This window comes from Triticum aestivum, chromosome 2A (genome assembly GCF_018294505.1).
Source record: "Triticum aestivum cultivar Chinese Spring chromosome 2A, IWGSC CS RefSeq v2.1, whole genome shotgun sequence".
Classification (NCBI taxonomy): Eukaryota; Viridiplantae; Streptophyta; class Magnoliopsida; order Poales; family Poaceae; genus Triticum; species Triticum aestivum.
The window spans coordinates 712,742,773-712,886,951 of NC_057797.1; the positions used below are offsets into that span (position 1 = coordinate 712,742,773).

Genomic DNA, 144,179 nt, shown 5'->3' on the forward strand with positions numbered 1-144,179 from the left:
GACCTCTATTCCTTGACATTTTCCTCGTGGCAGCTTGGAGCTTATGGAAGGAAAGAAACAACAAGCATTTTAGAAGGGTGGATCCTTCCATCAACTCCTACATTCGAAGGTTCAAGGAAGACTTTGGATTACTACAGCACAGAACCAAGAGGGCTCACTCTGCCCTTGTAACTTCCTTCCTAGCTCATCTTTGACACATTAGTAGTTCTCCATTTGTACTTACTTGGCATGCGTCTTCATTTTAGCCTCTGTCCATACCTAACATCTTGGTTTGGTAGGGTTGAAATGTTTGTACATATGATGTAACTGTGTAAAACAACTCCATTATATATGAAAACACAGTAGGAGCCTCTCCTACTGTCCTTCCCATCAAAAAAAGCATGGCAAAAGAAACTATGATCTCTAATTGTCATTGCAAACATGTTTATTCATAATAGGCTGAATCAGGAACGATGAACTAGTCATATTTACAAAAACAAAAGAGGTCGAGTTCATACCAGCTTTTCTCATCTCAGTCAGTCCATCATATATCGTCATAATTGCCTTTCACTTGCATGACCGAACGATGTGAATAATAATAATAGTACACGTGCATTGGACTAAGCTGGAATCTGCAGGCATTCAATAAACAGGAGAAGACAAGGCAATATGGGCTCTTTTGTCAGATCAACAATAATGCATATAAGAGCCACTTCAACAATTTAATTACGGTCTTCTCCTATAGACCCCCAAAGAAAAGAAAAGAAATAAAACTATTTACATGGGAAAGCTCCCAACAAGCAAAAGAAGAACAGGAAATCTTTTTGGGTTTTCTTTTTAATTACTACTACAAGCATGGAAAGTAAATTAATTAAAAGCTACAGCTATTTTTTTGTTTTTCTTAAGGTTTATTAAACACACAAGAAGAAAGCATAAAAAGGAAAATAAACTAGCATGGATGATACAATGAAAAAGTATGAGCACCGACATCTAGCAATGAGTGTGTGAACATAAATGTAATGTCGGTGGGAAATACGTACTCCCCCAAGCTTAGGCTTTTGGCCTAAGTTGGTCTATGGCCACGGCTGGCCTGGCGGATATCCATAATAGTAGTTCGGGTCATACGGCGATGCAGCGGCTATCGCCTGCTGAGCTGCAGCGTGGCGACGAGCGGCCTCCTCTCTCCTCTCGTACTCATCTTCCTCCTCTCTGGTAATAGTATATCCTCCTCTTGCCTGATAATCAAAGAAAGCAGGAGCAGGGAGAGTAATACGGACAGCACGGTGTCTGTCAAAGATTGGTCGATACTGGAGAGCTGATTCGTTCCTCTCGACAAACTGGTGGTGAACCATAGCATTAAAATCTAGATAAGCAGGCGGTAATTCAATATCATCTTCGCGTATGGCTATGCCAAGAAAATTAGCTATCCGGGTTGCATAAATTCCACCAAAGAAATCTCCATTAAGTCTATTGAGATGCAACCTACGTGCAACAATGGCTCCCAAATTATATGATTTGTCTCCTAACACAGCACTCCTAAGAATACTAAGATCAGGGACACACATGTGACATGCCTCATCTTTACCATTAATGCATCTACCTATGAAGAGAGCAAAATAATGTATAGCAGGAAAGTGAATGCTCCATGTGGTAGCTTGTGTAATATCTCTAGATTCTCCCACGGTTATTCTAGCAAGAAAATCTCTAAATTCATATTTGCGAGGATCCCTTATACTAACCCATTGTGGAAGTTTGCAAGCGGTGGTGAAATCCTCTAAGTCCATAGTGTAAGATTTATCATAAAGATCAAACAGGACAGTTGGAGAATTACGTGAAGTTGAAAATTCAAACCTCCTCACAAAGGTACTGGTGAGATAGTGATACTGGATGCACTTCTCTTCCTCGAAGCTCACAAGATCAGCGTTATGCAAATATGCGTTAAATTCTTCCTTAATTCCCGCTCGATCCATAAAGTTCTCAGAAGGCCATTCACAAGGACGCACTGGAGCGTCTCTTGGTGGCTCTTCATCAGCATCACGCATTGCAAGCATGGGTCCTTGCTTCCTTCAGGAACCACCTTGGAACATTTTACTAAGCATATTTCTTCCTCTGAAAATTTCTGAAATTTTTTAGTAACTTCAAAATAAAAGTAAACCAAACTCAATAATATTGATAGCAACTACTCCTACAAGTGCCTAGGGCCTATATCATGCATCAAAACTACTTTTGACCATATAAATTTGACATGCAATCTCAAGAACAGGGTCACCTAAGCAACACAAATTTGCAATGAATAAAGCACTAGAACAAAAACTAATTGGACCAATGGAGGAGTCACATACCAAGGAACAATCTCCCCAAGCAGTTTTGTGAGAGGTGCTTTGAGCAAGGAGATCGAAAATGGCAGCAAGATGAGCTAGAACTCGTGCTTGAGCTGGTTATTCGTGTTTGCGGGAGGAAGATGAAGTGTGTGGGTGCAGGAATAAGTGGAGGAGGGCCACCGTGGGCCCACGAGGCAGGGGGCACGCCCTCCACCCTCGTGGCACGGTGGTTGACCCCCCTGGTGTGTTCTCAGTTCCATAAATCCTCAAATATTCTAGAAAAAATCATATTTAAATTTCAGGGCATTTGGAGAACTTTTATTTACTAGGTATTTTTATATTGCATGGATAATCAGATAACAGACAAAAATATTTATTTTTATTTTATTTAATATAAATAACAGAAAGTAAAAGGTGGGGTACAGAAGGTTGTGCCTTCTAGTTTCATCCATCTCATGATCATCAAAAGGAATCCACTAACAAGGTTGATCGAGTCTTGTTAACGAACTCATTCCGAATAACATGGAACCGGAGAAATTTCGAATAACACTATGTTACCTCAACGGGGATATGCACATCCCCAATAATAAGAATATCATATTTCTTCTTGACAGTAGGAAGAGGAAATTCAAAACCTCCAAATATAATCGATGGAATTTTTCCAATAGAGTTGATACTATGAACTTGAGGTTGTTTCCTCGGAAAGTGTACCGTATGCTCATTACCATTAACATGAAAAGTGGCATTGCCTTTAGTGCAATCAATAACAGCCCCTGCAGTATTCAAAAAGGGTCTTCCAAGAATAATAGACATACTATCGTCCTCGGTAATATCAAGAATAACAAAGTCCGTTAAAATAGTAACGTTTGCAACTACAACAGGCACATCCTCACAAATACCAACAGGTATAGCAGTTGATTTATAAGCCATTTGTAAAGATATTTCAGTAGGTGTCAACTTATTCAAATCAAGTCTACGATATAAAGAGAGAGGCATAACACTAACACCGGCTCCAAGATCACATAGAGCAGTTTTAACATAGTTTCTTTTAATAGAGCATGGTATAGTGGGTACTCCTAGATCTCCAAGTTTCTTTGGTATTCCACCTTTAAAAGTATAATTAGCAAGCATGGTGGAAATTTCACCTTCCGGTATCTTTCTTTTATTTGTAATAATATCTTTCATGTACTTAGCATAAGCATTGGTTTTAAGCATATCAGTTAATCGCATACGCAAAAAGATAGGTCTAATCATTTCAGCAAAGCGCTCAAAATCCTCATCATCCTTTTTCTTGGATGGTTTGGGAGGAAAAGGCATGGGTTTCTGAACCCAAGGCTCTCATTCTTTACCATGTTTCCTAGCAACAAAATCTTTCTTATCATAACGTTGATTCTTTGATTGTGGGTTATCAAGAACAACAGCGGGTTCAATTTCTATGTAATTATCATTACTAGGTTGAGCATCATTATGAATATTATCATTAACAGTATCACTAGTTTCAGGTTCATTACCATATTGAGTTTCAGCATCAGAAATAGAAATATCATTTGGATTCTCAGGTGTTTCAGTAGTAGGTTCACTAGAAGCATGCACAGTCCTATCATTTTTCTTTTTCTTCTTTTTAGAAGAACTAGGTGCATTTATATTATTTCTCTGAGAATCTTGCTCAATTCTCTTAGGGTGGCCTTCAGGATACAAAGGTTCCTGAGTCATTCTACCAGTTCTAGTAGCCACTCTAACATCATAATCATTATCCTTACTATTCAATTCATTGAGAAAATCATTTTGAGCTTTAAGTACTTGTTCTACTTGAGTGGTAACCATAGAAGCATGTTTACTAATAAGTTTAAGTTCACCTTTAACATTAGCCATATAATCACCCAAGTGTTCAAGCATATTTGAATTGTATTTAAATTGTCTACCAAAATAAGCATTAAAGTCTTCTTGCTTAGCCATAAATTTATCAAACTTATCTAAGCATGGGCTAGCAAATTTAGTAAATGGGATTACAGCGTTATCATATCTATAGAGAGAATTGACCTTTACTACCTGTGTCGGGTTATCAAGACCATGAGTTTCTTCAATAGGTAAAGGATTAAGACCATGTATTTCTTCAATAGGAGGTAAATTCTTAACATCTTCAGCTTTAATACCTTTTTCTTTCATAGATTTCTTTGCCTCTTGCATATCTTCGGGACTGAGAAATAGAATACCCCTCTTCTTCGGAGTTGGTTTAGGAATAGGCTCAGGAATTGGCTCTGGAGGTGTCCAATTATTTTCATTTGTCAACATATTATTCAATAGAATTTCAGCTTCATCCGGTGTTCTTTCCCTAAAAACAGAACCAGCACAACTATCCAGGTAATCTCTGGAGGCATCGGTTAGTCCATTATAAAAGATATCAAGTATTTCATTTTTCTTAAGAGGATGATCAGGCAAAGCATTAAGTAATTGGAGAAGCCTCCCCCAAGCTTGTGGGAGACTCTCTTCTTCAATTTGCACAAAATTATATATATCCCTTAAAGCAGCTTGTTTCTTATGAGCAGGGAAATATTTAGCAGAGAAGTAATAAATCATATCCTGGGGACTACGCACACAACCAGGATCAAGAGAATTAAACCATATCTTAGCATCACCCTTTAATGAGAACGGAAATATTTTAAGGATATAAAAGTAACGAGTTCTCTCATCTTTAGTGAACAGGGTGGCTATATCATTCAGTTTAGTAAGATGTGCCACAACAGTTTCAGATTCATAACCATGAAAAGGATCAGATTCAACCAAAGTAATTATATCAGGATCAACATAGAATTCATAATACTTATCAGTAACAAAGATAGGTGAAGTAGCAAAATCAGGGTCAGGTTTCATTCTAGCATTTAGAGATTGCTACCTCCATTTAGCTAATAATCTTTTGAGTTCAGTTCTATTTTGGCACGCTAAAGTAGCTAAAGAAGCTTCTTGATCAAAGACATAACCCTTAGGAATAACAAGTGATTCTTCATCATCACTTCCATCAGTATCATCAGATTCAATATTTTCAATCTCTCTAGCCCTAGCAAGTTGTTTAGCAAGAAAATCACTAAGTGGCATAGTAGTATCAGGCATAGAGGTAGTTTCATCATAAGAATCATGCATAGCAGAAGTGGCATCATCAATAACATGCGACATATCAAAATGAATAGTAGAAGCAGGTGTAGGTGTCACAAACTTACTCATAACAGAAGGTGAATCAAGTGCGGAGCTAGATGGCAGTTCCTTACCTCCCCTCGTAGTTGAGGGATAGATCTTGGTTTTTGGATCTCTCAAGTTCTTCATAATGATAAGCAGATATATATCCCAAGTGACTCAAAGAATAGAGCTATGCTCCCCGGCAACGGTGCCAGAAAATAGTCTTGATAACCCACAAGTATAGGGGATCGCAATAGTTTTCGAGGGTAGAGTATTCAACCCAAATTTATTGATTCGACACAAGGGGAGCCAAAGAATATTCTCAAGTATTAGCAGCTGAGTTGTCAATTCAACCACACCTGGAAACTTAATATCTGCAGCAAAGTATTTAGTAGCAAAGTAATATGATAGTGGTGATAAAGGTAGCAAAAGGTAATAGTAGTAAAAGTAATGTTTTTGGTATTTTGTAATGATGGTAGCAATAGCAACGGGAAAGTAAATAAGCGAAGAACAATATATGGAAAGCTCGTAGGTAATGGATCAGTGATAGAGAAAATTATGCCGGATGTGGTTCATCATGTAACAGTCATAACCTAGGGTGACACAGAACTAGCTCCAGTTCATTGATATAATGTAGGCATGTATTCCCAATATAGTCATACGTGCTTATGGAAAAGAACTTGCATGCCATCTTTTGTCCTACCCTCCCATGGCAGCGGGGTCCTTACGGAAACTAAGGGATATTAAGGCCTCCTTTTAATAGAGAACCGGAACAAAGCATTAACACATAGTGAATACATGAACTCCTCAAACTACGGTCATCACCGGTAAGTATCCCAATTATTGTCATGTCGGGGTTAATGGATCATAACACATAATAGGTGACTATAGACTTGCAAGATAGGATCAAGAACACTCATATATTGATGAAACATAATAGGTTTAGATCTGAAATCATGGCACTCGGGCCCTAGCGACAAGCATTAAGCATAGCAAAGTCATAGCAACATCAATCTCAAACCATAGCGGGCACTAGGGTTCAAACCCTAACAAAACTAACTCGATTACATGATAGATCCCATCCAACCCATCACCGTCCAGCAAGCCTACGATGGAATTACTCACGCACGGTAGTGAGCATCATGAAATTGGTGATGGAGGATGGTTGATGATGACGATGCCGACAGATTCCCCTCTCCGGAGCCCCGAACGGACTCCAAATAAGCCCTCCCAAGAGGTTTTAGGGCTTGGTGGCGGCTCTGTATCGTAAAACGCGATGATTTCTTCTCTCTGATTTTTTTTCTCATCAAAACTCAATATATGGAGGTGGAGTTGGAGTCGGAGAGGCGACAGGGGGCCCACGAGGTAGGGGGCGCGCCCCCCACCCTCATGGCAAGGTGGTGGGCCCCCTGGCCTTCATCTTTTGCAGGTATTTTTCTTATTTTCTGAAAAGTGGCTCCGTGAAGTTTCAGGTCATTCCGAGAACATTTGCTCCTGCACATAAATAACACCATGGTAATTCTGCTGAAAACAACGTCAGTCCGGGTTAGTTACATTCAAATCATGCAAGTTAGAGTCCAAAACAAGGGCAAAAGTGTTTGGAAAAGTAGATACGTTGGAGATGTATCAAACACTTATACCTTGAAATTTAGTGAGAGATCATCTTATAATGCTACCGTCGAACTAAGCAAAATAAGATGCATAAAGGATAGACATCACATGCAATCAGTATAAGTGATATGATATGGCCATCATCATCGTGTGCCTTTGATCACCATCTCCAAAGCACTGTCATGATCACCATCGTCACCGGCTTGACACCTTGATCTCCATCGAAGCATCGTTTTCGTCTCACCAACTATTGCTTCTATGACTATCGCTACCGCTTAGTGATAAAGTAAAGCAATTACATGGCGATTGCATTTCATATGATAAAGCGACAACCATATGGATCCTGTCAGTTGCCGATAACTGTGTGACAAAACATGATCATTCTCATACAATAAAATTTAGCATCATGTCTTGACCATATCACATCACAACATGCCCTGCAAAAACAAGTTAGACGTCCTCTACTTTGTTGTTGCAAGTTTTACGTGGCTGCTACGGGTTGAGCAAGAACCGTTCTTACCTACGCATCAAAAACCACAACACGGTATAGTGATTGCTTTTTGATCTTCAGAAAGAACCATGTTCATTGAATTCGATTCAACTAAAGTTGAAGAAACTGACACCCACTAGCCACCTGTGTGCGAAGCACGTCGGTAGAACTAGTCTCGCGTAAGCGTACGCGTAATGTCGGTCTAGGCCGCTTCATCCAACAATACCGCCGAATCAAGAATCAACTAGTGACGGGAAGCAATATGTATATACCCACGCCCACAACTCCTTTGTGTTCTACTCGTGCATATAACATCTACGCATAAACCTGGCTCTGATACCACTGTTGGGGAACATAGTAATTTCACAAAAAATCCTACGCACATGCAAGATCATGGTGATGCATAGCAACGAGAGGGAAGAGTGTTGTCTACGTACCCTCATAGACCGTAAGCGGAAGCGTTATGACAACACGGTTGATGTAGTCGTACGTCTTCATGATCGACCGATCCTAGCACCGAAGGTACGGCGCCTCCGCAATCTGCACACGTTCTGCTCGGTGACGTCCCACGAACTCACGATCCAGTAGAGTGTCGAGGGAGAGCTTCATCGGCACGACGGCGTGATGACAGTGATGATGTTGCTACCGGAATAGGGCTTCGCCTAAGCACCGCTATGATATGACCAAGGTGGATTATGGTGGACGGGGGCACCGCACATGGCTAAGAGATCAATGATCAACTTGTGTGTCTATGGGGTGCCCCCCTCCCCAATATATAAAGGAGTGGAGGAGGGGGAGGGGGACGCCCTCCTAGGCGCGCCCCAAGTGGAGTCCTACTCCCACTAGGAGTAGGATCCCCCCCCCCTTCCCTAGTTGGATTAGGAGAGAAGGAAGGGGGGAGGAGGAAGGAAAGGGGGCCGGCCCCCTTCCCAATTCAGATTGGTCCTGGGGGCGCCCCCTCCTTTGATCCTTTCTCCTCCCTCCCACTATGGCCCAATAAGGCCCACATACCTCTGTGACGCCCTCGATTCAATCATACACTAATCATACACGCAAATGTGTACGATCAAGATCAAGGACTCACGGGAAGATATCACAACACAACTCTAGACACAAATTAAAATAATACAAGATTTATATTACAAGCCAGGGGCCTCGAGGGCTCGAATACATAAGCTCGAATACACAAGAGTCAGCGGAAGCAACAATATCTAAGTACAAACATAAGTTAAACAAGTTTGCCTTAAGAAGGCTAGCACAAAAACAACAACGATCGAAAAGGCAAGGCATCCTACCTGGGAGCCTCCTAACTACTCCAAGTCATCAGCGGTCTCCACGTGGTAGTAGGCACCCTCGGGGTAGCGGTAGTCATCAGTGGTGTCGTCTGGCTCCTGGGATCCGTCATCTGGTCACAACAATCGGGTATGGGGGAAAAAGAAGTAGCAAAGCAACCGTGAGTACTCATCTAAACTAAGTATGCATTTGTATCAAAGGAATGGCTTGTATATGTGGACTAAACTGCAGAATGCTAGAAGAGAAGGGGAAAGCCTAGCCTAACAAAGACTAGCATCTTCAAGCATCTTGCAGCATATAGAAGAGTACAAATCAACATAATGTAAAGTAGTAGTGTTATCAACCTCGGCCAGAGATCCTTTCTCGACTCCCAGCGAGAAAGCAATCCCAGAGCCATACTATCCATTTCTCATCACAATCAATTTCTCATCACCATCCATTTCTCATATCCATTCCTCATCTCAAGTATCCAGTTCTAGTTGTATCGATCAGGATACAACTCCAAGTGTCCGTTACCGTAGGACAAGCTATTGATAGATGTTTTCTTCCCTGCAGGGGTGCACCAACTTACCCACCACGCTCGATTAACTCCGGCTGGACACGCTTTCCTGGGTCATGCCCGGCCTCGGCCAAACAATACGCCACAACCCGATCTAGGCTTAATAGAGAGGTCAGCACACCGGACTAAGCCTATGCCCCCAGGGCTCATGGGCCATCTCCCCGGGAACTCCTGCATGTTGCGTACGCGGCCGGTGAGCAGACCTAGCAACCTCCTTCAAAAAGGCAGGTGCTTACCAGTCCAACCCGGCGCGCGCCGCTCAGTCGCTGATGTCTATTAAGCTTCGGCTGATGTATACGACACAGAACGCCCATACTATGCCCACATGACGGTTAGTGCTATCAGGCCAGAGGCCCCTCGGATCAAATATCCAAATCGTAGTGGATTAGGAACGCGCGGTAACAAGCAGAGACTCACAAAAGATGTGACCCCGTTGCACCGTCTCGAGTACTTGTGGCAAGGGCTAAGAATGCCCGGCCACGCCTCGTAAGTATCTCACGGGCACCCTCCAGGTCAACCCGTCTCCACATCACTCGCTATTAAGCTCGCGTGGGTACCCCTCAGGGCCTACCCGTCTTTAGTAAAATGGTTCAGTTGTAAAGTCATAGTAACCATAGTAACTATGTGTCTAACACCAAGGGGGAAACCCGAGGAATCACCCCCAGTGAATCCCACTCGATGTTATCATCAAGGTGAACGTAAGAGGATCCACCCTCGAGGTTCACATTTGATGGGTTGCACGACAGAGCCGTAACGGAAGTGGTTAAGGAGGAAATCACCCTCGATGACCTCGACCGTATAGCTACACTACAGAGATCTCATTAGGAGCGAGGTAAGAGGTTCCACCCTCGGCACTTGATGGTAACTCTGCAGAGTCGTACAACTAGGGCGGTGAAGTGTGGTGTCGGGGCCTGGACGTCGATCACATGATCGAGTCATTGAACATAAAGCGAGGCAACTGGGACAAGGTGGGGGTCATTGGTGGATCACTAACCAACATATAACAAGCAGTTTAGGATAAGCAGGTAAGGTATGAAAGCAGGTAACAACAACAGGCTATGCATCAGAGTAGGATCATACAGAAAGCAGTAGCAGTTCTAATGCAAGCATGAGAGGGAAAGAAATAGGCGATATCGGAATGCTCAAGGGGGGGGTTTGCTTGCCTGGTTGCTCTGGCAAGGAGGGGTCGTCGTCGATGTAGTCGATCATAGGGGTAACATCGGTCTCGCGGTCTACCGAAGAGAAGAGGGGGAAGAAACAATAAATATAGAGCAAAGAATGCATCACAAGGCATAACAAGATGATAGGCAGAGCTAGGGTTGTCCTAACATAGTACTACACATTGCAGACGGAGGGGATAAACATCCGAGGATGAATTCCCGACGTTAGGTGGATTCTGGACAAAGGAAAAGAGTGGGAAAGTTCCATGTTCGACATGATAGGGGCATGTGACAGATGAACGGACCGCGTATTCGGATTCATTGGACTTTTCTGAGCAACTTTCATATAGAAAACATTTTCATCGGAGGTACGGTTTAATTACTATGAATTTCTAAAGAGTTTCTTATTTTCTGGATTTATTTTATTTACGGAAAATGATATATGATGCCAGCATGATGTCATAGTGACATCAGCGGGTCATCAGACGGCTGACCAGGTCAAACCTGACATGGGGGACCCACCTGTCATAGACAGTGGGTTAAACAGAGTTCAAACTAATCTAAATTTAGTTAGTAAAACTACTGGCTCACCTATCAGTGTCTAATTAACTAAACTAATTAGTTTTAAATATTAAAATGTTTTAATTAGAGGATTAAGAGGTGGGACCCGCATGTTAGTCTCACTGGGCAGCCCAATCAGCAGTTGACCCGGTCAAGAGGTCAACTGGACCCACTGGTCAGTGGCACGGCGGGCCCCAGTAGTCAGTCCAGGTCAGCGGGGGCCGGCGACCCACCGGAATCACGCTGGTGAGCGCGTTCGCGGCGGCGCGAGTACGGGCACCGGTCGGAAACCGCGCACAGGCCACCGTTTTGGTCGCGGTTGGGGGCGTTGGAACGGTGAGTCGACGGCGCGTCGACTGGCGGTGGTCGGAGTGGCTGAAATGACTGGAAATGTCGACGGCGACCACCGCGGGTGGCGCCGGACTTCGGGCGAAGATGGTTTTGCGCTACGGGGCACCATTAGGTGTGCGGTTGGGTCCATTCGAACGGCCTCTCGACGTCGCGTCGTTCTGTGGCGATAGTTTGGCCGGAGACTGCCGGAGACGACGGTGGCAAGCGGCGGAGCGGACGCCGGAGATCGGGCAGCGATGGAAACGGAGCTAGAGGGAACAGGGAGATTAGCTAGAGGCTCAGGCGGCACCAGGGAGACGCCCTGAGCATGTTGTCATGCTTGCCCGGCCTTGGCAACGACCACAACGACAGCGACTAGCTGCACGGTGGAGCCGAGCTCGGCCATGGCGGACGCGGTGGCTACAGGAGCGCAAGAGGCCAAGGGAGCGAGGGGAGAGAATGAGGGGCTCACCGCGCGGCGCAAGAAAGGCCCTCGACAGGTTAGGAGCGCAGGGGAAGGTCGAATCGATGACGGCGGCGTCTGGTGACCCGGGGAGGAAGAAGACGGGGATCCGGTGTTGTGGAGCTCCTCGACTCCTTCCAGCGGCTCCAGAAGATGTGGGAGTCCACGACGATGCCGACGAGCACGGCCAGGACGCGTCGAAGGCACGGTGGCCCTAGAGATGACGAAGACACGCCGGCGATGGCGCTCGGAGGAGAGGGAGAGAGCTCGAAAGGAGAGAGGGGATAGGGACTGGCGCGAGCGGGGGCGGCAGGGCAAGTGGGAGGGGAGAGAGGAGCCCGAGGCGTCGGGGCTTTATCCTCTCTCGGCGAGGCCGGCGAGGTGGTTGGACGGCAACGGACGCGCTCTGTCCCGCTCGGTAGGAGGAGCAGTGCGCGGGGAAGGAGACGACCAGGGGAATGGGGGGGAGTGGGCCGGCCTGCTGGAGTGGGTTAGGTGGGCCGGCTCAAGTGGGTTCGGTCCATGGAGGAGTTTTCTCTCTCTCTCTCTCTCTCTCTCTCCCTTTTCTATTTCCTTTTTTTAACTTTCAGCTTTAGCTATTTTAGGCCATTTAGACACATTGGAAAAAAAGTTGGTTCACCACCAATATTACCAGAAGAATATTATCCACATGATGAACATTTTAGTTTTCATGTTTGAGCACTTTTGAAATTCACCTAGAATTTGAATTTGAATTCAACTGGAATAATGAAAGAGATAGAAGACAATGATGACCAAATACTTGTTTAGCAAAATTATTAGCTTAACCCCAAGGGTTACTGTAGCATCATTACACCGGGGTCTCATTAGGAGTGAGGTAAGAGGTTCCACCCTCGGCACTCGATGGTAACTCTACAGAGTCGTACAACTAGGGGGGTGATGTGTGGTGTCGGGGCCTGGACATCGATCACGTGATCGAGTCATTGAACATAAAGCGAGGCAACTGGGACAAGGTGGGGGTCACTGATGGATCACTAACCAACATATACTAAGCAGTTTAGGATAAGCAGGTAAGGTATGAAAGCAGGTAACAACAACAGGCTATGCATCAGAGTAGGATCATACAGAAAGCAGTAGCAGTTCTAATGCAAGCATGAGAGGGAAAGAAATAGGCGATATCAGAATGCTCAAGGGGGGTTTGCTTACCTGATTTCTCTCGCAAGGAGGGGTCATCGTCGACGTAGTCGATCACAGGGGCAACATCGGTCTCGGGGTCTACCGGAGAGAAGAGGGGGAAGAAAGAGTAAATACAGAGCAAACAATGCATCACAAGGCATAACAAGACGATAGGCAGAGCTAGGGTTGTCCTAACGTAGTACTACACGTTGCATACAGAGGGGATAAACATCCAAGGATGAATTCCCGACGTTAGGTGGATTCCGGACAAAGGAAAAGAGGGGGAAAGTTCCATGTTCGACATGCTAGGGGCATGTGACAGATGAACGGACCGTGTATTCGGATTCATTGGATTTTTCTGAGCAACTTTCATATAGAAAACATTTTCATCAGAGGTACGGTTTAATTACTATGAATTTCTAAAGATTTTCTTATTTTCTGGATTTATTTTATTTATAGAAAATGATATATGACGTCAGCATGATGTCACAGTAACATCAGCGGGTCATCAAACGGCTGACCAGGTCAAACCTGACATGAGGGACCCACCTATCATAGACAGTGGGTTAAACAGAGTTCAAACTAATCTAAATTTAGTTAGTAAAACTACTGGCCCACCTGTCAGTGTCTAATTAACTAAACTAATTAGTTTTAAATATTAAAATGTTTTAATTAGAGGATTAAGAGGTGGGACCCACACGTCAGTCTCACTGGGCAGCCTAGTCAGCAATTGACCCGGTCAAGAGGTCAACTGGACCCACTGGTCAGTGGCACGGCGGGCCCCAGTAGTCAGTCCAGGTCAGCGGGGGCCGGCGACCTGTTGGGATCACGCCGGCGAGCGCGTTCGCGTCGGCGCGAGTACGGGCACCGATCGAAAACCGCGCACAAGCCACTGTTTCGGTCGCAGTTGGGGGCATTGGAACGGTGAGTCGACGGCGCATCGACTGGCGGTGGTCGGAGTGGCTGAAACGACCGGAAACGTCAACGGCGAACACCGCGGGCGGCACCGGACTTCGGGCGAAGGTGGTTTCGGCGCTACGGGGCACCATTAGGCGTGCGGTTGGGTCCATTCAAACGGCCTCTCGACGCCGCATTGTTCTGTGGCGATAGTTTGGCCGGAAACGGCCGGAGACGACGGTGGAGAGCGGCGGAGCGGACGCTGGAGATCGGGCAGCGATGGAAACGGAGCTAGAGGGTGCAGGGAGATGAGCTAGAGGCTCGGGCGGCACCAGGGAGACGCCCTGAGCATGTTGACATGCTTGCCCGTCCTTGGTAACGACTACAACGACAGCGACTAGCTGCATGGCGGAGCCGAGCTCGGCCATGGCGGACGCGGTGGCTACGGGAGCGCAAGAGGCTAGGGGAGCAAGGGGAGAGAATGAAGGGCTCACCGCGCAGCACAAGAACGGCCCTCGACAGGTTAGGAGCGCAGGGGAAGGTCGAATCGACGACGGCGGCGTCCAGCGACCCGGGGAGGAAGAAGATGGGGATTCGGTGTTGCGGAGCTCCTCAACTCCTTCCAGCGGCTCCAGAAGATGCTAGAGTCCACGGCGATGCCGACGAGCACGGCCAGGACGCATCTAAGGCACGGTGGCCGCAGAGATGACGAAGACATGGCGGCGATGGCGCTTGGAGGAGAGGGAGAGAGCTCGAGAGGGGAGAGGGGATAGGGACTGGCGCGAGTGGGGGCGGCAGGGCAAGTGGGAGGGGAGAGGGGAGCCCGAGGCATCGGGGCTTTATCCTCTCCCGGCGAGGCCGGCGAGGTGGTTGGACGGCGACGGACACGCTCTGTCCCGCTCAGTCGGAGGAGCAGTGCGCGGGGAAGGAGGTGGCCAGGGGGAATGGGGGGGAGTGGGTCGGCCTGCTAGAGTGGGTTAGGTGGGCCGGCCCAGGTGGGTTCGGTCCAGGGAGGAGTTTGCTCTCTCTCTCTCTCTCTCCCTTTATTATTTCCTTTTTTTAACTTTCAGCTTTAGCTATTTTAGGCCATTTAGACACATTGGCAAAAAAGTTGGTTCACCACCAATATTACCACAAGAATATTATCCACATTGATGAACATTTTGGTTTTCATGTTTGAGCAATTTTGAAATTCACCTAGAATTAGAATTTGAATTCAACTGGAATAATGAAAGAGATAGAAGACAATGATGACCAAACACTTGTTTAGCAAAATGATTAGCTTAACCGCAAGGTTTACTGTAGCATCATTACACCGGGGTGTTACAACCTCTCGGGGGCTTCCGGTAACCTCCCGGTACATCGGTAAATGCCCGATCTCACCCGAAACCATTCCGATGTCCAAATATAGTCGTCCAATATATCAATCTTTATGTCTCGGCCATTTTGAGACTCCTCATCATGTCCGTGGTCATATCCGGGACTCCGAACTACCTTCGGTACATCAAAACACATAAACTCATAATACGATCGTCACCGAACGTTAAGCGTGCGGACCCTACGGGTTCGAGAACTATGTAGACATGACGGACACACGTCTCCGGTCAATAACCAATAGTGGAACCTGGATGCTCATATTGGTTCCTACATATTCTATGAAGATCTTTATCGGTCAAACCGCATAACGATATATGTTGTTCCCTTTATCATCGATGTGTTACTTGCCCGAGATTTGATCGTCGGTATCTCAATACCTAGTTCAATCTCGTTACCGGAAAGTCTCTTTACTCGTTTCATAATGCTACATCCCATAACTAACTCATTAGCTACATTGCTTCAAGGCTTATAGTGATGTACATTACCGAGAGGGCCTAGAGATACCTCTCCGACAATCGGAGTGACAAATCCTAATCTCGATCTATGCCAACTCAACAAACACCATCGGAGACACCTGTAGAGCACCTTTATAATCACCCAGTTACATTGTGATGTTTGGTAGCACACAAAGTGTTCCTCCGGTATTCGGGAGTTGCATGATCTCATAGTCATAGGAACATGTATAAGTTATGGAGAAAGCAATAGCAACAAACTAAACGATCATCGTGCTAAGCTAACGGATGGGTCAAGTCAATCACATCATTCTCTAATGATGTGATCCTGTTAATCAAATGACAACTCATATCTATGGTTAGGAAACATAACCATAACTAGTTCAACGGGCTAGTCAAGTAGAGGCAAACTAGTGACACTATGTTTGTGTATGTATTCGCACATGTACTAAGTTTCCGGTTAATAGAATTCTAGCATGAATAATAAACATTTATCATGATATAAGGAAATATAAATAACAACTTTATTATTGCCTCTAGGGCATATTTCCTTCACATACATGTGGTGAGACAACTGCGAATTTGACTCTGGATGACTATAAGCAATGGTGAAATTTCTTCAAGTTTCAGACAGGCGGTCAAGGAAGAGCGGTGATGTTGAGTTCATGTAACTCTTATGTGTGACACCCAATATGTGAGTTGTTCACTTTCACGTAGGTCAGTGATCAGTGTGTGATAGCATTGTATGGATACTCTTGAAGTTGGGAGCACAAACTAGAGTAACAAGGAACTTAATTTTGCTCGAGTGTTAACTGTGGTCAAGAAAAGGAGGGACTACAAGTTGCAGGTTGAGTCACATGGAGTCTTTGTAGTAGCAGCGGTACTCATGGGATAAGCTCAAGTACAATGTACATGCAAGTTTGACGCATTGATGAATTCAAGGTGGTGGAGAATATTCACCAAGGTGGAGTTTGTTAGAGTTGTGTCGAATATAGTGTACAAGGTAGGTTACAGTTGGACTATGAGTTGTATCCTAGGCCTCTCGTATATAGCAGGGGTAGACACACGATGTAACCTATGCCAACATAACAGCACAGGAACGCAGGGGAAGCCGGCGGCATGTGCTGTTGTCCAGGGCGACAGGGTGTGGTATTGTAGCGGTGTCATGGGGAGAAGCAGGGCTGGTCCTGAGTTTTTGGGGGCCCGGGGCGAACCTAAAACTCGGGGCCCTTAATATACACATCATAGTAACATCAATTAATATACTTATATATAGCGTTACAAATAACATTTAACATTTAAATGCATCCAAAATCAGTATGATTATCCAGTAATTTATACTCTGAAATTACCTTAAAAAATCTTCTAACACTCCTTGATGCAAAGTCACTTATGATGGGGTCGATGTCAATCTCATCCATTAATTTCTTCTCCATGCATAATGTAGCCAAACCATTTAATCTCTCTTGAGTTATTGTTGATCTCAAATAATTCTTCAATTATTTCAACTTTGAAAAGCTTTTTTTGGCCGATGTGGCCGTCACAGGGACAGTAAATAAGATGCAATAAGCAGATATATTGGTATAACTTCGAAAAGCTTCTTTCGGCCGATGAGTACTTCTCTCATATGCCCGAAAATTTCATCAACAGTAGCAAATTGTGCCTATGCATCTGATGAATTACCGAGCAACTTACTTTGTTCTCGCTGATGTTGGTCTCGACATTTTCTTCTTCCGAATTCCCATTAGTCTGTTGCTCTTCCCGAATGGCAACGATCACCTACTAGTCATCTGGGTTTATCAAAGCAGTGGAAGCACCAATATCACTCTTCTTGAAAAAATTGTGAATATGTGTGCGCTCTGATTGTATCAATTTATCCACTTCCTTCTTCCTTTTTCTTTTATGGCTACCAGATGAATTTGTCCAGTTGCTAGACGACATGATTAACACACACAATGCTGAAAACAAAACAGTTTGTTGCATCAATGATCAATCGTTGAACGGTGCCGGCTATGCAACCATAGAATTTATTGTATCAACATTATATGAATATATACCTCGGTTCCTGAATCCTGACGATCGAACTTCAGTGCGTTGCCTATAAAGCACGGCAGCAGTGTAGCGCTTGGAGTCTGCAGAGGATTGAGAGAAGATCAACTAAGCAAAGGCCAAAGGGGCGTGATGATGGATCCCCAGAATTGAAATCTGCCGCGTACATAACCGGATTATTAAGGAAATTACCAGGGGATGACTGAGAGGCTGGAATACATGTACGGCATCGAGCGTCGGCGGCCTAGGGCTGCGTCTGCGTGATGGAACAGAATAGGAAGGGAACCGTCAGAATCGGATCAATCGCTGATCCTTTTTTCATGCGATCCCTCTCCTTTTTTATGTGAACGAACCGCTGGCTGCCTCACTCGCTAGCTTTTCCGAGGAAACAAATCGATTGATCGACCTGCTGCTCCCTACGCGCGTCTGCAGCATGGGCCATAGGGGGCCCCTGAATTTTGGGGGCCCGGGGCGGCCGCCCCCTGCCCCTCCCCAGGGCCGGCCCTGGGGAGAAGCGCCCATAGTCAGGCCCCGAGGATTAGCCATATCGGTGAACCTCGTTAACAAATCTCGGTGTCGTGCTCGTGTGATTGCTTGGTCCTCGGATGATCGATGGTATGCCTCGATTTTATTCTAACACTCCCAATACCCCTCCAAGATGTCAGCGAAGACACCGAAGAGGCAACAATGGGGATCCTAGCGGCAATAATGCAACTGCCGATCATGGCGACGCAGAATTCGGTGATGCCCATGACACTGAGGGAGACCATCAAGCTACCCTAGGCAGGAACAGCACACCTGATGGACATCTCGAGGATTTAGATCCCAGTGACCTCTTTGAAGAGGCCGATGATAATTACATGCCGGAATCTGAGGAGGACGAAAGCCTCGACACCGTGGACTTTGTCGTCCCCGAAGACCCTTTCGAGCAAGAGCACTTCCAGCGGTGCCTCATTGCTATGACTCGGAGCATGAAATGCAAGCAGCGGAAGCTGCAGGCCAACACCGACACACTAAATGGAAAGTAGGTCGAGGTGCTCTCCGTCGAACAAGACATGGAAGACCGGCGCCATAGTGCACAAAAATCATATCCACGTAGGCGTCTCCTGCCAGAGTTTGATGAGGAAGTCACCAACAACCACGACCGACCCCCTAGAGCGCGGTACAGGCCAACGCGGGAAAAACTCAATGACTGGCCACAGCCACGTCATTACGTCAAGGACCCCGTGGATTACCTAGACCCTCATGATGTTCGACGCCGCACCAAGGCAAATAGGGTACCTCCTTGGTCCATCTATGGATCAAGAGGACGCGTGCCCGCTGGGCTGGACGGCTACGATGCCTCAATGGACAGGAACGGTCGTGCCCAAGATCGGGCCTATTCATGACTCTCCCTCGACCTACGACGAGATACTCCTTGGTTCCGAGGTCTATCCCACCCGATCTGCTTCACAAATAGGGTGATGGGACATTAATTCCCCGAAGGATTCAAGCCCATCAACATCGAATCATACAATGGCACCACCGATCCAGCAGTATGGATCGAAGACTTCCTTCTCCATATACACATGGCCAATGGAGATGATCTCCATGCCACTAAATATTTGCCACTCAAACTAAAGGGACTGGCTAGGCATTGGCTTAACATCCTACCTCCACACTCTATTGGCGGTTGAGAGGCCTAGCAGACGCTTTTCGAGTAAACTTCCAGGGCACGTACATCCGACCTCCAGACGCTGATGATCTTAGTCGTGTCACCTGGTAGCCAGGTGAATCAGCTCAGAAATTTTGGAACAGGTTCCTCACTAAGAAGAACCAGATCATAGATTGTTCCAAAGCCAAGGCCATCGCCACGTTCAAGAACAATATCCGAGATGAATGATTGGCCCATCAGCTCGGCCAAGATAAACCAAGGATGATGGCTGCCCTCACCTCGCTGATGACTTGCTTTTGCGTGGGAGAGGACAGTTGGCTCGCCCACAGTTCTCACAATGGTGAGCAGGTACCTCGGAAACACGAGACGCCAATGGAAAACCAAAGCGCAATAAAAACAAGCATAGGTATAAAAATGGCGGCAGCGACACAGAAGACACTGCGGTAAACACATGCTTCACCGGACGTAAATCCAGACACAAGACGAAGCCCTTTAAAGGGAACAAAGACGGACCTAGCCAGCTTGATAGACTCCTGGACCACCCATGTGGATTCCACGACACTTAGGACAAACTAGCAACCCACACTAACACGAATTGCTGGGTCTTTAAATAGGCTGGCAAGGTCGCGGCAGAGGGTCCAAGTAAAACCCAAAACCACAATGCAGACGAGGATGAACCTCGACAGCCCAATAATGGAGGCTAAAAGAAGTTTCCCGATGAGGTTCCCCGATGCTTAAAATTCATAATTTAATTTCTAAGAGAAATAATTTTCGCGGGAGGAAAATATTTGGCAATAAAAGCATCTTTACATCTATCCCAAGAATCAATACTAATACGCGACAAAGATGAAAACCAAATTTTAGGGCGATTTTGTAGTGAGAATGAAAATAATTTCAATTTGACAATATCGTTATCCACATCTTTGTTCTTTTGCATATCGCACAATTCAACGAAAGTGTTAAGATGGGATGCGGCATCATCATTAGGACTATTGGAAAATTGTTCTTTCATAACAAGATTTAGCAAAGCGGCATTAATATCACAAGACTCCGCACTAGTAGCGGGAGGAGCAATCAGAGTACTAATAAAGTCATTATTATTAGTACTGGAAAAATCGCACAATTTAGTATTTTCTTGATATCGTGACTAGAAAAACAAGATAACAAGCATGCAAAGAAGCAAACACGAAAAAGGCAAACGAAGAATATTTTTGTATTTTTGTGAAATTTTTTTAAAAGTGGGGAGATGAAAAGGAGAGGAAAATGGCAAATAATGTAAATGCAAGAAGATGAGAGTTTATGCGTAGGCACTTGATAGATGTTGACGATGTCTCCCCGACAACGGCACAAGAAATTCTTCTTGCTACTTGTGAGCTGCGTTGGGATTTTTCCGAAGATGAGAGGAGATGTAGTATAGTAGAGATAAGTATTTCTCTCAGTTAAGAACCAAGGTTATTAATCTAGTAGAAGAACCACGCAACACCTCGTGAACATCACCTGCACACAAAATAACAAATACATGCACCCAACGCGAACAAGGGGTTGTCAATCCCTCGGCAGTTAATTGCAAGGATCAAATCTTGTATAGGTAGATGGATAAATAAAACACAAAATAAAATAAAGCGAAGAAAATTGTAGCAAAGTATTTTTGGTTTTTGATATATGATGAAAATAGAACTGGGGGCCATAGTTTTCACTAGAGACTTCTCTCTTGAAAATAACCTATGGTGGGTAATTGTTGGGCAATCTGTAGAAAAGACAATAATCATGAAAATATCCAAGGCAATGATCATGTATATAGGCATCACGTCCGAGACAAGTAGACCAAAACAATTCTGCATCTACTACTATTAGTCCACACATCGACCGCTAAACAGCATGCATCTAGAGTATTAAGTTCATAAAGAACAGAGTAATGCCTTAAGCAAGATGACATGATGTAGACAAACTAAACTCACGCATGAATAAACCCCATCTTTTTATCCTTAATAGCAACTATACAATACGTGTCATGTGAAGGAGTCCTGGATTAAGGGGTCCTCGGGCCGCCGGCCCATTGCTCATGAGCCGGACTGATGGGCTACTATGGAGCCGAACTAGGGCATGGACCCATGACCGAACAGGAGATATTTAGAGTCATGGTGTGCCCTCCAAGTCAAGATTAGTGTGATCTTTCCATTGTTCTAACCGATAGCATGTAACCCTAACCCTACTAGTGTCTATATAAACCAGAGGGTTTTAGTCTTTAAGTCTAGAGCAAACATCCATCACCCCATCAACCTAGGGTTTAGCTCGCCTGATCTCGTGGTAGATCGACTCTGTAATCATATCATACACATCAAATACAATCAAGCAGGACGTAGGGTTTTACCTCTTTGAGAGGGCCCGAACCTGGGTAAACACTGTGTTAATCATCCCTTGTTCCCCATTGATCCTAGATCCACAGCTCGGGACCCCCTACCCGAGATCCGATGGTTTTGACAACACAACATGTCCCCTTCTGTCACTGGGATTGAGCACTGCAAGATCGAACACATACAAGGCACCTCTCCCAATACAAAAAAAATCAATCTAGTTGGCCAAACCAAATCAATAGATCAGAGAGAAATATGAAATAATAATCATGCATAAAAGAGCTCAAAGAAGACTCAAATAATATTCATGTATAATCTGATCATAAACTCACAATTCATCGGATCCTAACAAACACACCGCAAAAAGTCATTACATCGAGTAGATCTCCAACAACATCAAGGAGACAAAATATATTGAAGATCAATGAGAGAGAAGAAACCATCTAGCTACTAGTTGTGGACCCGTAGGTCTGAGGTAAACTACTCACACATCATCAGAAGGGTAGCAAGGTTGATGTAGAGCCCCTCTGTGATCGATTCCCCCTCCGACAGAGTACCGGAGAAGGCCTCCAGATGGTATCTCATGAGAACAGAAACTTGGGGCGGCGAAAAAAGTATTTCGGCTGGCTCTCTGATACCAGGGGAATATTAGAGAATTTATAGAGGCGGAATTAGGTCAAGAGGTGCCACAATGGGCCCACAAGCCTGGGGGCGCGCCTCCCGAGCTTGTCGCTCCCTCATGACTCTTCTCCCGAAGCTTCTAGGGTCTCTTCTACTCTAGAAAAAACTAATCCAAAGTTTCTTCTCCATTTGGACTTTGTTTGATATTGATTTCCTAAAAAGTCAAAAACAAGCAACAACAACAACAACAACAACAACAACTACTACTACTAGCATTGGGCACGAAGTTAGTAGGTTAGTCCCAAAAAATGATATATAATTACATAAAGTTGCATATAAAACATCCAAGATTGACAATACAATAGCATGGAACAATAAAAATTATAGATATGTTGGAGACGTATCACGCACGCCGGAGTGGAAGGGGAGATGCCCGTCGGCCGAATCTATAGCGGCATGGAGTGGGAAGGGCAACCGCGACCCGCATTCCTACGGCATGGGGCGGAAGAGCGAGCGGGGAATGCAACAGAGCTCGAGCCACCGCCGGTGTCCACACACAAGCATTGGATGGAGATGCAAAGTGAGAGCTCCTCATCGTCCGGTCCGTCGGACCTAGATCTAGCATCATCCTCCTTCACGACATCGTCCCAGTCGGTGGGATTGGGTTCGCTGTTGGAGCGCTCACCGGAGTTGGCCATGGAAGAGGGAAGAAGGCTTAGGGAGGAAGCGGAGAAGATGAGTGTGGACTGAGGTGGAACTAGGGTTCGTCGGATGGGATTGGGTTTTTGTGGGGGGGGGGGCACGGGCCCTAATGGGCTAATCCGATGTGGCACTCGCATCCACGCCTCCTCATATCCGACCCATATATGGGCCGGATAGGGGGGTTGCCGATCAGTCCGGGCGTTTGGGCCGGATTTGGGGCGCCCCGTTGGAGATGCTCCAAGGATAGAAAATATACGAAATCACTAATTAAGGGGTACTCTTTGAAAAGATCACTCCCACCTCCTCAGGTTACGACAATTGACGTGCATGCAGTGCGTCACCTGTCGCAACCTGGGAGTTTTCCATTTTTTTCCATACATTTGTTTATCCAAAATGTTTTATCTCTAAAACTGTGTTTCCAAATCTCGAACCATTTTCATGTTCGATTCCTTGCGTCGAGATTTTCAAAACTAGGTCACGTGTTCATAGGTTTCGACCAACTTCTTTTTCCAGAGAAAAGGGACAAAAAACCAAATTGGGAGCACTTTTCCCCTTTCCGAGAGGCACGACCGTGCCTCTTGCGGAAGCAAATCCGTGTCTCCATGAAAAGTAAATATGTGCCTCCCATGAAAGGAAAAAAATAAGAAAATGCATTTTCCCCTTTCTGAGAGGCATGGCCATGCCTCTCGCGGGCGGAAAAAAGAAAACACATTTGTTTCCTTCTGAGAGCTTGCCTCTTGCGGAAATAAATCCGTGCCTCCACGTGAAGTATATATGTACCTCTCACAAAAAAAACATGTGTTGTTGCGCATTTTTTTTCTCCAAATCCTAAGAAAAACCAGGGAAAAGCCCAAAAAACCAAAAAAATAATCTAAAAGCCGAAATGCATATAGAAAAATAAATAAATAAAATTCAGAGGGAGCGCTTTAGAGCACGACACATGGCGACGGCTAAGAGCGCGCCAAGTGGCACACTCCCAGCCCATCCCAAGTGACCCTTATGGAGACTCCCGAAGGAGTACTCCTTAATTAGTTGCTCTCAGAAATCTATATATCTTTGGAATGAAGGGTTAAACTTTTTGTATGCAAATTGTAACCATATGTTAACAATAGTATACATAAAAATAAAATAAATTATATTAAAAAATTATAGTGTAATTCATAAAATATTCTCTTATCAATTTTATTTATAACCATATAATTAATTATGAAATATAATAATTCAATATAGTTAGTGCGGCCCGTTTTTTACAAGTTAGACTTCTTTCTATTAATATTATAATTAATAATCATGGTAATAACAATCAAGTCAGAATTATTTATGTGTTATAAATAATATACATACAAATAAATTTAATTAAAGAAATGTCCTTGTTTTTGAAAATCATGTATTATTATAAAACATCTTCATATAATGTGTATAATATCTGAAGATCTGCAGTCTGGGGACAAAGTATGCTCTTATTTTTTTGTACATATTTTTATATTTAATAATATATATTTTAGATTTAATATATATTTTTATAACATCTAAACTTTATTAAATTAACCTTTTGAAGTAACATATTTTTTTAATAAAAGCATGAGTATTTATTAAGACCGTGAACATTTTAAAACTTATATGAACATTTAATTAAATATATAATAACTTTTTAAGTTACTTGTACGCATATTTCTTATATAATTATTTCCAATTAAGTATAATATATGACTACAATTTGCATATCAAAAGTTTAATTGTCCTATTTTTACATTATATCTTCTTCGTTGCTGTGGCAGGCAGAGGAGCAAATTCGCATAAGTTCGTCGGCTGGATTCCCTCGGCTATCCTTATTCATTTTGATTAAATTATTATTCACTGCACAGGATATAGAGGTTTCCTTATCCACATTTTGATTAAAATTGGCTGGGTTGGCTACACACCTGCTTGTGCAGTCCGCAGGTTTGTGGTTCAAGTCCCGTGCAGACAATTTTTTGTTGCTGGCAGGTGGGCCAGGGGCTCTTTTGCGAGAGAGAAAATATCAAGGTGTTTTACAAAAAATAGGGGCTTTTGTGAGGGGAAAATATTGAGGGGATTTGTCATAAAAAATAGAGGCTTTCGTGAGAGAAAAAAACTGTTGGTGGGGGGTAAAAAAAAGAGGCCACACAGATCAAAAAAGAAAAGAGGCCACACGACCTGTCTCTCACTAACAGCGGTCCCCATGCCACGGTAGCGGTCCTAGTTAGCACCGATTCTGTATCCAAACGTGATTAATGATGTATTTGTACGATCGGGCCAATTTTTTACACCACTTTAATGAATGGCGCAACTTCTAGCATCAAAAGTGACTGTTTATGTCAAATTCTAGCACCACCATTGCAATTGACTCAAAATAAAGGAACCCAGCTAACGAATAGCTTGATCGGTGGATCTCGGGTAGGAGGTCCCGAACTGTGAATCTAGGATCAATGAGAAATAAGGGACGATGAGCATGGTGTTTACCCAGGATCAATGGGGAATAACCCCCTTGATGGGCCGGCCCAACCGGAGGCTCGCCGCTTGCTACTATAATAGCAGCTCGCAATGACGCCACCGAATGGGCCGGCCCATTCCGATGCACGCCTGCGCGAAAGCTGCTCTCGTGAGGGATCGGAATGGGCTCGTGTGCATTTGGATGGACCGGCCCATGGACAATATTTGCCATGGTCTAACAAAAAATGCCATGTTCGAAAAAATGGACAAAAATTGCCATGGTCTAACAGAAAAAGGCATGCTAAAATAAATTTATTTGAAATGGTTTAAAATTTAATTTTGAACTTGGTCCAAAAGGGTAAATATTGCCATGTTCACAAAAAATTTCCATGGTCCATACCCTAAATTTGACGCGATGCATATTTTTTTTACCATGATTCGTAAAAAAAATTTGCCATGGCCCAATAAAAAGAATTTTTTTCATGTTGCAAAAGAAAACAAAATTGCCATGATTGTAAAAACACACATCAATGGGAAACATGTGTGTGAATTTGCCATGGTGAGCAATGTGGCATAAATGTTGCCATGATGCGCACAAGATGCTTGTCGTGATGGTTAGAAAAAGACATTAACATTAAAAAATTGCGTGCAAGTTCACGATGATGCGCACGCTGGAGGAGAAGGGGAGACGCCCGTCGGCTGGATCTGTAGTGGCGCGGAGCGGGAGGGGCAACTGCGACCCGCATTCCTACGGCGGGAGGTGGAGGAGCTAGCGGCAGACGTGAGGGAGCTTGAGCTACCGCCGGTGTCCACACGCGACCGTGCATGGATGGCGATGCAGAGCATGAGCTCCTCATCGTCCTGTGTGTCAGAGCTAGATCCAGCATCCTCCTCCTTCACGGCATGTTCCCAGTCGATGGGATCGGGTTTACTGCCACAACGCTCACCGAAGTTGGCCATGGTGGAGGAAGGAAGGGTTTGGGAGGAAGCGGAGGAGACGAGGATGTTGTATCTTGGTCTTGGGAGGCCGATGGCAAGTTCTCAGCTCGGTTTGCTTATGCGGCAAAATTCGCTGGCAGGGAGGTGTCCGCCACAGCGCAGTTCACGTGGAAATCTAGAGCGCCATTGCGCTGTCGCTTCTTCCTCTGGCTTGCCATGAAGAACAGATGCTGGACGGCGAATCACCTGGCTCAGAGAGGTTTACCACACCTGGACGCCTTCCCATTTTGTGACCAGCAAGACGAGACCTTGGACCACATCGAGCTAACTTGTGTCTTTGCACGCACAGTTTGGAGAACCATGTGCACCACGATTGGCAAGCCAACCTGGACGCCCGAGGGACACGACACTCTGGTTGGCTGGTGCACGGACAAGCCGAAGAACATGCGCGTCATCATCTCCTTGGTCCTTTGGGAACTCTGGAAACATCGCAATGCCATTGTTTTTGACCGCGCATCCCCCTTGCTGGTCGGGCTCATCACAAGGACCATGGAGGAGGGGACCGCCTGGTTTAGGGCTGGACTGCTTAAAGGCGACTGGAATGGTGTAGCCGCGGAGTTATCAAGGTCGGCACGAGGCGAGTAGTCATAGGGTTTGTTCTTTCATTGTAGATGTGGGAGCTCGGCTCACGATGTACTAAAAATGTAACATTAACGGTGGATTTGGGCTCTTTACCCACTCTTTCTATATAATATGATACGCACACTCATGCGTATTTGAAAAAAATAAATTCTTCCACTGGTAATGAATGGTTCTTCCTTTCACATCAAGCCGATTAAACTCGAGACTTTACCGTGCTGGGTGAAAATTATTTCGACTAATTCTGCCAACATTCTGAATGAATACATTCTTGTGTATACAATCTAAAATGTCTTTTGATTGACCGCAAAATCAATTCTATTAGATGTTTGTATTGCAATAAAGTGTACTAATGCTAAACAAAATTATTTGTAGCTTACAGCCCCGCAGCAACTTGCGGAGCAACGTCCAACTAAGCAAAGGAAATCTAACTACCTTAATCACCTCCTTGCTTGGTAAATGGGAAAGACCTCTTCCTAATAATCCGTTAAAAATACATTTCATGCTATGAAGCAGCACAATATTAAGAGGCAAATATTGCATTCTTCCTCAAAAAATAAGATTGCATTCAACTAGTTAGATTTGAGAGAGAGAAAAACAGTCAAGCCAATTGAACTTGAGACTTGACCATGCTGGGTGAAAATTATTTCGACTAATTTTGCCTGCATTCCTAATTAATACCTCTTTTGTATGTACAATCTAAAATGACTCTTTGTTGACTGCAAAGAAAATAATACTGCAAAATCAATTCCATCATATATTTGTATTGCGATGAAGTGTGCTAATGCTAAATAAAATCATCTATAGCTTACAGTGCCACAGCAACGCGTAGGGTGGCACCCAACTAAGCAAACCGCAAACCTAAGAGCAACTCCAACAGCTCCCTTATACATAAAATAGCTGCCGTTTACATGAAGTAGGGGCAAAAATAATCTCTCCACTAGTTCCCGTAAAGTGGCTATCTTTAGAGGATCCCTTAAAAGAGATCCCTTTCTCCCCCTTGATTTACAGGAAGATAACCTTTCCGTATCATTTTGGAGGAAGAGAACTGTCATGGAACTTCCACGTGCGGCCCGCTAAATGCCGCCCCTCCACCAGAAACTCGCCGGAGCACCTCGGCGCCGCCACTGCCGATGTCGGAACGCCACTATGCACGTCACACCGCCACCGCCATACCACCACGCCGGAAGGACGCCCCGACACACCTCTGCCGCCGCGCCACCACGTCGGGAAGACGTCGTTGCCGCTGCTCATGCCGCCACCACGTAGGGAAGACCACGTGCCCGCGCCACCGGTCAGCACTTAATGATTTTTTGTTTAATGAAAAAATAAAAAAAAGATTTAAGAAAAGAAGTTTACGCGAGCGAACTGATAAAAAAGTGAAAGTGTGCCCGTAAAAGAGGTCCTTTCTCCCCGCTGATTTACGGGAAGACGATCTTCCCATATATTTCTGGAGAGAAAATAACTGTCATGAAACTTCCACGCGTGGCCTGGTGAATGTCGGCGCTCCCCTAGAAACTCGCCGAAGCACCTCCGCACCGCCATCCCCGGAACGCCACCGTGACGCCACGTCGCACCGCCGCCGTCATGGCACTATGCCAGAAGGACGCCACGACGCCATCCCACCAAGTCAGGAAGACGCCGTGCCACCGCTCATGTCGCCCCCCGCGGCCCCTCGCCAGCGGCACCAGGCACCCGTACCACCGGTCAGCATTGACCGATGGGCGCTAGAGGAATAATTTTTTCTGTTTAATAAAAAATATTTAAAAAGATTTAGGAAAAGAAGTTTACGCGAGTGATTTGAAAAAGGCGGAACGCCACCGTAAGGCCACGTCGCACCGCCGCCGCCGTGGCACTACGCCGGAAGGACGCCACGACGTCGTCCCACCACGTCGGGAAGACGCCGTGCCACCTCTCGTGTCGCCCCCCGCGGCCCCTCGTCAGCGGCACCAGGCGCTCGTGCCAGCGGTCAGCATTGGCCGATGGGCGCTAGAGGAATAAATTTTGTGTTTAATTAAAAATATGAAAAAAAAGATTTAGGAAAAGAAGTTTACACGAGTGAATTGAAAAGGCTGGAAGTGTGCATCAATTAAAAATTCGCTAGAAGGAGGCCAGCACTTAATGATTTTTTTGTTTAATGAAAAAATAAAAAAAGATTTAAGGAAAGAAGTTTACGCGAGCGAACTGATAAAAAAGTGAAAGTGTGCCCGTAAAAGAGGTCCTTTCTCCCCGCTGATTTACGGGAAGACGATCTTCCCATATATTTCTGGAGAGAAAATAACTGCCATGAAACTTCCACGCGTGGCCTGGTGAATGTCGGCGCTCCCCCAGAAACTCGCCGAAGCACCTCCGCACCGCCATCCCCGGAACGCCACCGTGACGCCACGTCGCATCGCCGCCGTCGTGGCACTACGCCGGAAGGACGCCACGACGCCGTCCCACCAAGTCGGGAAGACGCCGTGCCACCGCTCATGTCACCCCCCGCGGCCCCTCGCCAGCGGCACCAGGCGCCCGTGCCACCGGTCAACATTGACCGATGGGCGCTAGAGGAATAATTTTTTCTGTTTAATAAAAAATATTTAAAAAGATTTAGGAAAAGAAGTTTACGCGAGTGATTTGAAAAAGGCGGAACACCACCATAACGCCACGTCGCAACGCCGCCGCCGTGGCACTACGCTGGAAGGACGCCACGACGTTGTCCCACCACGTCGGGAAGACGCCATGCCACCTCTCGCGTCGCCCCTCGCGGCCCCTCGTCAGCGGCACCAGGCGCTCGTGCCACCGGTCAGCATTGGCCGATGAGCGCTAGAGGAATAAATTTTTTGTTTAATTAAAAATATGAAAAAAAAGATTTAGGAAAAGAAGTTTACGCGAGTGAATTGAAAAGGCTGGAAGTGTGCATCAATTAAAAATTCGCTAGAAGGAGGTCAGCACTTAATGATTTTTTTGTTTAATGAAAAAATAAAAAAGATTTAAGGAAAGAAGTTTACAAGCGAACTGATAAAAAAATGAAAGTATGTCCGTAAAAGAGGTCCTTTCTCCCCGCTGATTTACGGGAAGACGATCTTCCCATATATTTCTCGAGAGAAAATAACTGCCATGAAACTTCCACGCGTGGCCTGGTGAATGCCGGCGCTCCCCCAAAAACTCGCCGAAGCACCTCCGCACCGCCATCCCTGGAACGCCACCGTGACGCCACGTCGCACCGCCGCCGTTGTGGCACTACGCCGGAAGGACGCCACGACGCCGTCCCACCAAGTCGGGAAGACGCCGTGCCACCGCTCATGTCGCCCCCCGCGGCCCCTCGCCAGCGGCACCAGGCGCCCGTGCCACCGGTCAGCATTGACCGATGGGCGCTAGAGGAATAATTTTTTCTGTTTAATAAAAAATATTTAAAAAGATTTAGGAAAAGAAGTTTACGCGTTGAAAAAGGCGGAACGCCACCGTAACGCCACGTCGCACCGCTGCTGCCGTGGCACTACGCCGGAAGGACGCCACAACATCGTCCCACCACGTCGGGAAGACGTAGTGCCACCGGTCAGTATTGGCCGATGGGCACTAGAGGAATAATTTTTTTTGTTTAATTAAAAATATGAAGAAAAAAAAGATTTAGGAAAAGAAGTTACGCGATTGAATTGAAAAGGCTGGAAGTGTGCATCAATTAAAAATTCGCTAGAAGGAGGGCTTGAACCTCCGACCTTGTGGTTAACAGCCATACGCTCTAGCCAACTGAGCTATTCCAGCTAGATGTGTTAGATCAAATTGGGAGCCTACTAGAATAGATCCACTTGTGTACCAGTTTGGGCTCTCCAAGCCCGGTTTACACACTACTAGGCCGTAGGGCAGAGGCCCAGGCGAACAAATATTCGTCCGCCGCCCCGTGCCTCTCCTCCCCCTTCGCTGCTGGTTTTCTGTTCCGCGCCGCGATCTCGAGACGCACCCAACACCGCGCGCCGGCGTCGCCTCAGCAGCTCTCCAGCCGGCCTACCGCCGCACCGAGCTCTCGCGGGACAGGCAGACCACGCTCGGCCGCGATGGCTGCTGCCGCCGCGCCAGCCCCCTCTTCTTCCTCCCCTGGCTGGGACTTCACCTGGTGACCCCCTCCCCCCCTCATCCTCCCGCTGATGCCTGCTGTTTGTAGTAAGATTGATTTGTCACCGTAGCTTATCCGTCGACGCGGTCTGTTGCTGTGCTTCCTAGATTCCTTGTTCAGCAGCATGTGCACCTTTCTCTCCGCTGAGTGCTGGCTGCCCTGTTATTGAAATCTCGCGGGTGTTTCTTTCCACCTGCCTGCTTCCTGTTCGACGTATTGCCTGGAAGAAGCTAGCGCTAGTTTTAGTTTTAGGCCAAAAGAAAGGCATGGCAAACTCATGCTGATCTTGTGTTCCCAGGTGTAATCATTAACCGTAGTGCTGTTCTACAAGAAAATTATTGCGCTGTGTATCGTTTCGTAGCAAGGAAGTATGACGGTGTATCGATCGATCGATTCAAGACCTTATTTGCACTGTTTTGAGTAGCATATAGATCCAGCAAATGATTTCATTAAATGTTACCCTTCCTGCACTTCATGTCAATGGTTCCTGGAGAAATTCTAGAGTGCACTAACAGCCTTTTTGTTTGACCACAGCAACTTTGAAGTTGATTATGGATCCGAAGAACATGCTTCCATTGTCTACAAGACGTTAGCTGTTGACAAGGAGGTAAACAACTTAATGATTTACTTTTAAACATGTCTCCTGCTTCCATGAAGAGTCAGATATTTCATTTGGTGTGTTATGTGTTGCAGTTGCAGCCAGATAAGGTCCGGAGGGAGATGACTGTTTCTGGTGGCAAGCTCCTCGTGTCAGTAAATCCATACCATCTATTCTAAGAATCATGTTTCCGTCGCTGCGTGAAACGTATTGGTTTAATCCCTCATATTGTTGAATTCAGGCGCCTTGAAGCAGTAGAGGCTCGGTTTCTGCGAGCGTCATTCAGCGCATTTGTTGATCTCATGGTGCTTATCACGAAGCTTGTCGAAGAATACGGCGTAAGCAAGGAAGAGCATTCCTGATAAGCGATATGATCTAGTTAGTCAAACATGTGGTCATTCAGACCACCTGTTTTTGCTCGGGTCTTCTCCTGTGAAGGTACTGTGTATTTGTGAATTCTGAATGAAACATTTTGTACTCTGTAGTATGGATTACTTCCCATTCAAGTTTCACTGTAATGAGAAAGAACCTCCAGAGCCCCGGTTCCTCGTAGACGATCCTAGGGTGAAAAATTCTCATGAAATCGGGAGGAGCAGACAAACATCAGATATCATATTTTTCTTAGAAGTTTTCCTCAGTGTATTGGCTCTTGTGTTTATTTCTAGAGTGGATTTGCCAAAGAATTAAGTCGATGACATTTAAACAAGAAGCTCCATGTGTTGAGGGAGTGGGCCCGAGCCACATGATTTCGGCTGAGAAGCTGTGGCATTTTTAGGTTTATGACCGCTTCTTTCCTGGCTCTGTTTAGAGGTGGTCTGCCTTGTTTCTAGACAGGGGAGTAACAGTTACTCCCTCCGTCCCGTAATATAAGAACGTTTTTGACACTACACTAGTGTCAAAAACGTTCTTATATTATGGGACGGAGGGAGTAGCTCTGAACCTGATCACCAAGAGCCCGGAACTTGAAAAACACTGCCACAAAGAACTGAAAGTACATCGCTTCAATTGTTGGAAGTTATCCACTAATTCTACAGTCGGGTGAAGTTTAAGGGAACACAGCAAAGGGTGAAGTTTCCATGGGAACACAGAAACGACAGCCAAAGAATTGTTGGACAGGAGTTTAATACACCAAACATCATTGAAATACAAGGAAAACAGTTCTGCGGCACACACACAAACAAGTTGAAGGATTGAATTATATTATTAGTAACATTTATACATGTCACACAGGCAGAACTACATGAAACCCCGTGGGTCGAACAAATCACATGATATAGCAGGATGTCAAGGAAGAACTTGACACGTCCAAGTTTTTTCTTTTTTTGGCAATCTACAAAAATCCTATTATTCTACACTTGTCGAGCAGGACAACGCCCAAAAGAATAAGAAGAAACTAAGTGAACAATATAGCACAGTTTTACATCAAGACCACGGCTACAATGCAATCAAGATAGTTCAGCGGGTTACCACATGTCAGAAAAAACCTTCAAGGGGCTGAATCTTCTCTGATACCTGATTTCTTTGGGTGATGCTCCTCTTCTCCCTCCCTGATGTGAGGCATGCTAAAAGACATATCAGCGAACCCCAGTTCACTGCTTCCAAATGACTCGCAATCCACGTTGCGTTTGTAAGCTTCATGGAGCTGCAGCACATACTCCAGGTGCCACAAGACCTCACCCATTGATGGCCTGGTTCTCCCATCATCAGCAAGACACTTCTCCGCGATATCACCAAACTTCTTCAAGGATTCTGGCGAGTAGTCACCATCCAGCCGTGGATCCGCTATTGCTTCCAGCGAACGCTGACGCTGCCATCTCATAGCCCATTCTGCCAAGTTGATTTGATCCTTCGGCACTGAAGGGTCTATAACCGGCCTGGCACAAGCAACTTCAAAGAGAACCACACCAAAAGAATACACATCAGATTTTTGTGTCAATTGCTGCCTCCGGAAGTACTCTGGATCAAGATACCCGAAGCTACCCCTGATTGCTGTACTAACATGGGTCTGGTCCAGTGTTGGTCCAGTTTTCGACAACCCAAAATCTGCTATTTTTGCAACAAAGTTCTTGTCCAACAGGATGTTAGTAGTCTTAACATCCCTATGAATTATACCGCGATCTGCTCCCGTGTGGAGGTAGTGAAGGCCCCTGGCCGCACCAATGCAGGCATCAATCCGTTGCTTCCATGTCAAAGGTGGTAGGCCACTTCCATAGAGATGGCTTCGCAATGTCCCCTTGGCCATGTATTCATAGACCAGAATCATCTCCTTCTGCTCTTCACAATAGCCAATCATTGCAACAAGGTGCCGGTGCCTAAGCTTGGAGAGCATCTCGATCTCTGTTTCAAATTCTTTCAGGCCCTGACCACATAATGGATTTGCACGCTTGATTGCGACTGTAATGCCATCATCGACCTCACCCTTGTAAACCTTGCCAAAACCTCCAGAACCAATGACCAATGACTCGTCAAAGTTTTTTGTGGCAGCTCTAATATCTGCAATGCTGAATCGCCTGCCCATCCTATGACCAATGGAAGATGAATTGCGTGCCAAGGGTGCTTTTTTGGATGCGCGGGCATCTGTAGTGCTTTTCATAGCCTCATGGAGGACCAGAGGGTGCCAACCAGCAGGGACCTCCTCGTTAACAGCTTTTCGTTTCCTCCTTACATAGCACCATGAGAATAGAGCAACACTTACCAGGGCCACAAAAGCGGCCGAGCCAATACCAACTTCTTCCCATAAACCTATCCTGCTCCGACCCTTGGAACGCCCCCTTTTGTTGCCCATATCAATATGACCAAGCACATAATCAAGGTTGCCACTCCTGCTGAGCTTGAATATCTCCAAACCATTGAGAAGTGCATCCGTACCTGAAGCACTGGTCATGGAGTCCGGGCCTAGCTGAAGCCAGAGCGAGTCTACCTGCTGCGGCAAACTATCAAAGTAGTCCTCATGATATGCCTTGTTAATACCTCCGGCTTTGTTGTACACATCGTAGTTCTCAGCAGCTGTCTTGTTGTTGATGTAGATCTTGAAGATCCTCTGGCTGGGCTTGTCATAGACAAGCTCGCAAAAATGAAGGCGGACCAAGTAATCAAAATTGGGGTGGACAAAGAACCGCCATGTCACATTAAACCTCTTGTCCATGACCATGTTGTTGCCCATGATTCTCGCGGTCTCATAGACATCAAGGGGAGCAATTGAGGAGTCATTGCTTGAGACATACTTTATGGCTGAAGTATTGGACACAATCAAAGCAGCATTGGCAGAAAACATGAATGCTTCATCAGTGTACCATGGTCTATGAAGATACTGATCATGTGAAGATGCAAGTGCAGGCCCTCCAATATTCAGTCGATACATAGTCTCAACAGCTCGGCCGCTTAATTCAGGAGGAATGTGCACATCCACACCACCAACTTTGTTCACCATGCCGTTGAAGGAATTATCTGGAGTGAGCATCACCTCGATCGCATTCACAAATGCAAATGAACCGGGCCTTGGATCAAACTCGATCTGCAGGCGAGAACCATTGACTGCAAGAAAGTACTCCTTGACAACCGCAGTGGCGGCCGAATTGCTCACTGAGTTTCTCCAAACTATCTCCTCCGACACGTTAAACTTGGACACCAGCTTGAAGTCATTGGCAACGACATCAAACACTGAACCGTTTGCACTGAAATTCCTGAATGCGGACGGGAAGAAATGCAGCCTGACGCAGTAGTTCCCCGGCAGCAGGCTGAAGTCATACCAAGATGTCGTGGTGAAGAAGCGCGCGGAGCGGTACACCGGCGCCATGATTTCACTGCCATTGCTGCTCCCGGCCAGCAGAGCAGCGATCCCCGGGCTGCTCAGAGTGAAATTCAGGTCAGGGGCCATGTCGCCGATCCATCTCCGGCCATCGGCATCGGCGGTGGCGTTGGAGCCGCAGCTCAGAAACAGCTCCCTCCCGTGAGCCTTCAAGAACTGCAGGTTGGCGAACACGATGCTCACAGCAGCCAGCACGAGTATCCTCGTCCGGAGCATCGCTCACAAGTCCGGCAGGGGCGGATCTAGACGGTCCGCCGGCCGGGTGTGCGCCGGCACACCCGAAATCTCGTGGAACTCAGCTGGGCTTGACTGATCACCGGAAGGCAGGGAGCTCACCAATGGCCAAGAGTGAGGACGGGGCCGAGACGGCGACGAGCGAGGTAGAATGGGAACGGCGATGGCGGCGACGCGCGTGAGGGGCGGAGGAGCTGCGGCCGGCGACGCCGAGCTACGGCAGGTCCGCAGCTACAAGGCACGGTGGATGGAGGTGGTGGGCTGCGAGTGGAGGGATTTCAGAGCCGCATTGGATTGAGGGGAGCTTGAGCTTGCGTGGGTAGGTCGGGAGGGCTCGGGACAGGGGGAGGGAGGGATGGGAAGAGGAAGAAGACCGGAAGAGGGAAGAAAGGGACAGTGGACTGTAGAGGGAGGAGGGGTTGGATCTCAGATTCTCCACACTGTAGACTGAGAAAAGAAAATAAACCATCATTGCAAAGTTTTTTCTCCTTTTAGAGCAATCATTTTTGTCCAGAACATGTATAAATTTGACTTTTCAAGAACTTGCACCATTGCATTTCTAAATATAATGGTTAGCCGAAAGTATTATTCCAACGTCTCGGTCAAGTCGTGTCGATGCACCCTCCGGTGCTGGGTGAGGCTCGTGAGAAATAATGGAGATTTAGCTCTTCCTTTTGCGGCTCTTTCGATGGTGACGGATCCTTTTCCAAGACGTTAGTCTTGTAAGACCGTTGCCTTGATGACTTTTCATCTGCGGTCAGCAATGACAGGCTGGCTCCGGCGACGGGGCGGCAATGCGACGGCGCGTCATCGGCCCGTTCCGGAGGATATTGACGGTCGACGGTAGGGGACTTAATTACTGAGAGGCGCTTGTACTATTGGTTTGGTTAATACTCCCTCCGTTCTAAAATAGATGGCTCAACTTTTTTTTTGCGATGGTAGATGGCTCAACTTTGCACTAACTTTAATATAAAGTTAGTGCAAAGTTAGTATAAAGTTGAGTCATCTATTTTGAAACGGAAGGAGTAAATTTGATTTTTTTTCCTAAACACATGAAAGTTTTAGTGGATTTAACAACAGTCATCTAGAGTAGCTAACTATAGGTTACTCATATTCAGCTCGGGAGGCGCTGCGACCGCAAACCTTGCCTCGTAAACAGACAAACAAACTTGTGTCTCAAGTCTTTAGCCAAGCCAATAATACACCACAAGTTAACTTGTTGAGCCAGAAAATGAGCTACATCCAAAGCAAAACTAGCTTGGCCCTTGGAGTCAACAATTATCCCCCATGAAATGCAATAACGCCCCCACAAAAACAAAAGCTCAGCCAAACGGTTGCTTTCCTCCCTGAAAAGAAGGGGGCCGGAGCGAGTGGCGAGGAACTGAGAATCCAGTCACATTCCACCCATCGCCATTGGGTGCCCTGTGCTGTGTCGTGACCGACTGTGAGGGTGGTGGTGGTGGTGGGTCACATGATGCATGGAGCAACACATGGCCATGTTCCCGGCCTCCGCGGCCGCTGCCCATCAGATAACACCAATCATAACGCCCTTGCCCTAATTAGGTTCCATCATCCTTGGCATGATTGCCTGAATGATTTCCCCCCTTGTCTCCGTGGCGCGCCCAGCAGAATCGGAGCCCAAATGTTTCTTCCGGCACACACGACACACCACGCGTGTCAGCGCCAATCGTTCCGTTATGCAAACGTTTATCGGGGCGTTGGACTGTCATCGGCTGATTCCGATGGCTCGGAGAAAGTCGGGCTTCATTTCGGTTTGATTGATGGAAAAGGCAGACAAATATTAGATGTCACATAGCGTGGAGATAGTTGCAAGACTTGATAGACAAGACTTGGCAACCCCTGTATTTATTATACGATCGTCGGAGCAAGAAGTCTACACCATTTTCATCTTAAAAAAGAGAGACATAACGACTGGCAAGCCTTGCAGATCACATCGAGCAAACGAAGCGGCGATGCAATGAGAAGAAAAACAGTTTTGGTCAAGGGTAGGAAGGAGGGAGGAAGCTGCCTCTGCCTGGGGCAGGAACGAACGAGCAATTTCTCAGTTCCTGCTGATGATAAGCCCGCGGCATGTGGCTCCTGCGTCGCGTGTCAGGGCTACCGATACTTTAACTAGCCGCATGAATAAACAAGCAGAGCGCCCAATGTAGGGGCGCAGAATTTCTTTGGTCCATGTTATGTTCCTGCTCAAACGATTCGATGGCAATCATTCAAACACGGCGTACGTCTGCGGGCGTAGAAAATGTGCAACTTGGCGTTGTGTTTGGGACACTGGATGGGTGCCTTTCGGGAGCACTACTACTAGTCAGTAGGAGTCACTTGCAAGTTGCAGCGACTCACACTGCTAACTGCTAAGCAAAACACAGTTTCCTCATGAAAAGTAGTGGTAGGAGACAGGAAGCAAAACAAAAGGAGAAATCATTTTGCTTCCAGAATACTACTATGCTCTGATAATGGACGCCGACATGCCGTCCTATCTAAACATTTGTTAGGAAACAATAAGGGCCTCTTTGATTTGATTCACAGGATTCTAAAAATACAGGAATGGGAAAAACATAGCATTAAAATTGTAATGCTCATCTCAGTCTTACAAGATCTTGTGTTGTTTGATTGCATCACGGGAAAAATAAAGGATTCTTTTAAAAATGTTTTGAGTGGATGCTAGAAATCCTAAACTAGTATAAAAAAATCCTCGGGAAAAATTCCTATAGTATTCAATCCTATTAATCAAGCAACCAATATAAGAAAAATTCCTAAGGATTCTAATCCTTCAAAAATCCTACGGAAAATCCTTTGAAACAAATGAGCCCTAATTGCTAAAACGGCAAGGGAAACAATAGGTTTGTAGGTTCTCGATCTTTTTGATGGTTTAAAATAAGGCGTTAATCAACATCAAACCATGAAGCCGAAGGTCAAATTGTCGATCTCCATCGAAGTCTGCAAAAGTAGTAGGAGAAGGGGAGGTTGGAGAGGGACAATGGGGGTTTGGGGGAGGGGGGGGGGGAACCGATGCCCTGAATTGATGGAAGGGAAATGGTTCAGTTACAAGTCATTTGGCATCACCTAGCAGAGTCTCTTGCTGGCATATATCCGCTAAGCTGCCACGATGGGCCATCATGCTAGATTTTAAATACAAGACCCAAGGCCTATTCGGGGCGCAACCCACACACAGTTCACAGTGACCAACCAGGAGAGAAGGGTACCTGACAGTCCTCCTCCCTTAAAACACGGCTTGCCCTCAAGCCGGTTCCACGGTTGCCTGAAGACATGCACCAGAACAATCAGTCCAGAGAATGCTCAGTCTTAGTGCAGTTGCAGCACGAGTGTGTCGCCTCGAAGTCTTATGCATGAGCTGTTGAGAACTTGGCCTACCAATCGAGCCTTGAAAAATGAGTAGCATGGTAGCATTTACCTCGACAACATGTGACACATGACGTTTGAGCTGAAATACGTGCAACACGGGATGAATTTGGCTTGACGGCGACAAGTCAAGGCGGTAGGCAACCGCTCCCACCTTTTGCAGTATCTTGTAAGGGTTGAAGAAGCGAAAGGTCAACTTATGGTTACTTTGCACTGCCACGCATTGTTGAATGTATGGTTGTAGCTTGAGATAGACAAGGCCCCCACTACAAATTCACAATCTATGTGACATTTGTCAACCTGGTATTTCATGCGTTGTTGCGCCCTGAGAAGATGATGACACATCACTTCAGTAGTGCCAGCTCGCTCTCAGGGCCATGTTTCCCGATCAACTAGGATGCATCTATGATTTCCTAGTATTCCCAGATGGCGCGGGGTCTATCCGTAAAGTGCCTCAAACGGTGTCGTCCCCAATGACGAGTGAGGTGTTGCCTTGCGAACGAAATCTACTCATGCCATTTCTTTGGATTTCGCATGGACTGCGCACCGTAAGTAAGTTTCCACACATTAGTTCATATGTTTCATTTGTCTGTTCATTTTCGGGTGGTAAACCGAGCTCATGTGCAAGGGTGTGTCCAAGAGACGGAAGAGTTCACGTCATAGGTGGTTGGTGAAGATGCAGTCTCGGTCTGAGATGAGTACCTCGGGTAACGCATGAAGGCGGTAGACATGTGTCGTGTAGGTTTGAACAACTTAAAGTTTCTTCAAGTGATGCGTCAATGGAAAGGAAAGACCATACTTCGTGAACTTGTCAATCACCATGAGAATCACATCGCATCCTTGTGAATGGGCAATCCTTCAATGAAGTCCAAGCTCACAACTTCCCACGGTCTCTTAGGCATAGGTAATGGTTGCAGCAATCCAAGGGACTTCACATGCTCAGGCTTGCTTGTTGGTACATTGGGCAAGCTTGAACAAGTAAATGCACTGCCTCCTTGAGCTTTAGCCATGCAAACAGAGGCTTGTCGCGTTGATAGGTTGTTCTGATCCTGAGTGCCCACCCACTCCTGAAGCGCGAAGAGCATGTAGAATATGTTGACTAGCTATGGTATTGGGGCCTACCCATACGTGACCTATGTAATGCAGGAGACCATCGCGGAGCTCATAGCGTGCAACATCCTGCTTAGGTAGCACAACAAGTTCTTGCAATAATCGTTGCGCCAAAGGATCATCCTGATATCCTGTTTTCAGATTTTTCCATCCAGACTAGAGTAGCACTAGATACGACAAGAATAGAGGCATTAGCTTCAGGTTGCCTTGATAATTCATCTGCATCTCCATTGGTTTCCCCTTGCTTGTAGTGAATTTTGAACCACGACCCCATCAACTTACCGAAAGCCTTGTGTTGGATTCCTGTGTAAAGTCGTTGGTCAACCAAGTTGAGCAGGCTTTTATGATCTGTCTGAATAAGGAATTCCTAGTGTTGCAAGTATGCCCCCCATTTTTCAACTACCATGATGATGTCAAGACATTCCTTTTCGTATGTGGAGTACTCCAAACTCCTGAGAAAGGCCATTGGGTGGTCTTGCATCAACACAAACCCCACACACCCACATTGGTGGCATATGTTTTAAGCATCCTTTTTCAAAATTAGACGGGGAGAGCATTGGGGCCGACGCCATTGGATGTCTTAAGAACTTCAAAAGTAGTTTGTTGCTCAGGGGGGCATGCAAACGGTGCTCCTGTGTGAAGTAATTTGTTTAGTGGTTTGGCAATCTCTTGATAGTGGTGAATTTTTTTGCGATAGTAACCCGTGATACCCCAAAAACTCATGAGATCATGGAGTGTCTTCATTTGGGGCAAATCAACAACAACCTACACCTTGGAGGGATCAGAGACTCAATGTGATCCCACTATGTGCCCCAAGTACTCCAAACTTTGTTATTACAAGGAACATGCGCTCTTCTTGTTGAGGAGTGATGTTGTCGAAGAATGTTCAGCATCGAGCTAAGATCCTTGATCTGATCATCAAGCGTGGGGTTGAACACAAAGGTGTCATCCACAGATACTAGCATTGATTTGCGTAGTAGTGGCTCAAAAATCGGGTTCATTGGTCTTTGGAAATGTGGCCGGTGTGTTTGTTAAACAAAAGGGCATCACCAAGAATTCAAACAAGCCATGGTGTGTTGGAAAATGTCGCATTGTGCTCATGTCCGGGGTAATACGAATTTGATGGCAACATGTGTGCAAGTCCAACTTGGTGAACCATTGAGCTTTTGGTAGCTTGTCAAGCTAGTTATCAACAACTGGCATTGGATGTTTGTGTTTGAAGGTGAGGTTATTGATTTGGAGATAGTCCACACACAACGACATCCTACATCTTTTTTCGCACCAATAGAACTCGTGAAACAAATGGATTACTGCTTCGTTGAATGATGCCACTATCTAGTATTTCAATCACTTACCGCGCAATTTCTGACTTATGTTGCAGTGAGTAATGGCACGGTCGTGCCTTGACAGTGTTGGCTCATTTAATCAGTGGAATTTGGTGATCAAAAAAGCATTGTGGTGGCAACTTCTTGGGTGTTGCAAAGAGAGATTGATACTCCTCCATCAAAATTGTAATGACTAGTGGTAGTTGAGAAGGACTGTTGTTCTCATCCCACGGCTACCGCGTTTGAAATACAAGTCCATCAGATGTAGCATGCACTTACACAATATGAAAAATTTGCGCGGTTTGGCTGTACTCACTTGCCAATAGTTCATGGACCATAGCACCCCCCCCCCAGAAGCATGATGTATGCGCCATTGTTAGTGAATCGCATAATCTTGCACCGTCAATCCACCCACTTGAGGCGATATCGCTCCAGCCAATCTACACCCAAAATAATGTCATAACACCCAAAATCTAAGTCGTGCATGTCATCTACGGATTTGTGGCCATGCACAGACCATTCCAGCTGGGGCGCATAGGTGTCACAAGAAACTGAGCGCCATTTTCCACGATGAGCTGTGCAGGAGGGCACAACTGGATCTTGCAGTGGAGCCATGCAGCCATATCCATGCCAATGAATGTGCCCACGCTGCCCAGGTCCAGGCGAATCTGAACATGGTGCTTGCCCACATAATCTTGCAATTGGAGTGCATGTTTGCGCTTGGGTGTACTCACATATGAACCAACCAGCATCACCTTTGAAGCTTGTTCTTCATTGTCATTATTCCCATTCTCACTTTCATCCTTTGGCTAAGAGACAATGAGCACATCAAGCAACTCTTTGATGACATGAAGTGGAACTTGTGGGTCTTACTCTAGGGCTCGCCGTAGGTGAAACATAGCCCTTTAGAACACTAGAAGGCTTTGAGTGCCTCCACCTTGTCGTCAATATTGACCAGTTCACTATGTTTGCCTTGATCCACCTTGGAGTGGAACTATGACTTATCATATCACTAAGTGTCCCCGACTGGACCAAGCTTGCTGGAAGAACAATGATTGCCCAATTCCATGTCCTCTTCGTGCAACGATGCTAATAAACTCGTAGTATCCTAGTCTTGAGGCCGATGGAGCCAAATAGCAGATCAAATTTCCTCTTTCAATCCATCCAAGAACTCATCAACGAAAAATGCTTCCTCTAAATTGAATGTGCAATAGCAATTGGTGATGGAGGTGTTCAAATTTGTCGAAATACTCAACTAGTGTACCAGTTTGCCTTAATGCACGAATCTATCTACGACATCTATCATAATTATGTTTACCATGTCCATGTTGCACACGCTCACAAAACTCACTTCAATCAATTCTACCTATTTTGGCATCCAAATTCTGAAGCCATAATGCAGCAGTGTGCTGCAAGCTAAGAGATGCATAATGTGTACACAAATCAGGGTGAACATGGTACACCTCAAAATAGGTTTCACCTTGATACCATAGTTTGGGGTTTGACCATCAAATTTAAGGAATTCAGCCTTGGGTGACAGGGAATGCCACTCCCATGGCCGTTGCTCATCCAATTCATGGTACTAGTGGAAAGCATGATGGTGTTGGGGCAAATTTCCCGTACCTGTTATCGGGGATGGCCTATGGACCCCAAGGATCCCAGGTGTGTCCGCCGGGTGCAATCGAGGATCAAAGGAGCCATTTGGCCCGAACATGGTGTCACTCGTTGATGCTTGGAACGACGGAGTGTGGTTCCGAGATGCTACTCCATTGGTGAAGGATGCGCTACAGATTAGGCTGTCGGCGGTTGCAATGGCCTTCACCCCAAGGTTCAGGTCCCTTGTCCTGAGTCCTGACCTGTGACACCATCCCGATTTGTAACGTGGGTGGTGGCCGTGTCGTCGAGGATGATGATGTCAACATCGGCATTGGTGGCGGTGTGTGGGCGATGATCTCCTCCACCGTCTCTATGGTGGTGACGACCCGCGCGCTCACCTCCCCCACCGCTGCCCCCCCCCCCCCCCCCCCCCCCCCGCCCCCCCATGGCTTGGTTAGCTACATTTTGGTCTTTTACAGTGAACCCTATAGATTGTGCGGTTATGCATTTTAGAGGCCCCAGTGGATAATAGCATAAAATTTTGGAAGTTGAACGTTCTGCTAAAAGTTAAGATTTTCATGTGGTATCTTCGAAGAGGTGTTGTGCTAAACATCTCGCCCGTTGCAATTGACAAGAGCAAGAAGTGTGGTTTTTGTACTCACGATTAGACAATCAAATACCTATTTTCTCAGTGTAAGTTTGCACGTTCTACATGGTTAGTCATCCAAATAACGTCCAATTTATATACGTCTGCAAGTGGTGTCGATATTTTTTTGTCCCTGTTTGAATGGAATTCCAAAAGATTTAGAATGCTTACAAGCGTATGCCTTATATGGTCGTTTTGGCTATGAAGAACTTTTTTTGTTTTAAATAGCAAAAACTCTTCTCTGTTGCAAGTTATTTTCCATAGTACACATTGGTTTCGTACATGGTTTATGCTATATCGAACGGTGTACCAACTGTTATTCAAGACGGTTTGTATGTGATTAGAGCGGGTGCCAGAGAGGTTTTTACCCAACACATGTGACATCATAATCTCTAGATCGATTTGCCACCTCTTTCTACATAGGCACAGTGTCGATCTTATATGACTTCACTGTTCCTGATATGTCTGCTTTTATCTTTTTTTATCAGATTGTTGGTTTTTGACTGTGTGCATCTTATCTATGCAGATGTTAGATGTAGGGCTGCAAGAAAAGCTCGAGGCTCGTGAGCCGCTCGAGATCGACTCGTTTTTTGACTCGACTCGAGATCGACTCGGAAAAAAATAAGTCGAGTTTGAACACTTTATGTAGCTCGATCGAGAAACGACCCGATCTTGAGTCAATGTTGGCTCGCTCGATTTTAGCTCGATAGCTCGACAGAATATCATTATGTTAAATGAACATGCCATATATTAAATGAAAATAAGATGATTTATCACCATATATGTTGTCCATATTTTATCTCCATTTTATTTACCAACGAATATGGAAGCTTAATTAAGTGCAGAGAAGATTTAGGCCTAATTATGGCGTGTGGTCGACTATGTGTTAAATATCCTATATTTTTGGCAAAGGTTCCGAGCATATTCACCTTAATTTTTTTGTTTTTTATTCATAGATTTATAATTTTTACCATCTCATTTAGCTCGAAACTAGCTCAAGATCGACTCGAGATCGTTACAAGCTGAGCACGAGTCATATTCTACAGCTCGATCATGAGCTTCACTTAGTTTGAGCTCGCTCGAATTTTCATATGAGTTGAGCTGAGCCAACTCCAACTCGCTCGAGCTCGACTCGTTTGCAGCCTCATTTTCAGTTAATAGATGCACCGTTTATGGGGGAAAACCACCTCATGCCCCCCCCCCCCCCCCCCCCCCCCCCCCCCCCACACACACACACACACACACACACAGCGTTTTAGTTACAGGGCCACATAGAGCACGGAGTGATCAACCACGAGATACCTGACAGGCTGACACCAAAGCTATAAAGCTTGACATTAAAGGCGATTCAATCTGGCTTCGCAATAATTACAAACCCATACCTGAAAACAAAGTGGTACAATACATATTTTCTTGTAGCAAAGGCCACAGACTGAAATGTATCCAGCTAGAGCCTAGGGATCAAACATGTTTGCTGCCACACTGAGATAAATACACAAGTCGACTATTCCTGCATGGTGTTATGTAATTTTTCTTTCACCAGAAACGCAAACAGAACGATACAAAAACGAAATCAACCAGAGCTGGAAACAGAAGGACGCATGGAAACTTTCTTCCATTAGACCCAATGTACACCAGGTCAAATAAGAATTGCATACATATCAAATGCGACCACGGTGCACCAGATATAAGTTGAATATAGGAAAATGCCAAATGTTGACCTACATGTAGCAAACCGAGCTTATGGATGGAATCGGAAAAGAAAAATGTTATATTACGAAGGGTACAAATACCCAATCTAAGACTTGACCTTGTCACTGATGGGACGCTTGATTTGCCAAGTGACACTCTTATCACCCTTCAATGGGTTCCTTTTCATGGCTACTGAGCAATGGTCAACCCTTCTACCATTTGCATTCATCTCCACTTGCGCCTTCCTCCGCCTCATGCGGTTCTCCTGTCTCAGACTCCTTAAAGCCTGTGCCTTCTTCTCAATCTCCAGTGCTTCCGAGAAGTTCCAGACCCTGACAGAGCCATCCTCGCCTCCACATATGATTCTATCTGCACCGATGCCGACGGAGAAAAGATAGCATCCAAAGCCATGAAGCATTCGCTGTGGAGGCTCTACGGTACTTGGATCAAAGGGCTTAACCCTGAAACGGCGCTTTGATGAGTTTAGGGGGGTCAGGATCTTCCTCAAATCAATTAGTGCAATCCTGCCATCACTAGAGGCAGAAACAAGCCATGGGTACTCAAAAGCAAGAGAATGAACAGGGCCAGAATGCGGCAACCAAGTGGCAGCTGGTTTAATATTCTCATCATCCGATATCTCAGAAACATCGAACAAGCGAATTGCCCCGTCCTCTCCTCCAGTAAACAGCACACCTGCCAGGTGTGTTCGAGCTACAGAATATGCATTACCAACATGGGCATTGGAAATTATAGTTGTTAACTCGCCATTTCCGATATCCCACACATATGCGTCTCTACCAGCTGTACTGGCAACAGTATTTCCATGAGGAGCCAGGGCCAAAACCCAGTCAGCATGCATGAACTTTTGCACACACTTCATCTCGGCTCTGTCCCAAACACGAACAGTCATATCCCAAGAACCACTGTAAATCCTTGTTGAATCCAAGGAAAGACAAGTCACAGGCCCTTCATGCCCCCATAGGCGAAATTCAGAATTCTGGTTAGTACCATTCCCAGAAATGTGAAAAAGGTGCGAGGCCCCCTCAATAGCCCTCCAACACTGAATGAAGGCTTTGGATCCTCCAGTTACCAAAAGCCTACTGTCAGCTGCAATTGCCCGGATAGTGCAACCAAATGGGCGGGACTCATCAATTAGTAGCCCTTCCTCCATATTCCACATCCGAACCACAGAATCATGGCCACCAGTGAATATCAGATTTGCTGATGCCAGAAGGTACACAGTGCGTACATCCTCATTGTGACCACGGAGAACATCCACACTAAATCTTCCCATGAATGATCTGCTTTGAAACTCCCGGTCCACAAACAATGCTTTCCACGACCTCCCATCTGGGGTTCCACCTGGAACTAGGGGTCCGATGGGAGCATTTGGAAGTCCCCACCTCTCACAGTAGAATTTCTTCCATCCCTGATGATCTGTGGCTAGGGTCTGCAGAACTGTGGAGACACAAGATACAACCCCAAGCCCCTTTGGATCAAGGCGCGCAAGGACTTCACAGACCAATGCAGACGGCAGATCAGTGAAGCACATAACGCTACACTCAGAGGCAGTTGCATCATTTCCTGTTTCACCATCTTCCTTGGGGTCATTAACCCTTGGAAGTGATCCATGACTTGACTCCGGGTTGTTGAATTTGTTGAGGCTATTCCACTTTTTAGCCTTTCCACAATGAATTAAGGTGTTTGCCTGGATGAGTGTGCCCTCGTTGCAAATGCTAGAACAATGCTTGGCTGAAGACTCTCCTGCCTTATTGCAATCAAAGTCCATAAAATTCCAAAATCCTATCTTGTGATGAACTTCCCTAGCCTTCCCCCAAACCCAGGCAAATAAAAATCAAATCCCTGCAATGCAATAATCAAACACTTCAGCTCAAATTTCATTAAGAAGTACTGATAAGTTCAGACAAGCATCATCAGGAAAAATAAACCCTTGGTCACCTAGTCACCGAGAGGAATAAAAAATCTAGTTGTTCACCGCACCGTGTGCTAAAAGGGAATGTACATAACAACTATTATAAACAATCTTATATTTCTTTACAGAGGGAGTACAATCCACTTATTTATGAATATATTAAAAATCAGGAACCTAAATCTGCGATGCAAACCGAGTAAACTGAGCTACATACTTGTAATCAGATTCTCTGATGAAGGTAAAAACATGGAATAAGATTGAAAGGACTAATCACAGGGGTGACTAAACTCTACTCCCTCCGTCTTGAAAAACGTTCTTATATTATGGGACGATGGGAGTAGTTTCAAACCAAAATTGCAATCCTCAGCCTGCAGAGAAAGAGGCGACTTTTTCCTGTACAAAGCACCCGTGATAAAGCTGTAAATTTGCTTCAATTGAAGCAAAGCAACACCCCGCACTACACAGAGCGATAAGCTCCGACAACCCGCATCTGAGATTGGGGCGACCAGACCCACCAACAAATTTCTCCAATTAAGCATACGCAGCCGGCAAACCAAGCATCGAATCGAAACAGAGCGATAAGCATCCGACGATTCTAGGCCAAAACATCCTGATTCGAAACCCTAATTTGGAACCAAATCCACAGCCGCGCAGAAGGGGGAGACGTAGACAAATTACTGGTGGTTCCTATCGAACGGGATGCGTGCGAGCGAACGGAAAATTACTGGTAAAATTAGCTGACGGAATTACAAGAGCGAGAATCACCTCGAGCTGTGCCTCCGATCGCGATTTCTGCAGACTTTCTCCTCTTCTCTCTCTCTCTCTTTTCCCCTTGGGAAGGAAAACTGCGGCCGCAGGGAGCCAAAGAGGCGGACGCTTCGTCTGCACCGCCCGTGCTCGAACGGGAACGGACGGTCGGGATCTTGTCCTTGCTCCCGATCCGGACCGTCCGTGCACGAGTTGGCAAAAGGGCTCGTGCTGTGGCTTTTCTCTGGGCCAAACTCTTCCGTACCAGAAACTTCTCTGTCCGTGGCTTTTTTTTCTCTGTCCGTGGCTGTGAGACTCAAGCAGAGCAATGCCCAGCCCACGAACGCCGGTTAATCTCCGAATCGATTTGACGCATTCTGCGCCAGACGGTCCTCCGCACAAACCAGCGAGCGACAGATCGGCTGGCCCATTTAGCAGTTGTGAATCTGATTTTAGGAACTTATACAGTTTTATATGACTGTCCTGTTTTTTTCGGTTTTGGCAACCTTCTAGATGGTTTTGGGGTTCGGTTTTCTGTTTATTTTTTCTACTTTTCAAAAAAATTCACAGAGTTTTTCAAAATTAGTTGGATTAAAAAGTTATTCGAATTTCAAAAAATGGTGTTTTAAAAAAAATCCTGTTTAAAAAAAGTTGGGGAATCTCTAAAAATGTTCTCAAAATTTTCAAAATAAATACGTGTTTTCAAAATATGCTTGACAATTTTTTTAAAAAGTTCGTGTTTCAAAAAAATCAGAATTGGAAAATATTTGGGAATTCAAAATATCACCTTTTATAATAAAAAGTAATATTGTTGACAAAAATTCAAAATATGTTCTTTTTTCATAAAAAAAATTTGAGAAAAGAAAATGCCCCCCAAAAACCACGTGTTGCAGTGCCCGTCTATAATACATGGAGTTGCTACAATGTCACCGGGTCGCTGAAAAAAAAATGCAAAACAGATAATCCAAGCAAGTGAATGTCGCTTAATGTGTCGACCCGTTCGCTCGTGTGCAATGCATTTTGGGGGTCTATTTGATGAAAAGTGCGCCATATAGGACCTCCCTATAATGACGCATGGTTCTAAAAAATATGTCAATAATGGTGCATACACGATGATTTTGTTGGCTTTTTTTCTTCGGGCCTTTCCCGGTGAGACCTAAGAGGATTGCGATGACAAAAAGTTCTGGGAGAGGGCATGACACTACTCCGAGTGGGTCAAGGACAACGCGCGCCACAGTTGTCCCTGCCGCCCTTGCCTACTTCGCCCGTATCTCGATGGTCGCATGCATAGGATTCGAAGTCGTGCTCACACCAGCCTTAAAAATGTGGTTGTATCCGACATCCAAGACACACATGCGTTCGTCGACCACGTGGCCATGGAAGTCGCGAGCCCAAAGCCTTCCCTGCCCGCGAGGTCACTTTGAAGAGGAGGTAGAGTCCGTAGTTCTATTGATAGAGAATTGGTGTTTTAAGGTTGTTCAAATCCTAGTTCTAATCCTTCCTGTAATCTGAAAATCGATTTTGTAAATCCATATTGAAATCCTAGTTCAAAAACTTACATTGTTAAGGCGGGGAAGGAAAATGTCATATATTTACCCCGCAAAAAAAAGGTGGGGAAGGAAAATGTCTTTGAGCCAACGGGCCTCACATGAGGGAAAAAATTGAGCACGCTTTTATGACGATTCTGTCTTTGAGCCATTCATAAACATGTCTCACATTAGAAAAAATTACGAAGCACGCTTTTATGACAATTATGAATCTTTTTGCATGGTAATATGTGCCTCATTTATATAATAAAGGTTAGGTTACAAGGTACGTAAGCACCGACCATACATGACTGAAAAGATAGAAAAATCATATGCAAAATAACAGCGTCTGTCCCTTTCCTTCGACACCATCGAAGCGGCTACCAAAGGGTAAAAAGACAGATCACCTCTTCATCCAAGCTTGACGCGGCTCCATCGCTGATCAGCAGCTTTACGGACTTTCAAAGTAGTTTGTCAGAAACAAAAACATAGTCGTTGAAAGAATCAGACCGGAGCAACATGTCCCCGGACACGCCATCGAACTTCAGAATTGACACCCCCGCATGACGACGACGTTGGAGGAGGAAATCAAAACTGTCAGTCTTCGACCACTGACCCAACAGAAGATACTCCTTCTACCAACTGTCACTTGCATAGACAACCGCCCGCGCGTACTCCTGAACGACAAAATCTCCCTACTCCACCATGACCTCGGAGACAATGCGACAACACGCTTTTATGACAATTATGAATTTGCACTTTGGTTGGGCAGCCTCTGTATCTGTATGAAGTCAAACCTCACAAACTTTGTCCAAGTTTGTGGAGAAAAATATTTACATCTAGAATGCGAAACATATATCACTAGATTCATCATAAGATATAGTTTCACACTATATATTATTGGTATTGTAGATATAAATAGTTTTCTCTACAAACTTGATCAAAGTTTGCAAAGTTTGACTTTTCAAAAAATCTATAAGCACTACATTATGGAACGGAGGGAGTATGCTTTATATACGTTATATGAAGGCTGCCAATGCTAGAGTTGCCTTTACTTGATCCATTTGGCTGAAGAGCTACTTTGCGCCTGCGGTACATGGTCGAGCCGAGCCTCCGAGCAGTGACGTGCCTAGTAGACCCCATGCATAGTGAGTGGAGAAGTGACAACTGGAAAAGGAACAGAGAGCAGCAGTACTGCCTAGTAACGTACGTAGATCTCAGCAGTACGTAAAAGGCTGAACGAACATGAAGTACAAACGGCACAGGCTGGTCGATCTACAGCGTGTGTTCATGCTCGGCAGCGCACACTGACACACAACTCCTCTCCATGCACAACACTCTCATGGACGGATTTGGACGGACGGGCCCAAATCCCTATCTAAAGGAACAAAAACAGAACAAAACGGACGTCCGTTTGTGGTCGCACGGTGAAGTTGGCCTCACGGACGGACTTGGACGGCCGGGCCGGGCCGGGACCAACCCACTCACGTCCAATCTTTTTTCTACTCAATTAAAAAGAAAGAAAAAGCAAAAGAAGCTCACGTAGTACGTCCGGATCCCCGTACAGACAGGTGTTGTCTCATCGCCAAAAGAGCGCATGGAAACTGGTCGGCAGTCCCGTCACGGGTAGATTGCCGGGCGGGTGCGGCCGTGAGTGGAGAAGAAGAAAACTTGATGAATGGTTGGTTCACTTGTGGACAGAATAGAATAGACGTTCGACGGAACGGCCGACAATTTCAACGGCGCGTTTACATCACAAGACGCCGATCGACCGAGGTCGCTTCTTCCGAATCCACCATCGTCAAGAGTGTCAGCTCGGTAGTGAATTCGGCGTCTTTTTGCTGAACCGGGCCACGTTGTCCAAGGGGCAATCTGAACATGGTGCTCTACAGCGTGAGTTTTCCCCTCACTGTTGAGCACCGCATCGCACTGGCTGGAGATCTGACACCACCTCCACGCGCAAGAGGTAGCATGAACACTCGACGCTGTCACGGACGGGGACCTGCAGCCCGTTTCTTGCGCTCGCACACCACCAACCCGATCGCGTCCAGATTCCCGTACAGACAGGTGTTGCCTCACCGCAAAAAGAGCGCGCATGCGAAGCCAAAGCCGAAGGTTTATACTCCAGCGCACTCGCTCGGGACTGGTGTCAGGGGTAGATTACAATTGCTGCTGGTTGATCCACAACGAAACTTGGTGGTCCGTTGGTCCTCCTCACTTGTGATGAGACAGAATAACAAAACACGCGCCAAGGTTGCTCCGCCTGCATCCATCTAGCGCCCAGCGTTAGTTTCCGAGTGTTGATCTTCAGTCCAAGAGCGTCTCAGAAGCTTGCAATTTCCTCAAATTTTTTCACAGACAGACATCCAACCTGGCCGTTCTATACACTGTCATGTCTTCATGAACGCCCTGATCCGTTCGCTCGAATAACGAGATGGGCATAGACTACTATAGTGCACTGTTTCACTTACCACGGCCGCTGTAGGCAGGTGTGCCCAATCGTGCCGGTTCACGCATCACGCATCATATAATGAGGCCCCTTTTGTGGGTGATGACGACCTTTGTGGTTTTATTGGGTTAGGTGGGAGTAGTGTACAAGGGTTGCCAACTAACCGCTCTGCCCCAGCAATGCATGCCCATGCAGGGCGTGCCCGGCCAATCAACTCGGCGCCATATGTTGTCCTGCCAGGTCGCTCGCTGGATCGATCGACTACGAGTACTGTACGTGCTACCTCTAGCTAGCCACCACCACTGGACGCTGGACTGGACCAGGCCTACTTACTACAGTATTCATTCGTGAGATTCTCCGCCTCGCCGTGCCGATCCAACGCTAATTACCACCCCGGCCCTAAAACAACGCTCTGATCCATCGGGTCACCGGCCAATGGCGATCAACCGTGCATGTGCGCTAGCACGTCGCGGTACATCTCTCAGGACTCGAGGACTGCCCCGCCCGTGTTCGTCCAACGACTGCGTGACTTGACCTCAGAGGCCGTGATGGCCTGCCAAGACGTAGTAGCAGTGCTGCTATGACGAAGCGGACGACGCATGAGCTAATTATGGTCACCGGACACGGCGCTCGCTGCACGAGGGTCGATCTCGATCGCTAGCCCGTGAAGCGCGGCTCGTGAGGCGGGATAGAATAGACAGCCCCCTACGCGACCGAGGAAGAGTACAACGGAGTACAGTAACCGTAGCACAGAATCTGGGCACGGGATGGATGGATGGATCAGCGGTGGTACTGTACGAGACTAGTCCTAATAGTGGGTCGAAGCAAGCCGACAGAGAGGTTAGTAAACCAAGTAAAGGCTTCCTCACATGCATGCCTACCTAATGGTGGGGGAGGCCGGCCACCTCTCTCTCTCTCTCTCTCTCTCTCTCTCTCTCTCTCTCTCTCTCTCTCTCTCTCTCTCTCTCTCTCTCTCTCTCCCCGCCTTTGTTTTCCCGGGGGCACGGGGCAGTGGTCAAAAATCATAATGGCTTCACACTCACTCCACCACCCAAGTAACGACGAGCCCTACATCACATCTACTCTACGTGCATCATGCGATGCATGGTGGTAGTGAGTGAGTGAGAGAGAGATCGGTTGATTAGATAGGGTTCTCACTCACTCACGTCACGAGCCTCTCGCTCTCCACAGGCTCCCATACTCGTGCCAACGGAGGCGCTCTTATATATACCGGGAATCTTCATGGCCTGAGCCTCCCACAAGTCACAAGTCTTACGCTGCTCTGCTCCGCTCTCTCCGTCGCACACACACTATCCTTTCGTGAAAGCTCCCGAGGTACGTTCCATGGTGCCGCGTTGAGCTTTTCCTTTGTGGAATTCTGCACTTTGTTTGTTTAGTATGGTCTGCTGCTGCAGAAAGAACATGGTCGTCTAGCTGCTCCTGCTTGTAGTTGATACTGAGATCTGTCGGTGCATGTGACATTTTCTTCTACTAGTAGTACTTCTTTGGTTGCTTTTCGCTCTTTTTGTCCGGCCATTTGGTGAACCACCGAGCCGCATGATCGTTCTGCATTTCTCCACATATATATGTACTAGCACCTTGCACCTCATTCAGTCTAAAATCTAGAGAGCAGTTGACGATCGTAGTAACAGTTTGCTGTTTAGGCTGTTCTAGTAGCCACTGACTGTTGATTCTCGCAACGGCAGCTCGATCGGCGACTGAAGCGATGGCGTCCTCCCGGCGAGATCTGCTCGTGGCGCTCTGCGTGGCGGCGCTCCTGGCCGTCGGGTCGGAGTCCCACGGGCTGGAGGACTTCGGCAGCGAGGGGAAGACGGAGGCGACGCCCGAGATGGCCTCCTTCTTCGGCGCCAAGCCCGAGGCCGCCGTGCTCCCGGAGGCGCTGGACAACTCCATGGCCGCCAAGCCGGAGGCGGCATCGGCGATGCCCACCACCACCAGCACCAACCCGCGTGCGTCCCCGCCGCGCAGATCCGTGGCCGTCGCGGCCGGCGTGGCCTGCGGCGTCGCGGCCCTGGCGGTGGTCGGCGTGGCCGTCGCCGTCGCCTTCGTGGTGCGCGCCAGGCGCGGCGAGAGGCGCGAGGCCGAGGTCCATCTCGGCTAAGCCCGCCGGCTTGGTTTCATTAGGGGTTGCTCGTCAATTCATTAGCGTCGTGGTTTGCGTTTAGTTAATTGCGTGTTTAGTTCGATGATGAATGATTTCTTCCGTTCTTCCGCTGTTTGTGTGTGTGTGATGGAGACTTGGGGAAGCACGCTGTAACATAAATAACGCTTCATTGGCATGCATGTTACTGTGATGTCTAGACCTTGAATGGAGTATTTCACTAGGAATTCATGGCTACTTTGCTGTTCTTATTATGACTTGTGGTTTGGTTTATGAGTACCTACTCCGCTAATGACTAATGGCTAATTGTTGGAGAAACCTACGCCAACTGAAGGATGCTACATTCCAAGCCTCAATTATGTGGAACCGGCTCCTCTACCGTGCCTGCTGGGCACGGCAGGGTGCCGTGCCTTCTTACCCCGCACCTTACACATTGATATGGGCCAGAAAGGCCAGACTCTTTGATGAAAGTTTATCTAATCAGCCCAACTGTTCACCGGATGCATCACGTTCAACTAAAAAAAACTGATGTATCACACGCCTGCACGTGTCACCTAATTAACTATTTCCCAAACCCAAAAAGAAACTATTTCCCCCTAGAAAAGCTAACTCACTATTTCTACTTTTATTTTTTTAGATAACACTTCGATCTATTCATATTCAATCATGACAGTACAATAAACACCATAAATAATAAAAAAATACACCCAGATGCGTAGACCACCTAGCGACGACTACAAGTACTAAAGCGAGCCGAAGGCACGCCGCCGTCATCGCCCCTCCCTCGCCGGAGCCGGGCAAAACTTGTTGTATACACAGTTCAGAAGTCATCGTGCTAAGACCCCATAGGACGGACACGGCAGAATAACAACCGCCGCCGAGAAAGGGTAGCGTAGATTGGAAGAATCCAACCTGAAGACACACGAACGTAGATGAACTACGGCCAGATCCAAGCAAATCCAAATCCACCAAAGATAGATTCGCCGGAAACACATCTCCATATGCCCATCGACGATGCTAGACACACCATTGGGACGGGGGCTAGGCAGGGAGGAATTTATTTAATATTCAAGGAGCCGCCGCCATCTCGTCTTCCTGAGCAGGACATAAGTCCTAACAAAACTCGAAGAAACATCTGAAAACGGGGCCCTTTCACTATCATTGTCTCAATAAACTAATTACCTATTATGAATATACATGAGCAACATTCTAAAATGAAAATGAACTCATATTTGAAAAATGGTTTTGCTTAATCTCAGCCATATTTTACGGAGAGCATTTTTTTGTTAAAATATATTTGTATTTTGCTTCGAGCGGGCAACAATACCATTTCCTACATTTGCATATTTTGAAAAGTTAGCAAATATATTCAAGTATTAGAAACTATAAATCCAGAAAAGACAAAAAATTGAGAAACAACATGCAGACAACAGTCGACTTATATACTTAACCAAATTTAAATCGACCAAAATTTTGACAAACAAAAAAACGCCATGAGAACATGCAGCCATGAACTAATGCTGTTAATTTTTTTATAGAAGACTAATATTGTTAATCAATAAAAAAATTGAGAACCATGTTGTTAATCAGCGGGCATCAGGTGAGCTTTTAGTAGTTTCCTGGGCTAGACCATTGCTTCGCCGGGGTAAAGAAGGCACGGCACCCTGCCGTGCCAAGCGGGCACGGTAGAGGAGCCGGTTCCCAATTATGTTGCAGTGAGAGCCGCTTGCAAGCTTGTGGTGTGGGCAGTGGGAACGTGACAAATGTGGGACGGCGCTTTCCGGGCCTGGAACATGGCAGGCAGCGCAGAGGTGCGATTAGCAGTACTGTTTCGCCGCCCGTGGGGTGTGGAGCCGACGAAAACGGAGATGGAGCTCGCAGTCGCAGAGCTGTAGCAGTACTGCAAGCCTGAACCAGACCCGACCGACCAAAGTGCATGTGGCACTGCTTGCGAATTCTCGCTGCCCTCCGCGTCGCGAAACGAGATCTAGGAGGAAGCGTCCGGGAGAAAGGCTGGACCGGCAGCTCCATGGTCCAGTCGACGCCCTGCCCGTCGCACAGCTCACTGTCTCTGGCATCGTACCTGTAGCCTGACCCATCATCGACCGGGCTCCTTAAACCACCATGGTACGTCCGGATGGACGGTCCGCTCAGCATCCGATCACCAAAACACACGATCCAGTCGAGCTATTCAAATCGGCCCTATACTGCCGAGCTGACCGGCACACCCTCGTATCCAGTCTAAATTTGAGATGAATACGAGAAGGCCTGGCCGCGTTCAAGTATGCCCGTCACGTCGAACTGACGACCTTAGACCCACACGAACATACGAACACAACGGTCCTATGAGAAAGCCACTTCGGCGCACCACATGATGGGCCAAATCTGACTATTTATGCCGGACGATAGTAACCTAACCCTAGCCCGTCTCATCCCCCCCCCCCCCCCCTCTCGCGTCGCAGGTGCAGGAGTAGGCTCCGGACACGACCATGGAGGGCGCGAAGCTGGAGGAGGAACATGACGCAGGCGAGGCGGATCGGGCAAGACATACTAGAACCTAAACATGGCAATGCAAGACTATAGAGCATGAATTCACAAGGAAAAATAAGTTGAGGATCGGAGGAGAAACATACCGTAGAGCGTTCACGCGGAAGGATTCGGACTGAAAACAAGTAGGGAGAGATATCCTTCGAGGGATTGGAGAGTCTTGGAGAAAGAAGAAATAAGAGATTGAAATTTAAGTTTAGGGTTACCTCGGGTTCATATTCCCAAAACTGGATGCGGAGCGCACACGCTCGTACAAAATGTCATCAAACTCCCCGAATCATATTCTTCCTGAAACACACGTGGTACAACCGAGGGTAAGAGCGTTCGTGCTCGTACCAAACACCGTCTTAAAAATTCAGACCTTCTGTATATGTTGTTGAATATGCGGGGGTGTCTTTAAAAACTGGACCTTCCGTTCCATTTTTCCCGGGTGTGGTATGAGCGACTCTGTGTGCCGCCAAATGTCCTGGACCATTGTCTTCTCCTCTCCTCTTTGGTATGACATCCGGTACGAGTGTGGTGGCTCGTACTATGCACCGTCTCTACCCTAGAAGCTAGATTTGTAAATTTCTTCAGGGATTTTCTTCGTGGTCCTAAGAGGTTAGTTCCAACATGTCCAAAAGACAAAATTTTGAAAGTTTTCAACAGAGACCTAGTACACAGTAACTTTTATACATACCATGTCAGTAACGGACATTTTCTTCTTTTCCTCTTAACTATAGCTTCCAGCCTTCTATCACTCTTTATTGAAACGAACAAAAACAAAACAACTTACTTTCTTTTACCTTATTTGCATGAGTTGCCTCTCATGAAGCGCTTTGTAAGGTTGCTTCTCCTTTGGTATAATAACGCCTAGTCCATAGCATATGGCATTTAGGATGATTTCGTCTCCCATGTAGGTCTTCATCTTCTTTTTTCTAGGGAAATGCTTAAGAAATGATCATTTGAAGGAAGCAAAAAAACTTGCATTATCTTAAAAAAACATCAATGGTAGCTTTGATGGTTGTTGGTGTCAAAACCGACAGACCTCGGGGTAGGGGCTCCTGAGCTGTGGATCTCGGATCGGTGGTAACAGAAACAAGGGAGACGATGTTTATCCAGGTTCTGGACCTCTTAATGGAGGTAAAACCCTACGTCCTGCTCTTGTTTATATTGATGATGGTGTATCGAGTACAAGATTGATCTACCTCGAGATCGTAAGTTGTGCTATAACCCTAGGGCTAGATGAATGTGATTGTGATCCCCCCTATACGGGGTAAACTCTTTAGCTCATATACACGCAAGACATGGTATCTAGGGTTACATGGTCGATGTCGAGGGACGCAGATGGAAGCGGCAGGAGATGTCTTCGAGTATACGCCAAGTCTTCGGCAAATGTAGCCTTGATCACGTTCCAAGAGTGCAGCTTCCGGAGTGACCTTAATAAGGATGAGGGCCCACTGGCCCGGCCCAAGGACCACGGGAACCACGGGTCAATTAGGTTAGCACCCCTACCCCAGGACACTATCAATAGCCTCCGAACTGGTCTTCTACGCCGAAGACGACCTCTTCGATGTTAATGAATCCGGATCCGAAGTCCTTGGCTTGACAAACGAGTTCCCCTTTGTTATTCCGAGATTCTTTCCAAGCCTTCCTGGACCACTCCTCGAAGGAATGATGTCTCCCGATCGAGACCTAGCCGAACTCGCACTTCGTCCGAGGACATGGGGTTACTTACCTTATTTTTATCCCGGTTGCAATTCCACTCTAAACTCGAAATCAGGCCCTGACATTTTATGTCCTCATGGCAAGTCGACCCTCGACTCGCAACTGAGGCCCGCCTTTTTTCGTCCCGGTTGGAAGTCCATCCTTGATTTATAACTAGGGACCGACCTTTTTTGTCCTAGTTGAAAGTCCAATCTCAACTCATAAAATGGGGCCAAACTTTTTTGTCCAAATTGCAAGTCCACCCTCGATTCACACCGGGGCCTTTGTCCGAGTTGCAAGTCCACCCTCGACTCGCAAATAGAGTCCAACATTTTTGTTCGAGTTGCAAGTCCACCCTTAACTCACAACTAGGGCCCAACCATTTTTGTCCAAGTTGCAAGTTTACCCTCGACTCGCAGATGGGCCCATCCTTTTTTGTTCGAGTTGCAAGTCCACAGTCAACACATAACTAGGGGCCTAGGTTTTTAGTCCCAGTTGCAAGTCCACCCTCGATTCGCAAGTGGTACCTGGCCTTTTTTGTTCCAGTTAAGTCCATGGTCGAAATGCAACTACGGCTTAGACAATTTCTTGTCTCAGTTGTAAGTCCACAGTCAACTCACTCACAACTCGGGCCCAACCTTTTTTGTCCCAATTGCAAGTCCAACCTTGACTCGCAACCGGGGCCGACCTTTTTTGGTCCCAATTTCGAGTCCATCCTCGACTTGCCACTCGGGTCCAACATTTTTTTGTCCCCGTTGCAAGTCCACCCTCGACAACGAACAAACCGCAGATAAGCCGATCCAAGTAGGCAGGATACATTTTTATTCTGTTTTCTTCATGTTTTTTCTTTTCTTCTTGTATCATCTTTTCTTCATTGGTTTCCTCCCCTTTTAAATTTTCCTATTTTTCAAAAATTGAACTTTTTGATTCTTTTTTAATAAATTCACATGTTTCAACAAATGTCTGAAAATTTGTAAAATTGTTCATTTTCTAAAATTGATCTTGTTTACATTTTTTTAATTCAAAATGTGTTTATTTTTTGTTCTCTTCTTATTTATCTATTTTATCTGTTTGTTTTTTCCTGTTTGCTTTTAGTTCATCGTATATAAAAAGGTTCACTGCATAGAAAAATTATATGTATATTGCAAAAAATAGTGTGTATTCAGAAAATGATCATCATATATTAAAGGATTGTTCACCGTATATTAGAACATTTTTGTATTCGCTAACATTTTTTGTAATTTAAAAATTTATGTAAATTCGTGAACATGTTTTTTGAAATATATTTTGTTCCAAATTTGTTCCTTGCTGAAAATTAATTATAAAATATAAGAGTGAAAAACGCAAAAACCAATAGGCCAAAAAAAATCATAGGTAGCCTAGAAGCTAGTGATGAGAGACGTACTTGTATATGTTTATTGATCAGACGCGAAAGCTAACAAATCGATGTTAGCACTAGTGATCAGTCTTTTTCTTCCAAAAAAGCTAGCGATCAGATTTTTTTGTACGGATAGCTAGTGACTAGTTTTTTTTCATGGGAGCTAGCGACCAGATTTGCGTATAGGCCAGCCACCCAGGCGGACGTGGGGCTAGCTGGGTTTTAGTTTTAGGCTTTGACAAATTAAAAGGAAACAAACAATGAAAAAATGACCGAAAATTTTATTAATAGTAATTAATAATTTAATAATTACGAAAGTGGTAAATGATAAATGGAAATTTGGAAATTTGGAAAATAGTAAGGACGCAGTGGAAAACAGCATCCAGCTTGGACGCAGATGAGAAGGACGTCCTAGTCTGGACGCTGTTGTTGCCAGCATCCATCATCTGGTTGTGCCTAACCCCAACTCCCTGAACAGATAGCATGGCTGGAGGCCGCCACCTCCACCTCGTCCTCGTCGCCAACCTTCATCTCCCCGCTTCTCGGCTGGCCTGGCCTCCGGCTCATCGATCCCCGCCGCCCACTTTCCCATAGACAGCGCCTCGCCTCTGCCTCGTTGCCCCGACCTCCGACTCATCCCCATCGCCCACACCCTCATGGCTGCCCCCGATCTCTTAGCCTTATCTTTAATAACTTCTCATTTCTTAAAACATGATGAGACAAATTATGCTAAGAGATCATCTCTTGTCTTGTCTTAAATAAGAAAAGACAAGGTTTTTTCTTACGAATTCTCTCTCCTGCACCTCATCATTTATCCTACGTGGCACTACTAAGATAACACCATTGTACATGCCCTAAGCCTGTGCCTCCAAAGACTGAACCTCACCTGCACCACTCATCTCTACAAGCACAGACAACTTTGCGTCTCTAGATCGTAGCACATCCATAGCCTGCCCGCAACGGACGGCCGCTGCATCGGGTCGTGGTGCACGCACCAGAGCCCTGTGACGAGTAGACGCTCCATCTGCAGCCTGTCAAACTCGCCATCCAGCCTCCGATCAGGCGCGTCGACGATCCGGTTCCGGCAAGGGTGGAGGCAGGATTTGAGCTTAAACGGGGCCGAACATGGTGATTCTCACTTAGAGGGGGCCAAGAAAGCTAATTTTGTCCAAACATCATGTCTAAACTAGACTTAAGTACAAAATCATCCTTACTGTACAATGCCATAGGGAGGCCAGGCCCCTGCTGTTCCCCCTAGCTCCGCCATTGGGTTCCGGACTTTCGGTGGTACATGCCACGGACCGAGGCCAGCAGCGCCACCGAGGCCTGATGATCTGGCCGCCTCTACGTTGGTCGCCGGCCGCAGGCGATCTTGAGGAGCACGATGCCGAAACTGTACATGTCGGACTCGGTGCTCAGCCTGCGGCTGCTGACAAACTCCGGGTCGATGTACCCGAGGGTTCCCACAACGACCTGCGTTGTCGGTGTGGCTCGGCTCAGTGGTCAACGAGGCTCGCTAGCGCGAAGTCGCCGAGCTTGGCGTTGCGCGACGCGTCGAGCATCACGTTTGCGGGTTTGATGTCGCCGTGCATGATGCACTGGTCGCATTCCGGGTGGATGAACCGCAAGGCGGAGCCCAGGCCGAGCGCGATCTTGTACCTGCAGTGACAGTGGCGGGTATAGAGCTTGGATACTGCCAACTCCGGCTCAAAAACTTTTAGATAAGATCGGTCGATGCAGAACAACAGAAGGAGGAGTACCAATCGGGCCACGTCAAGGGTCTGCCAGGACTGTAGAGATGGGTGTCAAGGCTGCCTCCGGAGACGAGCTCGTAGACAATCGGTAGTGATCTCCGGCAACGGTACCAGCCGATGAGCTGGACGATGTTGCGGTGTCTAAGACGGCTCATGATGTTGACCTCTGCCTCAAACTCCTTGCGCCCCTGCACCGTCGTCTGCTCCTCTGAGAGCGTCTTGATGGCCACATCCCGGTCTTGGTCACTCAAGTAGCCTCGGTACACCTGAGCGAAATTGTCCGTGGCGGCGTCAAGCTCACTGTTTTTTTTTGAAACGGAGACAAAAAATTTGCCTCATTCATTAATTAAGAGAGAAGAGTTTTATGGTGTTACAAGTGACCACACACATGGCATGCAGGGCCGGCCCTGAGGGGGGCAGGGGGGCGGCCGCCTCGGGCCCCCAAGATCTAGGGGCCCCCTCTCAGGTGTAATATACGTATAAAGGTAAGTATAGTAGCAGGCCATAGCTTCACGTAGAAAAAAGAAGTAGCCCAGCCCAAGAAGTAAGGTAGCAGCGAAGGCACATAAATCAGGGTACGATCATGCGGAAACAAATCAGCGTACACACGTAAATCACGTCGGCTCATTCTCTTTATATTCCATAACTATCGTGAGACATTCTCCCTCCAAAAGAAAAATAAATGATCGTGTGACGTGAGGTCATCCCTAATTCCCTTTATTCTTTGTTCTCCGCAAGCTCCAAACTCCAGATCCCAAATCGCTTAGGGGTGACTAGTCTCTGTTAGGTTGATCTCTTTTCCGTTCGAGCCGAACGGCTCGACGGGACCGTGCACCGCTGACCCCACCAACATCCCTACCAATCTAGGGTTACCGCGAGCCGATGGGAAGCTCCACTGCATCCACCCTAGCGCATACACTGTTGGGGAACGTAGTAATTTAAAAAAAAAATCCTACGCACACGCAAGATCATGGTGATGCATAGCAACGAGAGGGGGAGAGTGTGATCTACGTACCCTTGTAGATCGACAACGGAAGCGTATGGTTGATGTAGTTGTACGTCTCCACGGCCCGATCGATCAAGCACCGAAACTACGGCACCTCCGAGTTCTAGCACACGTTCAGCTCGATGACGATCCTCGGACTCCGATCCAGCAAAGTGTCGGGGAAGAGTTCCGTCAGCACGACGGCGTGGTGACGATCTTGATGTACTACCGTCGCAGGGTTTCGCCTAAGCACCGCTATAATATTATCGAGGACTATGATGGAAGGGGGCACCGCACACGGCTAAGAATATGATCACGTGGATCAACTTGTGTGTCAAGGGGTGCCCCCTGCCCCCGTATATAAAGGATCAAGGGGAGGAGGTCGGCCGGCCTCTATGGCGCGCCAAGGAGGAGTCCTCCTCCTAGTAGGAGTAGGAGGGGGAAAGAAGTGGGGAGGGAGAGGGAAAGGGGGGCGCCGCCCCCCTCTCCTAGTCCAATTCGGACCAGGGGGGAGGAGGCGCGCGGCCCACCTTTGGCTGCCCCTCTCTCTCTCCACTAAGGCCCATATGGCCCATTACTTCTCCCGGGGGGGGGGGGGGGTCCGGTAACCCTCCGGCTCTCTGGTTTTCTCCGAAATCACCCGGAACACTTCTGGTGTCGGAATATAGCCGTCCAATATATCAATCTTTATGTCTCGACCATTTCGAGACTCCTCGTCATGTCCGTGATCACATCCGGGACTCCGAACTAACTCCTTCGTCGAGGTCTCAATCTTTAGAGTTGCGTTTAATTCTATCCAATAAATTTCATCTGAGTTCAATAGTCTTCATCATAAAAGAGCCAACACAAGAAGTATCGAGCATGGTGCGAATGTTTTCAGAAAGCCGAGCATAAAAACTTTGCATAATTATTTCTCTCGAGAGCTCATGATTGGGGCATGAATATAACATTAATTTAAGCCTCCCCCAAGCTTGAGCGATGCTTTCTCCTTCGCGAGGCCAGAAATTATATATATAATTGCGATCACGATGAACAAGATGCATAGGGTAATACTTTTGATGAAATTCCAACTTCAATCTTTTATAGTTCCATGATCTTATATCATCACATAGCCTATACCATATCAATGTGTCTTCCTTCAAAGATAAAGGGAAGACCTTCTTCTTAGCAACATCATCGGGTATACCTGCAAGCTTAAATAATCCACAAACTTCATCCACATATATTAAGTGCTCATCAAGATGCTTTGTTCCATCTCCTGTAAAAGGGTTAGCTAGCAGTTTTTCCATCATACTCGAAGAAAATTCAAAAGGAGTTTCATTTTCAATAGGTTCAGTAGGTTGAGGAGCAACTCTTTGCTCTACTGGACGAGGTGAAGATACCCCGAACAAGCCCCTCAGAGAATTACTTTCCATAGTAACAAGTGACAGTAAATTTCAGCACACTATATAAATTTTTCCTTACCAAATTCCACCTACCAAAGGCGCTACACTCCCCGGCAACGGCGCCAGAAAAGAGTCTTGATGACCCACAAATATAGGGGATCTATCGTAGTCCTTTCGATAAGTAAGAGTGTCGAACCCAACGAGGAGCAGAAGGAAATGATAAGCGGTTTTCAGTAAGGTATTCTCTGCAAGTACTGAAATAAGTGGTAACAGATAGTTTTGTGATAAGATAAATTATAACGAGCAACAAGTAACAAAAGTAAATAAAGTGCAACAAAGTGGCCCAATCCTTTTTGTAGCAAAGGACAAGCCGGAACAAACTCTTATATAAGGAAAAGCGCTCCCGAGGACACATGGGAATATCGTCAAGCTAGTTTTCATCACGTTTATATGATTCGCGTTTGATACTTTGATAATTTGATATGTGGGTGGACCGGTGCTTGGGTGCTGTTCTTACTTGAACAAGCATCCCACTTATGATTAACCTCTATTGCAAGCATCCGCAACTACAACAAAAGTATTAAGGTAAACCTAACCATAGCATGAAACATATGGATCCAAATCATCCCCTTACGAAGCAACGCATAAACTAGGGTTTAAGCTTATGTCACTCTAGCAACACATCATCTACTTATTACTTCCCAGTGCCTTCCTCTAGGCCCAAATAATGGTGAAGTGTTATGTAGTCAACGTTCACATAACACCACTAGAGGCTAGACAACATACATCTTATCAAAATATCAAACGAATACCAAATTCACATGAGTGCTAATAGCAAGACTTCTCCCTTGTCCTCAGGAACAAACGTAATTACTCACAAAGCATATTCATGTTCATAATCAGAGGGGTAATAATATGCATATAGGATCTGAACATATGATCTTTCACCAAATAAATCAACTACCATCAACTACAAGGAGTAATCAACACTACTAGCAACCTACTAGCACCAATCCCGGACCTTGAGACAAGAATTGGATACAAGAGATGAACTAGGGTTTGGAGATGAGATGGTGCTGGTGAAGATGTTGATGGAGATTGCCCTCTCCCGATGAGAGGAGCTTTGGTGATGACGATGGTGATAATTTCCCCGTCCCGGAGGGAAGTATCCCCGGCAGAACAGCTCTGCCGGAGCTCTAGATTGGTTCCGCCAAGGTTCCGCCTCGTGGCGGCGGAGTCTCGTCCCGAAAAGTTTCTTCTTATTTTTTTTCTCATCGAAAGACTTCATATAGGAGAAGATGGACGTCGGAGAGCCGCCAGGGGGCCCACGAGGTAGGGGGCGCGCCCTAGGAGGGGGGGGCGCCCCCACCCTCGTGAGCAGGGTGTGGGCCCCCTGGCCTTCATCTTTGGCGAGGATTTTTCTTTATTTATTTTAAGATGTTCCGTGGAGTTTCAGGACTTTTGGAGTTGCGCAGAATAGGTCTCTAATATTTGCTCCTTTTCCAGCCCAGAATTTCACCTGACGACATTCTCCCTCCTTATGTAAACCTTGTAAAATAAGAGAGAATAGCCATAAGTATTGTGACATAAAGTGAAATAACAGTCCATAATGCAATAAATATCGATATAAAAGCATGATGCAAAATGAACGTATCACGTTGCTCAACTTAGTCTCCTGGAGACAGACCAAATGGCAAGAGGTGCTAGTGATGGTAGCCTTGACAGTTGCTCTACGGTTCGGGCAATTAAGCCCTCTCACGTTCCAGTTGAGGGTATTGATAGGTTGCACTGTCATGGATGCACAGGGGTTGCCCTTGGACTAACATGGGATAAAACATCAACACAAACAAGGTGGGATCCCAGACCCCAGTACACGGCCCGTGGCCAAATTTGAAGTACGAACACACACCCGTGTGGGACACAGCCTGAGTTACATAACCCATGGAGTGTAGTGAAGAGGTACAAACTAGACACATATAAACTAGTAGCAGCAACAGAACCCTTGTAAGCATCAGATTGGTTTACTAACATGACAACCATGGAAGCTCTAACACAGGTACTACAAGTAGTATCCGCTCAAGCGATCGCAGGCTGCGATCCCTGGCCGTCTTGCTCCAGCCCCACAGAGTCTAATGCGGCAGCACCACCATGGTCTATCAGCGCATCCTCAGCAACACTAATAGAACTGTCATCAAGCTTGAAGGAGTCCCTCATGGCCACAATCAGTTCAGGAGGGAGCTACTCCTTGAATTTCTCCATGAACGCCTCCAGGATCGAAGCAGTTACATCTTTGACCATCTTTGGTTATGGCCAGGCTGCGGCAAACCAGGCGCTCGGCCACCTTTGCCGCCGGAGCAGCCGGCGTGCGGCTGGAAGGTCGCCGGATCCGTTGCAGAGAGATGCCACCCTCCTTGGAGATTCTCATGCCCGCCAAAGTCTTTCGACGGGCCGCTGGAGGGCTTGGCCTTGGAGATGCCAAGGGCGCCTCAGGGGGAGGTTGCGTGGTTGCAGATGGCAGGAGCGCCGACTGCCTTGGATAGAAGAGTGTTGCCGGAAGCTCGAGGCAGGGCACAATGAGCTCAGCCAGGCCCGCCGGCAGGTCGTGCCCAGCATCATGGGGGCGAGCACGGGGTGGCGTAGGGGTTCGCTGTAGGTTGCCATTGCACTGGAGAGGTGGGGTTGGGGAGGCTTCAAAGCCTGAAGGCCGCAGCGGGGAGATGTCAAGGAGCAGGCGCTGCATCGTGGCCGGCGAACATAGCTCGATGAGCGCCGGGCTCAGGACCTGGGATGCCGCTGCTGCTGCATGTGCTTCGTCACGTTTCGACGCTGGCGGGGTTCGGAGCACCGTTGTAGGAGACAGTGATGGCGACGCCGGGGGAGTGCGTGCTTCCCTGGATATGCGCCTTGCAGAGGCCGGGCGCGGCTGCCTGAACGGACTGCGGCCACGCGCGAAACAGCCTAAGTCCCATTTCTCGCCGGAGTTCGATAACCGATGTGCTCTGCGTCAGCCTCTTGCCGCGTATGCAGAGCAGAAGGGCTGGCACGGTGCAAATCAAGACCAGCAAGGCCGAGCCTACCACAGCTGCTTGCATCAACCACGATGACGCGATCTTCCCGCGGAACACAACAGGCTTTTTCTTCCTCGTGGTCATCGCTCTACGGTCATATCTTCCCTCACTAGGTTGCTCTAGGAGGCTAATTGCAAGTTTGTATTCTTCGAACGCGGAAGCGAGATCAGATAAAAACCTGGCTCTGCAGTTCATTGGTGGTCTGTAGCGAGAATCCCGAGTCTCCTCAAGGATAATACACACCCAATAGTCGTCGAAACTGATTCCGCCCATGGTGGTTCCCATTGCAAGTGTGGCATCGTCACAAGAGATCACATCGGAGAGATCCCAGTCCCTGCAGTTGAATACGGCGGCGTGAGATGCGAGGCAGAAAACGGAGGATAGCACGAGCAGGATATGGATTCTTGCGTTGTAGGAAGCCATGGTGCGTAGTGTGTTCTTGTTGCTGGGTGGCTCCGTTGGCCAGAGCAAGCTTATTGATAAGAGGAGATCAGGTCACGACAGGAACTCTCCAAGAAAACGTTCTTTGGTTTACACGCTCTGTTTTATCTGTATCCGTAAACTCATGGATCGGGAGAATATATCAAGGCGGAGACTATGCTATGTAGAGACCATGCACATCTGCTTTAAGACTAGTGAGCTCTTTTAGCAACGTTCCGATACAAGGCATATATCAATGTTCTAGCCTGCTGCGATGTTTCTTGATGAGTATCCCGATTGTTTTCGTTCTGTTTCTTACCCCAGCCTGCGTGCATGTGTGAGGGGTTTTAGAAAGATTTATATCAGCATAATATCTACTCCCTCTATAAACAAATATAAGAGCGTTTAGATCACTAAGAAATATGAAAAAGTTTACATCAGTGATCTAAATGTTTTTTTTTACAGAGGGAGTAGTTGTAAGGGAGTCATCTGGCGCAGCTACTTTGGCACGGCCTGAGCGCTGTGAACAGTTTGGTTGTTCTGTTTGCCTCGTTTTTCAATAAAAATGAGGTGGGGGCGACCCCTTTGGTTAAACAAGAAGGTCGTTCGTCTTGTAATATAGACCGTTCAATTTATATCTGATGGATAAAAGCAAATTATGATAATTTTGTAAAAAAGATATTCGCACCTTTCTTCACATTTGTTGATTAAGTCTTTCCTCGTTCATCCTTATCTCTAACAACCTCATTGTTGAGCAATTAAAGAAGAAAGCCTCTCGAACGATCTGGCATGATGGCCACCTACCGGCGTCGTCCAACCAATCACCACCGCACCCCACTCCTCCTCACCTTATCTCTCCTCTTTCTCAATAAATCTTTAGTTTTTACACAGGATTACTCCGCATGGGTCAACTACAACAGGTGTTTTGTAAAAAAAAAATGCATTTTGATGTTTCGTGCAATGCACGGGCATCTTGCTAGTATATCAATGATATACCAAATATTTTCGGTATTCAAAGGACGGGCCCCATCTAATAAATTTTGAAACTACATCAATTAACTTTAAAAATGGTTTCTTAACACAATCCAAGATTCGAAGGATTCAAAGAATTTCCCGACAAAAGAAAGACTTGAAATAATTTGTAATAATTTTCAAATTTTGTTATAAACTTAATTCTAAAAAATTGAAATGCAAGTTTTACAGCTTTTAAAATGCAACTAAAATTATAGAGATTAGTATTAAATAATAAAAATAATTGTGTGAAATGTCTTTGGAATGTTCCAGAAATGATTAACATATGACTAAGTAATAAAAATGTGTACAACGTAATAATTATATCTGCAAGTTGTTCTGAAACAATAATAAATTTGGTACCTGCATGACATGTTTATAAAATTGATTGACACATGACTGTAATAATTGAAATCCGATGGAAATATATGTTAAATTGTTGTACTTAAAGTATGTTCATTAATTAATTTATAAGGTCTTTTAAAAAATCAAAAAATATTTAAAATATTAGAATAAAATATATCTTTTGTAATGTCACTGAAATAATTGAGAATTTAGGAATCAAAAAGTGTCACAAAGATATCAAATTTCTTTTGAAACTTTTTTGAAAATTACTTTTACATGTTTGAATGATTTTGGGTCTGGTAGAAGTTTATTGATAATATATTTGGAATCTACGACTTTCCACAAAAGACATTCTAAAAGTATATAAATCTATTATTTTTTTTAAAAAATATTGATAGAATGCAGGATTCAAATACTTTAACTACTTTCGCCGCAAAAATGAAGACTTAAAATAAGTGAAGATAATTTCAAATTTTGTATTCAAATTAATTTACAAAATGCAAGTTTCATGATTATTTTTTAAATGACTAAAACTATTGAAATATGTTAGAAAGAACTAAAATTTGTGTGAAATGCCTATGGAACATCCCAAACATTGATTAAAATGTGACTGGGCAACTAAAATATATAGGGAAATGTATTTATCATATTTACAAATTATTCTTAAACAATGCTTTTTTGTATGTGTATGAAATGTTTTTGAAATTGATTAAAACATGGCTGTGATAATTGAAACATGACAGAAATGTATCCAATTGTTTTGTACTCATATCAATGTTTATGAATTAGTTTGTAAAGTCATATTGAAACAATAAAAGGTGAGAAAATAATTGATAATCTTTGAATAAATATATTTTTAAATGTCACGAATGTTTGGAGGATTTTTAAGAGGTAAATACACCAGTGGTACTAGAACTTGCTATGAATGTTCATTTTAGTGCCTGAAGTTGAAAAATATGCCAAACAAGTTCTATAACTTGGCACGACAGTGCAAATACGGTGCTAATCTCATCTATAAATGTAAAGTGCGCTGACTTGACAGTGTATGTGGCTGATGTGGCATGGAGCCCACTTATAAATAAGAAACAAAATTACTATAATACTTTATATGTCTCTATGACTAATGGGTCCCGGCTGTCAGGGAACTTAAAATAAAAAATCGCTCAGGCAGGACTTGAACCTGAAACCTTGAGCTATCAAGCAGCCTGTGCTGGCCACCAAGCGCCCGCTAGAAAATATTGTCATGGAGTCTCCTAAATTTTGATGTAGTGTTGTCAAGCAGCCTGTGCTGGCCATATGCCTACTAACAGCATGTTAATTGTTCTTAAAAAAAATGTAAAAAGTCTGTAAATTATAACGGCAGCAATACAAATACAGTTCAACTATTCATGTTATAAATACTCTACACAAAACTAAAGTAACAATCTTAAAAACAAATTAAAATTTTAAACTGTTCACATATTATTTAAATATAAGCCATGCCTGTAAAAAATATTATTCACTAAACATTTTGTTATTTAGTACACTTTTAAAATTTTAATCCATCACAGTATATTCTAAATTCTTGTACTAAGTAAAAAATTTATAAACATTCATGGATTATATTTAAAATAGTGTTTTTCTAAAAAAATATGTGAATATTTTAAAAAATGCAGGAACATTTTTTAGGAAGATATTTTATTGCACGCCGTTATTTTGTGTGTGTGTGTGTGTGCATGAATATTTGTGTACCACGAGCTTATTATTTATGTACCACAAATATTCGTAACCGGCAGTGTGGCCTTGCTTATGGACTTTTTTTACAAATAATAGAGGCAGGCATTAGCTTTAGGTAACCCGATCAATTCCTATCTGGCACCATTTTTTATTTTAGTTTCCCTGATAGACGGGGCCCACTAGCCATGCAAACACTTAACGTATACGGATGGAATTAGCATCATATTTTTATGTTTGTGTCAAGTTTTATAAATAGTTCGGCGTATTTTCAAATTCGAGCACTAAACTAAACATCCATGGCAAATTCAAACACCACTGGTATATTACCGTAATGAAAACAATGCTAAAAATATATCAAGCTTCTTTTGAAAATTATTTTTTTTAATATAAAAATATCACTTCTAGATGCAGTAACATGCGTAGACAGACCATACTCAACCTAAAGTGACATACGCATCCAATGAACACACATTAGTTCATAAATACTCTGCATCCAAACAAATCTCGCACATTTCACCAAGACGAAACCAACATGAATGTCAGCACAAGAAAACCATGTGGCTAGCAAAAAGAGTAAAATTTGATTACTAAGAGCATCTCTAGCCGATCCCCTAAACAATATAAAAGTAAACAGCTAAATAAAGTTAGTGAAGTAAAATTTACTTCTTTATAGGTTGCCGGACCTAGCCGATTCCCTAAATATAGTGAAGTGAAAAAATTAGCATAAGTTTTTCTATCCTAGCCACAGGAACTTCGAACACTTACACAATATATCATCAAGCACTCAAATTTTTGAAGATAAACATGCACAACATATAAACCATTCACAAGCATAAAGTCATCACTTCACCGATCAAGTTTGATCCAAAATCATCACAACATAGCATGTTTTATGTTGCCGATTGAAGCTAACCAATGGCATGCACGAACACGAACTCAAACACCTTTCTTACCAAAGAAACCACCACCATACACATGCTCACCATCATCATCACCACCATCCTATCAACTCACATCACCGCCACCATCCTCCCGGCCACCACCCTCTCGGCCGCTGCAATCACCACCACCACCATTCCGAAGAAAGACCTCCATTGAGGTAAAGATCTCCCCACAAGTGAGCTCTCAATACTTTCTTGCGGTATCATCCATTGTGGTTGGGTCCACGAACATGATAGCAAGACTTCGGCTTTCTTGGGATCATGAAGTATCTCCTCAAGTGCAAGTTTAGGCTCCTACGTCTTCAACTTTCTCTCCTCGGCCACCAACTTAGATTTTCATCTCTCTTTCTCCAACATCTTGAACTCATCCCACGCCGAATCATCATTGAGATAATCAAGCCCGAGACACCTCTAAATACGCCGATTTGGTCGTGTTCATCTCCGCACTAGGGCAACAACAACAATAAAACTCCATCATCATCGGCCACCAACAATCACCGCAAAAAACATCGGCTGAAATGATTTTTTTTACCTCGTAGGCATTTCCGTGAGCACTTGGCAGTCGCAACCCTTATTGTCGGCTGCGGTAGCTGGACGCGATGAAGCACTGGCTGTATAGGTGGCCGGAGACGCCATACGAGCCACCGGACAGGGAAGAGGGGCCGGAGTGGCCTTCTTCTTTGTGGCCTCCTCGGCAAGGGCCAACACCGCGGTTGTCAGTTTCCTAGGTCGCTTGCCGCCGACGGGAGCTGTGGAAGGGCGGCCTACCGTCCTTCGAGAGGTAGTGGCCACCCTCCCGGTCTTGGTACCAGCGGTGGTTGATGCGTCTCCAACGTATCTATAATTTTTGATTGTTCCATGCTATTATATTATCTGTTTTGGATGTTTAATGGGCTTTAATACATACTTTTATATTATTTTTTGGACTAACCTATTAACCGGAGGCCCAGTGCCAGTTTCTGTTTTTTTGCCTATTTTAGTGTTTCGCAGAAAAGGAATATCAAACAGAATCCAAATGGAACAAAACCTTCACGAGGATCTTTATTGGAACAAACACAACCCATGAGACTTGGAGTACAAGTCCGGAAGCCCGGAAGCTTCCATGAGGCAGGGGGCACGGCCCCCACCCTCGTGGGCCCCATGGAGCTCCACCGACGTACTTCTTTCACCTATGTGTACTCTTATGCCCTAAAAACATCCAGGGGAGCCACGAAACCACTTTTCCACTGCCACAACCTTCTGTATCCGTGAGATCCCATCTGGGGGCCTTTTCCGGCGATCTGCAGGAGGGGGATTCGATCACGGAGGGCTTCTACATCAACACCATAGCCTCTCCAATGATGTGTGAGTAGTTTGCCACAGACCTTCGGGTCCATAGTTATTAGCTAGATGGCTTCTTCTCTCTCTTTGGTTCTCAATACAAAGTTCTCCTTGATGTTCTTGGAGATCTATTCGATGTAATATTCTTTTGCGGTGTGTTTACCCAGATCCGATGAATTGTGGATTTATGATCAAGTTTATCTATGAACAATATTTGGTTCTTCTCTGAATTCTTATATGCATGATTTGATATCTTTGCAAGTCTCTTCGAATTATCGGTTTAGTTTGGCCTACTAGATTGATCTTTCTTGCAATGAGAGAAGTGCTTAGCTTTGGGTTCAATCTTGCGGTGTCCTTTCCCAGTGACAGTAGGGGCAGCAAGGCACGTATTGTATTGTTGCCATCGAGAATAAAAAGATGGGGTTTATATCATATTGCTTGGGTTTATCCCTCTACATCATGTCATCTTGCCTTAAGCATTACTCTGTTCTTACGAACTTAATACTCTAGATGCATGATGGATAGGGGGCGATGTGTGGAGTAATAGTAGTAGATGCAGAATCGTTTCGGTCTACTTAACACAGACGTGATGCCTATGTTCATGATCATGCCTAGATATTCTCACAACTATGCGCTTTTCTATCAATTGCTCGGCGGCAATTTGTTTACCCATCGTAATACATGCTATCATGAGAGAAGCCACTAGTGAAACCTATGGCCCTCGGGTCTAATTTATATCATATAAGTTTCGGATCTACAATTCTAGTTTACTATTTATTTTATTTTGCAATCTTTACTTTTCAATCTATACAATAAAAATACCAAAAATATTAATCTTATTTTCTTTATTAGATCTCTTCTTTGCAGGTGGCCATCAAGGGATTGACAACCCCTTTATCACGTTGGTTGCAAGGTTCTTGATTGATTGTGCAGGTGTAAGTGCATCTAGTGCCCCTTAGTGATTTTGGTGTATTGAAGACTTATAGGTTAAGGGACTAATGTGTTTGTGAGTGTACACGGGTCTATAAGTCTATGAGGAGTTTGATATTTACAGAGAAAGTCGACCCCTAAATGAAGTTCTTCGACTGAAGACTTTGGATTTGCTGAAGACTTTCTGAAGACTTTGAAAGTGAAGAAGTTGGTGTGACCCTGAAGACTTGGTATTCATTTGAGGAACATGAAGCGTGAAGATTTTTGTTTTCGTAATTTCATTTTCTATTTCTTGAGTCATAGGAAACACCGTACGGTTAAAGGGGGTCGAGGAAATACTAAGGAAAAATTTCCATGTGATGCTCAACTCAAAATCCTACACCTACCAATCCCTTCGAGTGAAGCCATTGGAAATCCCATACAGTCCAGTCATATTCTTCAGTGACAGAGACGAAGTTCTTCTGGTCTCTGAGGAATTTGTTCTGACTGAGGAGTTAGGAATTCGCCAGTGCGGATTGCCTACACAGTGAGGAACATGATAGCCCTGAGGATTTTGCTACTCAAAATTCCGACCGTTGCTGTGCTATGCGCCAGCTGTCCCAAAATATCTATCACCTAACAGTCATATCATTGAAGGGCATTTATGTCTTGTCATGTCGGGCTGCTCCGTAGGCTATAAATAGCCGCCCGGCCCCTACAACCACTAGTTGGTTGGCTGCTCCGAGAGAAACTAACACTTGTCATTTGAGAGCAAGCCATCCTCCGAGGACTTTGAGCGAAAATCATCAAGTGAGGAAAACCCAAACCCAAACACCTACAAACCCCAAGTGATTGAGCATCACTGAAGAGATCGATCCTGCGTGGATCCGACGCTTGTTACCTTTGAAGACTGTGCTTCTTCTAGACGGTTAGGCGTCAAGGTCTAGAGCATCCAAGAGGAATTGTCGCCGAGTGACCAAGTTTGTGAAGGTTCGGAAGTCACCTGAAGACTTACCATGAGTGATTGGGCGAGGTCTGTGTGACCTTAGCTCAAGGGGAATACGGTGAGGACTGAGTGTCCTGAGCTGTGTGTTCAGAACTGGGTGTCCGGGACTGTGTGTCCTCAGGTTTAAATACCTAGCCGCCCTAACCAGATGTACAACTAAGACAACAGTTGGAGCTGCTCTACCAAACCTTTGTCTTCACCAAGCTTACTGGTTCTATTTCCTCAACTCTTTCATTTCCTCATAACTGTGTTGAGTGCTTGTTCATATCTGTGCTTGAAGACTTTGACTGAAGATTTTCTCAAATTCCTTAGTTCAATTTCTTCAGTCTGTTTGTCTTCATCCTATGTTATCCTGTGCTTACACTTCCTGTACTCTGTGCTTGTCTTCATTTCTTCATGATGACTATGCTTGTGTTCTGTTATGTTTACTTTTGAGTACTTATTCCGCTGCTAGTAGTTCTTCGCTAAGGAATTTCCTCACCTGTAAATTCCTCAGTGAAGATAAAAATCACCTATTCACCCCCTCTAGTCGATATAACGCACTTTCAATTGGTATCAGAGCAAGGTACTCCCTTGTTCTGTGTGATTTTGGTTTAACCACCTAGAGTTTAGTTATGTTGACCGCAGGTATGAAGAAAGTGGCATGCCCCATCTTTGACGGTCACGAGTATCCCAAGTGGAAGGCCATGATGAAGAAGCGCCTCATGGCGATGAACAGCGAGCTGTGGACCGTCACTGAGATTGGTCTGACCGATCTGTGCAAGATGGCGGAAGCTGATGACATTCGCAAGTACACTCTTCTCAACCTCACGGCGAAGCATGTCATCTGCTCCTGTCTGTCTCAAAATCAGTTCAGGAGTATCATGCATCTCGATCATGCGAAGCTTATCTGGGACCGTCTCTCTGAGGTCTATGAAGGTCATCGAACATGTCATGATCCTTGGTTTGAGGACTTCAAGGAATCTCTCAAAGCGATGACATTCAAACCAGAATCATCATCTTTTGCATCGTGCCTTATGGCAAAAGATGCTAAGGTAACTGAATGCTACCTATCCGAGTCTAGTGATGATGAATCTGGTGATGAGTTTGGACCCAGCTATGTCAAACTTGCTTCCCTTGCCACTAAACAACAAAGAGCTTTGGAAAAAGTTCAATACATGCTAAATAAGAGCGATGATATGTTGGGTGAAGAAATGGATCAGTCAAAAGCTTTGGCTAAAAGTATTCAGAGACATCATACTAAGTATGACACCCTTCAAGATCAACATAACACTCTTTTATTTGATCATGAGAAGCTTTCTTATGAATTTCTTCAAAGAAAACAAGATCTTGAAAAGGTAAGAGTGAGTTATGAAGATCTCCAGAAGGAGCGCGATTCATTACTTGCTCAACAAATCAACGCTTTTCAAGAAGAATTTGTTCCTCCATGCTTAAAGTGCATTGAACGTGAAACTGCTAATTCTTCACCAGAATGTTCAAATGCTGCTAATGTTTCAAATTCTTCACATGCCTCTACTATCACCAATTCCTCATCTGAGGACACTGCTAGTATCACTGACGATGCAGGGCTGAAGGAATTGTACATGAGAGGCATGTACAAAAGCCTCAAAGGGCATCAGACTCTTTGTGATGTGCTTAAAAAGCAGATCCTCAACAAGAACCCTAGGAAAGAGGGTATTGCCTTTGAGAGAAAACTTAATGCTGATGGTACATATTGGAAGCCTAAGCAGTACCCCAAAACTACATGGGTTGCTGCAAAGGGACCTCCAGTTGATCCATCTAACTTATCTGGATTTGCATGTGAATCTCCTCGTTCTGATGATGAGTCATTTGACTCCAACTATAAACTGTTCAAAAATCAGAATGGTGAAGTATTTGCTAGATATGTTGGCACTAACTGCAGGAACGGTTCCCCTATGAAGAAAATCTAGGTTCCCAAAAAGTGCCTTGAAAACCTTCAGGTGAATGTCCTCAGGACACCTCCTGTGAAGAATAGGAACCCCAGAGCAAATTCTTCATATGTACCAAATTCGTCATATGGATCCAAGTCCTCATACGGACCAAACTCCACACGAGGATCAAATTCCTCAAAAGGATCAAAATCCTCATACGAATATCATCGTGCTAACAACTCTGTTTCGTAGGGAAGAGCTAAGGGCTATGAATATGAGCGTTATTCTTCTAATCATCATGTTCATAAGTCCTCGAAGAATTTCTCTGCTTATTCATATGCTTATCCTAACTCCTCTTATGTGAAACGAAATGGACTAGCTTCTATGCCACCTTTCTCGTATGGAGCTCATAGAGTGATGAACTCTTTGCCACCCCTTCAGATGTGGGTGGTGAAGAAAAGGAACTAACCCTTTCTGCAGGGTCAGGTCTCCAGACGTACGTAATCGTCTGAAAAATTTGCTGGAGACCTGAGTATGCCTGAAAGGACGCTGGCTAATCATGAAGAAATGAACTTTCATTTCTCACGTCCTCATACTTCTTTATCTGTTCTATTGCTTGATGAAATTAATTTGATAAATTGATGTCATATTCTTCACTTGTAACGCCCTCGATGCGGCTATATCTCCCACGTGTCGAAGCACGACTTAGAGGCATAACCGCATTGAAAGCAATGTCGCAAGTAAGGTAATCTTCACAACATCCCATGTAAATAAATAAAGGGGAAAGGATACATAGTTGGCTTACACTCGCCACGTCACACAAATACATAAATAAGTCATTACATTCATCCAATACACTCAAGGTCCGACTACGGAACCAAAATAAAGATCAACCCCCAAATGCGACAAAGTCCCCGATCGCCCCAACTAGGCATCACTACTGATCATCTGGGAAAGATACATAGTAACGACGAGAGTCTTCATTGAACTCCCACTTGAGCTCGGTCATAACATCTGGAGCGATATCATCGGTCATAACACGTAGTAACAAGCATGACAAAAGTGCAAAAGATTACTGGTTATAGACTTAGTGAAATTAACAGCATGCCAGGAATTTATCATTAGGAAGCAATGTTTAGAGCACGAAAACTACATGCTACAGGAACATATCAGGGCAAAGAAAGACATGGCATGAAGCTACTCAAAGCATATAAGAAAAGTCCCTTAGTGACCATGAGCCAAAAGGGATCAGAAAATACAATTGCAAGCATGTGAACATAGCAAAACATAAACAGATTCAGATTTAGTGAAAAAACTGGAGCATGGCAAAACAGATAACGAGTAGGCATGTTTACGAGCTCGATGCACTCACTACGAGGCATTTTATGACAAGCTAAGCATACACCCAGCAAATAGACATGACATAGAAGCTAGACATGGCAAGAACAATATCATAGCATGCCCGGATCAACAACAACAAGCTTGGCAAAATTGCAAAACATGTTAACAATCTGCCAGGAACATTTTATAGCAAAAGTAGAGCTCGATTGACTCAAGCTAGGGTGTTCCATAATTTCAAACAAAGACATGGATGGATAGACCAATACAATATCTACAAAACATCCTTACTGATCATGCTCAAAAGAGGCACGGATCACTAGAAAACAACATGAACATATGGCATAAAAATAATGATAGGGCAAGGACTTGTGAAATTCTAAGTCCCTGAAATCAGCATCATTGAGTAAGCTACTTTGCATGCTTGTGCTAGTCACCACAAAGATCACAAAAATAAATGGCATACACCCTGTAAAGATGGCATGGCATACTTCAAAACACATGTAGAGCTCATGATCATAGCATGCACACATTAATCATGGCAAAAATGACAAAAGGGCATTTGCTGAAACAGATCTGAAACTATGATCACATAGCCCTCTTCCAACAGTATTTCGGGCACCAATATGAGCTCAAATGAAAATGATGCAATGAGATGAAATGATGTACTCTTCGAGACGAACATTTTGATATGCTACACGCACGAATCGGAGCCACGATGAGGAAGTTATGGCATGGCAAAGTATGCAAAAATGCTAGGGTTTCATGGGAAAAAGTCAACCGAGATTTCGAATCTGAGATCCAGATCCAGCCGATGCACTGTAGCAGTCCGAGGATGAGGTCGCCGTAAATGGCCGCGGTGGTGGCCGGACTTGTCACCAGAGTTGGTCGAAGATGGCGGAGCTCGCCGGAGCTGGCTGGAGGAGGACGAAGAGGTCGCCGGGCGGCGAGGCGCGGCTCCCACGGTGGTGGTCGGTGCACGGGGCGGCAGGCGCTGATGCACGGGGCGGCGACGGTCGGGTTCCGGCGAGGTGGCCGGCGATGGGGCGGCGTGACGGCGAAGCAGCGTCGGGCGGCGGCACAGACGAAGGAGGAGGCGGCACAGTGAGGAGAGGAGGCGCGGGCGCGCGCGGGCTCTCGGTGGCCCGGCGTGGGCTTCGCGGGCCTCAAGCGGCGGTGGGAGGCGGCCGGGGGCCACATGGCAGCGTGCCACTGGTTGCGGGCGGTGGCGCTGCGGTGTGCGGCGCGGTTCGGGCAATGTCCGGCGCGCTGCGAGGAAAAAGACTAGGGTTAGGGGAAGAAGAGACCCGGGATTTGTGGAAGGGTCTATTTATAGAGGTAGAGGGAGTTAGGAAGCTCCAAATGAGGTGCGGTTTGCGGCCACGCGATCGTGATCAAACGCTCTAGATGATGGAGGAGGTTTAGGTGGGTTTTGAGCCACTTTGGAGGGGTGTTGGGCTGTAACACACACGAGGCCTTTTGGTCCCTCGGCTAACCGTTGGAGTATCAAACGAAGTCCAAATGGCATGAAACTGGACAGGCGGTGTACCGGTAGTAAACCAAGGCCGCATGACAAGTCTCGGTCCAATCCGAAAATGTTTAACACCCGCACACGAGAAGAGGTAGAATGGGACACCGGAGGACATAGGAGCGCCGGAATGCAAAACGGACAACGGGGAAGATGCTCGAATGCATGAGACGAACACGTATGCAAATGCAATGCACATGATGGCATGATATGACATGCATGACAAAGAGAAAACACACGGAGACAAAAACCCAACAACGAGGAAATAATATAACTTAGTTCCAGAAACGGCAAGAGTTGGAGTAAAAATAAGGTAGGTTACATCCGGGTGTTACAACACTCCACCACTACGAAAGGTTCTCGTCCCGAGATCTAGGACTGGAAAAACTCCGGGTACTCAGAACGGAGGTGATCCTCGCGTTCCTAGGTGGCTTCACGGTCGGAATGATGTGACCACTTGACTTTGAGGAATTTGATTGACTTGTTGCGAGTCTTGCGCTTAGTTTCTTCAAGAATAGCAACTGGGTGCTCATGATAAGACATGTCTTCTTGGAGATCAATGTCTTTGAAGTTGACGGTGCGGTCAGGGGTCTTGAAACACTTGCGGAGTTGAGAGACATGAAACACGTCGTGCACGTTTGCAAAGTTGGAGGGAAGATCAAGTTGATAGGCGAGATCGCCTCTCTTGCTGACGATCTTGAAAGGACCCACATATCTAGGGGCAAGCTTCCCTTTGATACCGAATCGATGAGTACCTTTCATTGGAGAGACGCGGAGGTAGACATGGTCTCTGATCTCGAAAGCCAAGTCACGATGCTTGCTATCATAGTAACTCTTCTGGCGCGATTGCGTGGCCTTGAGATTATCACGAATGACTTTGCACATCTCTTCTGCCTCTGTGATCAAGTCTTTGCCAAGAAGTTGACGTTCACCAGTCTCTGACCAGTTAAGAGGAGTACGACACTTCCTGCCATAGAGAATTTCAAATGGGGCCTTGCCCGAACTCGCTTGGAAGCTGTTGTTGTAGGAGAACTCGGCATATGGAAGACAATCTTCCCACTTCATACCGAAAGAGATGATGCAAGCCCTGAGCATATCTTCGAGAATTTGATTGACTCGCTCGACTTGGCCACTAGTTTGAGGATGAAAAGCTGTGCTGAAACGGATGTTGGTGCCCATGGCCTTCTGAAAAGAATCCCAGAACTTAGAGGTGAAGATGCTGCCATGATCTGAGGAAATCAACTGCGGAATGCCGTGCAGAGAGACAATCCGGGAGGTATATAGCTCTGCCAACTGAGCTGTTGTGATGGATTCTTTGATAGGATGGAAATGAGCCACTTTAGTGAGTTTGTCGATGACAACGAAGATAACATCATTGCCACGCTTGGAATTTGGAAGTCACGAAGTCCATCTCAATATGGTCAAACTTCCATTCTGGAATGGCAAGAGGTTGGAGGAGACCAGCTGGTCATTGGTGTTCTGCCTTCACTCTTCTGCATACATCACACTCGTTCATGAACTGAGCAATCTCGCGCTTCATTCAAGTCCACCAATATGACTGCTTGAGTTCATGGTATATCTTTGTACTTCTAGGGTGGATAGAGAGGAGTGAATTGTGAGCCTCGTTCATAATGACTTTACGAAGGTCACCTTTAGGCACAACAATGCGATCCTTGAAGAATAGAGTATCCTTGTCATCAAGACGATAGCACTTGTACTTGGGTTGACTCTTGGCAATCCCAATCTTCACCTTCTTCACCATAGCATCAAGAAGTTGATCCTCGCGAATCTGATCTTCCAAAGTAGGAGAGACTTGGAGGTTGGCGAGGAAACCTTGAGGAACAACTTGCATATTGAGTTTGCGGAAAGCTTCACAAAGCTCGGGTTGGTAAGGCTTGAGAATCAAACTGTTGCAGTAAGCCTTCCTGGTCAATGCGTCGGCAATTACATTGGCATTGCCTGGAGTATATTCGATACTCGGATTATACTCTTGAATCATTTCGACCCAACGAGTCTGCCTGAGGTTGAGATTAGGTTGAGTGAAGATGTACTTGAGACTCTTGTGGTCAGTGAAGATGTCCACTTTTCGTCCCAATAAGAGATGTCTCCAAGTTAAAAGAGCATGCGCAACTGCCGCCAACTCGAGGTCATGAGTGGGGTAGTTCTTTTCATTGGGCTTCAACTGGCGAGAGGTATAAGCCACAACTTTCTTCTCTTGCATCAACACTGCACCAAGACCTTGAAGGGAAGCATCACAGAAGACCTCGAACGGTTTGGATTCACCGGGAGGAGTCAGAACTGGAGTAGTGACTAACTTCTCTTTCAGGGTGTTGAAAGCGATGTCACATTCAGGAGACCAAACATACTTGACGTGCTTTTGGAGAAGGTTTGAAAGAGGCTTCGCGATCTTAGAGAAGTTCTCAATGAACCTTCGACAATAGTTTGCGAGCCCAAGGAAGCTGTGGAGTTGCTTCACGTTCTGAGGTGGTTCCCAATTCACAATTGCAGACACCTTCTCAGGATTCACCGCTATGCCCTTGGCAGAGATGATATGCCCAAGGTAGAGAACCTCATCGAGCCAAAACTCGCACTTTGAAAACTTGGCATAGAACTGATGTTCTCTGAGCTTATCCAGCACCAAATGCAAGTGCTTGGCATGATCCTCCTTGTTCTTGGAAAGGACCAAAATGTCATCGAGGTAGACCAAGACGAAGTCATTTGTGTAGGCGTTGAAGATGAAGTTCATCATGCGAGAGAAAGTCGGAGGAGCGTTGACAAGGCCGAAAGACATGACAGTGTATTCATATGAACCATAGTTTGTTCTGAATGCTGTCTTGGGGATATCTTGTGCACGAATGCGAATCTGATGATAGCCCATACGGAGATCATGCTTGGAGAATACTTGAGCACCTTTGAGTTATTCAAACAGCTCATTGATGTTGGGAAGTGGGTACTTGTTCTTTATAGTCTTCTTGTTCAATGGATGGTAGTCGACACAAAGTCGATCCGTTCCATCCTTCTTCTTTACAAAAAGAACTCCACAACCCCACGGAGAAGAACTTGGTCGGATGACACCCATTTGCTCTTGAATATCGAGTTGCTTCTTCAGCTCTTTCAACTCTTCAGGTCCAAGCTTGTAAGGACGTTTGCAAACAGGTTCCGTGCCAGGCTCAAGATCGATGACGAATTCAACTGGCCGGTGCGGAGGCATTCCTGGAAAGACGTCTTGATATTCGCAAACGACTGGAATTTGAGAGATGGCATCCAGCTCTCCTTTCTAATTGAGAGAAAATGGTCAAATGGTATCGTCATTAGTGGCAAAGACGATTACATCCTCAGACGAATGAGTCAATTGAATCTGCCTGACAGCACAATCAAGCTGAGCCTTGTGCTTAGAAAGCCAGTCCATTCCAAGAATAAGATCGATATCCGAGTTACCAAGGACCATTGGAGAAGCCAGAAACTTGAAATCACCCATCATGATAGAAACATCCAGGACTATCGAGGTAGCCCTCATAGACTTAGCCGGAGAAACCACTCCCATAGGTTTACCCAACATTTGTGAAATGAAGTCATGCTTGGAAACAAATGATCTTGACATGAAACAATGTGATGCACCAGTATCAAAAAGGACTTTTGCAGGAGTAGAGTTAACTGGAAAGTTACCCATGATGGCATCTGACGAGTCCTCTACGCTAGCTGCATTCAACAAGTTGACCTTGGCGTGCTTGGGGTTATGCTTGACCACTGCATTGCTAGCAGATCTCACAGGAGGAGGAGGAAGACGCCTCTGATTGAAGCATTTGTTGGCATAGTGACCCTTCTACTGACACTTGTTGCACGTGACCTCCGAGAGCGGACGGTGATATGGAGCACTTGATCTTGAGCTTGAGACGAAGTCTTGTTCTGAAAGCCAGGGTTGGGTGGGTGGGAAGATCCATTGCCACCTTTGCTCTTCTGCTGATAAGGCTGATGGAACGGAGGAGGAGACAACCAATACTTTTGCTGCTTAGAAGCCACTTGAGTTGAGGAAGAAGGAGTTGCATCTCTGACTCGCTTCTTGGAAGCATCGCACTTGAGTTGAGCAGTCTCTTGCTTCATTGCCATATTGTAGAACTCATCGTACTTCTTCGGCTCAAAAAGGACGAGAGCTAGTTGGAGATCTTCTCTGAGGCCACCCCTGAACTAATAAATCATGCTCTTCTTGTCAGGGACGTCCTGCTTGGCGAAACGAGCGAGCCTCTGGAACAGAATGTTATACTGGTAATCAGACAAGCTGCCTTGCTTCAGGTTGCGGAATTCCTCATGCTTGCTTTCAACAACACTCTGAGGAATGTGATGAGCTTTGAAGTCTTGATGGAATTCATCCCAGGTAATCACACAGCCTCCTCTGGAATCTTTGTATTGCTGAAACCATTCTGCAGCTTGGTCTTTGAGTTGGAAGGAGGCAAACTTGACAAAGTTCTCAGGCCTGACGTTACTGCACTCGAAATGCTTGCATATATCCACGAGCCAATCATCAGCGTCTGAGGCCTCGACATAGTTGCTGAAGGTCTTTGGCTGGTTAGTGAGGAACTGGTTGAGTGTAGCAAATTGATTCTGATTGTTGCCATGGCCATGATTCCCTTGGTTGCGCTCTTGTAGAATTTGCATGATTAGCTGCATGTTTGCATTGGTAGCGGCCATCATAGCTTGCCATGCCTCCGGAGGTGGAGGTGGTGGTGGCGGATCCTGATTCTGATTCTGACCCTTAGCAGGAGCCATCCTGAAGAGGGTGACATCCGTTAGCATATTGAAAGACAAATATTGAAGCTGAATCCAACGGATAGAAATTGCAACGTAAAGTCTTCGCATCCGAACAAAATGAACGAATGCATTCCAATCGAAATGGTCACATTTCCATAAATTGAGAAGCCACTTAGATAGAGGTAGAAGAATAAAACAACAAGGTACGGACAAGAACAAATACTTGGTGAAGATTACCCAATCCCAAACCAAATATCCGCGGAAGAAGAACTAGAACTACATTAATTCCCACCTATGAAACTCCCGAACCATTCCGGTTATGCAATCAGGTGTTGGGGATACATGGGAAGTATAATATCTCACCCAAAGCTAGCAAAACCTACATCCAGCTGTATCCATCCTTCAACACATAACCAAGAAACCTTCGGAAATCATTTACCTCAACCTTCGAAAAGCATTCGTTATACGAGTTATGGCAATACTCCCGAACTCCCGCCCCAGTACTGGGTGGCGTCGAGGTTATCTCACCAACAACTGCATAAAAGAGATTTTCGATGTCGGCGAAACACAGGTATTCCAGAATTGCAACGATAAAATTGTGACGACAACACCTCGGAGCTCAACTCCCCGGGACACTGCCACAACCCCTAAATGTCAAGAGGCACCAAGAACAATGTTCTCGTCACAAAACCATCGGAACGATTCCAAGATACCCGCGTGATCCTAAAAAAATTAGTGAAATTTGAGAAGAGAAGAGTCAAAACTCTATGTCAGGATGCCTCACCAGAGTGACGAAGGGACTGAGGAGTAAAAAGAATTCCTAACTCTCCGACATATATAATTCCTAAAAGACTCAAAACATTTTTCTAGACTCAACAACGACAACGATTCGATCAAGCAGGGGGCTCCTAAGGTCGGGGAAGGCTCTGATTACCAACTTGTAACGCCCTCGATGCGACTATATCTCCCACGTGTCGAAGCACGACTTAGAGGCATAACCACATTGAAAGCAATGTCGCAAGTAAGGTAATCTTCACAACATCCCATGTAAATAAATAAAGGGGAAAGGATACATAGTTGGCTTACACTCGCCATGTCACACAAATACATAAATAAGTCATTACATTCACCCAATACACTCAAGGTCCGACTACGGAACCAAAATAAAGATCAACCCCCAAATGCGACAAAGTCCCCGATCGCCCCAACTGGGCACCACTACTGATCATCTGGGAAAGACACGTAGTAACGACGAGAGTCTTCGTCGAACTCCCACTTGAACTCGGTCATAACATCTGGAGCGGTATCATCGGTCCCTGCAAAGTTCTCAGAGCTGACTTGATCCTCGTAAGCGTACTCAACGGGCTCCTCGTTCACGTACTCGTCTCTCGGCTCTACCCAAGCAAGAACAACAAACAAAATAAACACAATCAACCACGTGCAATGCTCAAGCAACATGATGCAAACATGGTATGATATGCGGGATGCGATATGTGATGCATATGCATGATTTGGAAAGGAATGATTGAACCTAGCCTCAACTTGGAAAACCAAGAGTGCCACTGGAAAGAGTAGTTGATTTCGGTCGAAACCGATATAAATATCACCGGAATCGGATGCACGGTTTGGAAATGGCAAGCAAAACAAATATGGCACCGGTCTGCGATTAACAGCAAGTAGCCTCCTAAATGCATCAAGATAAAAAAGCTACTGCACTCAAACATGGCAACCAAATACATGGCAGGGATTCACTCATAATGCTTGACAAAAGATTAACACTGAGCTACAGCTAAATCACTCATTAACAGGTTCAAACAAGCATGACAAAAGTGCAAAAGATTACTGGTTATAGACTTAGTGAAATTAACAGCATGTCAGGAATTTATCATCAGGAAGCAATGTTTAGAGCACGCAAACTACATGCTATAGGAACATATCATGGCAAAGCAAGGCATGGAATGAAGCTACTCAAAGCATATAAGAAAAGTCCCTTAATGACCATGGGCCAAAAGGGATCAGAAAATACAATTGCAAGCATGTTAACATAGCAAAAACATAAACAGATTCAGACTTGGTGAAAAAACTAGAGCATGGCAAAACAGATAACGAGTAGGCATGTTTACGAGCTCGATGCACTCATTATGAGGCATTGCATGACAAGCTAAGCATACACCCAGCAAATAGACATGGCATAGAAGCTAGACATGGCAAGAACAACATCATAGCATGCCCGAATAAATAACAACAAGCTTGGCAAAATTGCAAAACATGTTAACAATCTGCGAGGAACATTTTATAGCAAAAGTAGAGCTCGATTGACTCAAGCTAGGGTGCTCCATAATTGCAAACAAAAACATGGATGGATAGACCAATACAATATCTACAAAACATCCTTACTGGTCATGCTCAAAAGAGGCATGGATCACTAGGAAACAACATGAACATATGGCATAAAAATAATGACAGGGCAAGGACTTAGTGAAACTCTAAGTCCCTGAAATCAGCATCATTGAGTAAGCTACTTTGCATGCTTGTGCTAGTCACCACAAAGATAACAAAAATACATGGCATACACCCCTGTAAAGATGGTATGGCATACATCAAAACACATGTAGAGCTCACGATCATAGCATGCACACATTAATCATGGCAAAAATGACAAAAGGGCATTTGCTGAAACAGATCTGAAACTATCATCACATAGCCCTCTTCCAACAGTATTTCAGGCACCAATATGAGCTCAAATGAAAATGATGCAATGAGATGAAATGATGTACTCTTCGAGACGAACACTTTGATATGGTACACGCACGAACCGGAGCCACGATGAGGAAGTTATGGCATGGCAAAGTATGCAAAAATGCTAGGGTTTCATGGGAAAAAGTCAACCGAGATTTCGAATCTGAGATCCAGATCCAGCCGATGCACTGTAGCAGTCCGAGGATGAGGTCGCGGGAAATGGCCGCGGTGGTGGCCGGACTTGTCACCGGAGATGGCGGAGCTGGCCGGAGGAGGACGGAGAGGTCGCCGGGCGGCGAGGCACGGCTCCCGCGGTGGTGGTCGGTGCACGGGGCGGCGGTGGTCGGGTTCCGGCGATGGGACGGCGTGACGGCGAAGCGGCGTCGGGCGGCGGGGTGGACGAAGGAGGAGGCGGCGCGGTGAGGAGAGGAGGCGAGGGCACGCGCGGGCTCTCGGGGGCCCGGCGTGGGCTTCGCGGGCCTCGGGCGGCGGTGGAAGGTGGCCGACGGCCACATGGCAGCGTGCCACTGGTTGCGGGCGGTGGCTTTGCGGTGTCCGGCGCGGTTCGGACAATGTCCGGCGCGCTGCGGGGAAAAAGACTAGGGTTAGGGGAAGAAGAGACCCGGGATTTGTGGAAGGGTCTATTTATAAAGGTAGAGGGTGCTAGGAAGCTCCAAATGAGGTGCGGTTTGCGGCCACGCGATCGTGATCAAATGCTCTGGATGATGGAGGAGGTTTAGGTGGGTTTTGAGCCACTTTGGAGGGGTGTTGGTTTGCAACACACACGAGGCCTTTTCTGTCCCTTGGTTAACGGTTGGAGTATCAAACGAAATCCAAATGACACGAAACTTGACAGGCGGTCTACCGGTAGTAAACAAGGCCGCATGACAAGTCTCGGTCCAATCCGAAAATGTTTAACACCCGCACACGAAAAGAGGTAGAAAGGGACACCGAAGGACATAGGAGCGCCGGAATGCAAAACGGACAACAGGGAAGATGCTCGGATGCATGATACGAACACGTATGCAAATGCAATGCACATGATGGCATGATATGAGATGCATGACAAAGACAAAACACACAGAGACAAAAACCCAACAACGAGGAAATAATATAACTTAGTGCCGGAAACGGCAAGAGTTGGAGTACAAATAAGGTAGGTTACATCTGGGGTGTTACATCACGGATGAAGTATATGAGGTCATAAGTTGCACCAATTCATCTGCAGGATGATCAACCCAAAGCCACTGAGTGGGTCCTCGATAGTGGATGTAGAAATCACATGATTGGCGACAAGAATTTATTGATGGATGCTCCATTATATCCGTCGCATCTGAAGCATATCATCTTTGCCGACAAAGGCAAAAGTCAGGTATTGGGTCTAGGTAAGGTTGCGATCACAAAGGATCGACACATGGACAAAGTCATGCTTGTCGAGTCCTTAGGATACAACCTCATGTTTGTCTCAATGCTTTGCGATCTTGATATGGTTGTTGTCTTTGGCAAGTACCGTTGTGTTGTGGTTATGGAAGTTGACAATTCCAAAGTCTTTGAAGGCTTTAGGAAAGGAGACATGTATATTGTTGATTTTCTACAGGACCACAACCAGCCGTGTGCCTACTTGCAAAAGCTTCAGAAGGCTGGCTCTAGCATCGATGACTTGGTCATGCAGGCATGAGGAATTTGCACACGCTTGCGAAGAAGAAGCATGTCATTGGCATCGAGAATGTAAAATTCCTCAAGGATCACCTATGTGGAGCGTGTGAAGCTGGGAAGATGACAAAGGCTAAGCATCCAGCAAAGACTATCATGACCACCACTCATCCATTTGAATTGCTTCACATGGATCTCTTCGGTCCTAACCATTATTCTGCAGTTTCAGATGATGCATCTCAATATGGCTTTGTTATTGTTGATGATTACTCCGGATACACATGGGTACACACTGTTACTTACAAACATGAAGTGCAGGAAGTCTTCAAACGATTTTCCTCGAGGGCTTCAACCATCTTTGGTGTGAAGATCAAGCACATCAGAAGTGACAATGGAACTGAGTTCAAGAATTCTGGTCTTGATAACTATCTTGATGAACTTGGTATTACTCATGAGTTATCTGCTCCTTATACTCCTCAGCAGAATGGCGTCGTGGAGCGCAAGAACAGGACTCTTGCTGAGATGGCTCACACTATGCTTGATGAATATAAAACGCCTTGTTGTTTCTGGATTGAGGCAATTGATACTGCGTGCCACATCATCAACAGAGTATATCTTCACAAATTCTTCAAGAAGACAGCCTATGAACTCCTCACTGATAAGAAACCCAATGTAAGTTATTTCAAAGTCTTCGGTACTAAATGTTGGATTAGAGATCCTCATCACAACTCAAATTGCACCGAAAGCACATGAAGGTTTTATGCTTGGTTACGGAAAGGACTCGCACACCTACTGAGTCTTCGACAACATTCTTCACAAGGTTTTTGAAACTGTAGATGTACGGTTCGATGAAACTAATGGCTCGTAAAGAGAGCACCTACCTACTGTGATAGATGAACCAGCACCTGAGGAAACTATCAAGTTCAAGGCTACTGAGGATGTCATTCCTACTGAAGAATCTGCTGAAGAATTCATTCCAGAACATGAAGAACGTCGAGCTAATGCACCTGAAGAAAATACTGAAGAAAATGGTGCTGAAGAAAATGCCGATCAAAGTCCTCAATGACAACCAGCTCATCCTCACATTGCAAAAGAAGTGCAAGTTGAAAAGATTATCAATGACATCAAAGCGCCAGGTCCTCTCACGCGCTCAAAACCTTCACATTTATCTAACTTTTGTGGGCACTATGCTTTTGTCTCTATCTCAGAGCCCACTAAGGTAGATGAAGCATTTCCGGAGCCTGAGTGGATTCAGGCCATGCAAGAAGAATTGCATCAGTTCAAACTCAACAATGTCTGGGAATTGGTCAAACGTCCAGATCCTCGCAAACACAATATTATTGGCACAAAGTGGATCTACCGCAACAAGCAAGATGAAAAATGGCCTTTTGGTGAGGAATAAGGCACGACTTGTAGCTCAAGGCTACACACAGGTTGAAGAAATTGATTTCAATGAAACTTTTGCACCTGTTGCTAGACTTGAGGCTATTCGCATATTACTTTCTTATGCTAACCATCATGATATCACTTTATATCAAATGGATGTGAAAAGTGCATTCCTCAATGGTAAGCTTGATGAAGAAGTATATGTTTCTCAATCCCCAGGTTCTGAAGATCCAAAGAATCCTGACAAAGTCTTCAGACTCAACAAGGCCCTCTATGGCCTCAAGCAGGCCCCTCAGGCGTGGTATGATACTTTGAAGGAATTCCTCATGAAGAAAGCCTTCAAACCCGGTTCACTCGACCCTACTCTTTTCACTAAATCTTATGATGGTGAATTGTTTGTGTGCCAAATATATGTTGATGATATTATCTTTGGCTGTACTAACCAACGTTAAAGTGATGAATTTGCCTATATGAGAATATCAAATGTCTATGATGGGAGAGTTGAAATTCTTCTTAGATCTTCAAAATCATCAACAACGCAATGGCATATTCATATCCCAGGAGAAATACCTCAAGGATGTACTGAGGAAATTCGGCATGCAAGATTGCAAAGGCGTCAAAATTCCTATGCCCACAAATGGCCATATGTGCACTGAAAAAAATGGTATCGACTTCGATCATAAGGTATACCGCTCCATGATTGGTTCTTTATTGTACTTATGTGCATCTAGGCCAGATATAATGCTTAGTGTTTGCATGTGTGCCCGATTTCAAGCTACACCGAAGGAATCACACCATAAGGCTGTGAAGCATATTCTTCGATATCTAGCTCACACACCAACACTTGGATTATGGTACCCCAAGGGCTCGGCTTTTGATCTCATTGGATATTCTGACTCTGACTATGCTGGTGATCGTGTGAACCGCAAGTCAACATCTGGTACATGTCATTTCTTCGGACGATCTTTGGTCTATTGGTCCTCGAAGAAACAGAACTGCGTATCACTATCTACTGCTGAAGCTGAGTACATTGCCGCTGGTTCTTGCTATGCTCAATTGCTATGGATGAAGCAAACTCTCAAGGACTACGACGTCAACATGAAGAATGTGCCTCTCTTCTGTGACAATGAGAGTGCCATCAAGATTGCTCACAACCCAGTTCAGCACTCGAAGACTAAGCACATTCAGATTCGTCATCATTTTCTTCATGATCATGTGTTGAAGGGCGACATTTCTATTGAGCATGTGAAGACTGAAGAACAGCTAGCCGATATCTTCACAAAGCCCTTGGATAAGAAGATATTTAGTAAGTTGCGGTGTGAGCTAAATATCCTAGAATCTTCGAATGTTCTTTGAAAAGGACACTCAACCTAACACTTATGCAAAATTGATGACTTAGATGTGCAACACATGAAGAAACGCTTTTCTTCAATCAATGAACAATAACACTCTAAATGTGAAGAAATTAGCTAAGAATTTGATTCTCAGAACCCTACGATAATTGTATGCGGTGTCTGAAATCATCATTCTTATACGGTGGGTCACGCCACCACCAAAAGTTGAAATTCCTCAGTTGTTCAAATTCTTCAACTTTGCTTTGTCTTCACTGTTTCCGTTGTTTTTCTTCATTGGCTATATATATATATATATATATATATATATATATATATATATATATATATATATATATATATATATATATATATATATGAGTTTATGTCCTCTACAGCATTCACTTATGGCTACTTCTTCAAATTGGTTTTTCTGCTAAGTGAATGTGATCGGACCCTTCCCCCTCTATGCTATACTCAACCCGACCTGTTCACAAATTCTTCATGTGCGTTCTATTTGAAACTCGTTCAAAATCTTCACTGTGTCCTTGTCAGCTGAAAAAATTATGAACATAACTTTTAACTTATCTTATCCAATTTTTTGGCATTGCCGCTCAAACTGTTCCGCATCCCACAACATACTTATCCACTCACCCACGATCTAACACGATCTCCACTTCTCAGTACGTGGGTGACACATGTCATGCGAATGAGAAGGGTTAGGGGCACGTTCGTCCAAATTCTTTGGGCGAACGGTTTTTCACCATGGCTATAAATACCCCTCTCCCCTTCCTCACTTCTTTTACTCCGCTCGACCTCTCTTCAGCTCGATCTTCTCAAACCCTAGCGCCGCCGCTACTTCATCGTCGCCGGTGAGGAAGAGCTTCACTGCCACGACCTCGTCGCCACCGTACTCGCGCCGGCCGCAGAAATCTTCACCCCGCCGCCGCCGTAGCTGTCTTCCTCCGCCAAGTTAGGGCGTGGAAGATCCGCACTGACGAAATTCACATCTCCACACTCCAGTTCATCGTGTTCTTTGTTCAGGGTAATTAAAAGTTACTTTTACTGCCCTCGTTGATTCGAATGATTATCTACAAAATCTTCAAAGGTGTTTTTCTTCATATCTTCACACACTAAAACACCTCTCATATCATTTGTTCTTAATTCATTTCTCTAAGCTGCGAATTTCTCTTCAAGATTCCTCAATTGTGCGGATTTCTGATCTGTACAACTCTGGAACCTAGGACTAAGAACGCTTAGTGAAAGTCTTCAAGACTTATCTGGTCAAATTCCTCAAACTTGTTCTTTATAAAACCTTCTGAGAACGCATATGACCTCTCCAAATTCCTCGCAACTATACTCTGTTCACAGGTACTCATGTCAGCTGCTGAATCACTAGGTTCTCATCAACTTAACTCATTTGCAGCGTTCCTCGAAAAGAAGTTGCATACTTCTTTAGAGAATTCAATTGTTCAAATTCCTCAACTGAAGAAAATGGATGACGGTAAGAAGCCACAGAAAGGAGGAAAGAGGGCTGAGGTCAACACAACGTTTGAGATCCCTGATGATATATATGCTGGGTACTGCACACCTCCTGAGGAAAACAAAAATCAGCGCAAGGTGCGCATTCAGAAGATAGAGAGGAGATGGGCTAGAAAGTGGAGGGAGTACATGAAGAAATTCATACTCAATCCTCCATGCCCAAGACCTCCATTGGCACCTGGCCAAATAGCTGATCCCACCAGCCTCAAGTGTGGTGAGGATTATCCTGATGAATGTGCCAAGCGCCAAACCAAGTTGGCTAAACAAGCCAAAGAAGCTGTGAGGATATTCAACAAAGACTCTGTTGCTGCTGCTGCTGCCGCTGAGGCCTCTGTCAAGCCTAAGAAGGTCATGTCAAAGAAGCCTGCGCACAAGCCAAGTGCTTCACCTTCAGTGGTTTTAAGACCAAGTTCCTCAGCAATGCCCTCACGGCCAGAATCTTCAAAGCCCTCAAGGCCAACTTCTCATGCTGCTCCTGTTCCTCCCAAATCCTCAGCTCTTCCAAAGTCCTCAGCTGCTCCGACAAAGTCCTCTGCACTTGTGCATCTCGCCACGTGTCAAAGGACCACAGGCGTCTCAATTGCCTCAGGAGTTTCAGCTAGTTCCTCAGCTACACCAAATTCCTCAACGGGACCCTCTCTACTGAAGACAAAGGCCACTGCTGGACGAGGTCCTCGCCCCAGTCCTCAGAAGAAGCAGGTTGCCTTCCAAGTGTCGTCTGAAGAAGACGAAGCTGGTGATGATGAACTTGCTTAAATCATCAGAGATAGGCAAGTCAGGGCTGCTAGAGCCAAGGGAACAGATGTGCCACTACTTTTGGATCCGAAGTTGATCCTCGAATACACTGATGTTTGGCACAAGGACCCCAACACTCTCATGTCTGACTTCTAGCTGACTCCTGGCCAAAGTCACATGCTGACCGACTTCATTCAAGAAGAAAAATGGAAATTTGAGAAGGCCAGGCAGATCAAGAAAGCGCAGTACAAGAAGGAGCACTATTTGAAGAAAAACATTGTCTCTATGACAACTGAAGAACTTGTCGCTGTTCAAACTGAGATCAAGAAACTCAGTGATGAATTTGACGCATACGCGCTGACTGGCTTGGAGCCAAGGTGCGCTTTGTGAAACTTGCTGATAACTTCACCTCAAATGTTGCAGCCCCAACGCAACAGGAAGTTCCTCAGGCTGAAGCATCTGCTCAGCCGACTGAAAAACATGCCAGCACCGCTGATGAAAATCAGGCTGCTGAAGAAAATGTGAGTTCCAGGGCTGATGACTGCATTCCAGCCCCTGAAGAAATTGCCAGGGCCATCCACTAGTGGTGGGCCTGAAGAAAATGAAGAAATCAAGGCAACTGCATCAGTTGTGCCTGAAGAAAATCAACCAGATTCCTATGCTCCTCCTGCACCAACACCAACTCTGATCTTTCGATCTGCATCAGATGTGAAGAAGACCAAGGCTGCAGAGCGTGCAGCAGTGAAGAAAAGGAAAGCATCAGCTACTTCACATTCTTCAGCTCCGAAGAAGATGAAGCCTTTGACCAGCTTGTTTGAAAATCCCATTGGTGATGTTCCTCTCTCTACCATGCCATCAAAGGACCTTATTCCTTTCGATGAAGAATATGTGATCCCCAGCAGATCTGATGAAGAAAATCCTTCTGCTGCTTTGTCCGAGCAGTTGGATGAAGAAATTGAAGTGGATGAGATCCCTTCACACCTGTCATTTCCTCGCCTCTGCCTTAGTTCACTGCTGAAGAGGCTGGAGTTGAAAAAATGGAAGATGAAGATGTGGACGTTGGCTGCTCCACACCAGTGATGAGTGATGAATTCTAGAAAAGTCAGCATCCAAACTCTTCAATGTTCACACCATTGCAGCAAATACCTCAGTCCCCTGTACAAACTGTTCAAATGGGCTCTGAAGAAACTCACCCCACTTCAGCTGTACGAGAAGAAATACCAGCCACTAGTGCTGAAGAAACTGCTGCTGCTGAATATCTGAAGACGCAGACTGCCACTGAAGAGGAACCAGAAATTCCTCAGCCTGAAGAACCTATGATTGAGATTTCTGAGGTCGTATTGCAACTCACTGACACTCCTCTGCCCAAGCCAGAGGATCAATTCTCCAGGAAGCAAAAATTCAAGGCTGATGATTTCTTCGGCGAGCACGTATTCTTCACAGACTACAACCCTTATGATTCTACTCGCATTAGGAAGGGGCGTTTCTGGACAGCCAGCCAAGCCAATTTCTATTCCTCAGTGCTATTCAACAAAAACCAAATCTTCTACCATGAGCACATTCCTCACGTGGATATGGAATCTCTGCCGTGCTTCATGCCAGTCCTCAGTGTTCTTCACGATGCTGGACTGTTAAATTTCTGCTCTGACATCTGTGATTGGAATGAAGAACTGATTCTTCAATTTTATTCGACGCTGCACATCACAGGAGATTCTGAAGATGTGAATTCATGGGTGCTGGACTGGATGTCTGATAACACTCACTACACAGCACCAGCTACTGAATTGCTTCGTGCCTTACCACTCAGTCCTCCCCTTGAAGAAGCTCATTGCATTTATAGTGAACCTGAGCTTACAAATCACTACATGCAAGTTCTGATGAAACCTTTGAAGTCTGGTCAGGCCCCATGAACCAAATTCCTCGTGAAGGAATTACTATATGTGCCCAGAACTGTCTATCGCATTCTAACAAGGACAACGAGTCCCATAAAAGGCCACGACTCATGTGATGAGGAAATTGTTGGCATCATGAAGAATCTGGTATTCAATATCGTTCATGGCATTCTTGTCAATTATCACGATTTCTTCATGAGGACTCTGGCAAATGTTGCACTTTCTCCGTTTGAGCTGAAGCCTTATGCACCCTGGATCATGAAATTCCTCAGGACAAGGACTTCACTCAACTACAAAGCTGATTTCCAGAATCAGCTCAGCTACTTGCCCCCAATTGAAGTCCTCAAGCGGACCTATTCCTCAGTTGATGAAAAGGGCAAGGCACCAGCTGTTATAGATGAAGGCATTCGTCCATTGGATGAACAGTTTCGCAAAGCTGCATCTTATTCCACCAATGATGACTCTGCCACACATGACTCTGCCAATGCACCCAAGTCTACTCCTCAAGCTACTGCTCCTCGTGTGATGACTGACCGTGAGCTTCTGCTTAGTCTTCACCAAAAGGTGGATCGAAACCATAAATGGGTTAAGCGTCAGTTTGGTTCATTTCTTCACAACATGACTGCTACCCACAATGTAGTGAAGAAAAACCATTACTACCTCCATGAAGTTTTCAGTCGCACCTGGGCAATACTGTCACATCTGTATGGCGAAGAAGATCTCAAGAAAATGGGTCTCAAGGAAGATTTTGACTGGTCTGCACCTCCACCGAAGAAATTCAAGAAGGCCAGGGTTCCTTCCTTGGTGGCCAGCTCATATTCTTCATCGCGCGACACCGATGAGAATGAAGACTTGGATGACACTGTAGCAGGCCCTTCCATGACAAACGACCCCAACAACGCTGGCGCTCCTTCATCAACTTGATATTCTTCAGGGGCGTTAGTCCTCATATTCGATCCTGTTGGTCATTTGATGACAAAGGGGGAGAATTTTGAGTTAGTCTTCAAGTGGGTCTTTCTATATGGGCATTTTTATTTGTTAAGTTACAACTCTTGTTCTTCTGAGACTTTATTGGATCGAGTTGTAAACTTAAACCCGATGGTGCGCTGATACTTTTGATTTGTATTCTGCATGCTTATTCCTCATATATGCTAATGCACTCATGCTGAATTACATCAGTCACCATATTTCATCATGCATTTCAAATTCTTCATTGTGATATGTCAAATGCGTGTATGAATTACAATATATAGGGGGAGATCTCCATGATTCTACTCTTCAAGTTTGCAATGCTTCAAAAGCAAATACCTCACCGTGCACATATTCAGGGGGAGTTCTTCTATATCTTGCAATCAAATTCCTCAATATCAGTATTTACACTTTATATGTTTATCCCCGTTGAAAACTTAACCTATATTGTCATCAATCACCAAAAAGGGGGAGATTGTAAGTGCATCTAGTGCCCCTTAGTGATTTTGGTGTATTGAAGACTTATAGGTTAAGGGACTAATGCGTTTGTGAGTGTACACATGTCTATAAGTCTATGAGGAGTTTGATATTTACATAGAAAGTCGACCCCTAAAAATGAAGTTCTTCGACTGAAGACTTTGGATTTCTGAAGACTTTGAAAGTGAAGAAATTGGTGTGACCTTGAATACTTGGTATTCATTCGAGGAACATGAAGCGTGAAGACTTTTGTTTTCGTAGTTTCATTTTCTCTTTTTTGAGTCATAGGAAATACCGTACTGTTAAAGGGGGTCGAGGAAATACTAAGAAATTTTTTCCATGTGATGCTCAACTCAAAATCCTACACCTACCAATCCCTTCGAGTGAAGCCATTGGAAATCCCATACAGTCCAGTCATATTCTTCAGTGACAAAGACGAAGTTCTTCTGGTCTCTGAGGAATTTGTTCTGACTGAGGAGTTAGGAATTCGCCAGTGCGGATTGCCTACACGGTGAGGAACATGATAGCTGTGAGGATTTTGCTACTCAAAATTCCGACTGTTGCTGTGCTATGCGCCAGCTGTCCCAAAATATCTATCCACCTAATGGTCATATCATTGAAGGGCATTTATGTCTTATCATGTCGGGCTGCTCCCTAGGCTATAAATAGCCGCCCCCTACAACCACTAGCTGGTTGGCTGCTCCGAGAGAAACTGACACTTGTCATTTGAGAGCAACCCATCCTCCGCGGACTTTGAGCGAAAATCATAAAGTGAGGAAAACCCAAACCCAAACACCTACAAACCCCAAGTGATTGAGCATCACTGAAGAGATTGATCCTGCGTGGATCCGATGCTTGTTACCTTTGAAGACTGTGCTTCTTCCAGACGGTTAGGCGTCAAGGTCTAGAGCATCCAAGAGAAATTGTGGATCGCCGAGTGACCAAGTTTGTGAAGGTTCGGAAGTCACCTGAAGACTTGCCATGAGTGATTGGGCGAGGTCTGTGTGACCTTAGCTAAAGGGGAATACGGTGAGGACTGAGTGTCCTGAGCTGCGTGTTCAGGACTGGGTGTCCGGGACTGTGTGTCCTCAGGTTTAAATACCTAGCCGCCCTAACCAGACGTACAACTGAGACATCGGTTGGAACTGGTCTACCAAACCTTTGTCTTCACCAAGCTTACTGGTTCTATTTCCTCAACTCTTTCATTTTCTCATAATTGTGTTGAGTGCTTGTTCATATCTGTGCTTGAAGACTTTGACTGAAGATTTTTCTCAAATTCCTCAGTTCAATTTCTTCAGTCTGTTTGTCTTCATCCTATGTTATCCTGTGCTTACGCTTCCTGTACTCTGTGCTTTGATACGTCTCCAACGTATCTATAATTTTTGATTGCTCCATGCTATATTACCTACTGTTTTGGACTATATTGGGCTTTATTTTTCACTTTTATATTATTTTTGGGACTAACCTATTAACCAGAGGCCCAGCCCAGAATTGCTGTTTTTTGCCTATTTCGGTGTTTCGGAGAAAGAGAATATCAAACGGAGTCCAAACAGAATGAAACCTTCGGGAACACGATTTTCTCATCAGATAAGACGCAGGAGACTTGGACCCTCCGTCAAGAAAGCCACGAGGAGGTCATGAGGGTGGAGGGCGCGCCCCCCTGCCTCGTGGGCCCCTCGAAACTCCACCGACGTACTCCTTCCTCCTATATATACCTACGTACCCCCAAACGATCAGATACGGAGCCAATAAACTAATTCCACTGCCGCAACTTTCTGTATCCACGAGATCCCATCTTGGGGCCTGTTCCGGAACTCCGCCGGAGGGGGCATCGATCACGGAGGGCTTCTACATCATCATCCAAACCCCTCCGATGAAGTGTGAGTAGTTTACTTCAGACCTACGGGTCCATAGTTAGTAGCTAGGTGGCTTCTTCTCTCTTTTTGGATCTCAATACAATGTTCTCCGCCTCTCTTGTGGAGATCTATTCGATGTAATCTTCTTTTTGCGGTGTGTTTGTTGAGACCTATGAATTGTGGGTTTATGATCCAGTCTATCTATGAATAATATTTGAATCTTCTCTGAATTCTTTTATGTATGATTGGTTATCTTTGCAAGTCTCTTCGAATTATCAGTTTGGTTTGGCCTACTAGATTGGTTTTTCTTGCCATGGGAGAAGTGCTTAGCTTTGGGTTCGATCTTGCGGTGTCCTTTCCCAGTGACAGAAGGGGCAACAAGGCACGTATTGTATTGTTGCCATCGAGGATAACAAGATGGGGTTTTTATCATATTGAACTATCCCTCTACATCATGTCATCTTGCTTAAGGCATTACTCTGTTTTTAACTTAATACTCTAGATGCATGCTGGATAGCGGTCGATGAGTGGAGTAATAGTAGTAGATGCAGGTAGGAGTCGGTCTACTTGTCTCGGACGTGATGCCTATATACATGATCATACCTAGATATTCTCATAACTATGCTCAATTCTGTCAATTGCTCAACAGTAATTTGTTCACCCACCGTAGAATACTTATGCTCTTGAGAGAAGCCACTAGTGAAACCTATGGCCCCCGGGTCTCTTTCTCATCATATCAATCTCCATGACTTTATTATTGCTTTGCTTTTTTACTTTGCCCTTTTACTTTTTACTTTGCTTCTCTATACCAAAAATACCAAAAATATTATCTATCATCTCTATCAAATCTCACTTTCGTAAGTGACCGTGAAGGAATTGACAACCCCTAAGCGCGTTGGTTGCGTTGAGCTATTATTTTTGTGTAGGTACGAGGGACTCGCGCGTAGCCTCTTACTAGATTGATACCTTGGTTCTCAAAAACTGAGGGAAATACTTACGCTACTTTGCTGCATCATCCTCTCCTTTTCGGGGAAATCCAACGCAGTGCTCAAGAGGTAGCATGCTTGTCTTCATTTCTTCATGATGATTATGCTTGTGTCCTGTTATGTTTACTTTTGAGTACTTATTCCGCTGCTAGTAGTTCTTTGCTAAGGAATTTCCTCACATGTAAATTCCTCAGTGAAGAATTCATAAAAATCGCCTATTCGCCCCCCCTCTAGTCGATATAACGCACTTTCAGCAGGTACTAGGTGAATTGCGTGTAGTCTCCTACTGGATTGATACCTTGGTTCTCAAAAACTGAGGGAAATAGTTACACTACTTTGCTACATCACCCTTTCCTCTTCAACGGAAGACCAACACATGCTCAAGAGGTAGCAGTGGTAGCCGGTGTGGTGGGCTGGAAAAGATTTTTGTTCCTCAATCTTATTTTGGTTGCGGCTCGGGGGTGGTTTCCGATGGCGATGCGCACGCGGTGGTGGCCGACGGGGTGGCGGAACAATCTTGGCTACCCATTCCAGCGATGGCGGCGTTCATTGGTGGCGACTACGGCACATGGGGAGGCGGTGCCAGGAAGGATGGAGCCGCGCAGGCAGGAGGAAATGTGGAAGGGTAACTTTACTTAGCCACGTGGGGGCCATGTGTTTTTAGGCGCCGCGGGGGTGAGGTGGGGGTGGGCGATTTTGACCGAGTAAAAGTTTCACTCTGTTATAGGATTTAGTACTTCGGCTAGGTCTAATTTAGAGGAGTGAACTCCAAAATTTTCTTTTATGGATAATGCCCTAAGTTACTAAATATAGCTAAAAAGGCCTTTTTTCTGTATAAGCCGAATTTTGGGCTTGAAATTTCATGTACATGAATATTGTCTGTACAAGTTGTAAAAAACTCGAACGCCCCACGTCACCCCCTACCTGGGCGACTGGGCGGAAACCGAACCCTAGTCGCCGAGGCCTCACAGATCACGTTCCTCCCTCCGGCGTCGCTAGAGGAAGCCTCCGGGCAAAGCACGTTGGCCGACGGCGGTGGCGGAGGTTCTCTCCCCTTTCGTGCCGGTTTGGGTGATGTGGGGAACCTACCCGGATCTGGGTCGCTAGTGGCGCGGCCTCTTGCCTCCGGCAACATCGCGTGGTGGCGAGGTGGTGGTGGGTCGTGGCGACGAACCAAGGCTTGTGCAAGGGGGTGCTCAGCTAACTCCCGACGATGGCTTGGGTGGTGGGAGGTCTCGTCGCTTCGGTCCTTGTGGAGAACTCTGGATCTAGGTAGGCGGCGCCCTCGGCTGGCGGTGCTCGCCTGTGGATTTGCTCCCCATTGCAGACTCTCTCCTGCTGCATTTGGTGGCTTGCCGTTTCGTCCGTCGGCCTCGGTACGTTGGTGGGGGCTGTTAGAGGTGGATTCAGACCGAAGAAAACTCTGGATGTCTCTCTCATCCCGGCGGTGGCGACGAGCAAGGTCGCCGCTCCCCTACTTGCAAGTGTCCCCTCCTCTGCACTCTGACAAAATGCCCGGATGAAGACCCAAAATCTTCTCAGATTGGGCGGCGGCGGCACTACGTCTGTCATGCCCTTCTTGGAGGCGCCGCCTAGGGTGTTCGGGTGCTCGATTAGAGGTGTTCGCGTAGGAAGACTGGCACAGCTAGCACGTCGACAACAGGCGGGTCTCGGCAGCATGGAGTAGCGGGGTTTCTACAGTGGACGTGTGTTGATGGACGAGCGCAAGATGATGGCGTTGTCTGGCGTCGACGTCAGTTGTGTCTGGCACGGTCAATGCGTTAGTACCTCCTTTGAAGATGGATCGGTGAAAGACGGTAGCGGCGGCTTCTGCAGCGTGCGCGTGCAGTGACCATTGAGAGTGCGCCGGACAGGTGTGTGCCCCAGACCCGGTAATGCGACTTGGTTGGGGCCTCCAGCTTTAGATGTTAGGCTTTATTGTGAGGTGTGGGTATGCGGCTCAGACAAGTTACACCCCTTCATCAAGTTGATAGAAATGAGAGTGAATTTCACTTTTTACTCCTAAGTTTCACATTTTTTACACTAATTACCCTATTTAAGAGAATTTCATCCGTCATACCCCATTTAACAAAAGTATTGCCACACTTTACGGACGCGGATTTTTAGGACATGGTGGCAAGCGAGGACGTAATCTGGGCAGTTCATCCATGCTATGAGATTAGCAATTAATATAGTGATTGAATGAATACACGAATGATACGTCAGGTCAATTTGGCAAATACATGTACATGTGTCGGTGGCTAGCCATCTTAAATGGAGCTGGATACACATGCATAACCATGCAAAATACGGTCCTGGCTATTCTGCCATGTTAATCTGACAAGACCATTTAAAATGCTGGTCAACATGGTTTAAAGGTGTGTGTATTCAATACTTACGCCTTGAATGACATTTAACAAGTGTGGCCCTGCCGTTTTGGTTTTGGTTTTAGTTTGTTTTGTCCAAGTTCATTTTGCGTGTGTATAATTCTGGTGTACTGTCGTATTTGTTCATCGGAGTTATGCGTTCATGATAATGACTGTTGCATTACCTAGCACATGATGGGATACCCCCTAAGAATGAATGTAAACAACATACACACATGTGGTAAAAAAATTATTCATGGGAAGGTAACGCAAAACAAGTCTCTGGTTCTGAAAATTAGGCATGATAGATTAATTAGCGCAGCTACGCAGGCAACTGGAATACTCCTAGACTGTACAACCTTCTTCAACCTGCCAGCTGGGAAAAGATAGAACAAGAAAGTGATCATGGCATCAAGCTCCAGCGCTCGCGAGGGCAGATCATTTGCAGTTTGTTATGTTCACTAGTACTATATGTAGCAAGACCTGTGAGAACATACCCAGCCATTGCAATCGAGGCAGCAAATCAGGGGAGAGAACACCCTCATCGCTCTATATATGGATTAGAGCTGCTAAACTAATGTGTGACATACAGTAGTAGTTTGTAAAATAGACATTAAGTTTTACCTTGGTACTTGTAATATGAGTTTGTGGCTTTGTATATAAGAATGAAGGGAATATTTTAGATACTAGTAGCTTATATCAGACTTATGCACATTGTTATGTCAAAATTGATTATAGTTATGCTATACATTGTTGTCAATTTCACATGTAGAAAAATAATATTGCATTTATGCTTAACACCAATTCAATATATGCTATACAAAATGGATGGATTAGGAAAATGCAATTTGGACAAAAGGGATGTCTTATGCCAAATAATTTTCCCTATTTGTTTATTTCATCATATGCTGTCAAAACTGTGTTACAAAGTATAGAAATGGTGAAGCAGTGCACACTTCGTACAGCTCTTACATACACAGTTTGATGAAGAGCGGTGCGTGCAGTACGAAGCTGGGCGACCGATGCACGTGCTAGAGGCGAACGTGGTGCTTGGGTCGGATGTAGAAACATCTTCGCCAGGACTGGCGGTGCGCGCGGTTTACTTCGGGCGGGCGCGGAATGGTTTGACGTGAGCAAAAAACACAAGAAAAACCAACTATGTGACATGACACGTGGACCTGGCAATCGGGGCCCATGGATCAGAATGCTCAAAAAAATAGAAAGGGGTAATTTGTGGCTGACACTTTTGTTAAATGGAGTATGACAGATGAAATTTTCTTAAATGGGGTAATTAGTGTCAAAAAGTCAAACTTAGAGATAAAAAGCGGAATTCACTCTCGAAATATCTACAGATGTTGTCGATATAGTGGCTTCAGACTTTTTGTATTAGTAGATAAGACCCCGCGCGTTGCTGCGGGAATTTGTTGCTTATAATGTTTAATATTATAAATAAACGATTTCATTGAATAGTAGAAGCTCATTGAAATAAAATGTCAGGAGGCATAGTGTGTTGGGTCCGTTCTACCGATGAAGGTGAATTAAAAAGTCTCTCATGTAAACCGTCAGATATGGTATATGGTTTGTATTTTGTAGATGATAGAATGAACTATTCACAAATTTGAGCACGTGCACAAATACTATAGTACAAAATGATTCCTATACAAATCCAATCGTCATTCATGTGGTATATTCCACAATCTTTTCTCGGGTTGCACGTACCGATCCAATATAGTTACTAGGGGTGCAGGGCGGCACCCAATCCGCCCCGCTTCATAGGCAAAATAGGTTTCAATTAGTTATAAACACCCCTGTTAGATTTAGTTTAATTTGAACTAATGCTCTATTTATGCGGGACTATGCGGGTTTTCTCTTTGTTCTAGGGATGCTTAGACACAACAACACTAATGGAAATTTTGATCGGAACATGCATAGACACCCAGTCTTCATGGAGACAACACGGATGAAGCAAATCCACTACTTAAACTTGAAGAAGCTGTTAGAACACCCGATCAATAAAAGAAATACTTTTTCTTGAAGAAAATGAATAGGGAGAAAAAACATCAGTAACTTTGCCTAATTACTCCCTCCGTTCCAAATTACTCGTTGTATTCTAGATACATCCATTTCTGCGACGAGTAATCCGGAACGGAGGGAGTACATGAATGGAACGGAGGGAGAAGAAAATGAAGGCAATTAAGGAGACGGAAGGAGCACATATTTTATACCGACAAGGGAAACAAATAGTACCGTGGAGACCGGAGAAGATGCTTGCGCTGAGCAAAGGCTAAGGGCATCTCCAGCCGCGCCCCCAAAAAGGCCCCCAGGCGTCTTTTCGTCCGTCGACGCCAAAAAATCGGCCCAGTCGCGCCCCCAAGAGTCCAGTTTTCGCCGGCTCGGGCCGAAATTGGCGCCGGCGGACCCAATCCGCACCCGGCGCGCTGGGGGTCGCTCGGGGGCGCCGGACAAATCATTTTTGGCGCGAAGAGCCGCGGGCCCGCCGCGTCAGCGACTCTACCCTCTTCTCGCCCCTTCGTCGTCCTCATCGCCTCGTTTCCCGCGGTGAATCAATGCCAAAACTACCGCGCGCTGCCGCGCCGGTCAGCCTCCATTGATGCCTCACGGGCGGCGCGCTGAAGGCTGGGCGGCGCGTTCCTCGGCCGCCACGCAATCACGCCACGCGTAACGCGCCGGCCAAGCCTACCACGCGGCGCCTTCGCCTATAAAAGCCGACTGCAAGCGCGCCAGAGAGATTCACCCCGATCATCCACCGACGACGCGCTCATTTCTCCCCCTTTCCTCCTCTCACCATCACTAGTTGAGAAAGTATGGCCGAGCGTTTCCCAGGCGACGGCGCGGCGGCGAAAGGATTCGGGCGCCGTCATCTGCAAGAGGACGAGGCTCGCCTCCTTTTCAAGGCCGAGTACCCGGTCCCGCCGGACATGCGGGTGCCCGGGGCTTGGAGGATCAGCGCCGGCGGCGTGCCGGTGCCACCACCATCCACCGGGGCAACGCGGCGTGCGGAGATCGCACGCATCCGCGCGTCCCTGTCGCGGGCGGTGAGGGAGGGGCCACGGTATGTCCCCGACAACCCGCTCTGGGAGCCCTACTTTCGCCGCCGTCACGCCGAGCAGCTCGAGGCCACCAACGACGTCGTGCCCTCCGGCAGGCTCAACTCCGATGGCCGGCGCCGGTGGTGGGGCGTGCCCGGCCGCACGTTGGAGGCCTTCCTCGAGTACATCGAGGGCGGCAACACGCCGCGCCTCGAGTATCCCGCTCCCCCGTCCTTCTCACGCCGTTGGGGAAGCTCCTGGACGCCGAGGCGCATGGAGACCGGGGCATCCTCCTCCTCGTCCGGCGACTCTCCCTGCCTCCGCCTCCGCCCCGTCAAGCCGGAGCCCCAGGACACGCCTGTCAGCGCGCGTACCCGCAGCTCCGGCGGCTCTTCCTGCCTCCACCTCCGCCCCGTCAAGCCAGAGCCCCAGGACACGCCTGTCAGCGCGCGTACCCGCAGCTCCGATGCCCTCGTCGAGCCCAAGGTGGAGTCCAGCCTCCCCCCGGAGTACGAGGATATAGCCCGGCGCGGCTTCTCCGACGATGACGCCATGCGGTGGTCGCGCTACGACTACGTGCACGAGGAGATGGTCCGGCAACGCCGGGCCCTGGAGGAGATCGCCGCCCGCAAACGTGGGCGCGAGGACGGGGACGGTGTCATCGTCCTCGATAGCGACGACGACGACGCCCCCGGACCGTCCAACCCGCCGCGCCAACCGGGGGAGGGATGTAGCAGGGACGGTGGAGGCGTAGGCGGGGGCGACGACGACGACGACGACTACACGCGGTTCTACAGCCTCCTCGGCATGTAGAACCGCATGGATGGGCGGCGAAGGAGACGGCGGGGTAGCCCGCGGTAGTTTTTTTTTAAAAAAATATGTTTAAATTTAAACGAACTCGCCCATGTTTGCGTTGCGTTTGCGCCGAATTTAAACATTTTAAAAAATCTGTGAGGGGCCGCGACTGGAAAGCATCACGTCCCAGTGCGCGGTTGAGCACCGGTACACCCTCAGGGGGCGATTTTTTGCCTCTCCTGAAGGGCCAACGGCTGGAGATGCCCTAATGTGCATGCGGCATGGAGGCACTGCTGGCATGCGGCAAGAGCGGCGCGGTGCCGGAGCTCACTTCCGGCGGCGGCAGAACATGAGGGAAGATGTGACGTGCAGCGCAAAAGGCTGCTGCATTAGCTGGAAAGAAAATGCGTTGAAAGCCTGAGAAAAGAATTAGACGATGCGTTTGGACTGACTGCCTCGTGCGTTACATGATAGTACAAAAGAGGAAACGACCAGCCGTGGGTGCGTACTGAACAAAAGTTGAATCAAACGACTCATTGGGCTGCTTGTCTTCGATCGGCATGGGTAACGGGATGCATGCAAGGCGCCCAGTTGCTTCCTTACGTGGATGGCTTGCATATTAGGAGAAATAAGATAGTTTGCATATTAGGAGAAATAAGATAGTGGGGTGCTCCTATTTAGTTAGAGTTAGAGGGTGTGTCTAGAACACATCTAGATGTGTTCTAATTATTTACACATCTAAATGAGTGAATTAAGCATAAAAAAATATCCTCACGAATTTTAACGTAAGATTAATGACATAGAATTTAGATGTGCAATATTTATGACACATCTAGATATGATTTAGCAAAATTGTTAGATATAGTAGATTACTTATCAAGATCTTGAGTATAAGCAGATTGATTGCACGCACCTAATTAAATGCTTTTTCGAAACAACAAGCACCCCCCCCCCCCCCCCCCCCCCCACTCCTCTCGGCAAGATCTTGGAGTTGGAACAAGGAGGAGCTTCTCCTTACGGCGGATCGACAAGCTGAACACCTCAGTCATGTCGACCTCCTTCGTCCCCGGCGGCAGCTCCCAGTCGAAATGGTACACGAGGTTTGCTAGCATCATCTCCACGGCGGTGTTGGCGAAGTTTATGCCGGGGCAGATCCTCCGCCCGGACCCGAACGGCAGAAACTCAAAGTCCTTCCCCTTGCTGTCCACCGCCGCCGCGCTGCCTCCCTGGAGGAACCTCTCCGGCGCGAACTCGTCCGGCGCCTCCCAGGACGCGGGGTCCCTCGCGAGGGCCCACGCGTTGACCATGAGCCGCGTCCCGGCAGGGATCGCGTAGCCGTCGACCTCGCAGTCGGCGATCGAGAGGTGGGGGAGGAGCAGCGGCACCGGCGGGTGCAGCCTCAGCGTCTCCTTCACGGTGGCCTTCAGGTAGGCCATGTCTCCTAGCTCCTCCTCCGTGACCACGTCTTGTGCTGATTCTCCTTCGTCGTCCTTGCCTACGGCCGCCGCCGGCGCACGCCTCCTCCTCACCTCCGCTTGCAGTTTGGCCATGACGTGCCGGTTGTTCATCAGCTCTGCCATCGCGAATTCCAGCACCAGATATGTCGTCTCTGTCCCCGCTTCAAACATGTCCTGTTAATTACCATACCAATAAATTACCGCTGAATGGATTAATCTGTCAGTTTTGCTGTAAGTATTGGAGTAGTAATTACTGCACTACTATTTACCAGCAAGATCGCCTTGACGTTGTCTGTGGTGAGGCCGTACTCTTCCTGCTGGGCGAGCAACACGTGTATGAAGTCTGCGCTGGCATCGTCCTGCTCGCGCAGGCGCCCGTGCTCGTCGATGAGCTTGTGGAGCAGCTCGTCCCACCTCTTGCGAACCCTCCTAGCCCTGGGGCACACCACCATGCCGGTGAACACGTCCGCCACTGCCAAGCTCGGGAAGTAGTCCTCGACGTTGAACCCTCCAAGCAGCGACATGTTGATGTCGATCAGCTGGCGGAGCAGCTTGTTTCTGCCATCGTCGCGGTGGTTTCTCCCGAGCACCGCCCGGCACACCACGTCGTTCGCGTACGAGCCCAGGAGCTCGCTCATGTCCACGGGCACCGCGGTCTCCGCCGCGGCGCGAATCTTGGCCACGGTTATCCGCGCCTCCTCCTCGCGGTCGTGGCGGAACGAGTGCACCTTCTTGGCGCTGAGCATGTGCGTGGTGACCACCTTCCTGGCCTGTCTCCAGGGCTCGCCATATGGCGCGAAGGCGACGTCGGTCCGCTTGTAGAAGATGATGTCGGCGACGGCGGAGCGCGACCTGGACGCGAGAGCGTGGTCGTGCGTGCGCAGGACGGCCGCGGCCGCGCGCGGCGAGGACACGACCACCGTGTTCACCGAGCCGAGGCGGAGGAGCATGAGGTCCCGGCCGTGCTTACCGGCAAGGTCGCGGAAGGAGACGTGAGGGAGGGGGCCGACGAGGTGGAGGTGCCCGATCACCGGGAGTGCGCGCGGAGGGGAAGGTGGGAGCGGCAGGTTCAACCGCTGCTTGCTCCTCCGGCTCCATCTTTTCGCACCGATGAGCAGTAGAACGAGTGGGACGAGGAACAGAAGAAGCAATGCTTGTGCAGATGTGGGTGCGCCATGGATCGCTGCTTCACCAGCCATGGATCCAATCCAAGGCAGATGGCGTACTGATAATGTGGTATAATCCTGCTGATGCTATGCCCCTGTATATATGCACCGTTCTGCATGTCTTTTAGTTTTGAGATGGCACACCGCTCTTGCCGTGCGGTGGACCGCTTTGCGTGCCAGCCTCTAATTTCGCAGAAAATATCTGGTCGTATGTGTGATCAGCAAAATCGATTGATCGAGTGTCTCAAAAAATGAAAAGATGAGGATAATACAACTAGCAAAATCATTCCGTCCCCAAGTGTTGGATTGTTGAAATATATAAGTGCATTGCTCGTATTTCTTCAGAATTTTGAATGGACTAACTAGTGCATACACCTTTATATGCATCAGAGCCACTAAATTCTGACTCCAGGACTAACTGAAATACCCCACACAAAAAAAGATTAACTAAAACAATTTAGAAATGTTTTTTTGAGGTGAAACAATTTAGAAATGTTAAAGCTCACTTTCGGTCTTAGTTAGGTCTTTGAAGTGTTCATGGGCAGCCCAGCGCAAGAGACCAACATCTGGACTGGTCTCAGACTCGACCTTTCCCGCCCAAAAGCCCAAGTAAAGCCCAAATTGAGGTTTTTTTTTTGCGGGGAGCCCAAATTGAGGTTTAAATTATCATTTTAGTTAGAAATAGGTATAATAGTATAGTTAAATATCCTAAAATAATTATTTGAAAAATATGCGATGTTCAGATGTTTCGGGTCGGTCCAGGCCTAGGCTTGGGATATCCACTCCAGGCTTTTGCCTGACTTGAAACCCGGCCTAGCGTGGAGCATGATCAGACGAAATCACTAATTAAGGAATACTTGTTGCAAAGAATACTCTAGTTTTTCAGGTCGCGACAAGTGGCACTCATGCAGCGTGCCATTTATTGCAATCTGGGAGTTTTATCTTTTTTCGTAGATTCGTTTATTCAAAACGTTTTATTTCTTAAACCGTGCGTCCAAATCTCGAACCGTTTTCACCATTGGATTCGTCGCGTCGAGATCTTTAAAGTTAGATTTCATGTTGATAGGTTTTGACGAACTTTTTTTTCATGAAAAAACCGGACAAAAAAACCGGGCGAAAAAACCGAACCGGGAGCACGGTTTGTTTCCCTTTCCGAAAGAGACACGCCCGTGCCTCTCGCAAAATCACAACCGTGCCTCTCGTGGAAGCAAAACCGTGACTCTCGTGTAAGGAAAAAAAACAGAAAACTTGTTTTTTTTCGTTTCCGAGAGGCACGACCGTGACTCTCGCGAAAGCACAATCGTGCCTCTCGCGAAAGCAAAGTCGTGACCCTCGCGAAAGAAAAAAAAAATAAAACGCGTTTTTTTTTCTCTTTTCGAGAGGCACGGCCGTGACTTTCGCGTAAGCACAACCGTGTCTCTCGTGGAAGCAAAACCGTGACTCTCATGAAAGAAAAAAAACAGAAAACGCATTTTGTTTTTCCCTTTCTGAGAGGCACGGCCGTGACTCTCGCGAAAGCACAACCATGCCTCTCGCGAAGCAAAACCGTGACTCGTGTAAGGAAAAAAAAAACCAGAAAACACGTTTTTTTTCTGTTTCCGAGAGGCACGACCGTGACTCTCGCGAAAGCACAACCGTGCCTCTTGCGAAAGCAAAACCGTGACTCTCGGGAAAAAAAAGAAAACGCGTATTTTTTCCCTTTTCGAGAGGCACGGCCGTGACTTTCGCGTAAGCACAACCGTGTCTCTCGTGGAAGCAAAACCGTGACTCTCATGAAAGAAAAAAAACAGAAAACGCATTTTGTTTTTCCCTTTCTGAGAGGCACGGCCGTGACTCTCGCGAAAGCACAACCATGCCTCTCGCGAAGCAAAACCGTGACTCGTGTAAGGAAAAAAAACCAGAAAACACGTTCTTTTTTCTGTTTCTGAGAGGCACGACCGTGACTCTCGCGAAAGCACAACCGTGCCTCTCGCGAAAGCAAAACCGTGACTCTCGCGAAAGAAAAAAAAAACAGAAAACGCGTATTTTTTTTCCTTTCCGAGAGGCACGGCCATGACTTTCGCGCAAGCACAACCGTGCCTCTCGCGGAAGCAAAACCGTGACTGTCAGAACGAAGAAAAGAACAGAAAACGCGTTTTGTTTTTCCCTTTTCGAGAGGCACGGCCGTGACTCTCGCGAAAGAACAACTGTGCCTCTCGCGAAGCAAAACCGTGACCCGCGAAAGAAAAAAAACAGAAAACTCGTTTTTTTGTTTCCGAGAGGCACGGCCGTGACTCTCGCTAAAGCACAACCGTGCCTCTCGCGGAAGAAAAACCGTGACTTTCACAAAAAAAAAGAAAACACGTTTTTTCGCGAAAAAATAATTTTTTTCGAATTTTTTTTTTGATCGAAAAGCTAAGAAAGACCGGGGGAAAACCAAAACGTCGAAAAAACCCGTTAAAAAGCCGAAAACGCATGCGGAAAAATAAAAAAATAAAATCCGAAGTTAACATCCAGAGCACGACACGTGGCGAATGACTGAGAGCGCGCCAAATGACGCTGATCGTTGCGAGGCTCTCGAAGGAGCGCTCGTTAACTAGTTGTTCCCATGATCAGGTTGTTGGAAATATGCCCTAGAGGCAATAATAAAAGTATTATTATTATATTTCCTTGTTCATGATAATTGTCTTTTATTCATGCTATAACTGTATTATCCGGAAATCGTAATACACGTGTGAATACATAGACCACAATATGTCCCTAGTGAGCCTCTAGTTGACTAGCTCGTTGTGATCAACAGATAGTCATGGTTTCCTGGCTATGGACATTGGATGTCGTTGATAACGGGATCACATCATTAGGAGAATGATGTGATGGACAAGACCCAATCCTAAGCTTAGCACAAAGATCGTGTAGTTCGTTTGCTAGAGCTTTGCCAATGTCAAGTATCTCTTCCTTTGACCATGAGATCGTGTAACTCCTGGATACCGTAGGAGTGCCTTGGGTGTATCAAACGTCACAACGTAACTGGGTGACTATAAAGGTACACTACAGGTATCTCCGAAAGTATCTATTGTTTTATGCGGATCGAGACTGGGATTTGTCACTCCGTGAAAACGGAGAGGTATCTCTGGGCCCACTCGGTAGGACATCATCATATGCGCAATGTGACCAAGGAGTTGATCACGGGATGATGTGTTACGGAACGAGTAAAGTGACTTGCCGATAACGAGATTGAACAAGGTATTTGATACCGACGATCGAATCTCGGGCAAGTAAAATACCGCTAGACAAAGGGAATTGAATACGGGATCGATTGAGTCCTTGACATCGTGGTTCATCCGATGAGATCATCGTGGAACATGTGGGAGCCAACATGGGTATCCAGATCCCGCTGTTGGTTATTGACCGGAGAACGTCTCGGTCATGTCTGCATGTCTCCCGAACCCGTAGGGTCTACACACTTAAGGTTCGATGACGCTAGGGTTATAAAGGAAGCTTGTATGTGGTAACCGAATGTTGTTCGGAGTCCCGGATGAGATCCCGGACGTCACGAGGAGTTCCGGAATGGTCTGGAGGTAAAGATTTATATATAGGAAGTCCTGTTTCGGCCATCGGGACAAGTTTCGGGGTCATCGGTATTGTACCGGGACCACCGGAAGGGTCCAGGGGGCCCATCGGGTGGGGCCACCTGCCCCGGGGGGCCACATGGGCTGTAGGGGGTGCGCCTTGGCCTACATGGACCAAGGGAACCAGCCCCAAGAGGCCCATGCGCCTAGGGAACCCTAGAGGGAAGAGTCCTCGAGGGGGAAGGCACCTCCGAGGTGCCTTGGGGAGGATGGACTCCTCCCCCCTTCTTGGCCGCACCCCTTTCTTGGAGTAGGGGGCAAGGCTGCGCCTCCCCCCTCTCCCCTGCCCCTATATATAGTGGAGGGGAGGGAGGGCATCCACACCTGAGCCCTTGGCGCCTCCCTCCCTCCCGTGACACCTCCTCCTCTCCCGTAGGTGCTTGGCGAAGCCCTGCGGGATTGCCACGCTCCTCCACCACCACCACGCCGTTGTGCTGCTGTTGGATGGAGTCTTCCTCAACCTCTCCCTCTCTCCTTGCTGGATCAAGGCGTGGGAGACGTCACCGGGCTGTACGTGTGTTGAACGCGGAGGTGCCGTGCGTTCGGCACTTGATCATCGGTGATTTGAATCACGACGAGTATGACTCCATCAACCCCGTTCACTTGAACGCTTCCGCTTAGCGATCTACAAGGGTATGTAGATGCACTCTCCCTCCTACTCGTTGCTGGTCTCTCCATAGATAGATCTTGGTGTTTCGTAGGAAAATTTTTGAATTTCTGCTACGTTCCCCAACAGTGGCATCATGAGCTAGGTCTATTGCGTAGATTCTTTGCACGAGTAGAACACAAAGTAGTTGTGGGCGTCGATATTGTTCAATATGCTTGCCGTTACTAGTCTTATCTTGATTCGGCGGCATCGTGGGATGAAGCGGCCCGGATCAACCTTACACGTACGCTTACGTGAGACCGGTTCCACCGACAAACATGCACTAGTTGCATAAGGTGGCTGGCGGGTGTCTGTCTCTCCCACTTTAGCCGGATCGGATTCGATGAAAAGGGTCCTTATGAAGGGTAAATAGCAATTGGCATATCACGTTGTGGTTCATGCGTAGGTAAGAAACGTTCTTGCTAGAAACCCATAGCAGCCACGTAAAACATGCAAACAACAATTAGAGGACGTCTAACTTGTTTTTGCAGGGTATGCTATGTGATGTGATATGGCCAAAAAGGATGTGATGAATGATATATGTGATGTATGAGATTGATCATGTTCTTGTAATAGGAATCACGACTTGCATGTCGATGAGTATGACAACCGGCAGGAGCCATAGGAGTTGTCTTTATTTATTTGTGACCTGCGTGTCAACTTAAACGTCATGTAATTACTTTACTTTATTGCTAACCGTTAGCCATAGTAGTAGAAGTAATAGTTGGCGAGGCAACTTCATGAAGACACGATGATGAAGATCATGATGATGGAGATCATGGTGTCATGCCGGTGACGATGATGATCATGGAGCCCCGAAGATAGAGATCAAAAGGAGCAAAGTGATGATGGCCATATCATGTCACTATTTGATTGCATGTGATGTTTATCATGTTTATACATCTTATTTGCTTAGAACGACGGTAGTAAATAAGATGATCCCTTACAACAATTTCAAGAAGTGTTCCCCCCTAACTGTGCACCGTTGCGACAGTTCGCTGTTTCAAAACATCACGTGATGATCGGGTGTTTTATTCAGACGTTCAAATACAACGGGTGTTGACGAGCCTAGCATGTACAGACATGGCCTCGGAACACATGCAAAACACTTAGGGTTAACTTGACGAGCCTAGCATGTACAGACATGGCCTCGGAACACGGAGACCGAAAGGTCGAACATGAGTCGTATAGAAGATACGATCAACATGAAGATGTTCACCGATGATGACTAGTCCGTCTCACGTGATGATCGGACACGGCCTAGTTTGACTCGGATCATGTAATCACTTAGATGACCAGAGGGATGTCTATCTGAGTGGGAGTTCATAAGATGAACTTAATTATCTTGAACATAGTCAAAAGACCTTTTGCAAATTATGTCGTAAGCTCACGCTTTAGTTCTACTGTTTTAGATATGTTCCTAGAGAAAATTATAGTTGAAAGTTGAAAGTAGCGATTATGCGGACAGTAGAAAGCTTATGTCCTTAATGCGCTGCTCAATGTGCTGAACCCCAAACGTCGTTTGTGGATGTTTCGAACATCGAACATACACGTTTTGATAACTACGTGATAGTTCAGTTAAACGGTTTAGAATTGAGGCACCAAAGATGTTTTTGAAACATCGCGAAACATATGAGATGTTTTGAGGGCTGAAATTGGGATTTCAGGCTCGTGCCCACGTCAAGAGGTATAAGACCTCCGACGATTTTCTTAGCCTGCAAACTAAGGGAGAAAAGCTCAATCGTTGAGCTTGTGCTCAGATTGTCTGAGTGCAACAATCACTTGAATCGAGTGGGAGTTGATCTTCCAGATGAGATAGTGATGTTTCCCCAAAGTCATTGCCACCAAGCTACTAGAGCTTCGTGATGAACTATAACATATCAAGGATAGAGATGATGATCCTTGAGGTATTCGCGTTGTTTGACATCGCGAAAGTAGAAATCAAGAAGGAGCATCAATTGTTGATGGTTGGTGAGACCACTAGTTTCAAGAAGGGCAAGGGCAAGAAGGGATACTTCATGAAACGGCAAATCAGCTGCTGCTCCAGTGAAGAAACCCGAGGTTGAACCCAAACCCGAGACTAAGTGCTTCTGTAATAAGGGGAACAACCACTGGAGCAGAATTACCCTAGATACTTGGTAGATGAGAAGGCTGGCAAGGTCGATAGAAGTATATTGGATATACATTATGTTAATGTGTACTTTACTAGTACTCCTAGTAGCACCAGGGTATTAGATACCGGTTCGGTTGCTAAGTGTTAGTAACTCGAAATAAAAGCTACGGAATAAACGGAGACTAGCTAAAAGTGAGCTGACGATATATGTTGGAAGTGTTTCCAAGTTTGATGTAATCAAACATCGCACGCTCCCTCTACCATCAAGATTAGCATTAAACCTGAATGGTTGATTGAATCTCGATCGTAGTGATACACATTTTCATGCCAAAAGATATAAGATAGTAATGATAGTACCACTTACTTGTGGCACTGCCATGTAAGTCATAATGGTATAAAACGCATGAAGAAGCTCCATGTTGATGGATCTTTGGACTCACTCGTTTTTGAAAAGTTTGAGACATGCGAACCATGTCTATTGGTGTATATGCATGAAGAAACTCCATGCAAATGGACCGTTTGGACTCACTTGATTTTGAATCACTTGAGATATGCAAATCATACCACATTGGCAAGATGACTGAAAAGCCTCGGTTTCAACAAATGGAACAAGACAGCAACTTGTTGGAAGTAACACATTTTGATGTGTGCAGTCCAATGAGTGCTGAGGCATGCAGTGAATATCGTTATGTTCTTACTTCACAGATGATTCGAGTAGATGTTGAGTATATTTACTTGATGAATCACGAGTCTGAATTATTGAAAGGTTCAAGTAATTTCAGTGTGAAGTTGAAAGATCGTCGTGACAAGAGGATAAAAGATCTATGATATGATCATAGAGATTAATATCTGAATTACGAGTTTGGCACACAATTAAGACATTGTGGAAATTGTTTCACAATTAATACCGCCTGGAACACCATAGTGTGATGGTGTGTCCGAACATCATAGTTGCACCCTATTGGATATGGTGCGTACCATGATGTCTCTTATCGAATTACCACTATTGTTCATGGGTTAGGCATTAGAGACAACCACATTCACTTTAAATAGGGCACCACGTAATTCCGATGAGATGACACCGTATGAATTATGGTTTAGAGAAACCTAAGTTGTCGTTTCTTAAAAGTTTGGGGCTGCGACGCTTATATGAAAAAGTTTCAGGTTGATAAGCTCGAACCCAAAGCGGATAAAATGCATCTTCATAGGAAAACCCAAACAGTTGGGTATACCTCCTAATTCAGATCCGAAAGCAATATGGATTGTTTCTTGAATCGGGTCCTTTCTCGAGGAAAAGTTTCTCTCGAAAGATTTGAGTGGGAGGATGGTGGAGACTTGATGAGGTTATTGAACCGTCTCTTCAACTAGTGTGTGGCAGGGCACAGGAAGTTGTTCCTGTGGCACCTACACCAATGGAAGTGGAAGCTTATGATATTGATCATGAAACTTCGGATCAAGTCACTACCAAACCTCGTAGGACGACAAGGACACGTACTACTTTGGAGTGGTACGATGATCCTGTCTTGGAAGTCATGTTGCTAGACAACAATGAACCTACGAGCTATGGAGAAGCAATGGTGAGCCCGGATTCCGATAAATGGCTCGAGGCCATAAAATCCGAGAACGGATCCATGGACTTTGGTGGACTTGCCCGATGATCGGCAAGCCATTAAGATAAATGGATCTTTAAGAAGAAGACGGACGTGGATGGTAATGTCACCGTCCATGAAGCTCGACTTGTGGCGAAAAGTTTTTCCACAAGTTCAAGGAGTTGACTACGATGAGATTTTCTCATCCGTAGCGATGCTTAAAGTCCGTCGAATTCATGTTAGCATTAGCTGCATTTATGAAATCTGGCAGATGGATGTCAAAACGAGTTTCCTTACCAGTTTTCGTGAGGAAAGGTTGTATGTAATACAATCAGAAAGTTTTTTGTCGATCCTAAGGATGCTAAAATGTATGCTAGCTCCAGCGATCCTTCTAAGGACTGGAGTGAGCATCTCGGAGTTGGAATGTATGCTTTGATGATGATCAAAGATTTTGGGTTTGTACAAAGTTTATGAGAAACTTGTATTTCCAAAGAAGTGAGTGGGAGCACTATAGAATTTCTGATGAGTATATGTTGTTGACATATTGATGATCAGAGATGATGTAGAATTTCTAGAAAGCATATAGGGTTATTTGAAAGGTGTTTTTCAATAGAAAACCTGGATTAAGCTACTTGAACATTGAGCATCAAGATCTATAAGGATAGATCAAAATGCTTAATAATACTTTCAAATGAGCACATACCTTGACATGATCTTGAAGGTGTTCAAGATGGACCAGTCAAAGAAGGAGTTCTTGCCTGAATTGTAAGGTACGAAGTTAAGACTTAAAGCTCGACCACGGCAGAAAAGAGAGAAAGGACGAAGGTCGTCCCCTATGCTTTAGACGTAGGCTCTACAGTATGCTATGCTGTGTACCGCACCGAAAGTGTGCCTTGCCATGAGTCAGTCAAGGGGTACAAGGGTGATCCAAGAATGGCTCACAGGACAGCGGTCAAAGTTATCCTTAGTAACTAGTGGACTAAGGAATTTTCTCGATTATGGAGGTGGTAAAAGAGTTCGTCGTAAAGGTTACGATGATGCAAGCTTGACACCTATCCGGATAGCTCTGAGTAGAGAGACCGGATACATATAATGGAGCAATAATTTAGAATGGCTCCAATTAGAACAGTTATTTGGAACAGCTCCAAATAGAGCGTGGTAGCTGCATCTAGGAGATGACATAGAGATTTGTAAAGCACACACGGATCTGAAAGGTTCAGACCCGTTGACTAAAACCTCTCTCACAAGCAACATGATCAAACATAAAACTCATTGAGTGTTAATCACATAGTGATGTGAACTAGACTACTGACTCTAGTAAACTCTTGGGTATTAGTCACATGGCGATGTGACCTGTGAGTGTTAATCACATGGCGATGTGAACTAGATTATTGACTCTAGTGCAAGTGGGAGACTGTTGGAAATATGCCCTAGAGGCAATAATAAAAGTATTATTATTATATTTCCTTGTTCATGATAATTGTCTTTTATTCATGCTATAACTGTATTATCCGGAAATCGTAATACACGTGTGAATACATAGACCACAATATGTCCCTAGTGAGCCTCTAGTTGACTAGCTCGTTGTGATCAACAGATAGTCATGGTTTCCTGGCTATGGACATTGGATGTCGTTGATAACGGGATCACATCATTAGGAGAATGATGTGATGGACAAGACCCAATCCTAAGCTTAGCACAAAGATCGTGTAGTTCGTTTGCTAGAGCTTTGCCAATGTCAAGTATCTCTTCCTTTGACCATGAGATCGTGTAACTCCTGGATACCGTAGGAGTGCCTTGGGTGTATCAAACGTCACAACGTAACTGGGTGACTATAAAGGTACACTACAGGTATCTCCGAAAGTATCTATTGTTTTATGCGGATCGAGACTGGGATTTGTCACTCCGTGAAAACGGAGAGGTATCTCTGGGCCCACTCGGTAGGACATCATCATATGCGCAATGTGACCAAGGAGTTGATCACGGGATGATGTGTTACGGAACGAGTAAAGTGACTTGCCGATAACGAGATTGAACAAGGTATTTGATACCGACGATCGAATCTCGGGCAAGTAAAATACCGCTAGACAAAGGGAATTGAATACGGGATCGATTGAGTCCTTGACATCGTGGTTCATCCGATGAGATCCTCATGGAACATGTGGGAGCCAACATGGGTATCCAGATCCCGCTGTTGGTTATTGACCGGAGAACGTCTCGGTCATGTCTGCATGTCTCCCGAACCCGTAGGGTCTACACACTTAAGGTTCGATGACGCTAGGGTTATAAAGGAAGCTTGTATGTGGTAACCGAATGTTGTTCGGAGTCCCGGATGAGATCCCGGACGTCACGAGGAGTTCCGGAATGGTCTGGAGGTAAAGATTTATATATAGGAAGTCCTGTTTCGGCCATCGGGACAAGTTTCGGGGTCATCGGTATTGTACCGGGACCACCGGAAGGGTCCAGGGGGCCCACCGGGTGGGGCCACCTGCCCCGGGGGGCCACATGGGCTGTAGGGGGTGCGCCTTGGCCTACATGGACCAAGGGCACCAGCCCCAAGAGGCCCATGCGCCTAGGGAACCCTAGAGGGAAGAGTCCTCGAGGGGGAAGGCACCTCCGAGGTGCCTTGGGGAGGATGGACTCCTCCCCCCTTCTTGGCCGCACCCCTTTCTTGGAGTAGGGAGCAAGGCTGCGCCTCCCCCCTCTCCCCTGCCCCTATATATAGTGGAGGGGAGGGAGGGCATCCACACCTGAGCCCTTGGCGCCTCCCTCCCTCCCGTGACACCTCCTCCTCTCCCGTAGGTGCTTGGCGAAGCCCTGCGGGATTGCCACGCTCCTCCACCACCACCACGCCGTTGTGCTGCTGTTGGATGGAGTCTTCCTCAACCTCTCCCTCTCTCCTTGCTGGATCAAGGCGTGGGAGACGTCACCGGGCTGTACGTGTGTTGAACGCGGAGGTGCCGTGCGTTCGGCACTTGATCATCGGTGATTTGAATCACGACGAGTATGACTCCATCAACCCCGTTCACTTGAACGCTTCCGCTTAGCGATCTACAAGGGTATGTAGATGCACTCTCCCTCCTACTCGTTGCTGGTCTCTCCATAGATAGATCTTGGTGTTTCGTAGGAAATTTTTTGAATTTCTGCTACGTTCCCCAACACAGGTTGTATATGTGCATTGCCCATATTTCTAGTTTGGATCAAATGTAGAAAATGCAACTTACGAACTTCTCGGCCACATTACACCTTTGCATTCCACCATTAGATTGGTGATTTTATTTTGTACTTAACACCCTCAACTATAGTCGTTTTCATCACAAGGCCCCTCTTATTTTGCAGAGCACACATTAAGCTTCTTTCATATGCCATTCTACTCCACATCCTCGGTCCTTTGGTTCACCACAAGTAATCTTTGCCAAAATAATTTTTTTACAATAGTTTATTTATTTATTTTGTGGAGATAAAAAATCATGGACACTTGAAAAAAAAGTTATTTTACATTTCTCTTGGAAATAATCACGGACATTTCAAACAATCTTGACAAATATTTCATTGCAGTTTCCTATTTATTTCTTCGAAAAAAGATCAAGACCACATAGAAGACGCAGTAGTTTTCATCATTCATTGTTTCCAGACATCACCATCGATGTAATGAAAGCAGACACGTAGATAAAACTCGACAAATCTCCACATATTCTTTTCAATTTATTATACAGTAGAAGACAGTGAACAGTGAATGAGAAATGATCACCATCGATTTTTTTCTCATGCTTCAACATCAAAATCATGAAAGCAGACAAATCAAACAACCTCAAAGAAAATTCATTGCACTTTTATCATTCCATGGTAAAAGGATCGTGAACACGTGAAAACTAGAGTAATTACCACCATTCATTTTTTCCATGCTTGAACATCAAGATCATGAAAGTAGACAAAACCAAACACTCTTGAGTAGCATTCGTTACATTCTTTCTATTGATATCACCATAAAAATACCGTGAACATGTTAAACAAAGTAATTCCATCCATTTTCCCATGCTTTATTACCAAAATTCTTCCATGGAGAACTCAAACAATCTTTACAATGTTTCATTCCCCGAAAGAACAAATTTTATACGAAACTTCTCTAGATCCTGTCATTGTAAAAATACACCATGAATAGAAAATTAAAGTTGGTTCGTAAAGCATCTTTGGACTTCTTGGAGCATTAAAGATTTCTTTCCGAACACTATGCCAAATCATGAGCCATCATGGAACCGTAACCAACTGATGTTTAGATCAAAAAAATATGAGTTGTAGTTAAGTCCGACGAAAACTAGAGAAAAAAATACGAGCATACCCAATTTTTTTTGTCAAAGCTACTCAGATTTCCAAACCCATTGAAAATTGGCATGGACATCACCCACCTAAACATCATCCATGTCAAAATTACAGATTTATTATTATTATTTTCTAGTAATTTTATTTTATTTTATTGTTCACACGCAGGAGCAGATGAGCTCGGGAGCAATTTAGCCACTCTCTTTTCCTCTTTCCCTTTTTGTTTTGGTGAATAAAGATCAATTCACCTCCTTTCTTGCAGGGACGATGTGACCATGAACGACTTTTTGTTGGACCGTCTGATTAGGGAAAACATAATTCAAGTGTATAACCAGCAACTAAGAAGTTTTTCTTTTGGTTCCTTTCTCTCGTATTGAGTGTTCCGTTTTCTTCTCGCAGCAAGATTTCCAAAACCAACTGAAGGTAGACATGACAATCTGATTTGACATGAAAAGTAGTACTCCTTCCGGTCCTTTTTACTCTGCATATTAGGTTTGTCTAAAGTCAATCTCATTCAACTTTGACCAAGTTTATATAAAAAATTATAGACATTCACATAACAACACAAATATCATTAGATTCATCTTGAAATATATTTTCATATTATATTTATTAGATATTATAGATGTTAATAATTTTTAATATAAATTTGGTCAAAGTTAGCAAAGTTTGATTTTCGACGAATTCAATATGCAGAATAAAAAGGACCGGAGGGAGTATGTTGTTGGGACAGAGAATAGGAAAGACCCCTCCCAAGGGTCTTGGTGATCAGATATTTTCAAACTTTGCATATGCAAGTTCTGGAGAGTTTGAATCTGTACAGTGGGATTTTGGGATAAATCTGCATGGCACGTGGAATCGCAGATGCTGGTGTTTTTTCAGGCTTTACTGTCTAGCCTTATGTCACTTCAGATTATCTTAAATTGAAAGGCATGGTTCGTACCGGTTTCTGAACTTCCGAGTGGCTCCATTTAATATGATAACATGATATGTGATGCAGTCGATTAAGAGAAAAGTTCCACTACACCACCAGGACAACAATATCTTTACTCCTACAAAAGACTCAGTTGATGATAATGATGTGTCTGCCTTTCATCATTTCTAACCATTAGATCTGCATCTAACGATTGTGAAGTAAAAAAAATAGAAAAGGAGGATGACCCCCGGCCTCTACATCAGGAGATGCATACGGCCACTTTATTGATTATTCTCGAGGACCTTACAAAGTGTTACAACAATAAGGCTGAATCCACCATCTAGGCAACATATGCCGCTACTCCTATCCATATGATAAAGGGGTGCTAGCTGGGCCACTACCCAGACCACTCACCTAATCCTACATCAAAAGCCGGAATCTCCAGCCTAGCCACATACCGGGTCTGGGGCATAAACCGGTCTGACGCACTCACAGGTGTCGTTTCCACCATCTTCCACTGGTCCATCTCCAAGCAGATTGAGGTGCCAACCTTGGCAGGCTCCTCCGCCATCAACGCCACCATGACGCCAAATGACGACCACCACCTACGCTAGAACATCGCCAAGCAAATGGAGCGCTACCACAAGATGAAGATCAACGGTAGAATAGATAAAACGCCGCACACATTGCCGCCGCCAAACACCTCACACGCACCACAAAGTGCCCACCATGCTTTCGGGAACCCCAAGCGACGCCTTCGAGAAGGAACGCGACGAAGGTACGACGCCGTCGCCCGCAAGGGGAACTAGAGCTTTCGCCCAAATGAAGTGCACAGTGAGAAACGGGATAGGACCTCGACAAGGCCTCCAAGAAGGGAACCGACGCCCACAAGGCGCTGCCATTGTCGTGGCCTCCGCCGACGGCCAATGGTTTCCCCCGATCCCGCCCCCGTCCCTTCCACCCGGCCAACTGGCCAGGGGAGCGCACGCAGCCGGAGAAGGCGTTGGACTTCATCGAAGCAGGCACGCCAGGTGACGGGGCACCCTGACCCACCGTAGTAGACGTCCACCAAGACCTCGCCACCCGCACAGCCGAAGTCGCGGACCACCAGCTCCCACGACCGTCGCTCGTCGAGAGGCCACGCTGTCCACACCGCCCGAGGCCACCGCCACGGCATCCACTCACCGTGCACATCCCGTCAAAACACGGAGAACGACCCACACCGCCGCCACCAGGGAGACCATACCGCGAGCACCCAAGCCGGGTGATGAGGCAGGGCCGCGCCGGCCAGATCCGGGCGGATCCGGCGATCCCCAGCCCACCAGCCGCCATAGAGGAGCCGACCTGATCTGGCAGTCGGACCTTCCTAGGAGACCCCCAAATCGGATCAGGAGGAGGGCTAGCGACAGCTCCGACAACCAACGGCCGCCACAAAGGGCCTGCGTCGGCGGCCACCAGGAGCTGGGGAGGCGGGCGGCGGCGTCTGATGCGGGGTGGGGGCGCCTCCAACGTCGAGGCGGGTGCGCGGGGAAACCCGGTCGCCTCCTACCGCCGCGCGGGCGGCTGCCGGCGGCAAGGGGGGAGGAGGAGGGGAGGCGGGTGGAAACCGGCGGGCGGCTAGGGTTTCGCCCTCGAGTCGCCTGGAGCGGACGACGCGGGGAGGGGGGGCTTTGCCGGTTGAGTGGAATACGGATCTGGGACGTATTAGAATGGGTTCCGTCAATATCTGTGAAGTAAGTTGTGACATTTTTGCAACAATAGCCCACTTCTCTGCTTCAATTTGCAGAAAACTCCTTATTATCTTATAAGCAACCACATTTCTTCTTCACTTCATCAAAACAGCTTGAGAAATATATTTTGAGTGAAAAGCAATATATTTTTAATGATATATATATAGGAAAATGGTTGTGTACTCCTGGGAGTACGTACTCTCGCTCCTCATATACCACATATATGAATCTTTTATAGCTTATTATTATTTTTAATATACTTCATTAATAATTACTAGATACCCTAAAATGGATTTCATGAAAAAAATCATGTGTGCCTCATATTTTTTCAAAGGTTTACGTATATACTGATTTGTTTGTACGTGAAAAAGGTATATTACAAAAAGTAGGTCGTAAATGATATTTTTTTCAACAAAACTTGTATTGAGGTATCTTAGAATATTTAATGAAGTATATTGAGAATGATAAGTGGTATAATCAATGCATATACGAGGTATATTGTAGATGGGAGTACATACTATAGGACAAATTTTATCTACAAGCAGTGGTAGTTACCACCACCTTCTTTGACCTCCACATGTTCCTCTTCCCCCTCCCTCAAACGTGGAATCAAGTCAGCCGGGTAAATGGATACTGTTAACGGGTGCCCATGCAATTAGTAGGCAGAAACTAATTCGGTTTTTATAATAAAATAATACGGCAAGTTGGTGACAGGCTGTTGCAACGGCCTCCTTAATCCCTGCGAGTGTACAACAATTTTTCCATCGGATAAGCATACGAACGTTATTATTGCACTGTAGATGGTAATTTTTTATCCAGATTACATACTTAGTTTTTTTAAGTATTTTTTATTGGAAATAGGTAGTATGGAAATGTATAACTCTTTTTGGATTCTTCTAATATAGTACGAAATATATTGCCCATTTTAAAACCGCATAGAGTATACTCATGTATACCTGTAGGCTGTAGTATGGAGTTTTTTTGGAGGATCTGTAGTATGGAGTATGAACATGTAATGATTGTAGTATGGAATATGCACTACTAACCTAAAATTGGAGTACGAAGCATAACCATTTGATTATTGGAGTATGGAGTATTAACACCAAGCTGGAGTATGGAGTATTAAAACCCTTTTACGTGTATGTGTCCCAAAAAAGTAGTATCTCATGTGTATGTTTGTTTTAGAATTATGGTGCGTACAACATACTATACTATAGTATTGAGTATATTTACAAATTTTCACATAGAAGTTTTTCTTCACAAAGAGTATGGGTGTATGTGTATATATATATATTCTTTTCAAAAAAAGAGTATGTAGTATATCTTTTTCATGTAGATATAGTTTTTTTAGTATGTAGTATGTAATATGTAGTATGTTGTAGGTAGTAGTATAGAGTATATGTGCATATAAAAAGGGTGTATGTAATGGCAAAAGAAGAAGAAGAAAAAGAAGTATGTATGGAGTATACATATAGGAGTACCGTGAACGTGATTTACAACAGTGTATCTACATAGACATCTAGCTAATGCATCCGATCAGATCAGTATGAAGTAGTACACGGCACCTAACGGCATGCATGTACATGATGCAGACGTGATGCCATGCATGGATCATCGGAAGATCTCAATGGGAGGTTCCCATGATCTCCGCCACCGTACATCATTAGCGGCGCCGTCGTCGTGCGCCGACATGCGGCCATTCGTCGTCGTTGCCGTCGCAACTAAGTAGGGTTGCATCTGCGCGTCTGCAGCAGCCGTACGTTGTTCTCGTCGCAGCTGACATGCCGATAGTCGCCTGTTAGTTTCTGCGCCTCCTAGGTATTGACACCGTCGGCAAACACTCGAATGCAGGAGCAGCATCAATCCATGCGCGCCCAAGACAGGACTCAGCGGAAAAAAGGAATAAAAATCAGTATCATGTATACATACGATTGCTTTTCGATCCAATTTCATACTTGAAACACGTCATTACAGTTGGCAGGGACGGGGAAGGACATGGCCGGAGGCCGGCGCTGGAGAACATTGGAGCCATGTCCCGCCTGATGATTAAACAAAAGCATAATAGGAAATGAATCAGCTTCTCACGTATATGCATGTACTTCAGCAGAACAATGATTGCGTACCTTTTTCCTTTAGCCGTTTTGTTGAATATCCGCTGGACATAGAGATCTAGTTGGAGAGAGAGATGAGGTTATTTTGATTGCATGCCTCCAGATCCAATCTTCAATATATACAGACGACCAAAACGATCGGCTAGGCCAAGAAAATCGGGGGCTCAGCAAACTAATTAAGCGGGTCCAAATAAATCCACCTTGCCTCCACCCATAACCTGTTAAGACGAGATCGGATCTTGATGCAATCTGATGGCAGCGGGGGCAGTGGTAACTACCACTAGATGGTAGGATGTATTTTTCCTATATATATATATATATATATATATATATATATATATATATATATATATATATATATATATATATATATATATATATATATAGGAAAATGGTTGATACTCCTAGGAGTACATACTCTCACCTTCGAATCCTCCGCATGTTATTTAATAATTTAATTTAATTAAAGTATTACTATTCCATCTAACCCCTCCGCATGGATCTGGAAACAACTTCCGTGTTAGTACGGAATTTAGTTGCCCTTAATACCTAGTTAGGCTGACTCGCCCGACGTGGGCGCTCACCCAGGCATGGGCTCTCCGGCAGCTTCACACACGTTTATGATCTTCTGGTGATTTGATTCACAAGCGGGGCAGCATGCGACTCATCTGCTATGAACGCGCAAAGGATTTTATCGTATTGATAAGTGAGCTGATCATTGATTCCATCCGGCGGTAGCGAGCCGGTTGTTTCCTCTGACATCTCAATCGGTGGCAAGCGATCCATGGCGAATTGGCGCTGGCTAAGTACATGGTAAGGTTTCCATCAATTTTTTATTTTTTTTGCAGGTGAGGTTTCCATCAATTTTATATTGCATATACCAGGATATGATCACCGTATCTCTATAAGAAGCGCTCATGTATTTTGCTTTCTTCTGATGGACGGATGCATGTGGATGCACATACATCCACATTACCACATCTGATGCACGTACGTGCATCCTTTGCACGTGGATTTTTTTATTTTTTATTGGGATTCCACTTCTGTGTTACCTCTGAACTTGACATGTTGCATACTTGAGCTGGAATTCTAATCTCATCATACAAGACATCATCTGTTGCGGCTGATTCGATCTACCTCAGTTTTGATAGATGCATCGAACACCGGCCGGCCAACCAGCGTGCGTCTTCCGAGTTGACGTGGCATACTGGTGGCGATGACGCCTCCCGTCGCATGGATTACTGCAACTTCTCTCATGGACGTCGACGACCACAATCGTGTTGCTTCGACAGTGTTTCTTTATTTTCTGTCTATGAGCCACATACTATGGACACCAGATCTAGATGCTTGGAATTGAATTGTACACTTTTTCGTGGATTAGACTCCTTTTAATTCATGTATTTCCTTAAGAAACTATATACTCCTTTTGTAGTAGTATATACCCATCAGCTATAACTTGAGACAACTATTTTGGTATGCACTAAAAGTAAAAATGAAGTATATACTGACTAACAAAAGTAATATTTACCGACTCACAAAAATGCATATTTCGTAAAAAAATGTAGTATATACTGAACCAGAAAAATAGTATATATACTCACACATTAAAAAACTATCCTTTTGATTTCAACAGTATGTTACTTGCCGTGAATTTATACAGAGAAGAGTAGGTACAATCTATGTACCTGAAATTAGTACCTTATATGCACTACTTTTGATGGTAGCATTACATTACTAAGAAGAGCAGTAAACAAAGCGCCCGCTACTCTAAGCAGTGTAAAAAAAGGTATACTCCATCACAAAAAATGGTATGTACTTCATTTCAAAATATATAGTATATACACCATATGAAAATAAGTGGTATATACTCTCGAAGGGCCAGAAGTGGTCTGTGGTAAATATGTGGTATATACTTCGTTCCAAAGAGGAGTATATACTAAATCATAAAATCAGAATGACACAATTTGTTAAACTTATATTACTCCCTCCGTCCCAAAATAAGTGTCTTGAGCATACAAATTTGTACTAGAGCTAATATAAAGTGAGACACTTATTTTGGGACGGAGGGAGTATATGACTTCCAAAAAATATTACAGCAGCAATATAATAAAATGCTATATATATATATACCACATGTATACAATAGCTAGCTACGTACCTTCAAGTGGAGGACATGTACTTCTATATACTACGTGGAGCATGTGGCCTGCAACCTAAACAAACTTCCTGTTCCACAAATATCGTTGCTTAATTATAGGATCAAGCCCATGCATGCACACTGCGACTATTGCATGCATGGCTTCCTTTTCTTATCGGTTGGTTTGTTAGCTACTGGATATCCAACCCAAAGACCCGTTAGGGAGTGGGAGTATGTACTCCTGGGAGTATAAAAGAGGAGTGATATACATAGTAGATATATTTATTTTCGTGATGTCTAGTGTACGAATCTATATGGAACGTACATTACATGAAGATGTAGAAACAAAGGGCACATGCACTCTCGGCTAATTTTCTTACTAGGTGTACTTATTTTTGCTAAGATGAAACTTTGGTCTATTACTTCTGTAATATAATTAAGAAGTATGTATACCTTTTACCATTTATATTTTGAAATTTTCTAGTGACATTTGGAACTAGATTCCTATCGAAGTACTCCTTTCACGCCCGCTGTACTCTGTCAAGATGATACTTCTTTGAGAATCAGTATATATTCCTTTTTGGGAAAAGAAGTGCATAATCTTTTAATTGCCAATTAAATAGTACACATTCTTTTGGAACTAAGCAATACATACCCTTTCCATACAAAAGGCCCCTCCCAGAAAAAGGAGTACATACTTCCAAAAAAAGCAGTATATATATACCCCTCCCAAAAAAGGCAGTACATACTTCTCTAAAAGAAATCAGTACATTGATACCTCTAAAAAAAGCAGTATATACTTCTCTAAAAGAAATCAGTACATTGATACCTCTAAAAAAAGCAGTATATACTTCTTTTTTTTTTTGCAAAATCAGTATGTACTTCTCTAAAGAAAGCAGTATACAAGTATTAATTTTGATAACCAGTATGTACCCATTATTACATTAAAAAAGAGTACATATATACCACTAACTTGGCAAGTGGTATATACTCCTTAAAATTGTATGCTACTCTAGTCGGTACCATATGCTGAGTCCAAAAGTCAAGACCAAACACGTGAGCTCAATGTTTGAACAAATATCCCACTCCTATTCTCCCGGAGTTGTTACAGCTAACAAGGAGATTAATTAGCATTTTAAAATAAGAAGCACGGCTGCCCCGGTATGTTGCAACGGGTTGTTCTTTATCTGTCTGCGTGATCCATCGAGGGTAGGAGTACATACTCTTGGGAGTATAAATATATAAATATATATATATATATATATATATATATATATGTATGTATGTATGTATGTATGTATATCAAAACAAAAGTGTTTTATTTCAAATTTGTGAACAAGTACTATTCTACTTTAAATCGGTTGCAACGCAAAGGCGCATTGCTAGTACATACACAAATGCAGCTAGGCAAGGAGAAAGGAAGGAAAACTGTTTCCCGGCCACACGAATTTACTTATGAATAGTGTACACATTGCATATTCTTCACAGTGAGAAAGTCGCTTGCGATCAATTTGGCACGAGCCCACGGGAGCTATGCTAATCCAAGCAGACAAGCTTGCAATGATCCATGGGCGGCTCGGATACCCAGAGGAGCTCCTCGAGGTACTCGGCACCTAGGTCCTCCAGGACCACCACGCCCGCCGTCGCCGGCCGCGCGTCCTCCTTCACGGCGTTAACCCGGGGCTATTTCACAGACCCCTTGTTGGGCGACCGCCTGCGCATGCGGTGGCGGCGTTTGAGCGCGAGTACGGGCGAGCCCACGACGGCGCCGAGCGCGAGCGCGAGCGCGCGGAGCGACTTCCGGACGCGCTCGACGGGGAAGTTGAGCACGGCGGTGTCGCAGCGCGCGGAGAAGGCGGCCTGGTCGTAGGCCATGGCGGCCGCCTCGGGGCTGCCGAAGGTGCCCAGCCACACGCGGGCGCCATTCCGCGTCGAGTCCCGGATCTCGGCCGCGAACTTGCCCCACGGGCGCGTGCGCACCCCGATCAAGTCCTTGGCAACGGGCGTCGCCGCGGGGGCTTGGTGACCGCGGCGCCTGGGCGAGCTGCCGCCGGCGGGCACAGGCGGTGCGGCAGCCCCCACGCCCACAGCCGTCATGTCGGAGGAGGACGAGCTTGAAGGGAGAGAGTTGTCAGAGCAGGAGGCATGATCCGTGGATCCCTGGAAAAGTTGCGCCGCCGTTATGGCCGCGCCGTTCCTCTCGATCCCCACACGCATCGGCAAGCCGAGGTGCAGGGACGAAGAACCTACCCCGATAGGGGCAAAGAGCACCGCGGCCAAACCGTTCGACGGCGGCGCGCTCACCTCAAAGGGAACGCGCGACCGGCGAAGGGGCCGGCAACGGTGCACGCCGGCGGAGGGGAAGCAGCCGCGCGTCTCTGCTCTCTACTCTCTCTCTCACTCGCGAACAGACAGGAGGGAGAAAAGGAAGGGGAAAAGAAGGCGGCCGGGCGCGGCGCGGTGGCGCGACGCCGTCGCCGGCGGCTGGGGCGAACTCCTCTTTTCCTGCTGTCTCCGGCGAGGAGAACAACAACGAGCGCGCGAAGGGGAGCAGAGGGCTTGGTAGCGCCTCTTTATCGCTCTCTCTGTCATAGGAGAAACAGAGGAGGGGAACAAGAGCAGGCTCGCGCGCAGCGGTGGCCGCTCGATGCCGTCGCCGGCGGCAGGAAAGAGACTCGCCGGCGCCTAGCGGACAGGAGCAGAAGATGGCTCCGCCGCGCCCTTATCTCTCTCTCTCTCTCTCTCTCTGACTTTGGAAAAAAAGAAGAAAAGGAAAAGGGGAAAGGAAAGAAAGCCGCGTCGCGGCGAGGTGGCAACCACCTCCGGCGGTCGGGTAGTCGCCGTCTTTGGCGATCGAGAGAGAGAAAGAGGGGTTGAGGCGAACGAGACGAATGGGGGTGCTAGGTTTCGATCGGGAGGAACCCTCCCAGTTTTCTTGTAGCGAAATCGGCGCTGGACCGTCCGATCCTGATCGACGGTCACCGGCGAAACCCTAGCAGCAGACCGGGCCAATGGGCTGAAAGTGTGCGTGGGCCGAGGAGCTCGGGCGGCCGAGCGGCGCTCGCCCAGCAGGCCGCTGGACTGGGCCGGTTTCGGCCAGAAGTGGCCCGTGTTGGGGAACGTTGCAGAAAACAAAATTTTCCTACGGTTTCACCAAGATCCATCTAGGAGTTCATCTAGCAACGAGTGATCGGATTGCATCTACATACCTTTGTAGTTCACACGCGGAAGCGTTCAGAGAACGGGGATGAGGAAGTCGTACTCGACGTGATCCAAATCACCGGAGATCCTAGCGCCAAACGGACGACACCTCCACGTTCAACACACGTACGGTCAGCGTGACGTCTCCTCCTTCTTGATCCAGCAAGGGTGAAGGAGAGGTTGAGGAATATGGCTCCAGCAGCAGCACGACGGCGTGGTGGTGGTGGAGCTGCAGTACTCCGTCAGGGCTTCGCCAAGCTCTATGGAGGAGGAGGAGGTGTTGGAGAGGGAGAGGGAGGCACCAAAGGCGTGCGGAAGAGGCCCTCCTCCCCCCCCACTATATATAGGGAGCCTAGGGGGGCGCCGGCCCTAGGAGATGCAATCTCCTCCTAGGGGGCAGCGGACAAGGGGTGGGGGGCTTGCCCCCCAAGCAAGGGGGCGCCCCCTTTAGGGTTTCCCCTACCCTAGGCGCATGGGCCCTAGGGGAAAGTGGCGCCCCAGCCCACTTTGGGCTGGATCCCTTCCCACTTTAGCCCATGGGGCCCTCCGGGATAGGTGGCCCCACCCGGTGGACCCTCGGGTGTTGGAAATATGCCCTAGAGGCAATAATAAATTAGTTATTATTATATTTCCTTGTTCATGATAATCGTTTATTATCCATGCTAGAATTGTATTGATAGAAAACTCAGATACATGTGTGGATACATAGACAACACCATGTCCCTAGTAAGCCTCTAGTTGACTAGCTCGTTGATCAATAGATGGTTACGGTTTCCTGACCATGGACATTGGATGTCATTGATAACGGGATCACATCATTAGGAGAATGACGTGATGGACAAAGACCCAATCCTAAGCCTAGCACAAGATCATGTAGTTCGTATGCTAAAGCTTTTCTAATGTCAAGTATCATTTCCTTAGACCATGAGATTGTGCAACTCCCGGATACCGTAGGAGTGCTTTGGGTGTGCCAAACGTCACAACGTAACTGGGTGGCTATAAAGGTACACTACAGGTATCTCCGAAAGTTTCTGTTGGGTTGGCATGAATCGAGACTGGGATTTGTCACTCCGTGTAAACGGAGACGTATCTCTGGGCCCACTCGGTAGGACATCATCATAATGTGCACAATGTGATCAAGGAGTTGATCACGGGATGATGTGTTACGAAACGAGTAAAGAGACTTGTCGATAACGAGATTGAACAAGGTATCGGGATACCGACGATCGAATCTCGGGCAAGTATCGTACCGCTAGACAAAGGGAATTGTATACGGGATTGATTAAGTCCTTGACATCGTGGTTCATCCGATGAGATCATCGTGGAACATGTGGGAGCCAACATGGGTATCCAGATCCCGCTGTTGGTTATTGATCGGAGAGTCATCTCGGTCATGTCTGCATGTCTCCCGAACCCGTAGGGTCTACACACTTAAGGTTCGGTGACGCTAGGGTTATAGAGATATTAGTATGTCGTAACTTGAAAGTTGCTCGGAGTCCCGGATGAGATCCTGGACGTCACGAGGAGTTCCGGAATGGTTCGGAGGTAAAGAATTATATATAGAAAGTGCTATTTCGGCTATCGGGACAAGTTTCGGGGTCACCGGTATTGTACCGGGACCACCGGAAGGGTCCCGGGGGTCCACCGGGTGGGGCCACCTGCCCCGGGGGGGCACATGGGCTGTAGGGGGTGCGCCTTGGCCGGTATGGGCCAAGGGCACCAGCCCCAAGAGGCCCATGCGCCAAGAGATAAGGGAAAGAAAGAGTCCTAAAAGGGGAAGGCACCTCCGAGGTGCCTTGGGGAGGATGGACTCCTCCCTGGGCGCACCCTTCCTTGGAGGAAGGGCCAAGGCTGCGCCCCCCTCTCCCTTGGCCCTATATATAGTGGGGGGAAGGGAGGGCAGCCACACCTAAGCCCTGGCGCCTCCCTCTCCCTCCCATGACACATCTTCCTCCTCCCGCAGCGCTTGGCGGAGCCCTGTTGGAATCCCGCTACTTCCACCACCACGCCGTCGTGCTGCTGGATCTCCATCAACCTCTCCTCCCCTTGCTGGATCAAGAAGGAGGAGACGTCGCTGCTCCGTACGTGTGTTGAACGCGGAGGTGTCGTCCGTTCGGCGCTAGGATCATCGGTGATTCGGATCACGACGAGTACGACTCCATCAACCCCGTTCTCTTGAACGCTTCCGCGCGCGATCTACAAGGGTATGTAGATCCACTCCTCCCTCATTGCTAGATGACTCCATAGATAGATCTTGGTGACACGTAGGAAAATTTTGAATTTATGCTACGTTCCCCAACAGTGGCATCATGAGCTAGGTCTATGCGTAGTTTCTATGCACGAGTAGAACACAAAGTAGTTGTGGGCGTTGATTTTGTTCAATATGCTTACCGTTACTAGTCCAATCTTGATTCGGCGACATTGTGGGATGAAGCGGCCTGGACCGACCTTACACGTACTCTTAGTGAGACTGGTTCCACCGACTGACATGCACTAGTTGCATAAGGTGGCTAGCGGGTGTCTGTCTCTCCCACTTTAGTCGGATCGGATTCGATGAAAAGGGTCCTTATGAAGGGTAAATAGCAATTGGCATATCACGTTGTGGTTTTTGCGTAGGTAAGAAACGTTCTTGCTAGAAACCCATAGCAGCCACGTAAAACATGCAAACAACAATTAGAGGACGTCTAACTTGTTTTTGCGGGGTATGCTATGTGATGTGATATGGCCAAAGGATGTGATGAATGATATATGTGATGTATGAGATGATCATGTTCTTGTAATAGGAATCATGACTTGCATGTCGATGAGTATGACAACCGGCAGGAGCCATAGGAGTTGTCTTAATTTATTTATGACCTGCGTGTCAACATAAACGTCATGTAATTACTTTACTTTATTGCTAACCGTTAGCCATAGTAGTAGAAGTAATAGTTGGCGAGACAACTTCATGAAGACATGATGATGGAGATCATGATGATGGAGATCATGGTGTCATGCCGGTGACGATGATGATCATGGAGCCCCGAAGATGGAGATCAAAAGGAGCAATATGATATTGGCCATATCATGTCACTATTTGATTGCATGTGATGTTTATCATGTTTATACATCTTATTTGCTTAGAACGACGGTAGTAAATAAGATGATCCCTCACTAAAATTTCAAAAAGGTGTTCCCCCTAACTGTGCACCGTTGCGAAAGTTCGTCGTTTCGAAGCACCACGTGATGATCGGGTGTGATAGATTCTTACGTTCGAATACAACAGGTGTTGACGAGCCTAGCATGTACAGACATGGCCTCGGAACACATGTGACATACTTAGGTTAACTTGACGAGCCTAGCATGTACAGACATGGCCTCGGAACACAAGAGACCGAAAGGTCGACCATGAATCGTATGGTAGATGCGATCAACATGAAGATGTTCATCGATGTTGACTAGTCCGTCTCACGTGATGATCGGACACGGCCTAGTTGACTCGGATCATGTAATCACTTAGATGACTAGAGGGATGTCTATCTGAGTGGGAGTTCATGAGATGAACTTAATTATCCTGAACATAGTCAAAAGGTCTTCGCAAATTATGTCGTAGCTCGCACTTTAGTTCTACTATTTAGTTATGTTCCTAGAGAAAATTTAGTTGAAAGTTGATAGTAGCAATTATGCGGACTAGGTCCGTAAACTGAGGATTGTCCTCATTGCTTCATAGAAGGCTTATGTCCTTAATGCACCGCTCAGTGTGCTGAACCTCGAACGTTGTCTGTGGATGTTGCGAACATCTGACATACACATTTTGATAACTACGTGGTAGTTCAGTTAAACGGTTTAGAGTTGAGGCACCGAAGACGTTTTGAAACGTTGCGAAACATGTGAGATGTTTCGAGGGCTGAAATTGGGATTTCAGGCTCGTGCCCACATCAAGAGGTATAAGACCTCCGACGATTTTCTTAGCCTGCAAACTAAGGGAGGAAAGCTCAATTGTTGAGCTTGTGCTCAGATTGTCTGAGTACAACAATCATTTGAATCGAGTGGGAGTTGATCTTCCAAATGAGATAGTGATGTTCCTCTGAAGTCATTACCACCAAGCTGCTAGAGCTTCATGATGAACTATAATGTATCGGGGACATATATGATGATCCTTGAGATATTCGCGATGTTTGACACCACAAAAGTAGAAATCAAAAAGGAGCATCAATTGTTGATGGTTTGTGAAACCACTAGTTTCAAGGAGGGCAAGGGAAAAAGGGATGCTTCATGAAACGGCAAATCAGCTGCTGCTCTAGTGAAGAAACCCAAAGTTGAACCCAAACCCGAGACTAAGTGCTTCTGTAATAAGGGGAACAGCCACTGGAGCAGAATTGCCCTAGATACTTGGTAGATGAGAAGGCTGGCAAGGTCGATAGAAGTATATTGGATATACATTGTGTTGATGTGTACTTTATTAGTACTCCTAGTAGCACCAGGGTATTAGATACCGGTTCGGTTGCTAAGTGTTGGTAACTCGAAATAAAAGCTACGGAATAAAAGGATGTTGGAAATATGCCCTAGAGGCAATAATAAATTGATTATTATTATATTTCCTTGTTCATGATAATCGTTTATTATCCATGCTAGAATTGTATTGATAGGAAACTCAGATACATGTGTGGATACATAGACAACACCATGTCCCTAGTAAGCCTCTAGTTGACTAGCTCGTTGATCAATAGATGGTTACGGTTTCCTGACCATGGACATTGGATGTCATTGATAATGGGATCACATCATTAGGAGAATGATGTGATGGACAAAGACCCAATCCTAAGCCTAGCACAAGATCATGTAGTTCGTATGCTAAAGCTTTTCTAATGTCAAGTATCATTTCCTTAGACCATGAGATTGTGCAACTCCCGGATACCGTAGGAGTGCTTTGGGTGTGCCAAACGTCACAACGTAACTGGGTGGCTATAAAGGTACACTACAAGTATCTCCGAAAGTGTCTGTTGGGTTGGCACGAATCGAGACTGGGATTTGTCACTCCGTGTAAACGGAGAGGTATCTCTGGGCCCACTCGGTAGGACATATCATAATGTGCACAATGTGATCAAGGAGTTGATCACGGGATGATGTGTTACGAAACGAGTAAAGAGACTTGCCGGTAACGAGATTGAACAAGGTATCGGGATACCGACGATCGAATCTTGAGCAAGTATCGTACCGCTAGACAAAGGGAATTGTATACGGGATTGATTAAGTCCTTGACATCGTGGTTCATCTGATGAGATCACCGTGGAACATGTGGGAGCCAACATGGGTATCCAGATCCCGCTGTTGGTTATTGACCAGAGAGTCATCTCGGTCATGTCTGCATGTCTCCCGAACCCGTAGGGTCTGCACACTTAAGGTTCGGTGATGCTAGGGTTATAGAGATATTAGTATGCGGTAACCCGAAAGGTGTTCGGAGTCCCGGATGAGATCTCGGACATCATGAGGAGTTCCGGAATGGTCTGGAGGTAAAGAATTATATATAGGAAGTGCTATTTCGGCTATCGGGACAAGTTTCGGGGTCACCGGTATTGTACCGGGACCACCGGAAGGGTCCCGGGGGTACACCGGGTGGGGCCACCTGCCCCGGGGGGCCACATGGGCTGTAGGGGGTGCGCCTTGGCCTGTATGGGCCAAGGGCACCAGCCCCAAGAGGCCCATGCACCAAGAGATAAGGGAAAGGAAGAGTCCTAAAGGGGGAAGGCACCTCCGAGGTGCCTTGGGGAGGATGGACTCCTCCCTGGCCGCACCCTTCCTTGGAGGAAGGGCCAAGGCTGTGCCCCCCTCTCCCTTGGCCCTATATATAGTGGGGGGAAGGGAGGGCAGCCACACCTAAGCCCTGGCGCCTCCCTCTCCCTCCCATGACTCATCTCCCTCCTCCCGCAGCGCTTGGCGAAGCCCTGTTGGAATCCCGCTATTTCCACCATGCCGTCGTGCTGCTGGATCTCCATCAACCTCTCCTCCCCCCTTGCTGGATCAAGAAGGAGGAGACATCGCTGCTCCGTACGTGTGTTGAACGCGGAGGTGCCGTCCGTTCGGCGCTAGGATCATCGATGATTTGGATCACGACGAGTACGACTCCATCTACCCCGTTCTCTTGAACGCTTCCGTGCGCGATCTACAAGGGTATGTAGATCCACTCCTCCCTCGTTGCTAGATGACTCCATAGATTGATCTTGGTGATACGTAGAAAATTTTGAATTTATGCTACGTTCCCCATCAGTGGTATCAGAGCCAGGTTTATGCGTAGTTTCTATGCACGAGTAGAACACAAAGTAGTTGTGGGCGTTGATTTTGTTCAATATGCTTACCGTTACTAGTCCAATCTTGATTCGGTGGCATTGTGGGATGAAGCGGCCCGGACCGACCTTACACGTACTCTTATGTGAGACTGGTTCCACCAACTGACATGCACTAGTTGCATAAGGTGGCTAGCGGGTGTCTGTCTCTCCCACTTTAGTCGGATCGGATGCGATGAAAAGGGTCCTTATGAAGGGTAAATAGCAATTGGCATATCACGTTGTGGTTTTTGCGTAGGTAAGAAACGTTCTTGCTAGAAACCCATAGCAGCCATGTAAAACATGCAAACAATAATTAGAGGACGTCTAACTTGTTTTTGCAGGGTATGCTATGTGATGTGATATGGCCAAGAAGAATGTGATGAATGATATATGTGATGTATGAGATTGATCATGTTCTTGTAATAGGAATCACGGCTTGCATGTCGATGAGTATGACAACCGGCAGGAGCCATAAGAGTTGTCTTTATTTATTTATGACCTGCGTGTCAACATAAACGTCATGTAATTACTTTACTTTATTGCTAACTGTTAGCTGTAGAAGTAGAAGTAATAGTTGGCGAGACAACTTCATGAAGACACGATGATGGAGATCATGATGATGGAGATCATGGTGTCATGCCGGTGACGATGATGATCATGGAGCCCCGAAGATGGAGATCAAAAGGAGCAATATGATATTGGCCATATCATGTCACTATTTGATTGCATGTGATGTTTATCATGTTTATACTTCTTATTTGCTTAGAACGACGGTATTAAATAAGATGATCCCTCATTAAAATTTCAAGAAAGTGTTCCCCCTAACTATGCACCGTTGCGAAAGTTCGTCGTTTCGAAGCACCACGTGATGATCGGGTGTGATAGATTCTTACGTTCGAATACAACGGGTGTTGACGAGCCTAGCATGTACAGACATGGCCTCGGAACACATGCGAAACACTTAGGTTAACTTGACGAGCCTAGCATGTACAGACATGGCCTCGGAACACAAGAGACCGAAAGGTCGAGCATGAATCATATGGTAGATGCGATCAACATGAATATGTTCATCGATGTTGACTAGTCCGTCTCACGTGATGATCGGACACGGCTTAGTTGACTCGGATCATGTAATCACTTAGATGACTAGAGGGTTGTCTATCTGAGTGGGAGTTCATAAGATGAACTTAATTAGCCTGAACATAGTCAAAAGGTCTTTGCAAATTATGTCGTGGCTCGCGCTTTAGTTCTACTGTTTAGATATGTTCCTAGAGAAAATTTAGTTGAAAGTTGATAGTAGCAATTATGCGGACTAGGTCCGTAAACTGAGGATTGTCCTCATTGCTTCATAGAAGGCTTATGTCCTTAATGCACCGCTCAGTGTGCTGAACCTCGAACGTCGTCTGTGGATGTTGCGAACATCTGACATACACATTTTGATAACTACGTGATAGTTCAGTTAAACGGTTTAGAGTTCAGGCACCGAAGACGTTTTGAAACATCGCGAAACATGTGAGATGTTTCGAGGGCTGAAATTGGGATTTCAGGCTCGTGCCCACGTCAAGAGGTATAAGACCTCCGACGATTTTCTTAGCCTGCAAACTAAGGGAGAAAAGCTCAATTGTTGAGCTTGTGCTCAGATTGTCTGAGTACAACAATCATTTGAATCGAGTGGGAGTTGATCTTCCAAATGAGATAGTGATGTTTCTCCGAAGTCATTACCACCAAGCTGCTAGAGCTTCGTGATGAACTATAATGTATCGGGGACATATATGATGATCCTTGAGATATTCGTGATGTTTGACACCACAAAAGTAGAAATCAAAAAGGAGCATCAATTGTTGATGGTTTGTGAAACCACTAGTTTCAAGGAGGGCAAGGGCAAAAGGGATGCTTCATGAAATGGCAAATCAGCTGCTGCTCTAGTAAAGAAACCCAAGGTTGAACCCAAACCCGAGACTAAGTGCTTCTGTAATAAGGGGAACAGCCACTGGAGCAGAATTACCCTAGATACTTGGTAGATGAGAAGGCTGGCAAGGTCGATAGAAGTATATTGGATATACATTGTGTTGATGTGTACTTTATTAGTACTCCTAGTAGCACCAGGGTATTAGATACCTGTTCGGTTGCTAAGTGTTCGTAACTCGAAATAAAAGCTACGGAATAAACTGAGACTACCTAAAGGTGAGCTGACGATATGTGTTGGAAGTGTTTCCAATGTTGATATGATCAAGCATCGCACGCTCCCTCTACCATCGAGATTGGTGTTTGCGTTGAGCATAGACATGATTGGATTATGTCTATCGCAATACGGTTATTCATTTAAGGAGAGAGTAATGGTTACTCTGTTTATTTGAATAACACCTTCAATGGTCTTACACCTAAAATGAATGGTTTATTGAATCTCGATTGTAGTGATACACATGTTCATGACAAAAGATAGTAATGATAGTACCACCTACTTGTGGCACTGCCACATAAGTCATATCGGTATAAAACGCATGAAGAAGCTCCATGTTGATGGATCTTTGGGCTCACTCGTTTTTGAAAAGTTTGAGGCATGCGAACCATGTCTATTGGTGTATATGCATGAAGAAACTCCATGCAAATGGACCGTTTGGACTCACTAGATTTTGAATCACTTGAGACATGCAAATCATACCACATGGGCAAGATGACTGAAAGCCTCGTTTTCAGTAAAATGGAACTAGAAAGCAACTTGTTGGAAGTAATACATTTTGATGTGTGCAGTCCAATGAGTGCTGAGGCATGTAGTGGATATCGTTATGTTCTTACTTCACAGATGATTTGAGTAGATGTTGAGTATATTTACTTGATGAATCACGAGTCTGAATTATTGAAAGGTTCAAGTAATTTCAGGGTGAAGTTGAAAGATCGTCGTGACAAGAGGATAAAATATCTATGATATGATCATAGAGATGAATATCTGAATTACGAGTTTGGCACAGAATTAAGACATTGTGGAAATTGTTTCACAACTAATACAGCCTGGAACACCATAGTGTGATGGTGTGTCCGAACATCATAACTGCACCCTATTGGATATGATGCATACCATGATGTCTCTTATCGAATTACCATGATAGTTTATGGGTTAGGCATTAGAGACAACCACATTCACTTTAAAAGGGCACCACGTAATTCCGATGAGATGACACCGTATGAATGGTTTAGAGAAACCTAAGCTGTCATTTCTTAAAAGTTTGGGGCTGCGACGCTTATGTGAAAAAGGTTCAGGCTGATAAGCTCGAACCCAAAGCGGATAAATGCATCTTCATAGTACACCCAAAACAGTTGGGTATACCTCCTGTCTCAGATCCGAAAGCAATAAGGGATTGTTTCTAGGAATCGGGTCCTTTCTCGAGGAAAAGTTTCTCTCGAAAGAATTGAGTGGGAGGATGGTGGAGACTTGATGAGGTTATTGAACCGTCTCTTCAACTAGTGTGTGGCAGGGCACAGGAAGTTGCTCCTGTGGCACCTACACCAATTGAAGTGGAAGCTTATGATAGTGATCATGAAACTTCAGATCAAGTCACTACCAAACCTCGTGGGATGACAAGGATGCGTACTACTTCAGAGTGGTACGTAATCCTGTCTTGGAAGTCATGTTGCTAGACAACAATGAACCTACGAGCTATGGAGAAGCGATGGTGGGCCCGGATTCCGATAAATGGCTCGAGGCCATAAAATCCGAGAGAGGATCCATGTATGAAAACAAAGTGTAGACTTTGGCAGAACAGCTCGATGGTCGTAAGGCTGTTGAGTGCAGATGGATTTTAAAAGGAAGACGGACAATGATGGTAAATGTCACCATTAAGAAAGCTCGACTTGTCGTTAAGATGTTTTCCGACAAGTTCAAGGAGTTGACTACGATGAGACTTTCTCACTCGTAGCGATGCTAAGAGTCTGTTGGAATTATATTAGCAATTACTGCATTATTTATGAAATCTTGCAGATAGGATGTCAAAAACATTGTTTCCTCGACGATTTTTGAGGAAAGGTTGTATGTGATACAACCGGAAGGTTTTGTCAATCCTGAAAGATGCTAATAAGTATGCAAAGCTCCAGCAATCCTTCTGAGGACTGGAGTAAGCATCTCGGAGTTGGAATGTATGCTTTGATGAGATGATCAAAGATTTTGGGTGTATACAAAGTTTATGAGAAACTTGTATTTCCAAAGAAGTGAGTGGGAGCACTATAGAATTTCTGATGAGTATATGTTGTTGACATATTGTGGATCAGAAATGATGTAGAATTTCTGGAAAGCATATAGGGTTATTTGGAAAGTGTTTTTCAATGGAAAGCCTGGATTAAGCTACTTGAACATTGAGCATCAAGATCTATAAGGATAGATCAAAACGCTTAATGGTACTTTCAAATGAGCACATACCTTGACATGATCTTGAAGGTGTTCAAGATGGATCAGTCAAAGAAGGAGTTCTTGCCTGAGTTGTAAGGTATGAAGTTAAGACTTAAAGCTCGACCACGGCAGAATAGAGAGAAAGGATGAAGGTCGTCCCCTATGCTTAAGACATAGGCTCTACAGTATGCTATGCTGTGTACCGCACCTGAAATGTGCCTTGCCATGAGTCAGTCAAGGGGTACAAGAGTGATCTAAGAATGGATCACAGGACAGCGGTCAAAGTTATCCTTAGTAACTTGTGGACTAAGGAATTTTCTCGATTATGGAGGTGGTAAAAGAGTTCGTCGTAAAGGGTTACGCCGATGCAAACTTTGACACTAATCCAGATTATTCTGAGTAGTAAACTGGATTCGTATAGTAGAACAGTTATTTGGAATAACTCCAAATAGAACGTGGTAGCTGTATCTAAGAGATGACATAGAGATTTGTAAAGCACACACGGATCTGAAAGATTCAGACCCGTTGACTATAACATCTCTCACAAGCATAACATGATCAAACCCAGAACTCATTGAGTGTTAATCACATGGTAATGTGAACTAGATTATTGACTCTAGTAAAATCTTTGGGTGTTAGTCACATGGGGATGTGACCTTGAGTGTTTATCACATATCGATGTGAACTGGATTATTGACTCTAGTGCAAGTGGGAGACTGTTAGAAATATGCCCTAGAGGCAATAATAAATTGATTATTATTATATTTCCTTGTTCATGATAATCGTTTATTATCCATGCTAGAATTGTATTGATAGGAAACTCAGATACATGTGTGGATACATAGACAACACCATGTCCCTAGTAAGCCTCTAGTTGACTAGCTCGTTGATCAATAGATGGTTACGGTTTCCTGACCATGGACATTGGATGTCATTGATAACGGGATCACATCATTAGGAGAATGATGTGATGGACAAGACCCAATCCTAAGCCTAGCACAAGATCATGTAGTTCGTATGCTAAAGCTTTTCTAATGTCAAGTATCATTTCCTTAGACCATGAGATTGTGCAACTCCCGGATACCGTAGGAGTGCTTTGGGTGTGCCAAACGTCACAACGTAACTGGGTGGCTATAAAGGTACACTACAGGTATCTCCGAAAGTGTCTGTTGGGTTGGCACGAATCGAGACTGGGATTTGTCACTCCGTGTAAACGGAGAGGTATCTCTGGGCCCACTCGGTAGGACATCATCATAATGTGCACAATGTGATCAAGGAGTTGATCACGGGATGATGTGTTACAAAACGAGTAAAGAGACTTGCCGGTAACGAGATTGAACAAGGTATCGGGATACCGACGATCGAATCTCGGGCAAGTATCGTACCGCTAGACAAAGGGAATTGTATACGGGATTGATTAAGTCCTTGACATCGTGGTTCATCCGATGAGATCATCGTGGAACATGTGGGAGCCAACATGGGTATCCAGATCCCGCTGTTGGTTATTGACCGGAGAGTCATCTCGGTCATGTCTGCATGTCTCCCGAACCCGTAGGGTCTACACACGTCCCGGATGAGATCCCGGACGTCACGAGGAGTTCCGGAATGGTCCGGAGGTAAAGAATTATATATAGGAAGTGCTATTTCGGCTATCGGGACAAGTTTCGGGGTCACCGGTATTGTACCGGGACCACCGGAAGGGTCCCGGGGGTCCACCGGGTGGGGCCACCTGCCCCGGGGGGCCACATGGGCTGTAGGGGGTGCACCTTGGCCTGTATGGGCCAAGGGCACCAGCCCCAAGAGGCCCATGCGCCAAGAGATAAGGGAAAGAAAGAGTCCTAAAGGGGGAAGGCACCTCCGAGGTGCCTTGGGAAGGATGGACTCCTCCCTGGCCGCTCCCTTCCTTGGAGGAAGGGCCAAGGCTGCGCCCCCCCCTCTCCCTTGGCCCTATATATAGTGGGGGGGAGGGAGGGCAGCTACACCTAAGCCCTGGCGCCTCCCTCTCCCTCCCATGACACATCTCCCTCCTCCCGCAGCGCTTGGCGAAGCCCTGTTGGAATCCCGCTACTTCCACCATCACGCCGTCGTGCTGCTGGATCTCCATCAATCTCTCCTTCCCTTGCTGGATCAAGGAGGAGGAGACGTTGCTGCTCCGTATGTGTGTTGAACGCGGAGGTGCCGTCCGTTCGGCGTTAGGATCATCGGTGATTTGGATAACGACGAGTACGACTCCATCAACCCCGTTCTCTTGAACGCTTC

General features: G+C 45.9%; 5 protein-coding genes, 1 long non-coding RNA gene, 1 other non-coding gene and 2 pseudogenes across 7 annotated transcripts; 3 read left to right on the plus strand and 6 right to left on the minus strand.

Annotated features, from left to right (window-relative positions):
* Positions 1–30,898: 30,898 nt before the first annotated feature.
* Positions 30,899–30,972, minus strand: TRNAN-GUU (transfer RNA asparagine (anticodon GUU)). The gene has a single exon. It is a non-coding gene; the product is annotated as a tRNA-Asn (tRNA).
* A 116-nt stretch (positions 30,973–31,088) lies between these two features.
* On the plus strand, positions 31,089–32,556 carry LOC123186107 (uncharacterized). Its single transcript, XM_044597901.1, has 4 exons — positions 31,089–31,321; positions 31,856–31,928; positions 32,015–32,070; positions 32,161–32,556. Exons 1-4 carry the CDS (start codon positions 31,263–31,265, stop codon positions 32,279–32,281), a joined length of 309 nt encoding a protein of 102 aa, XP_044453836.1. The 5' UTR covers positions 31,089–31,262; the 3' UTR covers positions 32,282–32,556.
* A 545-nt stretch (positions 32,557–33,101) lies between these two features.
* On the minus strand, positions 33,102–36,340 carry LOC123190455 (probable receptor-like protein kinase At1g30570). The gene has a single exon (XM_044603099.1). The coding sequence runs from the start codon at positions 35,941–35,943 to the stop codon at positions 33,406–33,408; it is 2,538 nt and encodes an 845-aa protein (XP_044459034.1). The 5' UTR covers positions 35,944–36,340; the 3' UTR covers positions 33,102–33,405.
* A 9,275-nt stretch (positions 36,341–45,615) lies between these two features.
* LOC123190456 (F-box/WD-40 repeat-containing protein At5g21040) lies at positions 45,616–48,582 on the minus strand. Its single transcript, XM_044603100.1, has 2 exons — positions 48,410–48,582; positions 45,616–47,574 (listed from the first exon to the last, which is right to left on the minus strand). The coding sequence occupies exon 2, from the start codon at positions 47,498–47,500 to the stop codon at positions 45,818–45,820; it is 1,683 nt and encodes a 560-aa protein (XP_044459035.1). The 5' UTR covers positions 47,501–47,574; positions 48,410–48,582; the 3' UTR covers positions 45,616–45,817.
* Positions 48,583–53,442: 4,860 nt separating this feature from the next.
* LOC123190457 (uncharacterized) lies at positions 53,443–54,742 on the plus strand. Its single transcript, XM_044603101.1, has 2 exons — positions 53,443–53,701; positions 54,073–54,742. Exon 2 carries the CDS (start codon positions 54,093–54,095, stop codon positions 54,486–54,488), a length of 396 nt encoding a protein of 131 aa, XP_044459036.1. The 5' UTR covers positions 53,443–53,701; positions 54,073–54,092; the 3' UTR covers positions 54,489–54,742.
* A 6,211-nt stretch (positions 54,743–60,953) lies between these two features.
* On the minus strand, positions 60,954–87,717 carry LOC123191889 (probable kinase CHARK; annotated as a pseudogene).
* A 19,440-nt stretch (positions 87,718–107,157) lies between these two features.
* Positions 107,158–108,961, minus strand: LOC123191890 (indolin-2-one monooxygenase). The gene is made up of 2 exons (XM_044604452.1): positions 107,967–108,961; positions 107,158–107,871 (listed from the first exon to the last, which is right to left on the minus strand). The coding sequence occupies exons 1-2, from the start codon at positions 108,894–108,896 to the stop codon at positions 107,158–107,160; spliced, it is 1,644 nt and encodes a 547-aa protein (XP_044460387.1). The 5' UTR covers positions 108,897–108,961.
* A 17,489-nt stretch (positions 108,962–126,450) lies between these two features.
* On the plus strand, positions 126,451–127,344 carry LOC123186108 (uncharacterized). Its single transcript, XR_006493556.1, has 2 exons — positions 126,451–126,709; positions 127,048–127,344. It is a non-coding gene; the product is annotated as an uncharacterized lncRNA (long non-coding RNA).
* A 2,225-nt stretch (positions 127,345–129,569) lies between these two features.
* On the minus strand, positions 129,570–130,130 carry LOC123191891 (ethylene-responsive transcription factor 1B-like; annotated as a pseudogene).
* Between the last annotated feature and the right edge of the window lie 14,049 nt (positions 130,131–144,179).

What these genes read in the sequence shown, in the direction of transcription:
- LOC123186107 (XM_044597901.1), top strand. Translation starts at nt 31,263, where the DNA reads ATGGCTGCTGCCGCCGCGCCAGCCCCCTCTTCTTCCTCCCCTGGCTGG. An exon ending in CGTTAGCTGTTGACAAGGAG is followed by an intron (nt 31,929 to 32,014) that starts GTAAACAACTTA and finishes TATGTGTTGCAG; the next exon opens with TTGCAGCCAGATAAGGTCCG. An exon ending in TCTGGTGGCAAGCTCCTCGT is followed by an intron (nt 32,071 to 32,160) that starts GTCAGTAAATCC and finishes TGTTGAATTCAG; the next exon opens with GCGCCTTGAAGCAGTAGAGG.
- LOC123190455 (XM_044603099.1), bottom strand. Translation starts at nt 35,943, where the DNA reads ATGCTCCGGACGAGGATACTCGTGCTGGCTGCTGTGAGCATCGTGTTC.
- LOC123190456 (XM_044603100.1), bottom strand. Translation starts at nt 47,500, where the DNA reads ATGGACTTTGATTGCAATAAGGCAGGAGAGTCTTCAGCCAAGCATTGT.
- LOC123190457 (XM_044603101.1), top strand. Translation starts at nt 54,093, where the DNA reads ATGGCGTCCTCCCGGCGAGATCTGCTCGTGGCGCTCTGCGTGGCGGCG.
- LOC123191890 (XM_044604452.1), bottom strand. Translation starts at nt 108,896, where the DNA reads ATGGCTGGTGAAGCAGCGATCCATGGCGCACCCACATCTGCACAAGCA. An exon ending in ACGTCAAGGCGATCTTGCTG is followed by an intron (nt 107,872 to 107,966) that starts GTAAATAGTAGT and finishes GGTAATTAACAG; the next exon opens with GACATGTTTGAAGCGGGGAC.